The sequence below is a fragment of the Podarcis cretensis genome (genome assembly GCF_951804945.1).
Source record: "Podarcis cretensis genome assembly, chromosome: 11".
NCBI classification, from domain to species: domain Eukaryota; kingdom Metazoa; phylum Chordata; class Lepidosauria; order Squamata; family Lacertidae; genus Podarcis; species Podarcis cretensis.
The window spans coordinates 35,200,981-35,329,776 of NC_137180.1; the positions used below are offsets into that span (position 1 = coordinate 35,200,981).

General features: G+C 41.6%; 1 protein-coding gene and 2 long non-coding RNA genes across 3 annotated transcripts; 2 read left to right on the top strand and 1 right to left on the bottom strand.

Annotated features, from left to right (window-relative positions):
- The first annotated feature begins 6,218 nt into the window (after nucleotides 1-6,218).
- Nucleotides 6,219-10,374, top strand: LOC307226480. Its single transcript, XR_013843462.1, has 3 exons — nucleotides 6,219-7,167; nucleotides 9,242-9,365; nucleotides 9,676-10,374. It is a non-coding gene; the product is annotated as an uncharacterized lncRNA (long non-coding RNA).
- A 42,019-nt stretch (nucleotides 10,375-52,393) lies between these two features.
- Nucleotides 52,394-120,869, top strand: MAP1B (microtubule associated protein 1B). Its single transcript, XM_079995274.1, has 7 exons — nucleotides 52,394-52,944; nucleotides 61,244-61,345; nucleotides 95,819-95,901; nucleotides 99,168-99,308; nucleotides 103,862-110,138; nucleotides 113,476-113,714; nucleotides 115,189-120,869. Exons 1-7 carry the CDS (start codon nucleotides 52,767-52,769, stop codon nucleotides 115,342-115,344), a joined length of 7,176 nt encoding a protein of 2,391 aa, XP_079851400.1. The 5' UTR covers nucleotides 52,394-52,766; the 3' UTR covers nucleotides 115,345-120,869.
- A 2,685-nt stretch (nucleotides 120,870-123,554) lies between these two features.
- LOC307226916 lies at nucleotides 123,555-127,296 on the bottom strand. Its single transcript, XR_013843694.1, has 2 exons — nucleotides 127,255-127,296; nucleotides 123,555-126,891 (listed from the first exon to the last, which is right to left on the bottom strand). It is a non-coding gene; the product is annotated as an uncharacterized lncRNA (long non-coding RNA).
- Between the last annotated feature and the right edge of the window lie 1,500 nt (nucleotides 127,297-128,796).

Consider the following 128,796-nt stretch of genomic DNA (forward strand, 5'->3'; position numbering starts at 1 on the left):
ACAGTGGGGACATTGGTTTCCAGGTGGGAGTTGATCACGGTGTGGATTTGCCAAGCGTGCCTTCCTCTTAGCACGTTTCTCCCTTGCATCCTGAGTGCAAGTGTCTTCAAAGCCCATGACACCTTTGGTAAAGGCTGTTCTCCAGCTGGAGTGCTTGCAGGCCAGTGTTTCCCAGTTGTCAGTGTTTTTACTACTTTTTAAAAAGATTTGCCTTGAGACAGTCTTTAAACCTCTTTAAAGACTGAAGAGTGAGTAGCAGGCCTAATAAATGCAATTGTCTATGATTCTGCCCCATTCTCTACATATGCTTGCATTCAGATTAATGTATGAACAGTATAAAGCCATGAGGGGATAGGAAGAAGCAGCTTAGGGGAGTGATTTGGAGCAGGAAAATGGTGGGTGGAGAAAGGGTTAAGTAGTCTGCTTCTGCTTCCCTGCTCTATCATCTGCTCTCCAGCAGCTTTTCTCTGGAGTTGCAGTGTTGACCATTTATGTGCTCTGACATGTCACACAGCCAAGCAATTTTCAGTTTCTGAACTCCTAGCTCATCCCATGATGTAATGAAGTTAGTCTGGTATCCACTACAGTGCAAGTCAAAATTTCCAAATTCAGGGGTGAACAGTTAACCAATTTATTGAAATATGTCCCTACATTGTTCAGATTTTGAGATAATACTCATCCATATGTCTTATTTAAACAAATTTGAATTATTTGTGAGGTTTTCGTCTTCTCCTCTTTTGACCATCACTGCATGAAAATTGCTACGAATATTATGTATATTTGGAAATATTATTTTTTAAAAAATAATGATGGCGGTGATGATTAACCCCCCCCCAAACCCAACATTATTCAAAAATGAGCTGAAATTCTATGTACTGGATTTGCCTGCAGTATAGTATGAGAACTCTGGAAGAAATAGACAACCACATACAACTGCATTGCGAAAATTGTATGTGCTGAGTCAAGCCAGCCTTGCGTTAAATAGAAACAAGCTAACCTGCAGTGCAGACATGGCCTAAAATCGAGAATTCACTCTTCACGTTGGACTGTCCCCAAGTACTTTTCTCAGAGCACACTTCCATATAACGGTAATATAATTGATGGCTTTATGCCACATTGCAGAGATTTTTTTAAAGTCACAGTTGGCACAAGGATGTATAAATATAGGACAAAACACAGTGAGATCTTGGCTCCACTTAATTCACTGAAGCCAAGATTTAAGTTGCAGGAATCCAGGAATACATATTTTGCAAAGGCCAGGCAGGCGATATTTCCATTTAAAAAACTAGGGAGTGAGGAAGGTTTAAGATATTTGCTTTAAGTTTTTCCACCTCTGTGGTTATATGCGAAGCCTCTGCTCAATGGTAGGTGAAAAAGGAGGGACTTCCATGTGCATAGACCTTAGCAACAGCCTATTGTCCCCATCTCTCACCTTCCACTCTGCCTCATAGTTGCGGTGCCCCCTGTGGCACCCCCGAGGCATTGCGCCCAAAATCTGCCTCTGCTTAGCATATAACCTCAGAGGTAGAAGAAAAGTTGCAGCAAATTTCTTTAAGCCTCTTCCTTCAATTGCTTTTCAATGTAATGCACTGGTCGGTTTCTGTGTTTTTAAGTGGTTTTTGCTGCTTTTGTTGTACATCGCCTTGAGATATTGTGTAGAAGGTGATTTATAAATTGATGGTGATGATGATGATGATAGCAATAATAATAATGATATCTGTTGGCCTTTGGAAATATGTATTCCTGGATTTTTTGTAACTAACATTATGTCACTAACATTTATAGCAGGGCAAGCTACTATAATGGAACTAAAGGCTTAAAAAAGAATCGATCCTAATTTTATTTGGAAAAATCAATAGCATCTGGAAATAAAAGCCTTATATGTAGTAGAAATGCCTTCAGGAGTCTTCTGATGAGATCACATAAAAACAGCCCTGCAGATGTTCTTACAAGTGGAGTGTTAACAGAAATATAATTCAAGATTCATTTTGCAACTTGATCAATCATTGCACATACATTATTTTGGCACAGAGATTGGATGAAGAGGTTTTCAGTTGCTGCAAATTGCTTTGAGAGGATGAGATACAAAGGAATCTTTTTGCCTTTGGTTAGTGTGCAAAGTGAACCATTTCATATGGTTACTTATTTATCATTTCCTGCCAGAGCTAACTTCCTCATCGAGAAGCAAATGCGGAGATTAGGTCTCACAAGAATATCATTTATACATTATTTAATGCCCTTCGACACGGCCATCAGAGGAATAAAGTTGAGCTTCAGTGATGCTCCCAGGAATACATAGGCTGTATCACAAAGGGAAATATTTAGGGTGAAGTCTTAGGCCAATTACCTGAATTCAGTAGGACTTACTTTTGAGTAACCATGCATGGGCCTGCACTGTCAATGCACAAACAAAATACCATATTTTTCAGTGTATATCACGCCCCCATGTATAACACGTTCCCTATTTTTGAGGACTCCAAATTGAGAAAAGGGGGGGGGGGAGATTGTATCCGTGTATGAGACAACCCACAATTTTGAACATAATTTTCAAAATAAAAAAACCTAGTCTTATGCGCGGAAAACTATGGTAAGTGCCTAATATTTATACTAGAGACTTGCTATTCAGTTGCAATAGACACTTCTTGTTGTTGTTTCATTATCTTTATTCTCCACTCTGCCGCCAAAGAGTTTACAAATTTCCATTATTAAGGAAACTTTTTATAACTACAGGTTAACATGCGTCTAACACTTACTTTACTTATGTGATTGCAGCTTTCCACAGAGTGGGGTGGGAGTGGGGAAATAAATAAATAAATAAATGAAGATCAGAGGAAACCCACTGTATGTTTATTTATTCCTCCCTACACACCTGCACGCAAGTTAAACCACAGAGCCTAGGACTTGCTGATCAGAAGGTCGGTGGTTCGAATCCCCGTGATGGGGTGAGCTCCCATTGCTCGGTCCCTGCTCCTGCCAACCTAGCAGTTCAAAAGCACATCAAAGTGCAAGTAGATAAATAGGCAGGAAGGTAAATGGCGTTTCCGTGCGCTGCTCTGGTTCACCAGAAGTGGCTTAGTCATGCTGGCCACATGACCCGGAAGCTGTCTGTTGACAAACGCCAGCTCCCTCAGCCAATAAAGTGAGATGAGCGCCGCAACCCCAGAGTCGGCCACGAGTGGACCTAATGGTCAGGGGTCCCTTTACCTTTACCTTTACACACCTGCACAGGTTTTCCAAGCTTTGGCAAGGCAGTGTGAGGACTCAGGCAGGATCCTAGAACCCTCTCTTATCCTCCCCAAATCTGGGCAAGCCCATTCTAGGCTTTAGGAAGGAGATGGGAAGACTCTAGTACCCTGCCAGAATTCTTTCATTATTACATTTTCTGCTGAAACAGATCTGCCTGCTGTCAGGCGTCTGGAACTATTTACCACGGGAGTAAAGTTATTACTGGTAGTTGTTGAATTTTACTTAACTGTATGAATCTTTGCAACTTTGTCCATTACATGCCACTGTCATGGCATTCTCTGTATGCTTCATGTGTCTTATCAAGACACAGACATCTACATGCGCTGCTATGTCAACCAGGAAATGAACATGGCCATATCACTTGCCACTGGCTTTCTCAAAAGTGCTGGAATGACTGATGAACAAATATTTATATATAGCAAGTGATCTGCAAAGGAAGTGTACATTCATAAAAGGTGGATTAAATTAGAATGCTTCTCTATTTTTGTTTCACTGTCTGTAATGTCTGAAAGACGTTGTCCCTTGCAATGTTTTTTGGCTTTTGTGCCCTAAGATGTTTTAGAAGGAAATTTGATTTTCTGGGCAGTTTGACCTTCACTCTAAATGCTTTTACTTATAAATGGAATGTGTTTCAGCTTCAGTATTTGACTCCTGCCATCGCACAGAAGAATTCAAGATTATTTTATGCTGGGTTGGTAAGCAAGGCAGGAATGGCAATACATACTAATGAAGCAGATTTTCCCAAAGCAAAGAAAGATTCAAAATGTGGTGAAAACAAAGAGGGGAAAGCAGTACCATGTTCCCTGTAGTTTTGCTTGCTCAAAAATGCTTGCAGTCCAGCTTTACTGAAATGCAAAACACACAGCTGTGTATTAAGGCCAATATCCTATTAAATCTGAGGTCTGCTAATATTTCACTTTATGCCTCATATATTTCAGGCACATTATATTAATAGACAGGAAATGACTTGAAGGTAGCAATAAACCACCCCAGCGAATTATCAGCACTCTAATTTCCGTGAGATTCTTGCTTTATCTGTGAAGGAGGTAATACAATGGAATATTTACTAGTGTGGGGGCTGATAAATATAACACACAAGTCGCTTGTCTGCATATGCATCTGTCAGATTATTTATTCAATACACATTTCTATAATATGAATGTGCTCTGGGAAGCCATGGCATTTTGGATTGCTTTGAGACAGGGAGGCCTGAAGTAATCCCTGAGGAACACTATTTCAGTTCCTCCTCTAAAACTGGATTAAATGAATTACATTAATTATATGGAAGAAAATGATGAGGGCTGTGGCAAGTGAAGAGAACCAAGTTGCGTCAGCAGGTCTTCAATTAGTAAAACAACAGTGATCCAGTTTGGAAAGACCCCACATGACGATTCTGTACTGTACCATGATGGGAGATCTATGATCACAGCTCATCTGCAACTTTTCTTTAAAATGTCAAAAAACTGCCCCAAGCAGTGCCTGGGGTCGGTGGGATAAGGCTTCTTACTGTTATTCTCCTGATCTAAATTGCACCCCACCCCCCAGCTTCTGTTTGTCCTGTGGAGTGAAACATCCAGGAAACAAATAATTTCAGGGAGTGATTTAGATCAGGGAAATGGCATGGAAATTTTTTAAAAATAGCCATTCCTCCTCAGTGCAGCTTCTCTGATCAAATTAGCAGCCCCACACAATCCTGATCACACATCTCCAACATCCCATTTAGATGAGTCTTTCAAGACACAGGGTATTTTCTCAATGGAAGCTAAGCACACCTTTTAAAATCTGAAAAGAATCCCTAGTGGATGTTGCTCATTGGGGATTGAAAGAAGGAAAGGGGACTTTTTTAAATAAAGGAGTGTATATTCTGGCTCATACCAGGCTTAGGACGGGGTGGAAATTTTTTTGACTCTGTGGGCCAAATCCTTCTCAAGATCACCTTGTGGGCCAAATGTGACAGGTGGGTGGAGCTGCATACCTGTCAATTGTGTGACAGCATTATGACACCAGATGACTGACAGGTGGACAAAATCTCCCACCTGTCAAAATTCCTTGTGCAGGAACCACTCCACAAGGGACGTATGGCAGAAAGCTCTGGAAAATTGCTTGTTTCTCCCCTCCCTGCCATTGAAGGGGAGAAAAGAAACAGGGCTTCTCCTGCTTTTGTTTGCAAAACATAAATTTGTTTCTCCCATCTCTGCCACTTGGAGGCTGGGAAGTGCATCAAATGCTTTCGGTTTTACTTCTGCAAACAGGAATCGAGTGCTTTATTTTTGATCCAGAAGTGTTTACAGAGGACTGGTATCTAGGCAGTGCCGGATTTCCATATAAGCTAAGCAAGCTATAGCTTAGGGCCCCACTCTCTTGCCCCGCCCCCAGAATAAAGGAAAATAAACCTGGATGTACATTTCCAAAATATAAGATAAAAAACAAATAAAACAAAACCTGCATACAGCAACAGTGTTTTGTATTGTGTAGGCTCCTATGATGTAAGTAATGGGCCCCACATGCTAGCCTGCTCCCTAAAATATCATTGGTTTGCTCATTTCTATATATAGGGTGCCTACATTCTGAATGGACTGGTAATAAATTACCATGTAGCATATATTCAACACACAAACACAGTGACAATTTGTTGTTGACAAACAACAGCTGGACATATAAAGGGCCCCATTACCTTCAGTAGCTTAGGGCCTTATCAAACCTAAATCCAGCCCTGTATCTGGGGCATTACTGATGTCACTGTACCTCTGAGTCAGCAACATACCACTGTGAACTGAGCTTTCAGTCGCACAAACCTCATATGACTCTTGGTCATGAAGTCATGAAGCTGTAGTGCAGAGAGAGGATGGATGGAGACCGACACCATCTCACTGCACTATAAGGCAGGATCCTTTGTACCCAACCAGAAGAGCCAACAGGCACAACAACACACAGTGCACCAGCTGGGGAGTCTTGCTCATTTTTGTTTAGAACATTTCCTAAATGCTTTAGATTCCAAAGAGTCTCAAAGCAATGCACTGAAAATTAAAATCAAATATAATATAACAGAGATTTAGAACATTGTACAAAGTAGAGGCATAGCACCATACGAAAGAATATCAAAACCATGCTCGAAATGGAAATAAATATCAAACGAGCAAACAAACACTCAAACCAATATACAATAAAAAAATGAAACACAGTATAAAGGAATCTCAAAACAATATGCAAGTGTAGGTTAAATGCAATGCAAAAGAAATCAAACAATATGCCCAACAGAACTCAAAGACAACAAACAAATATATCTCAAAACGGTGTGCAAAATAAAAATAAAACACAGTACGAAATATTAATAACCAATATTAATCAGCAATAAATATTAACAATCAAATGGAAATCTTTTAAAATAACATCATATTATCGGATCAGTAACATTTACAAAACCCTAACCAATCACTTTGTGAAACAAAGACAGCTAACCAGATAACAAGTCATATATCCTTGGAACTGAAGTAAAGATAGATCAGTAATGTTTTCATTCTTGCCGTGCCTCACACATTGCACACACACCTCGGACCAGATTGGATTCCCACTCTGACCTCTCATGTTTGTTTGTTAGGTTGAAGGAAGCCCCTTTTCTTAGGGTGGCCACTTAGGCATTGCCAAACCAGAGGAAATGCATCATGGCACCGCTGTGCATAAAATTTGCACATGCTAATTCATATACTTAGATACAAATTTAGAAATAGTTAATATAATTTAAGTAGAATACAGTGTAGCTCACGGGTGGTCAACCTTTTTATATGTACTGCTCACTAATGCATCTTTCTTGATGGTAAAATTTCCTTACCACCCGCCAGTGTTCGATGGAAGGAGGATTCAGCTTGTGCCGTAGAACCCCCTACTGCCCACCTAGAATCCTGAAACGCCCACTAGTGGGTGGTAAGGACCAGATTGACAACCCCTGGTGTAGATCAAAATTACTAGAAAGCTTGCGTCTGCTATCCAGGAGCTCACTGGTGATGGGCAACTTAAAGACGGCCCTCCCTCTGGTTCGTTCTCTTTAGACCAAAATTGGGACTGGACTGTTCTTCAAACTGCCCTGTGTAAAGCAGGGCATATGGCGACCCTACGCCCCTTCTACAGGATGCTACTGGTAGCTTCCTATAACAAACTCAGCTGGGCTGCTGGCTAAATCTATTTATATCACATAACCCAGATGAGCCTTTAATCACCACATAGCAGGCACAGAGTGATTAAAGAGATGCTACAGGGTAGTTTCTCTCTGTGCTTTCTTGAGAAATGATTGTGAGTGAGGAACCTGGGGGTGGTAGTTATTCCAGATTAATTACCATGAATAGAAAAGTGGCAGGTGTGCACCTGCACTTTCAGTCTCTGTCCGTCCTTTCACTACTGTCTGGGTTCAGAATCCGGGCTTTTAAAATATCTGTGTGTCCTACTCCTCATGTATTTTAATTGGTAGAAATAACAAGTAAGGCAAATACATACCCTTCAGCTGTCCCAATTAAATCAGGACATCCCGTTGTGGGAGGCTGTGCTCTCAAGAACACAGCACCCAAACACAAACATTTTTGGGCACCATGATATCACAGTCCCCCCTCATGCACATCTTTTGCAAACTTGTGTGGGTCCCGTGATTCGTGCGGAAGCGCATCCCAGAAGATACATGCCCTGGTTTTCTGCAGAGACATTTTGGAGGGTATGCAAGCATGACGTTAACATATGAGAGTGCTGGAGGTGAAATAGTTAAACAAGTTACCCAATCAGAACCCAGGGGGTGGAGTCAGAGGGACTATAAAACCAGCTATGAGAGGGGTGAAGGGGGAGTTCGTTGGGAGCTGGGTGGTTGGTTGGAGTGGGAGTGAATTGGGATAGAGTCTGTGGGTAGGTTGAGTTAGTGTAGCGAAATAAGCTGAGTCAGGAACAGTTAGGGGCTAGGCATACAAGTAAATATCTGAGAGGTGGTTTAGTGAGTGAGAGCAGGTAGCGGAAGTTATAGGTCTGGATAGGCACCCCATGATTGTAATTGACCGATACCGTTTATGAAACTACATGCTCGTTAAACTGCAATAAATAAACAGAAGTTTATGTTCCAATTTAACCCTGACTGGACTCAGTATTGTATCAGGTAGGGCCTGGGTGGTAGCAGCGAGAAATAAAGTGGTGGCACAGGGATCGATAGACGATGAAATGTCCGGGGACCCTGTGTGATCGCCACAGCAAGTACCTCAGTTTACTTGGGGGAGAATGTGACCCATTGGTCCCCTAATATTCTTGCCTATTTCTGCAGTTACTCACAGTATAGCTTGACACAGCCCCTGAGCAGCAGGCAGCATTAAAAAGCACCCATTTCCCTGCGGACAAATACATTTAGCGAAACCAAAGCCACTTTACCAAGCTTGCTATTCTGTATAATAAGAGGGGATAGTATCTTCTTTCGACTTCCCTGTTATAGTCATATGAGGCAGTCCTGGGGAAAATCGAATGAAGCATCATGTAACCAGACAATAACAAGGGGGAAACAATTGCCAAGCATATTAATTGAAGATAGCGCAAGAAGTAATGAGCTTAAATTACAGGAAGGCAACTTCAAGGCCTGACCCCAGTCACTGCCAAGGAATTGCTGGAACTCATGTCCCTCAGGGCCACCTCCGGTACTCCAGATGCAATTGACTCCCCCCCCCCCCCGTTGTTGGGTTTTTTTTAAGCCAGCAAAAGGTTTAAGGCCCACGTTGCTCTTTGTTCCAGGCAAATGGGTCTGTTGCCTAGAAACCACAACATGCTCTTCCCTGATGCTTCCAACTCTAAAGAAGCAGCTGGGTTGGGGTTTATTTTGGTGGGGGGGGGGAGATGTTCAGAGATGGCCTATTACATGCGCTTTGCACTGTTGCTTTAGAAGCAAGGCTATCATGAAAAGCCATTTTTAAAGTGCATGTTTCAGGAACTTTTCCTCCAGGGTCCCAAAACTAAATTGTAGCTATCCTCTTTCCAGCAGAATCCCATGGGGAATGCCAGCAGCGTAAGACAGCAAAGGAAGGTGTAAATTGGCACAAAGGTCCAATTTACAATCAACCAGCAAACTGCATCCCATAATTATTAGAGAGAACCTCTTTTCTCAGGTAACTAGAAAATGTGTTGGAGCTTCTAATTACTGAAGAGTGATGAAGCTCCGTTGCTTGAAAAATAGGTACTAGTAGTTAAATCCTTCACTTTCAATTAATTAATCATAAGAATATGTTGACATTTTCTTTCCAAATTGAAACTAACCTCCGATTATATGTAGCTACTTCTGTAAAGTATTGTGATTCTCCTTCCTCTTTGCATCTCACCTGGGAATGATTACAAGGATAGTGGGGGGAAGAGGGTTTACCCCAGTATATGCACTTTTATACACATTACTTAACTGGAAAACTGTGTTGCAAAATTCAGATATGCGCAAAAACTGAAGGATGGCGATGTTCCAGTTCGCATCTTGTCTCAGAAAGCACAGATTTGGTAGGTTCATGTTTAAATGCCCACAGAATTGAATAGGGCTCTCCAAGTGGAGAGATAACCAGAACATGTACCACTCTGGTGAGACTGAGCGCAGGCAAGTAGGGTCTCAGCCGGTGTACCAGATGGAGCTGGTAGACGGCTGCCCTGGACAGAGAATTGACCTGTGTCTCCATGGCCAGCAGTGAGTCCAAAACCCCCATTAGCCAGGCTGATAGGAGATGCAGTCCAAAGCCTTTGGAGAGCACCAGGCTAGCGAGGGCTACAGGAAGGGATATATTGTCTAAAGATTGATTTTTTTAAAAAAAATGAAAGGGGGTGAGGAAGAGACTATGTTGGGGTGGGGGAGTCTCATTAGAAAGGTATTTCATACCTCAGAGGCAGACTAAATGCCATGTGATGCAGCAGTTTCTATAGTGACTGTTCTCTTTCATTTGAAAGCAGAGTAAGCAGTTATAGAAAAACCCAAATAACAGTCTGGCTAGCATGCACGCTCTCTCTTTCTCTCTCCCCTGATTACTTATAAGGATTTTCTGCCCTTGAATTGGATATGCTCCTCCTTCTGAAAGAGCTTTTGTTACACAGCAGAAAGAAGGAAGGCTAATACTCGGCAAGGAGGGCAATGGGAAACAGAAAATTAGAATACGGTAGTGCATCTGCATTAGGGCTGGTTTGGCGGTGGCGGGGGGGGGGTATTATTATTTCTTCTTCTTGCATAAGTACCAAAACACACAGACCAGCCCAGAGGGCTCAAACTCAGCAGATGGGCGGTAAATTCAAGTCTGCTTCTTGCAGGGATCTGTGACAAAACATTGCAGCCAGAGAGGGAAAGCTTCATTTTGGCAGCAGTTTCAATGCCATTTTCTTGGAGGAAGGTGTGCTCCTACTGCCCATCAGCGAAGGAATGATCAGGAGCTCACTTTGCTGAGATAAGTTTTTTTTTTAAAACGGATTTTAATATAAAAAGGGAAAAAGAGAGGGGGGAAACCAAAAACAATAAGGAACCAATAAGGAAGAAAGATTACCCAAATCACACATCATATTAAGTGGCCAAAGAAAAGTTAACTCAAGAGTTCAAGATCTCACGCAAAGCTGTTGTAAATTGTGGTTCATTGTCTACAAAATAAAATCCCACCAAAAGTGTCCAGTGCAGCTGTTCATTGCAATGTCTGGAATCGGAGTGTAACTTTCTCCCAAATAGCAGTATTCCAAATATTCTTATACCAGAGCATAAAATAAGCCCTTAAAGTAGAAAAATATTTTTGCAGAAGTCCTGTGTTTACTTACTTGAAGAGTGAGCCCAGTTCAAAGCAAACATGGATAAGATATGACTTTAAATCTTGCTTTGCTGCAACTGATGCCAGCTGAGAGCATCCCTGCTAATTTCATGATGAAGAGAGCCAATTTTAAAAGTGAGAACGTCTTGTTTAAGATGCAAAGTATTTGCTCAAATGGCTTTCTTCCTCTTTCAACCATTCTGTTATTCCCAGCACCCCTATTTGCCATGACTTCCATAATGGAGTTGCAAAGCCTGTCCACAAAGCCACTTCCGGCCTGCCCAGGAGGTGGGGTTGCGGGCATCACGCCCACCCCACGTGAGCGGGGGCTGGTTGCAGCCCCCGCGAGAACAGGGGAATCCTGGCCGCGTCTGCCCCCCCAGCCAGCCAATCGGCTGGCTGGGGGGGCGTGGCCTGCCCTATTTAGGGCCGGAGCAGAGGGGGCTCACCCTCTTTTGCCGGCTAACCCGCACGTTTTTCCCGCCCTCCCTCCCTTTAGGTAGGCTTTAGGTAGGTCTTTGACTTTGCTATGGACTTCGGTCTGTCGCCGCAAGGGGCATGGTAGGAATTTTCCCCAATTGGCAATTTATAGCCTTTTGGTTTTTTGCCTACCTCGTAGCAACTCGTCACAACTCTTCGGCATTGGCAGTAGGCATTGGTAAGAAGGGGTTAAGAGGATGTGGGGGGGGGAGGAACGCCATCACCTCCCCCCAGTGAGCGAAGGGTGGTCCGTTAAAGGACTCCGGGGGGCGTGGCCCTGTCTGAAGCCTATGGAGGTGTGCGCCAAAGGCACGCCCCCGAGCGGTGACCTGGGGGAGCTCCTAGTCGACGTGCCTCGGCAGGAGACTCCCCCAATATAGTGTTAACCCTTCCCCGTGTCTCCAGCAAATGGGCTGGAGCCGGATAGTCGATAGGACCAATGCCTAAGCCAATGCCTCTCATTCCTGAATTCAATAAAGTTGTGGCCTAATTCGCCCAATTAACCTTAAATTATGGTGTCTCGTGTCTTTATTTATTCTGGTGGGGGGTGGGTACTCGCCACGCAATAAAAGGCAGAGGAAATAACTAGTTTCACTAAGGCACACACTCCAGGTGAACTGAATGGTGTGCATTGTGTGTGCAACATTTATATCGAGACCGCATGATTCATTTGACCATTTATCACCCTTGATGAGTTTATACAAGCACAGATGTACCGTATTTTTCGCTCTATAAGACGCACCGGACCACAAGACGCACCTAGTTTTTGGAGGAGGAAAACAAGAAAAAAAATATTCTGAATCCCAGAAGACAGAACAGCAAGAGGGATTGCTGCGCAGCGAAAGCAGCAATCCCTCTTGCTGTTCTGGCTTCTCGGATAGCTGTGCAGCCTGCATTCGCTCCATAAGACGCACACACATTTCCCCTTAATTTTTAGGAGGGAAAAAGTGAGTCTTATAGAGCAAAAAATACAGTATTTGTGAAATTCGCAGAGAAACAGAAGGGGGAAAGCCTTGGAAATAATTCAAGTTCATCAGGAAGTGCATGAAGAAATGGAGAAGGAAGACCTTGGGTGGAAACAGTGTTCTGTTAGGGGGAATAATTTGTTGTAACTCTAGGTTTTTTTTACAAAGGACAAATAATCTAATAGCTTGTTAGTGCTGTCCATGTGACTGCTTTACAATGTGTTCACAGCGACTCAGGAGCAATGATGCTTCCTCAGCATTTTCTGCATCTGTAGTGAGTTTGGTTTTCTGCCTTGTTCCCCGAATTAACTCAGCAAGTGCCCTACCCTGTAATGGACAGCATCCTAATTCAGATTTTGGAGGAACCCTGCATCCATCGTGTGTGTAAGAATGTGCTGAATAGGCAACTAAAGTCTTCCATTTAAAAGCAGTTCTCCAATAACTGGAGCAGAAGGGAAGCAAACTGTGGTGTCACAGGGGACACAGGAAGTCTAGTCTGGCCCTTTCCCTTGGCCAGAAAAGGAGCAGCTTCGCTACTCCCTGCCAGAAAGAATATTCAGCTCCAGCTGCTGGTTGCCCTGGGCCCGCAAAACTGAAGGGAAGGGTGGTCTGATCTCATTCATCAGTCAGGGGACTAATAACTGCCGGGTTCATAACAAAATAAAAAAATTCCTTCCAGTAGCACCTTAAAGACCAACTAAGTTAGTTCTTGGTATGAGCTTTCGTGTGCATGCACACTTCTTCAGATACACTGAAACAGAAGTCACCAGACCCTTCTATATAGTGAGAAGGTGGGGAGGGGTATTACTCAGAAGGGTGGTGGGATTGGGTGATTGGCAGATAGCTGTGATGAGCCTGTTGACGACTCTTAACGACTGCAATAGGTCTTACAGGAAAAAGCAAGGGGTGAGAAGGTGAAAAATGGCTTTGTCATGTATAATGAGATAAGAATCCAATGTCTTTGTTCAGACCAGGTCTCTCCATGGTTTTAAGTTTGGTGATAAGTTGCAATTCAGCAGCTTCTCTTTCCAGTCTATTTCTGAAATTCCTTTGTAATAGAACAGCTACTTTGAGATCTTGTATAGAATGTCCTGGGAGATTGAAGTGTTCTCCTACTGGTTTCTCTGTCTTGTGGTTCCTGATGTCGGATTTATGTCCGTTTATTCTTTGGCGTAAGGTTTGGCCTGTTTGTCCAATATAGAGAGCTGAAGGACACTGTTGGCATTTGATGGCATACACAATGTTAGACAATGAGCAATTAAATAGTCCCGAGATGGTATGTGTGATGTTGTTGGGGCCAGTAATGGTGTTGTCCGGGTGTATGTGGCAGCCACAAGACAGAGAAACCAGTAGGAGAACACTTCAATCAGTAGGAGAACACTTCAATCTCCCAGGACAAGATCTCAAAGTAGCTGTTCTATTACAAAGGAATTTCAGAAATAGACTGGAAAGAGAAGCTGCTGAATTGCAACTTATCACCAAACTTAAAACCATGGAGAGACCTGGTCTGAACAAAGACATTGGATTCTTATCTCATTATACATGACAAAGCCATTTTTCACCTTCTCACCCCTTGCTTTTTCCTGTAAGACCTATTGCAGTCGTTAAGAGTCGTCAACAGGCTCATCACAGCTATCTGCCAATCACCCAATCCCACCACCCTTCTGAGTAATACCCCTCCCCACCTTCTCACTATATAGAAGGGTCTGGTGACTTCTGTTTCAGTGTATCTGAAGAAGTGTGCATGCACACGAAAGCTCATACCAAGAACTAACTTAGTTGGTCTTTAAGGTGCTACTGGAAGGAATTTTTTTATTTTGTTTTGACTATGGCAGACCAACACGGCTACCTACCTGTGCCGGGTTCATGCCCTCCAACATTTCTTCAATGAAAATAGGGACGATAGCTCAGTTGGTAGAGCATGAGACTTATAACCCCAGGGTTGTGATTCGAGGACCCGATCCCCGCTTGGGGAATAAAGACACATGGACACAGTATGTAAGGTTAATGGGTAAGGAAAAGGCCACAAATTTATTGATTACAGCAAGTGAGAAGGTATTGGCTTAGGCATTGGACCACAGACGGGTTAACCACCAGTAGGGGGAGCCTGTTGATGCTAATCCAACTATAGGCTCTCTTCCTGATGTCACTGAGGGTCGTGCCATGGCCCCCCGCCACACGGGCATTGGACAGGATCCACGACCGCTGGATTCCTTTAGCGGAATACCCAAAATTGTCGGGGAAGGCGATGGCCACACCTTGCCCCCCGAAACACCAATAACACATTCCAATGCCTAACTGCCAAATACCACGAAAGTTGTGACGGTTGCTACGAGGTAGGTGAAAAAAAAGAAGAGGCCGGGCCAATTTAGCCAATTGGAAAAAACTCCTACCAGGCCCCCTGGTTAAACAGGGCGACCAACCAGAGGTCCATAGCAAATCTCAGGAAAGCTAATCTAAAGGGAGTGGAGGGTGGGTGACTCGAAGAAAATGTGTGTGCAATGGTGGGGATGGCTGGCATGGCCGCGTTTGAGCGGCAAGCCACGTCCCCACCGAACTTCCCTATTGGGTGCCCAACTGGGGAGGGACGTGGTGCGCCAGCCCTGGAGTTGAAGCAGGGGGCCACTCTGGGCAACTTCCAACATATATAAAAACATAAGAAAACATTCAAAAACTTCCCTATACAGGGCTGCCTTCAGAAATTTCCTAAAGGTTGTATAGTTACTTATCTCCTTGGCTTGGGGGTCAGATAACTCCATACCCTCCAACATTTCTCCAGTGGAAATAGGGGCATCCTGCAGAAAAGTGGGACATTCTGGGATCAAATCAGAAACTGGGACAGCTTCTATAAATCCGGTTTTGTCCCTGGAAAACAGGGACACTTGGAGGATCTGTGGGTTGTGTGTGTAACAACAAGCCAGCAATACTTAAATACTAACCTTGTATTACATGGGTCACTGCTGCTTACCTGTAGGGAGAGAGGAAGAGGTGAGGTGTTGAGAAGGTGGAAACTTGCTGGCAGGAGACCAAATCGCCTCTGCTGGTGTGCTATGGTAATCTTCCAGTGAATCCTGGAGCCCCTGGCAAGTGCCTGCCTGACCTGACCAATCATTGGTCCTGGGCTTGGGAAGTGACCATCACTCATTGGCAGAGTGCACACTTTGCACACAGAAGGGATCTGGTAGCAAGTCTTGGCAGAACTGCTGTCAGGCAGAGTAGTTAATCCTAGATTCGATGGATAACATAGCTGCTTTGCAACAGGTCAGACTTCCTATATGCCGATGCCCAGCCACCCAGGAAGCATAACATTCCTTTCTGATATTTGCACTCGTATGTGATTCCAAGGCACTATAAAACCTCGCTGTTTGACATTTCACAGCATCAATCTGCTCCTATGATGAAGCACTGCAGAATGTTAAGTGATATAAAACACGGTCATCTGTAATGAATGGAGAGCTGCCTCTGATGAAAGGGGAAGGGGCGCCGGGGATGGGAAGCAATAAATCCTAGTGCCATTATTGGTTGTGCTGCCAGGGAGGAAATGTCTGCAGCCAGCTGCCACTGCCAGAACATCCTGCAACAAGTTTAAAGTATTAAAACAAGAACCTGCCATGGCCAGATGTCCGTGGTGGCAACTGTGAAACAGGCAAGCACTCAGCAAGCTACGTGGAACCAAATGGATGGTGGCTGTTCTCGATGAGCTGGAAAGAGAAATCCCTTTGTTTCCAAATTAGAAAACACTGAAATGCATCATTAAATTTTAACACTGTGTTCCAATAAAAAGGAGAGAGCTAAAGGAAATTGGACAAGTGATTGATGTTGGTCTGGGCCACTTCAATTCTATTAAGGCGGTGACATGGCTGCTGAGCATAATGCATTCTCAAGGCTTATGCACCCACCATGTTTTGCCATTGGGTTGCCAGATCAAGAGGCGATGGTGCATTTGTCTCTAGGTAGCTGCAAGCTAAGCTCAGAGCTGTGATTACTGTATAGGCGATTTTTCTAGATGTAAACAAGAATCTCACAGAGGTTAATTGGGGCCTGTTCTTTAGCACAATGTGGAAACTATTCTGGCTAAACGTAAATTTGTCCTGGGGATAAATGCTGCAGAAATGAAACAATGTGAATAAAAGCTGCCTCACGGCTTGGAGTCTTAACCGGCCAATATTGCCCTTGACCTAAGAACTGGGCCTTTTAAAACATGGAATCTTAACTGAATACAATTAATGGGGGCTTTAAAATGAAACTATTTCATGTTGGATTGCATTTCCATGTAAGGAAATTCAAGAGAATTGTTATGTATTACAGTCATACCTCGGGTTGAATGCGCTTCGGGTTGAGCGCATTCAAGTTACACTCCGCGGCAACCCGGAAGTAACAGAGCGTGTTACTTCCGGGTTTTGCTGCTTGCGCATGCGCAAACACTCAAAATGACGTCACGCACATGTGCAGAAGTGGTGAAAAGCGACGCGTGCGTGCGCAGATGTGCCGTTGCTAGTTACGTTTGCTTCTAGATGTGAACGGGGCTCCGGAATGGATCCCGTTCGTATCTACAGGTACCCTGTAAATGATTTACAGAGTTGGATATTACATTTAAATACCAAGAAATGTGTGGTTTGAGTTTATGAATATTATTATTATTGTTGTTGTTATTTATTTAATGATATGGGTTGTAAAAATGAAAATAGATACAAATAAAAATTAAATTTATAACAGCAGCAGCAGCAGCAGCAGCAACAACAACACCATTTTCCCTGCCCTTACAAGAGGACTCTTCATACAGGAACACTGCCAAGGACTGAAGGAATCCTGCTGGATGCTCTGAACATATAGTCATTTTTATTTCATGCTGTAAGAACTGTTCCCTGTTTTCTCCTCACCCCTCCATATATCTATAGTTTGAAAAGAAAGAAGTGTGTGTGTGTGTGTGTGTGTGTGTGTGTGTGTGCGCGCGCGCGCGCAGTATCATGTCATGCCGAGATGTGTCTTTTGCAGTCAATGCAGTTCTAATCCAAACCTGGAAAATTTATGGTGTCTTTTTTAGATCAATATATTCTTACCCTAGAGTTCATGGGCAATGCAGTGTCAAAAAAAGAGCAGAGAGAACAAGGTTTTTCATTAGTGGCAAGTCAAAACTCATGTGAATGAATGTTTTTTTAGCCCCAGAACTGGGCCATTTGTGTGATACATTCAGCTAGACATTGCTCTTTAATTGTGATAATTCTTGCAGTAAGCCTTGAAAAGGAGTTACCTTTATGTAATGCTTTTTATTTATTTATATATGGTTAAATTGAGGAAGCATAAATAACCTGAAGAAACATATAATGTAATAAATAACAAATGGTGGGATTTTTAGTTTAGGAAAAAGGAGTGCAAGAGGGGGATATGTAATAAATATATATTAGGCAGTATTCAACTAAATTTTACTCAGAGTAGACCTAGACAGATTGAGGTCAAATCCTGACAAAACAGAAGTACTGTTTTGGGGAGACAGGGGGCGGGTGGGTGTGGAGGACTCCCTGGTTCTGAATGGTGTAACTGTGCCCTGAGACCAGGTGTGTAGCCTAAGAGTCATTTTGGACTCACAGCTGCCCATGGAGGCGCAGGTTAGTTCTGTGTCCAGGGCAGCTGTCTACCAGCTCCATCTGGTACGCAGGCTGAGACCCTACCTGCCTGCAGACTGTCTCGCCAGAGTGGTGTATGCTCTAGTTATCTCCCGCTTGGACTACTGCAATGCGCTTTATGTGGGGCTACCTTTGAAGGTGACCCGGAAACTACAATTAATCCAGAATGCAGCAGCTAGACTGGTGCCTGGGAGTGGCTGCTAGGACCATATAACACTGGTCCTGAGAGATTTGCATTAGCTCCCAGTATGTTTCCGAGCACAATTCAAAGTGTTGGTGCTGACCTTTAAAGCCCTAAATGGCCTTGGCCCTGTATACCTGAAGGAGCGTCTCCACCCCCATCATTCAGCCTGGACACTGAGATCCAGCTCTGAGGGCCTTCTGGTGGTTCCCTCACTGCGAGAAGTGAGGTTTCAGGGAACCAGGCAGAGGGCCTTCTCAGTAGTGGTGCCTGCCCTATGGAATGCCCTCCCATCAAATGTCAAGGAAATAAGCAACTATCCTACTTTTAAAAGACATCTGAAGACAACCCTGTTTAGGGAAGTTTTTAATGTTTAATGCTGTATTGTGTTTTTAATATTTGATTGGGAGCCACCCAGAGTGGCTGGGGAGGCTCAGCCAGATGGGCGGGGTATAAATATTATTATTATTATTATTATTATTATTATTATTATTATTAGTCATGGTCAGTTGGTCTACTTTGAGCAAAATGTAGTTGAATACCACCCACTATTGAAAAAGTGACCTAGATAGCTAAGCGCTATGCAAAAACAAAAACAAGATATTGACCACACATGTTCAGAAAAATACACCCCTATTCAGACTATAGATTTTAAAAAATAAAATAAATAATAACACGCTTAGTTCTATAAATTATTGGAAGCCACCCAGAGTGGCTAGGGCAACCCAGTCAAATGGGAGGCATATAAAAATAAATTATTCTTATTCTTAATATCAGGAGCAGAATGCCTTCTGTTAGAAAGGGGGCAAATATAGGAGGGGTAGATGAGCGATGTAACAGTCTATCCTGAAAGAAGGTATGGCTGACAGGCTGGAACCCTGAACTGGAGCCCTCCACACTGCAACATTTTGTTGTATGTTCCACTTGTCCTTCCTAACCTGCATAACATGCAATAGATGGTAAGACAGAAAGGCACCTATGATATATTTACAAGCACTAAGGAGAGTTGGAACCCGGATTCATGTAGCAAGAAAGGTTAAGGGCTTTGGAGGCTGAAACCCTTCCTAAACCAAGAGTTTTTAACACTGTATCTGTCTTTGCCTAATTACTGGGGAGCAAAGCACCTTTGACCATGTGTGGCTTGTTTATGTGCAAACATGCATTTCTCTCTAATTCTTAATTCTAGGAATCAATGCCTGCCCCACTAACTACAGGGAGAACGTTTAAATCCAGCACCATCTACAATTCTATGATTCTCTGTTTTTGCAACAAGTGCAATTTCTACATGCCAAACCCATCGTGTGAACCACCCCTTTCGGCTGAGAGGCTGAATACAAATGGGAGCCCTCTTTGCAAACGTCATAAGTTTAAAGAGAAGCAGGGTGGCTAATGGGCAGGGCCTACCGCTGTGACAGAGACTATAAAGAGCAGGAATTGGTAATCTAATGTAAAGACTGCAATGGAACAAGTTCAACCAACAGCGCTGGAGCAGAATCTTTTCAACTAGCAACTCTGAACAGTCATGAAAGAAAGATGATGCCAGATACCCCCTGCTGTATCGCAGCGCTCCATAACCAGAATGGCACAGGTTCATAGTTGCAAAGGAAATCTTTCATCTCTGTGTCTTTCAGGGACAGCACTGAGGTTGTCTCTACGTTTCTCCACTCCTGCCCTCCATTGAGGCTGTAATTAATGAGACAAGTAAAAACCAAGACATGGGCGATGGGGGGAAGGGGGAGAGAGAGAGGGAGGAGGAGGAGGAGGAGGAGGAGAAGAAGAAGAAGAAGAAGAAGAAGAAGAAGAAGAAGAAGAAGAAGAAGAAGAAGGTAGGGTTCCAGGTGGAGAAATCGAAGTTGGAAACAGAATTGTTAGAACCAAAGACTAAGGTATTATCAAGAATGTATAACTTGCTGTTAAAATGGAATACACAAGACGAAATGGTTAAATCGGTTATGATAAAGTGGGCTCAGGACATTGGGTATAATATTATGTTTGAGGACTGGGAAAGGTTGTGGACCACTGGGCTGAACTTCACTGCATGTAATGCTCTGAAGGAAAATGTAATGAAAATGATATATAGATGGTACATGACCCCAGTTAAACTTGCCAAAATATACCATTTGTCTGATAATAAATGTTGGAAATGTAAAGAACATGAGGGAACATTCTTTCACCTCTGGTGGACCTGCCCTAAAGTGAAGGCCTTCTGGGAAATGATATATAATGAGTTGAAAAAGGTATTTAAGTATACCTTCACTAAGAAACCAGAGGCCTTCCTTCTGGGTATTGTCGGCCAGAAGGTGTTAAAGAAGGACCGAACATTTTTTATGTATGCAACAACGGCAGCAAGGATACTCATCGCTAAGAATTGGAAAACTCAAGATCTACCCACACTGGAAGAGTGGCAGATGCAGCTGATGGACTATATGCAACTGGCCGAGATGACTGGTAGAATCTGAGACCTGGGAGAGGGTTGAGGAGGACTGGAGGAAATTCAAGATCTATTTACAGAAATATTGTAATTTGGTTGAATGTTAAGAAGGATGCTAGATCATAAATAACTGCTCACCACTGAATTAGATCTGAATTTGACGATAAGTGAGATTAAGGAAAATATAAACTTTCTGGAAAATTGCTAGATTTTATTTAAATGAACGGAGATAAGATTGTAAACAAGTGGGTAATTTGCTTGGAAAATTTTTTTTTGTAACGATGTAAGTGGGAGCGGGAGATGTGAGGGAGTCCAAAGAAGTGACGAAATTATGTTATGTAATAAGTAATGTTGTTTATTATTTATGCATTTGTATTCAAAAAACTTTAATAAATATGTATTAAAAAAAAAGAAGAAGAAGAAGAAGAAGAGGCAACATTAGCCAAGTGATCAATTTAGCAGAAAGAGCCTGAAAGCAAGCCAGAAGACGTTTATTGTAAAATTTTATCGCCTTTTGTTCTCATGTACTGATAAGAAAGTACCCAGAGCACTTCAACTGAATTCAGCCAGATTGTTCAAAGATACTTTTATATGTATGACAGGTATGTGTTGTGGACCAGATTCAGAGCATCAAATGGGAAGGACTCAAAGACATACTGGGTCTTTTACAGGGAAATCCTAGGCATGTCTATTCAAAGGTAAACCTCAACAAATTTAATGGGGCCAATAGAAAGGGTTGCAGCATTGTGTAAATTCAGTGGGGCTTACTTCTGAGTAGACATGTACCAGATTGCACTGCTAATTTTTCTTTATAAACAGCAGTCCAGTCATCCTGGCTGGTACTGGAAGCTCTTTTGAAACTCACACTGGTTTCAACCATAGCTTTTGGAAACAGCATTGCCCCCATCCTATAAGACTGAGGGACTGCTCTTCCAAGCAGAAATGTTTCATGGAAGCAAGTCGTGGGCAACTTACACCTGCCAGGAGTCATATGGGCCAATTCCCTGGGTGCCCAAGCACCCACAAAATTCCCCATGAAGGGTCCAGGCACCCACAAATTTTGGTACCAGGGCCATGCATGCTGCTTGGCACCCACAGCCCCAAGCACCCATGGTTGTGGGGCCAAGTTGGCATTCCTGTCAGGAGTGATTCCTCAATGCCTGCCATATGTACTGTGTCAGGAAGATTTGGGCATCGCATAACAGTAAAGAGTCTCAAACAAATATATGTTTTTCCAAACCCACATTTCAAGTGGTTCTCATTTCTGTCTCAGTGACGTCTATGCTGGCTTGGTCATGTACCCAGAATGGAAGGTGACAGGATCCCCAGTTATGTGCTTTGTGGTGAGCTAGCTTCAGGTATGAGGCCTGTTGAAAGACCAATTCTGCCTTATAAAGATGTCTACAAATGTGTCATGAAAGTTGGCAACATTAACCCCACCATGTGGGAATGCCTTGCAGATGACAGCAGTGCCTGGAGACAGGTCATGTACCCACAGCAGTGACCAGAGGAGAAATGATTGCTGGGAGAAACGCAGCAAGGTGCATTTGTAACAGCAAAACCAGATGCCTTCATCTGCCCCAGCTGCAATAAAATAAGTTTCTCCCATATCAGTCTCTATAGTTACAGCAAGCACTGTAAGTCTCCAACATTTTGATGGGTGCCCTCATCCACTGATTCTCAACACAGGCAGATGCCAACACATTCACTTCCAACTGGAATGGAAGTTGACTTTTTAAAAAGATAATTTTGCACAGTAATTGTTAACAGGCATAAAATAACGTAAGAGGATAAGAAGAGCCCGCTGGATCAGGCCAATGGCCCATCTGGTCCAGCCTTTGTTCTCACAGTGGCCAAACAGATACAAGCAAGATTTGAGCACAAGAGCCCTCTCCCTTCCTGTGGTTTCCAGCAGCTGGCGTTCAAAAGCACTACGGCCTCCAACTGTGCAGGCAGAGCATAGCTATCGTGGCTCATTGTCCTCAACAGCCCTCTCCTCCATGAAGTTGCCCAGTCCTCTTCTAAAGCTGTCTTACATTTCATAGGCTTATACCCAAATTAATTCTGATGCATCAAGATACCAAGATCAGTACAAAGATCCCAACCTTTACTGCAGAGTGACACATTGAATCTGCATAAAGTGCAGTAATAGAGATCACAGTGCCTGCCTCCTCTTCATCACTCTTGGGGTGTTACTGCTCTAATGTGTCAATTGCAGTTTTTCTCAATCCCCCCCCCCCATTTCTCTGATCTTAAATTGAGCCCACCACATTTCCACATCAGTTTGTGATTTTTTAAAAAAATAATAATCAGGATTTTAGTGTGCATTGCTTCTCATTTTCCTAAATATAATGCATTTTCTATGTTATTTTCACTCATATGTGCATATTATACATTTTTTCACCTGATATACACCTTCTTAGGCTTGAAGAACCGCACTGCCAAATTTGGAGAAGCGCTAGCTTTAAAGAACAGCTGCATTTTGCTTCACATTCTTTCAGGAAATATGAATTAGATAGGCCTGCTTTAAAATGCAAACTGAACTGAATCTCTCCTGCATCGCTATGTCTGGGCATTCATGTTGCTGTCATTCGGGCTATCATAAAGTCTCCCTCTGGCCTGTGATTCCAGTATGCAAATCAATGTCTGCATCTCGTTACACATGCAGAAATTTACATTGCCATGCATGAGAGCTGAACAGGTTTTTACACACAAGGGTAAGGGCTTAACAAACGACGTTTCAGAATCCTTCAATGGCACCTCAGTCTGCAAGTTACTGTCAAATATGTATAGCCTTCATTGTTCATGTGACAGTATCCCCACTTGGTACAGGATTTACGGTCTTATCTGATTAAATGATACTGAGATGATTTCAAGAATTATAAAGCATGCCACATAAAAGTCAACATTTGACATACTTCAGTCTCCATAGTACCCAGGCTAAACACATGGGATATGACTTTTCATGGGTTTGTGAATCTTTGGTTTTTAATGATACTCAGTGGTACTTAATGGCTTAGCAGGTTTAAATGTTGCTAAAAGAAACCTCTCTCACACAATGCATTGTGGGTTGGTAGACCTCTCTGTCACTGTGCAGTACTGAGCTCAAACAGCAGAAATGCCATTAAACTTTAATATGATCTCATATCTGTTATTTTAAAAATTCAGTTCTTATGGTTTTATTGGGAAATTCTACGGCTACAATGGTTTTATTTGAAAATACTGTTTTCTATTTTTAATATGTGGCATTTTATCCATGTAATTGTATGTTTTGTTTATTGTAAATAAGTATTGTTTAATTATTTTAAATTTTAAAAACCACTCTGAAAGCTTTTATAAAGCAAGGTAGTGGGATATAAATTTAATACTTAATTCATCCTCTGCAATGCCTATCCCATGTGCACCACAACCCTAAACATATTTAGTCAACAGTAAGTCCCACTGAGCCCAGCAGGATTTAGGACCTACCGGTAATAAATGTGTTTAGGCAGCAGCCTAATGCCACAATCTTATGTTCACTTACAGATCAATACTGTGCATGCTTACTCAGAAATAAGTCACACTTTGTTCAATGGGACTTACTGTAGGGTAAGTTTGGATAGGATTTCAGCCCCAGTTAATTAGAACATACAGTAAAGCATTCTTATACCACTTTTATAGTCATGGAAAATCCTGGGAACTGTGGTTTGTTAAGGGTGCTGGGAATTGTAGCTCCATGATACCAGCACCCTTAACAAACTACAATTCCCAGGATTCTTTGGGGGAAGCCATGAGTGCAAAAGTGGTAAGAGAATTATTTGAATGTATGGAGACTATTTTTTCAACTTTTTTTTTTAGGTAGACCTACTGAAATTAATGGACCCAACTTTGTCATGTTCATTACTTTCTGTGGATCTAACTTGAGTAAAACTTAGTGGAATACTTCCCATGGTGTGGAGATGACTCATTGAAGTCAGTGAGGCATATTTTTGTGTAAATATACACAGGATTCTGCTGTACGCTATGAGCTGGTCAATGGTCATTTGTATTCACCTGTAATCATCTGCAGTGGCCTACAAAGTAGTGAATTCTATGACTGGCCCACTTTCCTGGATTTTTGATTGCAGGCAGGCAGGTAGCAACATGCTCCTTACCACCCGATAGGACATTATAGCCATCTTGTTATGTGCTTATCTGCACACTATGGCAAGACAGGAACATACAAAGCTGCTTTACATTGAGTCCATCTTGGTCCATCTAGTGCAGAGTCCCCCAAACTTGGAACTCCAGCTGTTTTTGGACTACAACTCATAATAATCATAATAATACAGTGGTGCCCCGCAAGATTAATGCCTCGCAAGACGAAAAACTCACTAGACGAAAGAGTTTTCCATTTTTTGAGGTGCTTCGCAAGACGAATTTCCCTATGGGCTTGCTTCGCAAGACGAAACGTCTTGCGAGTTCTTGCGAGTTTGTTTCCTTTTTCTTAAAGCCGCTAATAGCCGCTAAGCCGCTAAGCCGCTAATAGCCGTGCTTCGCAAGACGAAGAGACTCACGGAACGGATTAATTTCGTCTTGCGAGGCACCACTGTAATAATAATAATAATAATAATAATAATAATAATAATAATAATGATAATAATAATAATACTAATTTATTTATACCCCGCCCATCTGGCTGAGTTTCCCCAGCCACTCTGGGCGGCTTCCAATCGAGTGTTAAAAACAATACAGCATTAAATATTAAAAACTACCCTAAACAGGGCTGCCTTCTGATGTCTTTTAAAGAGAAGATAGCTACTTATTTCCTTCACATCTGAAGGGAGGGCGTTCCACAGGGCGGGCGCCACTACCAAGAAAGCCCTCTGTTTGGTTCTCTTTAACCTCACTTCATCCCTAGCTAGCAGGACCAGTGGTCAGGGATGATGGGAATTGTAGTTCAAAAACAGCTGGAGGGCCAAATTTGGGAAACACTGATCTAGTGCATTACTGTCTGCACTGACTAGCAGCGACTCTCCAGGGTTTCAGCTTCTTTAAGGAGAAGCTGGGAATTGAACCTGAAACCTTCTGCACACAAGACAGATGCTCTGTCACTGTACTATGGCCCTTCCTCTATTTAGTAAATCAGATACTCTCAGAAATTCAGCTCATCGCTGTGTGGACACATTCAGTCCACTGCAGACAGCTGCCACTAGATCAAAGGCAATCTATATTCATCTTGAGAATCAGATTCTGAGAATAAGGCAGATTTAAATTCTAGAGGTGGTTATAAAATTTATTATATTGCAACATGGAATGCTGGCAGGCATTCACAGCAGTGTTGCAGAACTGGGCCTTTTGCAGAAGGCTGAATTAGTCACTTTATATTGCAGTGCTCCAAAAGCATTGCCATCATTAATTGAAAAAGGCAGGACCTTGTGCAATATAAATTTCAAGGTAAGGAAGGTCATATTGTCTGTGGTATACATTTATTTTACAAGGAATTCTCTCCCCCGCCCCCGCCCCCTCCACCAATATGTATCTCATAGTGTATAAGAGCTAGAAACAATGTCATTAGGACTGAAGCCAAAACCTCATTGCTGAGAATGACCTCATCCATGATGCTTTTAGCTGAACCTGGAGATTAAGCAAGACGCTTACAAAATGCTGCTTGCAGTTGAGCTACCTCTCCTCTGCATTCTGCTGCTGCATAATGAAGGCCTGCTTAAAATGCAGTATGGCTTGTTAATTTTATGTTTTGTTTTGGGAGAAAACAATGTGGGTAATTGCCACAATTAATTAACATGTCATTAGTTAATCAAAGCCAGAAAGCATTCCTCTTTTTTAAAATGCTTATATTAAAATCTCTTTGGACACAAGGGCATTGAAAGACAAACATGGGGTTGGATTTTGACTTAGGCTTAGAACAGACCAACTGAAATCTATGGGACATAAGCAAAGCCACATTCACACCATACACCGAAAGCACTCTGGCACCACTTTAAACAGCCATGACTCCCTCCAAAGAATTCTGGGAACTGTAGTTTGTTAAGGGTGCTGAGAGTTGTTAAGAGACCCCTGTTTCTTGCGCAGCGCTAGAGTCGCCAGAAGGATTTATCAACCAATCCCTCTTACCAGCAAACTCCACATAATTTCATATACTTCTATCATGTTGCCTCCTTCTCAGCTTTTCTCTAAACAAAGATGATCCAAATATGACCACCTTTCCTCATAGGATACATTGTTGATTAATATCCTTCCAAACTTGTGCTAGCAAGTTCCTTAATAATAATAACAATAATAATAATAATAATAAATTATTTATACCACACCCATCTGGCTGGGCCTCCCCAGCCACTCTGGGTGGCTTCCATAGAAACCAAAAATACACTAAAATATCACACGTTAAAAACTTCCCTGAACAGGGCTGCCTTAAGATGTCTTCTGAATGTCAGGTAGTTGTTTATCGCTTTGACATCTGCTGGAAGGGCGTTCCACAGGGCGGGGGCCACTACCGAGAAGGCCCTCTGCCTGGTTCCCTGTAGCTTTGCTTCTCGCAATGAGTGAACCGCCAGAAGGCCCTCGGTGCTGGACCTCAGCGTCCGGGCAGAACGATGGGGGTGGAGACGCTCCTTCAGGTATACTGGACCGAGGCAGTTTAGGGCTTTAAAGGTCAGCACCAACACTTTGAATTGTGCTCGGAAATGTACTGGGAGCCAATGTAGGTCTTTCAAGACCGGTGTTATATGGTCTCGGCGGCTGCTCCCAGTCACCAGTCTAGCTGCCGCATTCTGGATTAGTTGTAGTTTCCGAGTCACCTTCAAAGGTAGCTCCACGTAGAGCGCATTGCAGTAGTCCAAGCGGGAGATAACCAGAGCATGCACCACTCTGGCGAGAGAGTCTGCAGGCAGATAGGGTCTCAGCCTACGTACCAGATGGAGCTGGTAAACAGCTGCCCTGGACACAGATTTGACCTGTGCCTCCATGGACAGCTGTGAGTCCCAGGCTGCGCACCTGGTCCTTCAGGGGCACAGTTGCCCCATTCAGGACCAGGGAATCCTCCACACCTGCCCACCTCCTGTCCCCCCAAAACAGTACTTCTGTCTTGTCAGGATTCAACCTCAATCTTTTAAACACACAGCAGGTAGCTGGTTGCAGGCTTGTTTAAGCCTCTCACTATTAGGTTCCTGGTAAGTTCCCTTATATCCCTCTTAAAAGAATAAACACGCCATAATCTTGTTTAAAGTATATAAAAGAGGTTTACTCACATTCAGTTCACAGTTGGATCCCTGAAGGCAGACTTAGTTACAAAGTATATATATGTGAATCTATTCCATATGAGGATAATCCCAGTGTTCTCTGTTGAGAACAAGTCAAAGGAAGTCAAAGAGAGAGAGTGTGCTGCTGCCTTGTCCTTTTGTAACCTGGACAGGTAAGGTCATGCCCACCTCTAGTCACATGCAAATGAAATATGTCCCAGCCGGGAGGAAACAGGAAGTTTTCGACTGGCTGGATCAAACATTCCCTCGCATGTCCACTCGAGGAAAACAAGGAAAGTTGTACTTGACTGCTACCGTATTTTTTGCTCTATAAGACGCACCTTCCCCCTCCTAAAAAGTAAGGGGAAATGTGTATGCGTCTTATGAAGCGAATGCAGGCTGTGCAGCGATTGCTGAAGCCAGAAGAGCAAGAGGGATTGGTGCGCACCAATCCCTCTTGCTCTCCTGGCTTCAGGGATAGCCATGCAAAGCCTCTTGAGCGCAGCCGGAGCGCTCCTGCCTCTTCGCTCAAGAGGGTTTCTTGTTTTCCTCCTCTAAAAACTAGGTGCGTCTCATGGTCGGGTGCGTCTTATAGAGCAAAAAATAGGGTACTTATTTATCACATCCCACATGGTCCACCCACTTGATCATTTTGGTTGCCCTTTTCTGAGCCTTTATTAATTCTACAATATATTTTTTGAGGTCAACTGTATGGTTGCACCACAGATCTGTGTGATGGCATTGTGACAATGGCAGTTTTATTTTCAGTTCTTTTCCTAATTATTCCTAGCATAGAATTTGCCTTTTTTTCACATCTGCTGCACACCTCCAGCTTGCAAATGTGCCTGCAGGCCCCAAAAGCTTGGTGATCTCTCTGTTAAGCCGAAGGCTGGAGCATGTGCAGCTTTATAAGCAAGTAGTCAGGGTTTGTTGACTTTACATATATAAATGTACTATAATTTTTAATATGAGCTGCAAAGAGGCAGTATTATCAATTGCTATTATTTAAAGAGCACTCGTAGCCTTTATCAAGCCTTATGGAAGAGAATGCACCATTTCTTAAAAACAGCAAAACAATGAAAATGCTGAAAGCAATCAATAATAGTTGATCCACTCACAGCACCAGCACCGTGAGGCTTGCTTAAACAGAAATGTCTTGACAAGATGTCTGGAGGTAAACAGTGAAATGGCTTGGCCAATATGTCCTTGAGTTCTTGTTGGTCTTTGCCTTATGATGTAGTGGCCTGCTGATAGACGCTTCCACAGTAAACAAGACATGAATTTCTAAGGTAAAGAAAATCAATCAGTTGTGCAAAACTATCAGGATCTGAAGATGCTTGTGACAAGGCCATGACAAATGACTTGCTCTGAATAAACAGAAGCCTTTTCTTCCAGTCTTCAAAAAAAATGCTTTTGATATTTTAGTGTGTATTTGTAGATACTCATTTCCTTTTTTCCTTGCTGCCCTGAGCAATTTTCAGTGCAAAGGTGACTGAATAAGCTCTTAAAGAGAGAAAGAGAGAAGAGAAAGCTGTTTTTGTAAATCTGATTCTTGCATTCGACAACTGCTAGGAGATATTTCCTCACGCATTTCATCAGAGTTGGACATCATGTACCTCACAGTTTCAGCAGTGTTCTTACAACCTGTTGGGCACTCAACGCTCAGTCCGGGTTTGAGGGGCACCTCTTTATAGTGTCCTCTGGTGGGCCTTCTCTTGTGCCCTTGGGTCCATGTGGGCTTATCTAGCAGTGGTCTGGCAGCTACGTTTGAGCCACCATTTTAATTTCCCACAGTGACCCACAGCATAGCATTGCTACAGGATTTTGCAGGAAATTTATGCAGTGGTTCTCACTGATGTGGAGATCCCAGGACAGGGAACAGTGCAGTAGCAGGCCCTGTTGAAGCCCTGGCAGCCTGGCTGCAGGTCTTGCTCTCATTTCTCCATGTGGTTCAGTGAGTGATGCACCAAGTCATGAACAGCAATGCCTGTTCACATGACCTATCTGGGATTTAGGCAGTCTGCCTTTTGCTCCTAGACCTCTGGGGTTAACAACCTGCTTGGAGTTTGCATACATTCAGCCTACGACTTTTGCTCCATAGGGAGCTGACCATGGTCCTGAATTATTGCAACTGCCTAACCCTTCCTTCTTGCCAGGTATCAACATTCCTGCAGGGTGTGTGTGTGTGTGTGTGCGCGCGCGCGTGTGCACACACACATACAATATTTAAATAATATTTTATGTTCAATTATTCATAAAGCATCAGCAACCACCCTCAAAGCACATATACAATCAAGCAGTATACAAAACTTATAAATAAATGAATCAGTATTTTCTCTTCGTTCAGTGGTCCTCCCATATCTTCACAACACTACGTTTTCAAACAATGCAAAGCAGCAAGTCTATCCTAAATATATTTAATATAAGGCCATTAGGTTTATGACTAATAGTTTCTTTTCAAACAACTTTTCATACTTTCTGAAAAAGTATAAGGTGCTTATTTTATTTAATTTTATTTATTTTATTTTATGAATATTGGGTCACTTTGGCTCCATATAGATGCATATCACACATTCCAGCTGCCCTCTAGACTGCCCCTATTACGAAGTAAGATTATACATGTCCTGACCTGCAGACTTTGACCAGGGTAGAAAGAGCCATAAAACTAGTTTTGTAAGCCTAAGGGATCTTCAAATATCTTTTTCTCTAACAAAAGATCCTCTTCCTACAGTGTGTCATATTGCTTTTGAAACTGAGGGTGAAGTCAAAAGCAGTTTGTGATATATCAATGGGAGGTATGATACTAGTGCCTGTTGCTGTCCAAAGAATAAAGTGGTCTAAAATTGAACAAATATCAATTTTGGCATGTGCAAGACTATTGAGTGAACCTAGTGTTTAAACTTTAGACCTCTGTTTTTATATCTAAGTTCCCAAAGGATTGCTTCAACTCTTATATACCCAGTCACTACAGTCTGCAGGAAAAGGGCTCGTACAGATACCATCTTATCAGAACAACCATTCCATGCATGTAGCAATCACACCTTTAGTGTGATAGTAACCACCATTTGGAGCATCCCCCCATTACATATCAAATGGACAGCAATTGTTGAATACCTTCTTTTTCCAATAGAGATTTTTGTCCTTGACTTTATTGGGCTAGAAAATCTATGCATATGTATTCCTTTGTTAATCATTTCAGGATGTTTCATGGGAGGAGATTCATGAACAGAGTAAATAATATATCATCATCAAAATATCTAATAAATTGGTTTAGACGTTTTCTGAGAGCCGAGTAGAGAAAATGCTACAGACTACCAACACTTTGCCAAAGGCACAACAGCACTGAAGAATTAAATTCTTTTTATGTTTTGCAAGCTGATTACTAAGCTAGCGTACCCATTCAGACTAAATGAGGAGAAAAAAACAAACCCTAGTGTCAGTATGATAAAGTGAGGTAGCCACTTCGGAGAGCTGATTTTTTGGTGCCATGGAAAGACAGCCAATCGTTAGTAATTTAAGTTGTTGATGTTTTACTTCCAGCATGAGGTGCTTCTGGGATTTTCCCTCTCAGCTTTCAAAATTCTTCCTCTCTGGCAGCAAAAGGACAACAGGAATGATGCAGTAACTAACAATTTGCTGCTCTTTCATGACACCTTGAATCTACCATCTTTAACTGTAGTTAATGTCCAGTGTCCATTGGCTGTGGTAGTTGTATTATACCTGCCTACTTTTAAAACAAATGGCCTAGAATCCTCCTAATATACTGAAAGTGAGGGGGGAGGAAATAATTTCTGTCTTTTCATTCTCATTATATATTATAAACCTCTGTACTTTCCAATATGCCTGTCTTCTTTTTTCTTCCTAAGAAGATGAAATGGCATCTTCACTTTAAGTTTTCCATCTGCAAAGCCTGGACAACGGTGCTCTTGCCTTGTGCAGAGTTATTTGGTAAGCAAGATTTCATTAATCACAGTAAGAGATTCATAATGTGTTTTGCTAACAGTAGCAATTTTATTATTATTATTTTGCAGCTCAGCATACGTTTCTCAGGGTAAATCCTTCATGTGTGTTGCCAGGATGAAATCTGGAGAAGGCTACTGTCTCAGTCAGGAGGCCTGACTTGTGTGCATCACAGAGATTACTTTTTATGTAGCATTGCTGCTTTTAGCTTTGCTTTATCATCCCTTTGCTGAGCTTCCAGCTGGATGCAATCCTAGAGATAAAAGCCTGCAACTTCTAAAGGAGGGTCACATTTGGCAGCAGTTGCAAACATCATAAAGCCTTCCAGGTCTGCTTGCTGCTGGGTAATCAAGTTGAAAATGTCTTTTGGGAGAGTAGCTTTACAGTGATTGTCTTGCCCAGACACCTGCAGAGTTAAAGGTTTTACATTAGCCCTGGGGCACATTGTGTCACAGAAAAAGACAACTGGAGAAGATTGAGGAGCCTTTGTTTACCCACCAGCCACACTTTTCTACCAAACTGACTGAGCATCCTACTTCTTCTTTAATTGCAATCCCAAATGAAAACGGAAGGCAATGTTCCTGGCTCATTTATTCTCTGAAGGCAAGGCTGGCTGATAGCTCTTGAGGGCAATAATAGAATGCGAAAGTTTGCCTTGGAAGGCATCAGCCTCCTGCAATGTCCAGATCAAAAACCTTCTGAATTGAAAAGGAAGTTTAGGAGCACTTTTGCAGTGTGTGTGTCTGTGTGTGTGTCTTTGTAAAGGGTACCATCTGTCAACGTAAAACTAAGAAAAGCCCACCTTATTGTTTTATTATTACAAATATATATATAGATGCAATATAGTTACTGGGAAAGTATAAGCAAATGCAATAGCGTGCATAGAAAAAATAATGAGCTATTTTCAGTCTTGTATGTGATTAACGTGTGGAAAGTTTTATCATGAATAAACCAATTATATACAAACTAATTCTCAGTAAGAGTTAAAAAGTTATTCTAAATGTCCTTGGAGTACAGCATAAATATTATATATCATCTTTGTTCCAGTAATGCATAGAAATGCTAACCCAAATCAAATCTTTTAATGTAACAGAAGTGTAGGGCCAGAGGTTATGTTGAAACTGTATATTTCAATGCTTTATTTTTAAAAGGCTCCCATCTTACTTTAAATATATTTTGTGCTCTTCCTTTCATTTGTTTTCTGAAATAATTAAACTTAGCTGAGAAGACTTCCTTCCCAGAATGTCTTATGCCATTGATCTATGCCTAATGACTTAGAATACTTCTAGTTAGCAACAATATCTAGTCTAGCTGCAGCCAGTATTATTTATTTCAAACATTTCTTGCTTGCACTGTAATACAAGTGCAATTTTGGAGAGGATTACTCCTAAAACAATTTAAAATACATAAAACAATCACAAAAAATAGCAGATAAGTTGCAACCAGCCAACTAAAAATAAATGGCAACGGGCTTCCTTTTCAATACCTATCTGAAAAGTCAGTGCTCATAGTATGCCGGTGTTCCTATAGAGACAGTGCCCTATATGTGAAACATATTTTATGGCATGTAGCAGTTTGCAGGAGTAAATTCTGAAATGTGCGTTCTCTGAGACAGCTTTATAATTGGTAGAGCTAAGCTGGAAGGAATGTATTTCCATGAGGGCACAGTCTCCACAGGCTCTCTGTTGTATCTCTTTGCCTTGAAGGTGCTGCTTTTTATCTGTTCCTGGGCCTTACATGCAGTATGGTGCACTCCTGTGCATGTTTATTTGGATGCACATCCCACTAAGTTCAATGGGACTTGATCCTGAGTAACTGCACATATATAGGATTTTGTATGTTTATATTCTGCATCTTCCATCAAAATCAGCTCCTCAGAGTGGATTACCCTCAAGATCCTATTGATTGTATACATTAATAAATCTCAAATAATTGCAACCTCCATTGAACGACCTGAAAAGGAGGATCCATGATGAGCTGCATCTGGCAAAATTCACTCTTCTACACAGCTGATATGCATGAAGGAGTTTTGTTCCACTTAGCATCTGGTCACTCATGTAAGGAAATTGCTCTACTCCTCTTTTGCTATGACTGCCAATCTAGGTAGGCCAGCCATGCAAGAGGCTCTCAGGCAAGCTGCCATTACACTTATATTGCTCTAAGTGGAAGTGAAACATAAGGGTGTCACCCGTCTCTCACCCGAGCCCAATGTAGCTTGCTGTTCTCTGCCAAATCCCATCTGATGCACACATAGCATGAAGGGGAATATCCTTTTGAGTTTGGCCCGAATGCACACAAGAACCTCAGCAGCCAAACTGAAGAGAGCTGCCGCTTTGCCGTGCGTTTGTGGGGAGGGCTCTTCCCCCTGCTAGCCCATTCTCCATCTTGGGCTTGGGGACGGGCCCCATACTCCACCTCAGCATAAAAGACTCCAAGGAGGCCCGGGACACTGCTGCTGCCGCTTTGCCGGTGAGTCTTGGGGAGGACCGCTCCCCCTGCAAGCCCATTCTCCACCTTGGGCCTGGGGGCGGGCCCCAGACTTCACCTCAGCATATAAGGCTCCAAGGAGGCCTCGGAACATTGCTGCTGCCGCTCTGCTGTGCGTTTCCCCCTGCAAGCCCATTCTCCACCAGGCCAGGGGGCGGGGCCCACACTCACCACTGCCACAGCTTTGGGGACACTAGTGCTGCTGCAGCGGTTGTTTGAAGTGTTTTTATATGTTTTAAACTGTTTTTATTTTTTGCTTTGTTGTACCACCATAAGCGGTGGTTTTTATCCATGTATTTTATTTGTTTTGGTTTATTTTGGGTTGGGGTGGGGTGGTTGTTGAATTGGGTGGGGATTGGTTGTTTTGGTGTAATTGTTTTTTGTTTGTTTGCTTTTATATTCTGTAAATGGAGGCGAGTATGAGGCTTGGGATTCCTACTGTGGAGGGGCGAGGGAGGTATGGCGGTGGGGGCAGATGTCATAGGCGAAGGGGATCGAGATACGGATATGCTCGTACCCCTTCCAATCTGCGCCCCATCCCGCGAGACAAGGGTAGGGTGAGCAAGGATTACTCACCTCCGTCACTGGTGTTGTGCAATGCCAGGTCTATAGGCAACAAAACCGCCACCCTGCGAGATTTCTTCACCTCGCAGGGGGTTGACCTGGCATGTGTGACTGAGACCTGGGTGCGCGAAGGGGATACTGTTACCTTACGAGAGATGGCGCCCCCGGGTTTCTCCGTCCTCCACCAGTCGCGGACTGTGGGCCGGGGGGGAGGGGTGGCGTTATTAATCCGGGAAGATTGTTCTTTCAGGGCTCTACCATCGCCATCGATCCCCGGCATTGAATGTGTTGGCCTAGTGTGGGGCTCCGAGGTGAGCTTGGCTGTCTGGCTGGTGTACCGGCCACCTAGCACACCAGCAGCCACCCTGTCAGGCCTGCTGGAGGCGGTGGCCGGCTGGGCCTTGGAGTTCCCTAACCTATTGGTATTGGGGGACTTCAACATCCATGCTGATGCCACTCCCTCCTCACAGGCTCTGGACCTGGTGTCTTCCATGGCGACACTAGGGCTCTCCCAGTTTGTTTCGGGCCCCACACATCAAGCAGGCCACACGCTGGATTTGAACTTTGGCGTCGGTATAGATGTGATCATGTTTCCTTCGATGAAGGTGCCATGATCTGATCACTATGCTCTGAAAGCCAGGATTGACGTTCCACCCCCACCCTGCTTGGGTGGCGAGCCAATTTGGGCTCGCCCGCAGAGGCTGATGGACCCTGATAGATTCCGTCAAGCCTTGTGGGACCTTTCTCCCCCTGGCGACTCATTGACTGAGCTTGTTGAGGCCTGGAATACCCAGCTCCTGGCAGCCATCAATGAGATTGCACCTAAGCGCCCTCTGCGACCCCGCAGAAACCGGGCTCCCTGGTTTACCGAGGAGCTCCGGAAAATGAAGCGGGACCTCAGACGGCTAGAGCGAGTATGGTGGGGTGCCCGTGACGGAGCTTCAAGAACATCTTATAGGGTTTTTATGAAAACCTACGAGATGGCAGTGAAGGCCGCTAAGAAGTCCTACTTCTCGGCCTCCATTGCATCCGCTAGCTCTCGCCCGGCGCAATTATTTAGTATAATTCGGTCTTTAACGTCCCTCGAAGGACAGCCAAATTTAAATAACAATTTGACACACAGCTGTGAGGCATTTGCGAGCTTTTTTGCGGAGAAGGTCTTGTTGCTCCGCCATGACCTCCCTGCCAATTTGGATACAATAAAGGAACTGGAGGCCCCTCGACTGTCCTCGGGTTCAGTATTGGACTACTTTGACTGGATATCCCCAGCCAATGTGGACAGACTCCTCCGAGCTGGAAAGCCCACCACTTGTCCTCTCGACCCGTGCCCGTCCTGGCTGATTAGAGCGTGTCCAGACGAGGTGCGGGCCCCCCTGGGGGATATCATCAATCTGTCCCTTGGCACCGGGACATTCCCAGGGGAACTGAAGGAGGCAGTGGTGCACCCGCTCTTAAAGAAAACATCATTAGATCCCTTAGATCTATCCAATTACCGCCCGGTTTCGAATCTTCCATTCCTGGGTAACGTGATTGAGAGAGCGGTTGCTGAACAGCTTGGTAGGTTTCTGGATGAAACATCGGCTCTGGATCCATTCCAGTCCGGCTTCCGCGCTGGTCATGGGACCGAGAAGGCTCTGGTCGCCCTAACAGATGATCTCCGCAGGCAGCTGGATCGAGGCGGGTCGGGGCTGCTGATTCTTCTAGACCTGTCAGCAGCCTTCGACATGGTCGATCACGAACTCCTGGACCACCGCCTTGCCGACGTGGGGATCCAGGGCACAGTCCTTCAATGGCTGCACTCGTTTCTCTCTGGTCGGGGACAGAGGGTGGCGCTTGGGGGGGAATTGTCATCCCGCCACTCCTTGGTGTGTGGTGTGCCCCAGGGTGCAATACTCTCCCCGATGCTTTTTAACATCTTTATGCGCCCCCTCGCCCAGCTTGTCCGGAGTTTTGGGCTGGGCTGCCATCAGTATGCTGATGACACCCAACTCTATCTGTTGATGGACGGCCACCCGGACTCGGCCCCAGACACACTGATCAGATGCTTGGAGGCTGTGGCTGGATGGTTACGTGGGAGCCGGTTGAAGTTAAATCCTTCGAAGACAGAGGTCCTCTGGCTGGGACGGGACGACATGGGACTGAGGGGGCAACTCCCATCTCTTGCGGGGGTGCAATTAGTGCCAGCACCGTTCGTGAAGAGTTTGGGTGTAATCTTCGATACCTCCCTCTCCATGGAGGCGCAGATTGCAGCTATAACAAAGGCGGCATTTTTTCATCTCCGCCAAGCTAAGCAGTTGGCTCCTTACCTCTCTCGCCCTGACCTCGCACTGTGATCCACGCGACGGTCACCTCCAGACTGGATTATTGTAACTCGCTCTACGTGGGGCTGCCCTTGAGACTGACCCAGAAACTCCAGCGGGTGCAGAATGCCGCAGCGAGACTCCTTACGGGGTCTTCGCTTAGAGATCACATTCATCCGGTGCTATACCAGCTGCACTGGCTCCCGGTGGAGTACAGGATCAGGTTTAAGGTGCTGGTTTTAACCTTCAAAGCCCTATACGGCCTAGGGCCCTCGTACCTACGGGACCGCCTCTCCTGGTATGCCCCACAGAGGAACTTACGATCTTCAAATAAAAACACCTTGAAGGTCCTAGGCCACTGAGAGGTTAGGCTGGCCTCAACTAGAGCCAGGGCTTTTTCGGCTGCGGCTCCAACCTGGTGGAACGCTCTGTCACAAGAGACAAGGGCCCTGCAGGACTTGACATCCTTCCGCAGGGCCTGCAAGACAGAGCTGTTCCACCTGGCCTTTGGTCAGGGCGCAGCCTGACTCCCTCCTTTGGCAATCTTTACAAAACTTTAGTTTATGGTTGCCATCAATTTTGATTTTAATTAATTTTTATAATGTTTTATAATGTTGTACTGTTTTAGTGTTGTTAGCCGCCCTGAGCCCGGCTTCGGCTGGGGTGGGCGGGATATAAATAAAATTTATTATTATTATTATTATTATTTACTAAACACAGGGTTTCAGAGAGGGTAAGCACAAGTGAGGCAGAAGGATGCTTAAATTTTATAAAAGGTTGTATTTATTTTATTAGCTAAGCTACTCACAAAAGTCTAGGGCCATTTTCAAGCACAAGCAATACAGCGTCTTGAATAGTCAGAGACCAAGGAATACTAGCATTTATAAAGACTCTTGACTCAGGTGGGTTCTGGTTGACAGGTGGCTGTGGCCAGCCAATCCCAGGAGTTTCATTGTACATAGCCTGGAATGGCTGATTCTTGGGATGCTGTTTACTAGTGTGATTGGGCTGGTTCACAAAAGTCCTTCTCAGGCATTTGATAAAGAGTGCAGTAAATGTGTAAGGTGGCAGTGGGTTCTAGTGTGCTAACTCTGTCCTCCATCACTGTTCTCATTACCCTCTAACTTGTATAAAATGGTGCTATAAACCTAATTTATCACAAGCACAATCCAGGGCATCTCAAGGCATGCTTAATTTCCATTGAAGCCAGTGTATGAACAAACCTGCTTATCCATCCTATTAATTTAACCGGCATTTATATATCTCCATAGTGCATTCATAAATTTATACCCCTGATATGTGGCTTATATTGGGTAAATGCTCTCAAGATGGTAATGGTAAAAATCCCTGTTTCAAACATTTAATAAAAACAAATTATTAAGCAGTTAGAAACGAAGGACCTCCTTTTCAGGCACGCTTGGCAAATAATATTAGCACTAAGCAAAAGGGCCAAGTGAAGCCAATCAAACCTGCTGTTATATTGTATTAGTTCCCTTTTTTATTATTATGACTCAGTAATTCTAAAAATGATTTTGCTTGGTGTTTTTGCTTCCTGTTGTAGATGCAGAGTTAATGATCTCAGATATATCCAATATAATTGGTCACAGAATCATTATATCTGAGTTAATTATCTTTCTGCCTCTTGGCAGTTTATCATCAATAACCAACAAGAATAAATCACTGTTAATCCTAAGGTGGATTTGCTTATGTGAAAAGAGTTATGAAAATACATTTAACCTTTAAGATGCTGTTAGTGTCTGCATATAATTGGTGAAATACTTAAGCGCTAATGGGCATCTTGGGTTCAGTCATCCGTCAAAGAAGTTCATCAGTCAAGGATTCCGCAGCGTATCTTGCAGCATATACAAGCTGAAACAAAACCACCACCCAACCCCCACCTTGAGGCATCGCAGGTGTACAGCACTCACAATGCAGCCAATACATTAACACAGCTTGCCGGAATTCTGATGTAATGGATTTTGCTGTCGCAGCTCTCTTTTTCTTCCAACATGCTTTACAGGCTAGCAGGTAGGTGCAGGAAACAGGGTAGCAAGAGTGATTATCAGCAGCTTTACAACTGAAGCATTGCTTCTGTTTACAACTGAAACTCTGCTCCTCCACACATATCCAGCAGAGACTTAACACTAGTAGAAAGCACTTACGTTCCGACAAAGTTGGGGAACCTGATTCTGCAGCTCCAGTGACCTATCTCTCACTGTTCTGTCGGGTCCCCCAATCCTGAGGAGCAGCTTGAAGGCAACAGGGGCTGCAGTGGGTAGGGGGATCAGTAACACTCGGGTGCAAGCAGAAACGCTTGCTACAAAGCCACCACTGGATAAGAAGTTCACTTCAAATTGTGAAGTGTAAATACATCAGAAATCACGGGTGTACACATATTACTTCTACCTTGGGGTGGGGTGGGGTGGGGAGAAGCCATGGACGGACTGGGTGTGCAATGGGGAACCCAAATGGCCATGAAGGGAAGGAGTTAACTGAGGGGATATACTCTGCTTTGTTGCTCCTGGGCCTTTGCTGCATCTCTCCCAGGCAGGGTGAGACCTGAGTCCCAGTTTGCCTTTGCTTTAGCATGCCTTGCTCTAAGGTATCGGGAACTGGCAAAGGATGATAATGTGTGAAAATGTCCCTTTCTGCCACAGTGAGGATGGTAGAAAATGAGCAGGAAGTTTGATTCTCTGCACTGTTGGGTCTAGAACCAGTTGTGCAATGTAGCTGTGATACATCAGTAATGTGACCCTTTACCCCTTGAGAATCTGGTCATAATTCTTTCAACCGTCATTTTAGCTATACTGATCCTGAATAGATATATTTAATTACAATGGTGTGAAGTGGTGCTTTGGCATAGCAGCAATGGCAAGTGTTCTAGCATTACAAAGTTATACCTTTTTAACACTTCTGCTCCTAAGATCATAATATTACTCAGTATTTCTTTAACGCTGCCTCCGTTAACTCCCAAAAAGCCTGCTTCCTCTGCCTGCTAGCACTGTCAATTATCCAGCCATGACCTTGGCAGTTAAATGCTGTTGGCTGGAGGCTGTGTATGCTGCTGTTGGTTTGATATGGCATGAAAATGCTGAGAGAGTTCACAAGGTCAGAAAGGAGGAATGGTTTTCCCTGAGATCATCCTGCCTCCTCTTCTCTTGGACTCCCATCTGCACCCCAGTATTCTGCACAGTGCTATTTTTCTAGAAAAAAGAAGTGCCGAAACTCACCATGAACATCTCTTTCATTCTCTTAGAACCGCAATGGCATCCACCTTAGTTCTGGTGAGTTCTGGCTGGGAAAAAAGCCCCAACTCTGCAAGAGAAGAAGGGAGAATGATGTCCCTTTCTATTGGTTTGCATCAACCCATTTTTATTCTATATTTCTTTTGCAAACCACCTATATACATGGGATGATGACTTGGTACAAGTCAGCCACTAAAAGGTAAAGGTAAAGGGACCCCTGATCATTAGGTCCAGTCGTGGCCGACTCTGGGGTTGTGGCGCTCATCTCGCTTTATTGGCCGAGGGAGCCGGTGTACAGCTTCTGGGTCATGTGGCCAGCATGACTAAGCCGCTTCTGGCGAACCAGAGCAGCACACGGAAATGCTGTTTACCTTCCCGCCGGAGCGGTACCTATTTATCTACTTGCACTTTGATGTGTTTTCGAACTGCTAGGTTGGCAGGAGCAGGAACTGAGCAACAGCAGCTTACCCCGTGGCGGGGATTCGAACCGCCAACCTTCTGATCGGCAAGTCCTAGGCTCTGTGGTTTAACCCACAGCGCCACCTGCGTCACAAGCCACAAGTCAGCCACTACCTGTCCTTTAATTCAGCAGCAGCAACACCTTGCATTGAACTGATATTAAGGGTCACACAAGTGGAAAAGTATATGAGTGTATATGCTTTTCTTGGGCTGGATTAGCCTTAGTGAGTGATTGGTCTCAGAGAGTGTTCAGACAAGCAGTTTGGATTGCAAGGTATATAGACAGTACAATGAATACCACTGGTCTAGAAAAGGTGGCGAGTGGCTGCAGCTACTCTAACCCTTTAGACCACTGCAGACAGTCCATTCCCCCCCCCCCGATCATTGACATCAGCTATATTTAATGAGCTGGAACAAAAGCAGGTCAATGCAATATATAAATACACTGTTGGAGGAATGCCAAATGCCTAGGGTTATTGAATACTAGTACTGTCTGTATATGGATGCAATCAGAAATCTAAAGGATAAGCAGTCATCTTACCTTCCCCAATACTGTCACATCACTTCCCAGAACAGAAATTATTTTGACCTGCATCTTGAACTGCTTATAAATCTAAGTGGGCAAAAATAAGTGTTTATTGTATGAAAATACATTTGTTGACATCTAGGAACCTGGGTTTGCAGAAAGCCTAAATTACTTCCAGCATTTTGGAAGGTGGATACTTTGGCTGCAAGAAACCTATTATGTAGAACCAGACTATGAATGTAAATAAAGTCTTAACATTACAAATTCTTTTGGAGGTTGGTGTTTTTCTTCTTGGCAGGAGCAAGCAAGTGGTTCTGCCTTGCAGAACATGGCCACTGGATTCCAAATATGTAACCTTCAACCCTTTACTGTCTTCCTAAAGGGGAGAAATGCACACTTTTAAATAGGCATCAGATATAGAAAAAGGCACCTCAGATTAGGTTTTGAAGCAATTAATACTACTCTAGCTACTATTTCATACAGGACAAAGGGTAATTTGACACATCAATTTGATTGACTCTAAAAGCAAAACAGACAAGGAAAATCTATAAGTTTCTCACAGTGTTCAGTCTGCTAGGAAACACTTAATTGAATAGCATGATGATTAAAGAGCTAAGTATGAATGGGTTCCCTTACCTGCTGTAGAACAATTAAACTCTTTGGTTCTCTTGTATTACAAAATGCACACGCTTTGGTCAAGAGACGTGCCAACATTAATATACAGCACAACATGCATTTCTGTCCATAGTCTTCCCCTGCCAGTCATTTGAAAACAACATGGAAGAAAAGGGAGAGAAAAAGAAGGAAGCAGCAGCAGCCACATTTTCAGATGGGTAAAACAGAAAACTTTAAATACATACATCGCTAATAAGGGACTTCTTTATGGGAGGGTCCTAGGGACCACTGACCTGTGATCCACATGGGCATGAGTTACCTTACTCACCAGGATACGTAAATATGAGAGCTGGAGGCGCTATCAATGCTGTCAGGCAGAACTCAGACTAGACCAGGAGGTCTTGAGAGGCTGCTATGCATCAGCCAGTTCCAAGGGGGATCATTCATTGTGTCTAAGCCTTCTTTGGCAGCAGATGGAACATTATAATGAACCAGTCTGGAATGTGTTTTATTCTAGCTGGGTTTAAGAACTTGGTAGTTTGCCTTGTCTAGTCTAAGTAGGGTATATTGTGCATGTTAATGTCTAATGCTTGCCTAAAACACACAGCCTTCACCCAACAAGCAACTGCTTGATGCTCTCAAATCCAAAAGAACCACTGCCTTTGGCAAGCAAAATATTTGGCATAAGAGATCCCAATACATGATCCAAAATATAGAGCTTTGTGATTAGAAGGATCTAGAGGACAGTTAAGCAGGTATTTCTTCCTGGAGCACTTTGGTAATTCCGTGAATGCAATTAATATTAATCAAATTTTTTTGTATTTATATACTGCTCACATGCCAAAATTGCTTCTAAGCAGTTTAGAAGTATAAAATCAGTTATAAAATCCATACATAATTAAAATACACAATAAAATAATTCTATCAAAACATTTTAAAAGCCCATGTACAATATAACAGGACTACTGAATTTGGGCCAAAATTTGTCAAATGTTTTATCTGACTGACTATTGTCTCTATTCTTCCAGGCCCCCATCACAAACCATTATGCTGTATTTTGCTTTTAGTCTTCATTACATTCCTTATAATGACAAGAAGTAAGTCAATACTCAGCAGCACCTTGGGACTAATGGCTAGAAGAGGTTAACTGCCTTTGGCTCTGCTTATAGCTATCAACTCCTCCCAGTCCATCATTAATCCACAACCTTACCCTTGATCATTATTCTCAAAATCAATACCAGACTCATCATTAAGCAGATGAGTACCAGGCAAGGTGGCTAGAAGACAATGGCTGTGGAGCTGGAAAGTAAATTAGGTTGTTCTCTCTTGGTAGTGAAATAATTTCTCCAGTTGGTTTGCAGAAATTGGTTTTGCAGCATACATACATGATCTGGAATTTTGACTTTGAACATAAACACACACACACACACACCATTGACACTTATTAATAGGTATCGTTATCAATCTTTCAGAATGTGAGTAAACTCAATAAATGGCCTAAATATATAATAATGGATTTTGCATCATGTTCATAGACATCATTCCATTATGTGACATATGGAATAAAAATATTAATGCAATCCATTTCCTAACCATCAAATGTGGTACTGGGGATATTGTGAAAAGCCACTATGCAACACAATCAGAACATATAAATGTCTTCAGAAATAAATTAAATTAAATGACTGTATTGTTAATACAGAAGTCATATTGATCCAGTGAGGAACTTCAGTGCATTCTTCTATACAGCAGTGACAGTTGATGGAAGTTCATATAATCTAATCATTATTTCTTATTATTATTTAGCAATAACATATTAATCACCTTTCTAGTCAATACAGGAGGTGACATGCTCCCTATAGAAACATTAGCTACTAAAAATAAAATAAAATGATATGATGCAATATTTTTAGCAGCCCTCTTCAACCCGACACCCTCCAGATATTTTAGATGACAATTCCCATAATCTCTAACCATAGACCAGCAGGCTGGGGAAGGCTGCTTTAAAGCAACAACAATAGAGGATCTTTATAAAAGTAAGAGGCCACCTATAGAAATTCATTAAAAGCATAGTGTAGTGTAACAAATAAAAATGAGCAAGCTACGAAAAGTTGGCCAATTAAACTATGATCAGGAATATATCAGTGGATTTACCAGCCTCTTCATTTGCATTCTCAGAGGTTTCTTTAATACTATTATTCACTGTTATCATTTGCCATCACTTAAATAGTTATTTTGTAATTCTAGGCATTTGGAAGTGCTTCAGTTTCTCAGATTCTGTGGCCCAATAGAACCATAGAACTGGAAGGGACCACGAGGGTCCAAACCCCTGCAATGCAGGAATATTTTTGCCCAATGGGGGGCTCAAACCCACAACCCTGAGATTAAAAGTCTTATGGTCTACCAACTGAGCTATCCTGCAGGCTAGAGCACTTTAAGCCCAATATTAGAACCAATGGAAAATCCTGTTGGTCAAAGCTAAGCATCCATTGTACAAACAGGACCCAGAAAATTAGCTGATTGTGCTGTGATTTGCACCTAGGATCAATGCCTGTCTGTCTGACTCACTCGTGGGTGCATTGACTGTGATCTGCAGGATTCTCTCTTGATTCTTTTATTGTCATAATCAGAGGGTGAACAATTCTGCCTTCAGTTTATTCGTATTGACTTCTGAATCACACAGAACTTAACTTAGCTGTCAAGCTTTGTCAAAGGCTCAAGTGAATTGGTTGGACTTGGCACTTGGGTGGTGAAGCACAGGGAGTTTTACTTTTTAAATGGAGGCAAGTTAATCTGGTAACTACCTGGGGAAAAAATCCAGAATGTCTCTTTTAAAGGGGAAAGCTTCACTTTTGAATGATCTGATGGCTCCGTGCTGTCCTGTGAAGCACACTGTCCATATTATCAGATGGACAAGCAATCACATCCAATATGTCTGGTCACTCTTTCAGAATTCCTACTCTGGTGGGTGACCTTCAGAAGTTCCTCCTCAAGGGACTGGAGTTCAGTTTTGTTCAGATCAGTGTACCTGATCCTGGAAAGTCTCTTGGGCAGCAGTGACTTCACTGATTTTCAGAGACAGACTCTGAATGACATATTTGGGTACAATTCAGCTGAGATGTTGCTCTCACATAAAGAATTCCATTCACTGCTATAATCATGGGCTGACTGGTAAACGTCTGGTGCTGGGGATTGGCTAATTTCTGGGAAGAAAAGCACTGAGTGTCTGAGGCTGAGGAGCTGGGGGTTGTTAAGATAGCAAAGACTGAGGGAAAGACCCTGGTCATGTATATGAAAGGAAATGATGAGGCAAATAAAAGCTAAATTGAAAGCCTGGGGGCAGATTCCACTCTGCCTTTACAAATAAATTATTCTACTTCTAAGAACAAGCAGGTCTATTGCTACATGCAAAATAATATTAAAAATGCTTCTAATTCTTGCATATATATGGTATATATCTTCGAACATAATCATGTCCCCAGGGTAGCTAACAGAAATGTATTAAAACAACACATGATAATTTTTTTTAGCAAAAATAGGTAAAAAACAAAACAAACCCCAAGGCTGCAATCATGTACACACGTACCTATGAGTAGGTCCCAGTTAGCTTATCACGAAACATACATGGTATAGCACTATTAAACAGAAACAAACATATATGAGTAAAAATGTTGCCACTTACTATTTTCAAAAAGATTAAACGAGGTAAGGTTCCCACCAAAATTTGGCAAAATAAAATTATGCATGTGCCACCCCAGACTCTGTTTGCACATATTGATGTATATTTGACCATGCTCATATATTTAAAGTTAAAGTCACCTTTCCATTGCATGTTTCTTTTAAAAGATTAACGAGTGGTTCTCTAACTTTGGGGAAGGAGGACTTGTCTACTGTAGGGACCTGGGAGTGAGGGAAGCAGAAATCATGTTTCTGGGAATGATCAGATCTTGAGAGAGATAGTAGCTTTCAGTCAGACCAGCCAAAACATGATTGGATTAATACAATTTCCCTCATCAATGGACCTTCACTGAGGTGAGGTGGCTGCAGTTTTACTGCATATTTCACTTGAACCTGTGACCCTGAGTTTAAGAGCCTCATGCTCTACCCACTGAGCTATGTAGGTGGAATAAAATTTAAACAAACTTATAGCAAACAGGTTAACAAGTTGCTCAGGAATAGGAAAATGACAACTTTGAAAATGATTGAGACCAAGCCATGCCAATAAAAAAGAGAAGAGGTTGCATTAAGAACTCGTTTGCACTACAGGGTATTGTTGGATAAGGATATTCATAACTGTAATGCTTGTTGGGATATTTATAAATTTGATATTTATTTTGTTTTGTTTTTGCTTCTCTTTTTTCTTTAAGTTCTTAGCAGTACAATAAAAACAGAAGTGTGATTTGTGAAAAATATATCATCTACAGCAGTTTACAGGATAACCGCATTTTTAAGGCAAATTACTTCCCTTTTTTATTTAGAAAAATACATATATATCATTTTTTTTTATTAAAAAATTAGTTTACAATGGTATGTACATAAAACCACGAAAAAAAGACATTTTTTTCCCTAATTGGAAATCAGCTAAGTATTCTGGAAATATATATATATAATTTCCTTGCATTTTCTCTACTAGATCAGTTTCTCCTAGTTGCAATCCACATGTTCTGGCAGTTGCCCAAAGCAATAATATGACATTTAATAAGCAAAGTATCAAATTAACCAAAGAAAAAAGGGAGGGGGGAGGAAAAGGAAAACCAGAAATGGGAGCATAAAGGAATCTCAGATTCCTGACATCTTGATAACACAATTCCAAAGACCAAGTAATAGATCTGGCAGGAAATAAATGAAGGAAAATGAAGCCAAATCAAATGCACACTAATTATTGAAATTTGTTTAATACCCATATGTGCAGGAAGCAAGAATCCAAAACAGCCCAGACTTAGGTAAAATTAGTTGTAAGAATGGCTGAGTTTAGCAAGACTTTCTTCTAGTTAGTGGGCTTAGAACTTGCAGCCTTCAAACTTTATATTGGAAACTAGAAATCCATTGTAAAATAAATGGATTAATATTTCAGTCCAAGGTGACAACTTTAAACCACAGAGACTTTTTTCCAAATAGAAGATACTCCAGCAAGGAGCCCATGTTTCTTTTTAACTGCCAGAGCTGACTTCTGCTGCAATTTGCAGCTCACGTGAAGCATGTGAAGAAAATCTAAGCAAGGGTCAGTGCAGACTGAGTAATATTTTCTGGGCACAGGATCAACACTTAAGAAGCTCCTGGGTCAAAAGTAGATGCCTTGTCTATAGATAGATAGATAGATAGATAGATAGATAGATAGATAGATATAGATAGATAGATAGATAGATAGATAGATAGATAGATAGATATAGATATAGATATATAGATATATAGATAGATAGATAGATAGATAGATAGATGATAGATAGATAGATAGATAGATAGATGACAGATAGATAGATAGATAGATGATAGATGAATAGATAGATAGTAAGTATGGATTATATAATCAACTACTGATGAGTACAATGTGAGTTAGGCAGCATGCCCTTGTCTGGAGTGGAACATGTAATTCTGGACTGCCTCTTACTTAGACACCCAGTCCTAAAAGTATACTAGCAAAAGGAGTTGCAGGAGGAAAAGGAATGGCATGCACACTCATGCAAACAAACACACAAAGCACATGTTCTGAGAAGAATGTAGTGCATATAAATCGGACTTCTGCTAATTTCTATCCACATTAGTGGGCATAGGTTTCCTCCTTTGTACAGGATTGCAATACAGCATACCCAACTTATTCACACAATCCCTTCACTTTCCCCCTTTCTATGCAGCCTCTCCCCCCCTTTTTTTGCCCTTCACATTTACAGTCTAAACAACTGGTATGTTTTCAGTGTTACATCTGGACCCTCTGGAAACACTCAAATATCATCACTTCGCCAGTGTGACTTCGGCCCCTTGCATATTCCAGTTAATCATAAGCACAGGGTCGGTATATTTTTGAGGGCATTTTCACAAGTGGCTTTAAGGGTGACTTCTCTCATGATGGCTGTGTAATTACATGCTGGAAACTCATAGAACATTTGTTTGAAGGCCCATCTGGAAGGTGAGTTTACTTTTGCTTGATGTGCTTGTTTGGTCACCTGGGAATGAACATGCTGTCTTCTGAGTACACCTGCCTGGGCCTTGGTCCCTTGCTATGATGGAGCACTTCCAAGTGGCTTTGGCAATCTCTGCAAGAGGACAGGTGCTTGGTTTGCTTAAAAATGTGTACCACAGATACCTGATTCATACCTGGGATGTTTAGCCACCCAAAATCTTCCCAGTGGTCTAAATTTTAGGTCCACGTTCCTGTGTTTAGAAGCCCTGCTCGTAAGGAAATCCCTGAATAATCTAGTCCCCGCCCCCCAAAAATGCGAGTTAGAGGTGAAATGATAGACGTTCATAAAATTATATGTGGCATGGAGAAAGTGGATAGAGAACAGCTTTTCTCCCTGTCTCATAGCACTAGAATTCATGGACATCCAATGAAGCTGAATGTTGGAAGATTTAGGATAGGTAAAAGGAAGTATGGGATGCGGGTGGCACTGTGGGTTAAACCACAGAGTCTAGGACTTGCCAATCAGAAGGTCGGTGGTTTGAATCCCCGTGATGGGGTGAGCTCCTGTTGCTTGGTCCCTGCTCCTGCCAACCTAGCAGTTCAAAAGCACGTCAAAGTACAAGTAGATAAATAGGTACTGCTCCAGCGGGAAGGTAAACGTTTCTGTGTGCTGCTCTGGTTCACCGGAAGCAGCTTAGTCATGCTGGCCACATGACCCGGAAGCTGTACGCCGGCTCCCTTGGCCAATAAAGTGAGATGAGCACCGCAACCCTAGAGTCGGTCACTACTGGACCTAATGGTCAGGGGTCCCTTTACCTTTACCTAAAAGGAAGTACTTACTCACGCAGCACAAAGTCAAACTATGGAACTCATTCCCCAAGGAAGCAGGGATGGCTACTAACTTGGATGGTTTTTAAAGAGGATTCAAGGCAAATTCATGGAGGAAAGAGCTATCAATGGCTATGTTCTACCAGAGTTGGAGATTGCAATGCTTCTGAATGCTAGTTGCTGGACACCATAGGAGGGGAGAGTGTTCTTTTGCTCATGTTCTGCTACTAGTTTCCCACAGGTATCTGGTTGGCTACTGCGAGAACAAGCTGCAGGATTGAATGGACCAGTGGCCTGGTCCAGCAGGCTATTATTGTGTTCTTATGCCCACCTCTGATAGCTAGGCAGCACCAGCAATGGAAATAACAATATGCATCATGGTATACATTAAAAAAATGGCACCCCTGTGGTCTGGTTCCACATCAACTTGGTAACATTTGGAAGCTTTAAATGTAAGGTAAACTGTGATTATATTGTTACTTCGGTGCTTGTGCTGCAAATTGTATCTCTAGCTGTTGTACAAAATCAATTAAAAGGCATAAAAGTGCAACAAACTAACAAACCTCACTGTGAACCTTAAACACCCAAATGCAAGCATAAAACTCAAATACAAAAAAAAGATCAACACAATGAAATGCAATACAAATGATAAAAACAGCTAGAAATCACTGGAGCTAAAAATGTATCACAGGAACTAAAATATTTTTAAAGGTCTGGCAAACATATAAGGTTGCACTTGTAGACACAGCATTGCAGAGCAATCAGAGACAACATTACCAGAGATAAATTTTATAATGACTAGTCTCTCTTCATTTATTTCTCACCAGAAAAACCTAGACCACCTTCTATCCACCCTTTTTTTAAAAAAAAGAGGTATATTATCCTGAAGTTTATCTCAATACTCCAGATTTTATTTATTTAAATATGTCACTGACTGTCTTCAAGGTTTAAAGAAGGTTGTCAATGACAAGTCCGCTGTTGTAATCAATACTATATGTTTGGCATTTATATTGTATAATGAGAAAGCATGGTTCACCCATGTATTTTCCCCTTCTAATGTGATATTGGACAAGTTTGATTATTTTATATTGGTTTGTTTGTTCTAATGTCCTGTTTATCATTGCATTGTGCAATAAACTTACATTTTTAATATATTAGAATATTTACATTCCATAGCAAGGCAGTTTACAGCATAAAATCAATACAGTACAAAAGTAAACAAACCACACTAATACTACAGATATCTGATATCTCTAATAGAGCCAGTACTAAAAAATCAAAGCTTGAGAATGTTGTCATAAGGGCCTACATATATCTAGGGAAAGGCTATTGCACAGTATTTCCCATCAGACAAATCTCTGATGGGTGCAGTATGACTAACAGAGCTTCCTCTGATGATCTCACTGAATAGTTTGGATTGTAAAGAACAAGGTAATCACTCAGATTGACTGGACCTTAGCAGCAGAATCTTATACTTCACTTGGTAGCAAATAGGCAGCCAGTGAAACACCTCTAGTACACAAATGCTATAAATGTGCAGTAGGATGTACCACTGAGCATCCTGACCACTGCGTTTTGCACTAACAGCAGTTTCTGAACCAACCTTAAGAGGAGCCTCACACAGAGTTCACTGCAGCAATCCAGTCTAGAGGTTACTAATGTATGGGTCAAGCTGTCTCTGTCCAGGAAAGGGCATGGCCGGCATACCAGCTGAAACTCATAGAAGGCGATGTAGGTAAAAGTTAATTGTTCATTTATTTACTATATTTGTATGATGTTCCATACCATGAAGCTATCTCGAAGCCTTACAAAAAATATGTAAAAACAATTGAAATATATAATAAAACAAAACTATTTTTTTAAAAAGGGAGGGATGAAATTTGCATAAATTCAGCAAAGCAGAACTTGCTGCCCATCTGCTCATTAGAAACATATTTTAAACAGAGAGGCTCAGAATATCTCAGTTATTTAATAGGCTTGGGGAAACACCTGGTGCCCAAAAGATGTTGCCATGCAAACCTACTTGTAGAGGCTATTATGTAACCAGGGTGCCACTACTGAAAAGTCCCTCTCCCGGTTGGTTAAATGAAGAAGCACCTCTTTTTGTCTAAACCAGAGGTTTCCAAACTGGCGTTCATGGACCACAAGTGGCCATTCAGGATGTTTTGTGGGAAACCTGCACCATTTCAATTCTATAGTATGCTATGGAATTCAAAATGCAATGCAATAGAATTAAATATTAAAAAATAAAAGAAACAATAAATATAAGTATCTGAAGGTATCTGAAGAAGTGTACATGCAAACGAAAGCTCATACCAGTAACAAACTTAGTTGGTCTCTAAGGTGCTACTGGAAGAATTTTTTAAAATAAATATACAACGAATGACCATACACCATTTGGCACAGACAGGTGTGAAAACCATTAAGTGTTCCATCAAGACCCTCTGCAATTTTCCAGTGGCCTGTGGCAAGGGTGAGTTTGGGAATATTTCGCCAGTCAGCTTTGTTGAATGATGCCTGTTGAATGATGCTCTAGCACAGGGGTAGGCAACCTAAGGCCTGGGGGCCAGGTGCGGCCTAATCGCCTTCTCAATCCGGCCCGTGGACGGTCCGGGAATCTGCGTGCTTTTACATGAGAAGAATGTGTCCTTTTATTTAAAATGCATCTCTGGGTTATTTGTGGGGCCTGCCTGGTGTTTTTACATGAGTAGAATGTGTGCTTTTATTTAAAATGCACCTCTGGGTTATTTGTGGGACATAGGAATTCATTCATTTCCCCCCCCAAAAAAATACAGTCCAGCCCACCACATGGTCTGAGGGACGGTGGACCAGCCTACGACTGAAAAACTTTGCTGACCCCTGATCTAGCATCATCAAAGAGGGAGGGAGAAGAGCACACACCTCTAGCCACTTTCTCCACTGTGCAAATGTAACGTCCCTGGGTTACAAAGGAAAACCAAAACAGCCTGCCACCTGGTACATCCAACACCACGTGCCTGACCTTAGGCACCCTCTTCCCCGACCTATTCTCTTCGGGGTCCGCTAAGGAGAAAAGGCTCTCGTGCTGGCTTGGCCTTCCCTTCCCCCGGCTGCGGGGCGTGTTGGTCTCCATCGCCTCCGCGCGCGCGCGCTCCAAGCCTCCTTGGACACTTCGGAGCAAACAAATGCCCCGGCTCGGGTCGGAAGTGACAGGCAGGTTCACCTTGGGACCCTGGAGCCCGAGGACTGGGCCCGCCAAGGCTGGGCCTCCTTTGCCCCCCGGTCTACTCGCCCGGGCATTGTTCGCCCACCTCGTCCTTTCTGCTTCCGGAGGCAGCGATGGGAATGATTTGCTGCAGATGACATCAGCTGCCTGGGCTGGATGCTGGCGAAGCAGCAGCAGCAGCAGCAGCAAGCGAGCAAGGCAGCGCGCGTGGCTGCGCCGGGTCCCCTCCTCCTCCTCCTCCTCCTCCGCCGACGCCTCCCTCCCTCCCTCCTCCTCGCCAGGTCCCAGCCCCGCACTGTCTCGGTATAAAAGCGCCGCCGCCTCCCCGCCCTCCCTCACTCGCCCGGCTGCCTGGAGCGCGGTGGTGCCTCGGGAGCGCGCGGTTTTGTGGCTGTTTTTTTCCCGCCCCTCGCGAGGGAAGGAGGGAGCGAGGCGCCTCTTTGGAACTAAAAGCCTTTTCGTCCCGCCGCCTCTCCTCTCTCGTCGCCGCTGCCTGAGGGGAGAAAAGGCGAGGAGGAGGAGGAGGAGGAGAGGGGCTTTGCCAGGATGGCGACGGTGGTGCTGGAAGCGGAGACGGAGCCGTCTTGTAGCCTCCCCAACGCGGTGCCCCCCTCGCCCAGCCTCTCGCACCGCTTTCTCGACAGCAAATTCTACCTCCTGGTCGTTATAGGCGAGCTGGTCACCGAGGAGCACCTGAGGAGAGCCATAGGCAATATCGAGCGAGGTAAGGCGGCGCCGCCGCCAGGCAGCCCCCCTCCTTCCCTCCCTCAGGAGCCAGGCGAAGAGAGACTTCAGCTGCCGCCCTCCGTCCCTCTCTCTCTCTCTCTCTCTCTCTCCAGGGGCGGCCAGTCGGGCGGGGTGGGGAGCGAAAGGGCGGGAGAGGCGACCTACAGGTTGCGTGGCGCGAAAAGTCCCGGCTCCCGCAGCGAGAGGGGCTTTCTGCGCCATCGCCGCAGCCCCTGACTGTGCAGCTAACCTTGGCGCAGCCGCCTCCCCGCCGGAGCTGCTGCTCATTGGGGTCTGAGGTTGAAATCGGTGCGGGGTTTCACTGGGCTGACTTCATGGTCCAGCCAGAGAGAGGGTCGAGAAAGGGGAAATGGATGCAACCACTCCCTCTCCTCTCCCCCACCCCTGTGTGTGGGGGGGGGGGGGAGGGGGAAGGGGGCCAGGAGGCTCCTCCGTCTAGAACTGCGGCTCTAGAGTTGGCAGCGATCTCCATCAGCCTCGGTTTCCTACCCAGCCTCTTCTGACTCCGTTTCAGACTCTTCTTGGAGTTGCATTGCGCATGGAATGAAAGAAGCTGCAGCTGGAATCGCGGAAGGGGCTGTTTTCTCCACTGGCTGGCTGCAGTTCTTGGGTGGAGGTGGCGCGCGCGGGGAGGGGGGGGGTGGCGAGATGGAAGAAATGGCTCCCTTATAATTAATGGCTTTGTTTTTAACCATAGCTGACTTTGACAGCAAACCAACAAAACAAGGACCCTGAAACACAGTCAGAGAAAAGTTGATTCCCCACCACCACCGCCTTCTCTGTCGCGGTTGGGGAAGCTTGTACAACATATGCACTCATCAAACAAGAGTCTCTAAATCGGCTCCTGTATTGCAAAGCGTGTAAGAAGGAGGCATTGCAGGGATCCAGTGGGGATTTCTTTCTTGGGCAGGTGGGTGGGTATCCAAGGTTGTGTGAATCCCTCTCTGTCTCACTTTATAGCGGTGCCTTGAGATGCTCATGGCTCTTGAGAATCCTGCAGCAGCAACAGAGTAGGGGGGAGACAGGCTCTTTGATCCCCCCCCCTCCAAAGATCTGCAATTCTGGCTTTTTGCATTTAGCTGCGCCAATTGGCACAAGGAAGGTGGGAAGGGGATATCACCCCCTCCTCCCATCCTCTGAAAGCAGTTGATCTTGAGTTTGCGCCACTTTTTCCTTCTGTGAGTCATTCCGCCTTCTCGCTCCCAGCATTGTCATTAGACACCCTCCCCAACTAGCTGGGCAGAGCAGAGGTCGCTCAGGTCTTTTGCAGAGCCAGCAACAGTCCCTCCTTTGCTTTCTCTTTCTCGCCTCTTGGTGCTGCTGCTGGGGAGTCTGCCCAGAGATACCGGCTTGTGGGCGTGGTGCAGTCCGCAGTGCGGTCCCTATGGCAGCCCATAGCGGACAAAGGGCGTTTACACAGTCAAGGAGAAAAAGAAAAATGCATTAAATAAGCATCGGAAAGTAGACAGGTTTTGCTGCCTGCAAATTGAAGCAAAAAAGATTTGGAGATCTCTTGTGCTGCAAAAGGTGCGGCTCCTGACAAGAGATGCTGCTGCATCTTCCTTTGTTTCTAACTTTAAGCCATAAGTATTCTGGGGTTTGTTTCAGGAACCTTAGAACAAAACTGAGACTTCAGAAAAGATTTTCCCCCAAGAAAAACAACAGTAACAATAAAGGACAGAAGCTCTGGTTATAAAATATTGAGCACTTTTCCTGTTAAATCTTGTCCTTGCTCAGCTACAGACGTTGCCCAGCTATAGAACTGTATTGTTGACTTTTATTTTATAAAAGTTACATTGGAATACTAGCCGAAACAAGTGGATTTCTTACAGATGATCTTAAATGCTCTGCATTGTGTCATTCTGGGGAATGCAGTTGTGCACTGCAAATGGGATAAATGATACACAAGTGTTAAAAGGCAGTATTCATAGGTTTCGTACAAGTCCTTAGTAATATTAAGTTTTCGAGCAAATGCATTTCATTTTTAGTGGGTTTTGGCTTTATCTGGGAAAGAACAAGGGATTTCAGGAATCTGCCATTTTCAAAGAATCAAGGCAGTGCCTTGATTACATTCTTGCTATATAGGTGTGGTTCAGCAGATGGAGGGCTCCAGTGGGTTCCTATTGTTGCTTCACTCCCTACAAGTGGTTCGAATTCATAATTTCTTTGTGCATCTTTTCTCAAATCCACATTGTAGTGAAGATGGGACTGCCTGCATTGGTGGCTATTTTTATAAATTGACCTGTTTTATCTGACACTTGCTCAGAATGAAAGTCTTTGTTTTAGACTGCTCTGGTTATTTTCTTTTTAGCTTTTTAGCTTTATCTGAAGTTTTAGCTTAAGCCTGAACTAGCTGTTACTTACTTAAAGTTATTAATAATTGATATAGTAAATGGATGTGCTATTTTTAGAAATCCAGGGTCTCTCTTATTAATGATTCTATGCTGAACCTGGTTTGGTGAAGAATGCAGATTTTTCTTTTTCTGTGGAGCTTGATTATATATTTAATGAGTGGACATATTAAGTTTCCCCTTGAAGTCTGCATTCCCAACCAGGGCCTCAGTATTTCATGTATCTTACCTGTGCTCTCAGTTTTGTGCCTTGGGCACCACCCTTGAAGATGCTGGGTTAATGAGATTAATGAGACTCACTGCAGAGAAATCTGAGAAGACTTCATGTACTGATGACTTATTAAAGGTTTATCCTGAATTATCTGGAGGATGAAGATTTGGTTTTTGTTCTAAATATTGTCAAGAGGGACTTTGTCCAGCATCATTTAATAATCTCCATAAGCTATTTGTTTTAATTCACTGGCTACCCTTTTTTCAGTACTTAAAAGACTGACTCTAGGATCTGTACGAAACTCAAGATTTGTGGGTGTGCCCTGGTTGCTAATGGAGGAGGGTCTGCTGTAAGGCCTTCTTCTCTTCTCACAGAAGAAAACAACTTGATCTCAGTTGGAATTCCATTGGTCACTCACATTATCTATATAGACTATCTATATATATTTTTCCAGATTTCCCCTGTATTAGTGAATTTTGTGCTGTGTTTCTGTCATGTTTCTGTCAGAACTGCTGAATCATGGAGCTGTATTGAGGATGACTGGCAATGGATTGTTAATAAGTTACGACGTTTTATTTTCAAGACATAGTCCTGGCTTTGATCCACACAATTCCCAGTTTGCTTCAACGATACTGTATGATATGCAGCTACAAATGATATATGGCTGGAGTTTATTTTTAAACAGCAGAATGCAAATCACTCAGTTTGGCTACCTAATGCTTTGTGCTGTGATAGCCCATCTCCAAGTGGTCTGATCATGAATGATCAATGCAAGTCTGACCCCCACAAGAATATATATATATACCTCAATTCAATTTTAACCACATGACAAATGATACTGAATGTTGGTCATAATGAAATGCTTGTGATATCTGGAAACCATGAAATATGAACATTGTTTTATTATGTTGCATTAAACAAATTCTGAATATGCTCTATGGAAGAACAGTAAAAATCTGCAAGGAAATGAAGGTCAGATTCAAAACAGACATCATATCTGTATCTCTACACTAAGCAACTGGGTCAAAACATCCTCTCTTTTTTCTATTTCCCTGTACTGGATTGAACAAAGAACTGTCACAAAGTAATACTATTTCTTTTTGTTACTTTTGAATCTCTGGCTGTGTACAATGACACTGAGAATAAATGTCATTGAAAAGTATCTGCTTGGTGAAGTTTTTCATCCTCTTGTTGACTTTGAGGGGGGCTATATGCATAACTGTGTAGGATTGTAGCTTTATTCTAACCTTCAAGTGTAAGGCACAGTTTAAAAGTTAAAGGTAAAGGTACCCCTGACCGTAAGGTCTAGTCGCAGACAACTTTGGGGTTGCGTGCTCATCTCGCTTTACTGGCTGAGGGAGCTGGCATACAGCTTCCAGGTCATGTGGCCAGCATGGCTAAACCGCTTTTGGTGAAACCAGAGCAGCACACAGAAACGCCATTTACCTTCCTGCTGGAGCGGTACCTATTTATCTACTTGCACTTTGACGTGCTTTGGAAATGCTAGGTTGGCAGGAGCAGGGACCGAGCAACAGGAGCTCACCCCGTCGCAGGGATTCAAACCACCAACCTTCTGATCGGCAAGCCCTAGGCTCTGTGGTTTAGACCACAGCACCACCCGCATCCCCTAAGGCACAGTTTACACATGGCATATTTATCACCTACTAAGTATGCAAGAAATAGGTGGTATGCATGTGTGATACAAGTCACAGATCAGTAAGCTCAGGCTTCTTGGTCTCTGGGATGGAGAGTATGATTATTACTTTCAGTGCAAGAAATCCTAGGCTCTGTTCCTGGACATATCCACACAACCAGAAGAAGTGGGCACCACACCTTTCAGGGATGTTTTCTTTCTTAAGGGGAAGGATTGTAGTTTGGTGGTGCAGCAGATGTTTTGTGAACAAATGTCCTATGTCCAATCTGTAGCATCTCTAGTTGAAATTGGATAAGTGAGCACGCAGACAGTTCTGGGTTAGAAGGACAAATAGTTTGACCTAGTATTATCTATATTCCTATTGCAGGCTCAACCTTCCTTTCTCCTTATACTTTTCAGTGGAGACAGTTTTGCATTTGGTTGAGGAAGATGTTATGAGTCAGTTCAGTGGACTCTGACACTAGTGGTCATTACTGAATCTTGGAAGTTTCCACAGAGAACAGGGATGAAGGTCTGTTCTAATTTAAACGATGTAGGCTTTTCAGCAGAAATTGAATTCAGAAACTCCAGTGCCCTAAATGGTTGGGAGCATGCTTTAGCTTATATGACTGACACATTTAGTAAACATATCCAACAAAAATACAGCAGATTAATTTTTCATCCTATATAAATCTCATAAATTTTTGCAACAGCCAGATAGGGATTATCAGTAAATTTCATTAAGTATTTCTTTCCATCTAAAACACATCTGTAAGTATTTCAGTATCCCTCAAAGTTTGTTTAACCATTGTATGTAACACTTATGGAGAGTTCTAGAACATATATATCCACTTAATATATATATACATTTATATCTGGCATTTTTAATCTGTCTGACAAGCTGATTGTTTTAAAAATAGATAAGGACTGTGTGAAAATTGTCTAAGACATGCCCCCTTTTTTGCCAAGATCATGTGCAACAGAAGGATCAAGCAACTGTGAATGTCATTGGTGGTACAGAATCACCATTGGAGTAACTCTATTTTACTGCACATAAAATAACCACTACTCCCAAAAACCGTATCAAGAGGAAAACTAGACTTTCTTTTTCCTCCCTAGTGAGATTTTGTTGCTATTGCAAGCATTTTGAATTTAAATGCTGGAATTTAAAACTGCTCTTACATAACTTTTAAAAGCTTTATATGATAAGCTAGGTCCTTTGAAATGATGTCTCCTTAGCCACATCATAGTACATTTCTTTAATATAAACTATGATAAAATCTCAACGTTGGGACAGAAGTAAAGTTCCAACTAGCAGTATTCACCCATTCTAATATTACTGTGCTGTAAAGCTCACCTATTTTTAGAAAACCATTTCATGATTTCAAGCTCCATATATTAAATGAGGGATGATAAACTTGTGGTACTCCAGATGCTGTTGAACCCAAACTCCCACCAACCCATCTGGCATAGCCAGTGGTTGTGTTTTATGGGAGTTGTACTCCACCAATATCAATAGGTTCACCAAATCCCCATTCCTGTATTAAATGCTTCTTATGCACATGTTTACACAAGTGTATAAGCACAATCTTCTACACTCCACTGCTTGCTTTTTTTTTAACATCAGACAAGCAATTTGACCATTTAGAGTTTCTTTAACTTTCTTCTATACTTTGGTTTTGTTTTGACTTCCTCCATCTGAAAACAGGCAAGTGACCTTTTGAAATATGACATAGCAACTAGTTTGGACTTGCTTTTCAAAACATCTCTGCTTATTCTGCCATGTAAAACTACTGCTTGCAGGCTTTTTTAAATATATAGTCACGATCCTAAAACTGTCTTGGATTATTATGTGCATTTAACATTTAGTATTTGTGTCTTGTAGAGCCCTGTATCACAGGGAAGCCTTTCCCAAGTAAACAGTAAAATTCTGTTCTTTTTGTTTTTTAAAGTGCACTTTGGTTTAAAAGTTTTAGTGTAGCACATTAATCTGGGGGTGAGTGAACATCTACATCAGGAATAAGAGGGAAATAAAGATCTAAATTGGGATCTACTGCCCCTTTGGATCCTGCCGCCTCACCTCATAGGTGGATTTAGGTGAGCACGACCTGTTTGGTCATACTGGGTGTGTTGCCATAGGGGCACCACAATTGCTATGTAGAATGGAAGGTGAGAGGCAGTAGGGGGCACCGAATTTTGGTATTGTACAGGATGCCGCTGAAATTTGAAACCCCAACGTCTGCAACTGCTCACCTGACCTCCTTGATGGGCTGGTCCTGATGGTATGTACAGGAGAGATTGAAATCCTACAAAGGGAAAAGTGAGTGATTTCTTCAGTAGAAAGAAGAGGGCCTCATACATACAGGCCTCAAACAAAGACTAGCACCCACTGATGTGATTGCCTGCATAAAAAAAGTTGTGGGGCTTTGGACTTGTCACAAGTTGCCACAGAGTCTGGATCTGAGATGGAAATGTAGGCATGAGGGCTAAAGCCAGAAAACATGGATGGAGGTACCAGATCAGAGTCAGGGATGAGAGTTTTAGTCGCACACAGGATAGAAGTCAAATTCACCTTGCTTCACTTCATCAAATATAATGATGGAGTGAAGCAAGGTGAAGCAGTGCAGGCTGAGGCAAAACAAGTGCAAAGGATGGAAAAGCAGTTGTGCTACCCAATGGAATGACTTAAGACTGCCAAATAATATACCCCGCCCATCTGGCTGGGTTCCAACAGAATATTAAAATACAATAATCTATTAAACATTAAACGCTTCCCTAAACAAGACTGCCAAACCAGCCTCGAAGGAGCTGTCAGGCTGTGGCGCCAGTTGACAGTGTTCAGGCTACTGCTTACAGCCCTATGGCGCCTGATCTTGTCTGTCTGTCTGTCTGTCTGATAGTGTTGGTGCAGGAGATAGGCTAGTTGCCAGAGGGGTCCCATTCAAAACACTCTCTGTCCACCAACCCCAGGCACTTTTGCTTGGGAATCAAACAGCTAGCTAGCTGAAGGCCCTCTTCCAAGCACAAACGATGTAACCCAACAATCCCATTTATTACGAAAAGCCCAGAACAAAAGGGTAGATTGGCACACTGGTGTGCTTGCTATTACTGCTGCTATTTATAGCACTATGGCGCATGCTTTTCTTTGTAACTGCAGTGTGGTTAACAAGAGTTTGACAAGGTTGCTGTTGTGGAAAGAAATGAAAAAAAAAATTCCTTCTTGCGACAGGAATTTGGATTTTGAGTCATACAGGTAATAATTGAAAGTGTGAAAGACACCAACTAAATGTGGCCTATTCAAAATTAGTCGCCACTTTTTGAGTTTTAGCCACACTTTCATATATGGATAAAGACTAATAAATGAATTTCACTCTTGCATTGTGTTTATACATAAAGAAGAGGGCAATGTAATTCAAGTTAGTGATTGTGAGGAAAGAAATGTGGTCTCAGCTGAGGCAAGATACCCTAAATCCAATGTACGCTCTCAAAGTAAATCAGAGTAACAGATTTGTCCATTGTACTGTATCTGCAATCAGTATTTTTCAATGAGGGAAGTTTTGTATTTTTTATGTTACATGTTATTTAAGCTGCATAAGCAAAGTTTCAGGTTCATAAGCAAAACTAATTTACTGAATTTACTGAAAATAAAATGTTGCAAAAAAGTTACTGGGAAGAAGTTACAAGAATTTTATTCATGCAGAATGAGTAAAAACAAAAACAAAAAAACATTCCAAATTAACTATGTTGTAAATAGGTTTGAAAATGTTATCAGTTGTCACCCTGTAATCCTGCTACATATTAACCAAACTAGTAACAGTTCTTAAAGTTGTGTTTACAAGGACTTGAGCAGAGATTCATTCAACAACTACTGTACTGTATTCAGAAGAACTAGAAAATGTTTAGCATGGTGATGAATGGAGTCCTGGAAAATGAGAGCAGATACTTTATTTTTAATCACCATGTGGCTTTTAAGAGCATAGAGTATTCAGATAGGGCACAGATTTTATTAAAAGAAAATTCAGAAATACACAATCTGTTTGTATCCAATAATTACATGTATTTTATTTATCTTGGTTTTTAGGGATCCGGTCATGGGACACAAACCTCATTGAATGCAACTTGGATCAAGAACTTAAGCTTTTTGTGTCTCGCCATTCGGCTCGATTCTCTCCAGATGTGCGGGGTAGGTTTTATTTTTCTGTCTTTACGCATAAACAGCATAAAAGAATGTAAAAATACTTACTGGCATAATGGAGCATGATTTCAGTTTAATTCATTAAACTATTATTTCCCCCTATGGCAAAACAAGCCTTTTGGATAATGTGTGTTCATGTATATAGAATTATTCGTGGCTCTTCTGTTAAAAATAACACCACACAGTGGATATAAACATGGGATCACAGCCATAGTCTGTAATTCAAACATGCTTGCAAGGAAGCAAGTCTCATTGAACTCAGGGGGATTTAATTCCCTGAAAATATTCCTAGTTGGGCAAAAAGCCTTGTAAACAGCTATGCTGTGTATCATATTTTGCACATGGGTTCTGTTTCTGGACAAACATTTTTGCAGAGTTCTACATTTTCCTCATATACTCCCTTGTGTGCAATAAAATAATAGCGCAAAGAAAGCCCCACTGAATTGAATGGTGCTTACTCTCAGGTAACTGGGGTTAACACTTCCACCTAAACTGTAACTCTGCATATCAGTTACATTTAAAATAATTGGGCAGAGTGCTTAAGTGGTTATAGATTGACATGGAAATTTGAATAAGCAAATAGTACTTAATGGCCATCCACGGCATTACCATTTTTTTGCTGCTGCATCATCATGTTAGGCTTGTGGTCTCCTAGATCCTTTACACATGTACTATTGGCAAGCAGGTGGCGCTGTGGGTAAAAGCCTCAGTGCCTAGCGCTTGCTGATCGAAAGGTCGGCGGTTCGAATCCCTGCGGCGGGGTGCGCTCCCGTCGTTTGGTCCCAGCGCCTGCCAACCTAGCAGTTCGAAAGCACCCCCGGGTGCAAGTAGATAAATAGGGACCGCTTACTAGCGGGAAGGTAAACGGCGTTTCCGTGTGCAGCTCTGGCTCGCCAGAGCAGCGATGTCGCGCTGGCCACGTGACCCGGAAGTGTCTCCGGACAGCGCTGGCCCCCGGCCTCTTAAGTGAGATGGGCGCACCAACCCCAGAGTCTGGCAAGACTGGCCCGTACGGGCAGGGGTACCTTTACCTTTACCTTTATTGGCAAGCCAGGTGTCCTCCATCTTATATTTGTGCAGCTGGTTCTTCCTGCCCAAGTGTAGAACCTTACATTTGTCCCTATTGAAATTCGTTTTGTTAGTTAGGACCCTGATATAAATATAAATTAAACACATTCTGGGTTGGCTCTTCTGCAAGCATGTGTGTTCACATGCCTTTCCTGACCCAGTTCTCTTCACAAGACTCCTGTAAGGAGGGAAAGTGTTGTGTTGAGTGGCTAACACTTGCCTGGGGTGTCTGTATGTTCAAGTTTATAAATAAAATACTAGCAAGTCTTTACTCACACTCAGGATGAAATTTAGTAATTCTTAAGTCTACCCATGGAGCTTAGTGAACCTGCCCATAAGCTGAAGTGACCTTCTGAAAGGTCCTGTCAAAACCTTTAGGAATATCACTCCCTTGTTGGAAAGTGTTGGGATGTTTATCAAGCTGAACTTGCTTGTTTTGGTCTAGTCCAGGCATGGCCAAACTTGGCCCTCCAGATGTTTTGGGACTACAACTCCCATCATCCCTAGCTAACAAGGACCAGTGGTCAGGGATGATGGGAATTGTAGTTCCAAAACATCTGGAGGGCCAAGTTTGGCCATGCCTGGACTCTAGTCCCACTTAGTTAGGGGTAGAGCAATCATATCCCCTGATACACATTGCTGAAAAGGAATTATTGGGGTGCTGGCTTCATTGCTGCAGTTGTCCCTGCTGCACCTGCTTAAAGTGTGGTGATGCTACTGCTGACAGCATCAATCCCCGCAGCAGCTGTCATAAGACCTCAAAAGCAGATATTTTAGGGCAGGGTGGTGGTGTGCTATGGTGTTGGCTCTGTTTGATTCAAAGGTGGTCCATACCTGAGGAGGAGATGAATCCAGGCCTCTGTGCTAGTCTGTAGCTGGCAGGGCAAAAAACAAAGCTTGATCCTATCAATGGAGGAGCCTGCTGCTCCATTCTACCCCAGCCTTGGATTAGGACTGTTCTCCTAGTCACAGGGAATTAGCCCCAATGTACACATGCGGCAGAATTAGGCAGTAGAAATGGGCTGCATTGCTCCAGGCAGGGGTCTTCCCTTTCAAAATAATCTTCAGATTTATTTTAGATATACTTCCTGCTGTGTAGACTTTATACTTGCAGGGGATTTCTTTAATGTAAGAAAGCAGTGTGAGTCTGTTCCTCAAGTCTGAAGAGGTAGAGTCAATTCTGTCATCTTAGTCTGTTGTATGCATAGCCTTACATTCTTAGAGGTGATCTGTTCAGGTAAGGATCAATACAGAATACTTTGGTGGGAGGAAAAGCAGCCTCTCCGTAACTGTAGAACTTGAACAAAAACTTATTGTCTTACAAAAAATGAGTAGCAATATAGGCGACCTTATAATGAGCTACTTCAAGGATCCTGTAGAATGCTAGGACTGGCTACCGCCAATGACATTCTGATTATTCTTTTCTGTCTTGCACTGCATAGTATTTTGGACTGGCCTGGATCACACTGCTGTTTTCTTTTGCTGTAATTTCATTCATTTTCTTGCAGCATTGCATCAGATTTTGTAGCAGAAACTATAACTGGCGATTGCATTTCTCTCCCCCCGCCCCCATCAGAAAAAAAATGGCTCTGGGCTATTTTGGGCTTCTACAAAACAATGAAACAAATATGTAGATGTAGTCTTCTAAATGGCTGTGTTCCACAAGTTCAAAAGTATGTTTACAGTATTGTACACTATGCAGATAGTGCTGAGTTTATGAGCCAATTTCATATTTGTTTGAAGATACATCTTTTTTTAATGTAGTGAGAGAGGATAGGTGAGATTTTATTCCTAAAGTATTTAACATAAAATCTGATTTAATAATACTCTAATGTAAATGTTTTAAACACTGATGCAGCTTTAACTACTTGTGGCACTATTGCAATGCTGTTCTAATCCTGACTTGATGATGTTTTGTGAATCTGCATTCCTTTTTGCGTATTCTCTGCACACTTCTTGCCACCTCGGCTCCTTTGGGAGGAATAGCGGGATATAAATTCAACTCAGTAATGATTTTTTTCTTTTAATCCATCCTAAGGATATATATGGTGACAACGCCAAATTTAAGATTAGGTTTTAAGAAACACCACATGGTTGATTCAAAGCTGTGTGCCTTTCTGCGCAGTGGGAAGCTAATGTACAAAGGGTTTGTCTCCTTTCAGATTCCATGCTAGTTGTATAGCGCATATACTATAGTAGAATTGGGAAGTACCTTCAGATGTGGAGCTCAGTGTATACTTCTAAGGATCTAGGTGTGTGCATTGAAGCCATCGGATTGGATGTGAAATTGGAGAAATCACTGCAGCAAATGTCTCACTTTGATCAAAGGCTGTTAAGTCTCTTAACGTGGCCAGTGTGTTTGATAGCTTCATTCAAGAACTAAAATAATGCAAATCCTCCTTTTCAAATGAATAAAGCAGGATTGTATTATCTTTTGAATGGAAAGATTTGGTGTACTCTAGGAAATATTTTCCAGGAACAATATTTTTGGTCTAGACTTGTACGCTTAATCTGTCATTGTGTCGGATTACAGTTTAATTGCATGTGACTAATTCATCACCACCTTTATGGCGTGCAGTTGTGGATATGTTTCATGAACTGCAGTATTTGAACAAAATGCTGGAAAGCAATGTTCCAGGCGTGGAAAGCAATCTGTCTTAAACTTGAAACCCCTAAGAATTATTATTTTTTTTTAAAAAAAAAACAAGGTTCATTTTCAAGACACTAAAAATTACCATTATAGGATGCATCTGTGTTTATCCTAGCTGCATAGTTAGAAATGCAATCTGCCTTGTACATTTGCCCATTTCATTGTCTCTGTGGGCCTTTGTTCTTCCATTCCTTACAATGCCAAGCCAAGGATGCTTCTGTGACTGTAGTCACAATAGGCAGTGAAACCCTGTAAGATGGAGGCACCTAAGCCTCATGATACACAAAGTAGAGTTTCACATCATGAGATTACAGTACTCGTGCTGTTTAAGACGAAGTTAAACAACAAATTTTGCAGTGGTGTCGGCATTGTGTATTTTATGTTAAACAAACGAGATGTCTAATTAATGGTTGCTATGACAACAAAGAAACCCAAATGTCATAATGCAGTGGTAAGCAGCTTGTTCAGGGGGCGGAGTCAGTGTGATGCTTCCATTTGCAGCAGAAGGGCAAAAAGGATGCCTACCACAATATATGCAGTCTTGCTGTATCCAACCCATGCCCCATATTACATCCTTGAAAGTGTCCAAGAGCAGAAACGACAAGGGAAAAGAACTGATGAAGGATTAATGGAGAATTAAACCCATGTTCATGGTGGAATCCTGCTGATGCTCATGGGAAGGGCTTTTGATGTAGCATACATATCTAATAACAGAAGAGGAATAGGGGGTATTGACCAATTCACCTTTTCCTCTACAACCCGTCCACCTTGTTTAGTGAATTCCTCAACTCTCTGGAGTCTATTTTTAGATTGTGCTGGGGGTTTCAAGGGAAATCAGAAAAGGCCTCCCTTCGTCTGTTAAGGGAGGTATCCAAAGGAACAAAAGACCTTTCTGGAGCATAAGTGCATCAACTGGCTTCTACCCCCATGTTTTTACCAATCTGTCTCACGATACCTTGAAAGGAGGAGGTATAATTGCAGTGCTATACACATTTACTTGGAGAGTAAGTCCTGTTGAATTCAGTGAGGCTTTAATGGCCCCATGGAAAAGACTAGTATGTTAAAGTCATCAATATTCCAATATTAATTCATTGATTAATATATTTATACCCGTTCATTATCCCACAAAACTATGTTTCAAAGAACACTTTCTTAATTATCAGCAGGCATTTCTATTTTAAACTTTAAGCTTTGTTTGCTCTCTACTTCTAATATTACATGGAATGATGAACCAATTAGGAATGGAGACTGCACAAGCCTGAGTTGTAACTGAATGGCCATTTCGGTCTTAATACTTGAACTGCTTCACAACTGGATAGTTGTGGCATGCTAATATTCACCTGCTAAGCATTTGATCTTGTGTGCTTTTCATTTTAACTCCTTAAAATAAATCACAAAGCATGTGCATGCCACTGGATTATTGGACACGGTGTATTTTAACATAATAGGAAATATTGGGTGTGGTTCAAGCAGTGCTGGTTTCCATCCAGTTTCATTAGTATACTCACAAGGTGCATGTTGAAGTCTGTGCAGAATAGAGAGCTGCAACTACTGGAATGTAGCAAGAACAGCTGTGCATTCCAAAGAGGTTTTATGTTTTATAGTAGTGGATAGGAAGGAGTAGCTGCAAGCAGAGATCTGTAGTTATTTACCTTCCTTTTGCTCCATTCCTTGGAATGGTTTGTTCTCTACCAGCTGACTTGGAGCACTGTGAAGCAATATTGTGAAATAATGGTTTAGATGCATTCCAGCTTTGTCATCTTGCTTTGCAAAAACATTTAACATTTTCGAAGGATAGCTAGCATGCCCACTTACTGCATCCAACATTTGAGACTCTGCTTTGTGTTCTGGCAGTTTTAGAGGGGTGACTGGCAGGTACACAAAACATTTGCAGCTCCCAGACTGTGGATCACCCTCCTCTGGGAGGTTTGGTTGGATCCCTCTCTTATGACCATCACCAGATCTATTGTTGACCTTCTTATTTTGTTTATTTGATAGCTTCTGAACTTCTCTTCCCTTTGCAGTCGTTTTTGTTTTGTTATGCTAACTTGCATCTACATCTCTTACCCCTCTTGTTTTTATTATGCTGGTTTGTTTAATTTTGTAATTGTAAGTGAATCCCACTTTTGAGGGGGTAGTTGTTAGGATTGATAGGTGAGGTTTAATATTTGGGGGAATTTAAAAAAAAAAAACTAATGTGAAGTTTTAATACTATTTACTTTATTTATTAAATTTATGTCCTGCCCTTCCTCCTGTAGGTGATCATAGTAGATATACTGTGGTGCGAAGAATATTCAATACCCCATGGCACAGCAGTTTTGCAAATTTGCAAAGTTAAAGCTGCTTCGGAAACTGAAGCAGCTATGCAACTATTTCATTAAACTCATAAAGAGCAGTCTTAAGATTTCTGATAGCAGAAGAGTGTTATTTCTGGAATAACTCATAAGAGTGGATCATAATGGCTTGGCAGATCTTTGGATTATTCCACTCTGACTCCCCTAATTGACTGAAATCTTCAATGCACATCTTTATACTTTCACTTGGAGAGAAAGAAAATGGTGACTAGGAGACAGAGGTTAGATTCATTTAGCTGATTCATGCCGATGGATCCTTCCTTAGTTTTCTCCGTGGAGGCGTTGCTGTTAGCAACTGTACCAAAGCATCGCTATCTGTAGCTACACAGTAACCATGAGTTGGGGAAAACAGATGTCTTAAAAGTTCCCTGGATTGTGTTCATTCTGTAGGGTGGGGGGAAGCCCTATGATTTCACCAACTGTAAGTAGCATTAAAACTGAATGTGTTTTTAAGAAGCAAAGTAAAATATGTGCTGTTTCAAACCTGGTTTCTGTATTGTGCACCTTCTGACCACAGTGCTGGCCTTTAAAGTAAAATAGCTTTCTGGATACATAAGCTAAAACGTTTGATGCTGAAAAAAAGGGCAACAAAGTCCTCCCCCCAAAAAGGTTATTGACTTCAGGACACTGCAAATATAATGCATTTCCAGTATGGAATGAAGTTCTATGTAGAACAAAGTGTGGCATTCATGGGATGAATTCCCACAGATTTCAATTTCACCTTGAGTGCATATGTGATTTCTATGTAGAAGACATGTAAAACTTTGAGAACCACTTCTGTGCTGAACTAATAATGAAAACCAATAACATGCAATCTTGCATGTGAAAAGACTAAAATTTCTGTGGTTCCTCCCTACCCTTGATGCCCTAAGCACGTGCTTATTTTGCTTTATGGTTAATCTAGCCCTGATTAAGCAGCAGCTAAAAGGTGGCAGGAGGAGGCAAAGCTCGTAAAAAACCAAAGCCCAGGGTCTGGGCATTCCAAGGGTGGTGGTTGCCTTAAATACAGTACTGGCATCCACAAGAGTCCCAGTAGATTCTGGAACTCGGAAGCTTCTGTTTATTTTTTTCTCTATAGAATTGGTAATTTATCAGATCGGACTAAATAACTTTCACCTTAACTTTTTGAAGATTTTTGTTGTACACCTTTTAAATGTTTTAGCCTTCTGAAAGATATATTAGGAGAGTCATAAAAGCCCATTTGCTCTAATGTGTCTGAAGACAGGATTTAGCAGTCTGCTAATTTAATATTACTCGTAATCATTTGTCCTAGTCTATTGAATTTTTAAAGTTGTCATTATCAGTTTTAAGCTGCAGCGCTCCAATTTCTGAGAAGTTCATTAAGACTTAAAAAGATTTAAATATTCTTCAATAGGTAATAAGGAGCCTTCAAATTTGGCACTTATTAAAAACTTACAATTGTAATATTTTACTGTCTGCATTTTTTTGGCTAATTATAATTATTTTTAAAAGATTTTTTAAGGGGGAAGGTTTCATGTAGAAACAAAACAGATCTTGTACAATAATTCCAAAACCTTAGCACAGTTTGGTTATTTGTGTATGGCACAGTAATTAAGTCTTATGGTATCTCCTTGGAGGTGAATCACAGCATGATTCCAAAATCACATATAGAGTTTGTGGCTACTCCATTTGTATTCATAAAGAGACCCAAGTGGGAATGGCTGCTTTGCCCCTAACAACTCCCCCCTCCCCATTAAACCCTGTAATTACATCAAGAATTATAATTTGTCTTTGGCTTCAGTGGGATAATGTCATTGCATGTCAAGTTGGGGATTATCAAGTGGAAGGAGACCCTGCTGACATTGTCATTTTATGTTAAATAGGAGAATCTGATTTTAATTCATCTCATAATGATTCAGTAGAGTATAGCCATTTACTAGGCAAGTTAATAGGAGCATCTATATAATAACCCTTTACCACCAATTACAAGCAAGACAGGAGACATAAAAGTATTTCTATAGAATCATTAGTTCAGTAAATAGGAGTAGCTGCGTTTCAGCTGTTACACTACATGGTGCAGTCTGAGAATTCAGGAATCTAATGCATAAAGTCAGTGGCCCCATTTATCCTCAACTTTACAAATGAATAAATAAATAAATGAATAGAATATAAAAGGGGCTGCAAATTGTGGAGTTAGGGTTCTTTTAAAAAGTTTGCTTCCCCTGCCTAAGAAACCATTATTAGCATTTTAAAACGGGCAACAAACTTGATGTGCTTCTTCTTCCTTCCCACCAGCCATTCCCTGCCCCAACACAGCTCCTGCTTATTTTCTTTTCTTCTTCTCCATCAATTGCTCCCTGCCATTCTTACCAGTGCTACAATCTACTGAGCTCCCAATCCTTCAGTCCCAGAGGATGGAATAAAAGCAAGTCACTCTTGCATCTCTACCACGCATGAATAAGAAAACTAGCCTCTCCACTCACTCATAGCACTGAATTGCCAGAAAGCTGCAGCACATTTGGGATGATTATCTTCCAAGTTGGCTATCAGAATGGCTTACTTTGTACCATCAAATAAATCTTATTTGCTTTGCGGTTTTCTTTTTCATCAAATTCTGTAATTTCAAAGCACAACATCTTTATAGGAATTAGGCATCCTCATTTTAGATAATTGGTTAGGTTTATGTTGTTGGTATGGGATGCGGGTGGCACTGTGGGTTAAACCACAGAGCCTAAGACTTGCCAATCAGAAGGTCAGCGGTTCGAATCCCCGCAACAGGGTGAGCTCCCGTTGCTCGGTCCCTGCTCCTGCTAACCTAGCAGTTCGAAAGGATGTCAAAGTGCAAGTAGATAAATAGGTACCGCTCCGGTAGGAAGGTAAACAGCATTCCCGTGCGCTGCTCTGGTTCACCAGAAGCAGCTTAGTCATGCTGGCCACATGACCTGGAAGCTGTACGCCGGCTCCTTGGCCAATAAAGCGAGATGAGCGCCACAACCCCAGAGTCGGCCACGACTGGACCTAATAGTTGTTATTCTAAAGCAGCAATGCAGCAGCAAGCAAAGGCTCTAGCAGCTCAGTCAGCTGCTTGTGGCTGGAAAGCCAAACAGGAAGTTTGTGACTGTTGCCATGGAAACAAAGGGGCAGTCCATTCTCCTTATTGAGCACAGGATGTGAGCTCAGTGTGTGTGTCATATGACCCGTACAGGATGTACATGGGTGGAGTTTATTCTTACTGCTGTTGAGTGCAGACATGTTTCTCTGTACTGATGTAAAGGACAGAAATAAAAGATGTAAATAGATTTCTGTCTGCTTCTTTCCCCTCCCTGGGGACACCAAAGGGGAGAGAGAAGGAACGGTGTGTTTTTCTCACAGCCTGAGAAGAATCGCCGAGACCTCGCCTGCTTATCTGCCACGGGAGTAGCAGCCGGGAGGTCGCCGAGGAATATCTGCCGGTGCCTGGAAGACTGGCACATCCCTCTGACCCAGGCAGAATTCCAACAATAGTTATGGGTCCCTTTATCTTTATGTTGTTGGTTGGTTATTTTACAACTAATTGTCCGTGTTTGGAGCAAGAAATAACATTAAAATATAGTAAAACAATGTTTCAATTTAATAAAACTTGGTTGTTAGGGATGGTTTAAGAGAGAGAGAGTTCAGATCATGCTGACCCAAGGATCCTTATAGTTAGCATCTTACTTCAGCCAAAAAAGGCCCCTTACAAAGGGTTACATCCAAATACAAAATTCAAGTAAAAAAAAAAGCAATCACAAAAAATAGACAGCGAAGTCTTAACGTTAAAAGAAACATTAAAAGTCAGATGTTAAAAGCATTGGTGTTTCTGATTAAAAGGGCAGTCCCTGCAAAGATGCCAAAGAGAGCAAGTGTAAATCCTTAGGGAGCAACTCCTCTTTTTCAGGGTCCCAGGCAGGATGGGCTGGGCAGGTAGAAAAGCTTAACCCCTTGATGGTTCAAGCGCAGTCTCTCCCCTGTAGCAATGCCTCTAACAATGGCCACTGAAATACTCTAGGGAAGTCCACAATAAGGTCTTTCCTCCATTGTTTGACCCTCTTCAAGTGGCATTAATACAGCCTGCAGATTGGAAATGATGGCTAATAACTCTTGACAACTCATCTTCTATGTGTTTTTATTAATCCCTCTTAAAGCCATAGCAGTTCGAAAGCACCTCCGGGTGCAAGTAGATAAATAGGGACCGCTTACCAGCGGGAAGGTAAACGGCGTTTCCGTGTGCGGCTCTGGCTCTGGCTCTGGCCAGAGCAGCGATGTCACGCTGGCCACGTGACCCGGAAGTGTCTCCGGACAGCGCTGGCCCCTGGCCTCTTAAGTGAGATGGGTGCACAACCCCAGAGTCTGTCAAGACTGGCCTGTACGGGCAGGGGTACCTTTACCTTTAAAGCCATTTAAGCCAGTGACAGTGAATTTTCCCAAGTTAATTATGTGCTATATGAAAAAGTACTTTCTTTTTGGATTCCATACTTCTTTTTGCTCCATACTATTAATAAATGTCAGTCATATTCTGCTTTAATTATCTTATTTCCCCCCAAACTTTAGTTTTTCTCAAAGGGAAGATCTTCCTTCTCTATACGTTTTTTCTAACTTTGTGGTACCCTTTTGAAATGCTGGCTATCAGAATTGCACACAGTATTCCAAATGTGACTGAACCATAGGTTAATATTGTGATTGTGATTTTTTTTTTTTGCTTGCTTTGAACTTGTGGATTGTTTCTACAATAAAAAAGTGCGTAAGGTAATGTGCAATAGAAGCTAATGCCTGCTTTTTAACCAGTAGCCGGCACTAAAAAAAGTTGTTATTCACAACCAACCACTTGCTTATAAAAGTTTAATTGTATTCCCACTTAAACTTCTGCATATGAATACTACTAATGCTGAATATATTAAATATTTATTAACAGTTTCCACCATCACCTGTTTTTTATAAAAAAGTAAGTCATTTGACCACAAAAGCACCAGTCATTACATATCATCAAAAACTGGCATTCTAAAATTTTAGAATCGTTATTGTCCCTGCTGTTATTATTCGAATGTAAAAAAATAACATCAGCTAAAACACTTCCCTTGTGTTCTGATATAAAAACTATACTTTTCTGCATATACCCAGCAATAAGGTATGAGAGACATTTGACAGAAACCAAAAGGCCCTGCCCAAGTCCCTGTGAGCAGAATCTCCTGAGCGCTTTAGATTCTGAGCGATGCCTCTCTTTCAGAGATTGTGCTCCTGTGGAGACAGGGGGAAATGTCATGTAATTCTTGACTTGGTCTGGGAAGATGACAGTTCAAAACCTTACTCAAAACATGAAGGTCTTGGGTAGCATTCAATTGAATACAGGGTGATCCTTGAAGGGAAATCCTGGGTGCAGGAGGAAAAATGCAGGCTTTAGCCTGAATCATGAGAGGAAGAGGTGTATGCAACCCCAGCCCTTCTCACTGTCTTCACTGCTGCCATCAAGTGGGTATATTTATTTCTTAGCTACATCCACCAAACATCCCCTGACATCTGGAGTGTACTTACCCACCTTGCCAGCTCTCTGTACTAGGTGGTGTGGTGAAACAATTTGCCGTAGGGTGAATAACAAGGCCTCAGACAGCAGTATGCCAGAACAAATGTAACTTTTGGAAAGGTTTTTGTAAGGCAGACAGGAGGAGGAAACCCTAATTTTAAAATGGTTTGAACAGTTAAACTCTCAATGTTCAGCTTTGTCTGCTCCAGGAGTCAATAGATTCACTGTAGCTCTTGGCATCTTCCTTCTGATTTTGGCTCTTCTTTCTCTGTTTGGTTATACTTGCATACACCATTTTCACATCCCCCCCCCCCAAACTCTTGGCCCTTATGCGTCAGGCTAAACTTGACTCTAGTAGTCAGAAATATCAGGCACCCGGTCCAGGAGTGGGTGGAGGTTGTGGCCCAACATCTCCTCCTTTGCAGCTGACGGTTGGCTCTGGCCCCAGCCTGCTGTAGGGAATAACTAGATTGACATGTGCAGTTCCTCTATGCAAGGACTAAGTAGCTGTGTATTGTGCTCAGGTTTTTACTGCTGCTGTACTAGATTTGAATGTGAGTATTGAATTGCGTTATGTTGTTAGCGTTTTCAAATAGTAAGCTGCCTTGGTGTTAAGTATTGAAAGACGGATTTTCAATTTTATATATATATAAATAATCAAATTACCTTTATATCTTCCTTTCTACTGAGAATCTATTGGTAGGTTGTGCAGATGTTTCAGAATTAGCTGAATATGTGCTCATACCCATTTGCTCATTCTCAGTTACGAGGCTCTGCATCCACACTAGTCTGAGAATAGAGCTGAGTCCGCAGTGTGTTAATTCCATATATGGGTAATTTTGGGGTTTTATTCCAGTTCTGTATTTTTTTTAAAAAAATATTCATCTGTTTTTAACCAATACGCACATAACATATTCTGCAGTGGTCGTGATTTACTGAGCTGCTATGTCAAAGGAAAAAAATCTGTGTTCAGTTACTTTTCCTCCACCCCTTGCTTTTAGTTCTAGTAGTCTTGGCAGTTGGTAAGTGGCTTTGCAATGCTGATACTCCTCTCTAGAATCAGAAAGATTTCTGCAAAGCAAAACCCATGATGAAATACGGGCTGCTGTCTACTCAAGTTTCACTTCACAAAGGAATTGGATCCTTTTAAGCATTGCCATGTCTCTCTGGAAGTACCGTATGTGGTTTTTTGCTGTTTCTGGAATCTGTTGCAAGTCCTTTAAAAAAACCACAACCAAAAAAACCCAACAACCCAGAAGTGCTTACAGGGTAAAAGTTTAACCCATGCAGAGACAAAATAGATGGGTATTCTTATTAAAAGCCCAGGTGGGCTTATTTGCCTGGTGTCACCTTCAACTCCTGGGGCTGATGAGATTGACTAGCATTTGGCTTTTGTCACCTCTGATTTGCCAGGCGCACACGCCACCGCCCAACATTGATGCATATTTTATAGCTGAGGGTTAATTAGAACACTATAAAGCTGAAGTAGAGAAGGTTGATTTAAATTCCATCTGTGTGGATTATGATGTAGCGGGGTGCATTAGCATGCAGACAGAGTTTCTATACGTATCTTTCAAATGACAAGTGACTTGAAGGCACATCACAATCTGGCAGATCTGCTGTGTGTTATAGAGCTGGCCCACACCTTCATATTAGCACAATTTAATTAGGCAAGAAAGAGCACCATATCTCTTAAGAGACAAGATGAAATGATAAATCAATATTCCTTCCAAAGGTTCTTTCAAGTAGAAAGTATGGCCTGCTAAACAGGTTTTCTCGTTTGTGAAAGAAAAGAAAGGAAAAAAGATGCTAAATATGCTTATTCCTAACAGTTAAACATTCTTTGTCCAATACCAAGTATTAGAATAGATTTGCTTTGTGGCATTATATTGTCATTTCCATTTCCATTATGTTCTTACGTCATGCTGTTTTAGTGTAATATTCAAGCTTGAATAAAGGCCGTGTTTTATTTACAGAGGCTACATGCCATTAGTTTTCTTGAGCTAATAACCACTGTATAAATACCAGAATGTTATGAAAATGATGGGCATTTATCTTAACTAACAAATGTACATTTTTGGCATCATTCTCATCTAGCTGGTTCCGATGACTTTCAAAATTGTAACATCTCGCTAATGTACTTAATAAATAAAATGTGACAGTCCACATGTAGCCGGCTGATGGGTATTGCACACGGTCCTCTGAACATTATTTGCTTATGGAAACAGCCTTGTAGTTTACTTCCAGATAACATGTGCATGGTAGATGAATAAGCTATACATTAAGGCAAAAACAAACAAACACCTGAACCACATATTAATAGCCAACTTGCATTTCCAGTTTATCCAGCCATTGCAAAGTAGTAATGGGAGGGGACAGTTTGTAGGGGAGAATTGGTGGGTGGGAGAAGGAAGTTATTCTACTCCTTGCCAATGTCCCCACTCAATCCCTCCCGTTTCCTACTCACACCCCCAAACTGGGAGTTCTTCCAGGCAGTGTTGGTCTTTTGTATGCACTGATCTGCTGGTACCTGGTCTCTGGGCGTGAAGCAATGCATATGGTGCTCTTGATCAGGATCAAGCGTCAAGATGTACAGCATGACAAAATGGGCTCCACCAACTATTGATCTTGTAGCAGCCACCATGAACTGAGTTGGACCAATTCTTGGTGATCTGAGACACAGTTCACTGGATATAGTTACATAATATCAATGTCTGTGCATGGGCTTGGGCTTGGGCCAAAATTACTTTGTTTGTTTCGAGTTTCCAGTGAACTTTGTGAGTGTTGAGAAGAGCCACCCATATCTGGCACTTTTTGTATTCCTTTGATGCTGTCCTCTCGACTTCTTTTCTTCTTTGTTGTCCTTAGTCAAGTATGTGCACACTGAAGTTTTATCTATTTGACTGTGGTTATCCAGATAGTTTTGTCCATGATGTCATGATGTCATGATGTTCTGTTTTAGTATGGTGATGCCATGGATGCCACATGGATGCCATGGATGCTTAGAAACAAAATCATTTGAGTCACACCACAGTCACTTTGAATGTAGTCATTCCAATTCCCTTTTTGTAAGACTTATATTTAATGCTGTCAAAGCATGTATTTCACCATTGATTTAAGTATTCATCCCTTAAGTTTTATAATGGATGAGTATAGTTCAGGCATAGGCAAACTTGGCCCGCCAGTTGTTTTGGGACTACAACTCCCATCATCCCTGACCACTGGTCCTGTTAGCTAGGGATGATGGGAGTTGTAGTCCCAAAACATCTGGAGGGCCAAGTTTGCCTATGCCTGGTATAGTTTCTTCTGTGGAGAAGTTCCCAGTGGAAATGCTAGAAGCTCCCAAGAATTGGCATTACTTAGATGGAGAAGAAAAAAATTGTTATCCAGACCTACTGGATAACAATAACAAAATGAAATGGAATACAGTTATTTTACTGTATGAAGGAGCATAAGGGTTTCTTGGAAAAATTAGCATTCACCTGTCATTCCACTGTGTGTGCTATTTTTGACTGATGGTGATCTTAAAAGCTTACTGAATATTTTTTTCCTAAGTAGGTTAAAGTCTTGCCAGTGCTGACACCTTGTCGTTCTGACGGGGTACAATTTATGAAACTAATTACATAGTCATATATAAATTGGCAAATGGGAAGTTACACATCTAAAACAACACTTTATATATGCTACAATCAAATCAAATCTGATATTTCCCAAGAAGATTAAAAGCTCTTTCCTCAAAGTAACAGTTGAATATTTCTCACTTTGGGTGCAGAAGTGGTAGCTGTAAGGAGAGTCTGTAATAAATCTGTTTCTTATCACATTAATGGAATGTCTATAAAATTGATTGATTGTCTTTCTGATTGAAAAAAGGCACACACACATAAAAAAGAAAAAGTAACCACTCTTCTGTTTAAAAGCACAAGAGAATAAAAATGAATTTACACTGTGCTTGAACTCTGATACTGAGAAGGCTGAGATGGTCATTTGTTATATTACATTTATATCTGACCTTTTCTTCCAGGGAGCTCAAAGCAATTTCCATAGCTCTCTTCTTGTTCGAATCTCACAACAACCCTGTGAGGTACATTAGGCCAATGGCTGGGTGTGGATTTGAACCTGTATTTCTCTTGTCCTAGGCAGTGTTTCACTTACAGAGGCTACATGCCACAGGGTAGCCAACATGGTGCCCTCCAGATACTGTGAACTACTCTCATCACCCTTGGCTTTTGGCCTTGCTGGCTGAGGATGATGGGAGTTCTAGCCTAAAACATCTGAAAGGCACCATGTTGGCTACCCCTGCTCTGTCCACTACACCAAACTCGTTGTCCTTGGAAGATGATGCCAAACCTGTGGGTGCTACAAGATTTCACGTCATGTAGGAAACAGTTTCAGCAACTTTCTCCCTGCAGAAGACCTTAAAGAATGAGGGTGTTCACACAACAGGAGACACCCACTTGGGTAATATAACATCATGTGGACTAATATAGCCACAGATGATACTGTTTTAGTATTGTTTGACTGTCTTCTCCATCTCCAATATAATAACTTTTTCTGTCTGCTTCCCTTGCCCATGAATTGAGGGTAATGGTGCTGGATTATCATTTAAAAGGGAAGGGAAGCCGTTTCATTTTTGAAGAGGAATTAAAATAAGTGGAGTGTTAATAAAGGCAGTCTGTAGTATAGGTGCAGAAGAAGTCACTGTAAGCAGTTGTATATTAGACATGTGGTACTGAAGACAAGCCGTGTTCAGCCAATCCATATTGAGAATACTAGTATTATGCTACAGGGATAGCAGGTACTTACTACACAATTTGAATACAGTAATTGTACCTCAGCATGACATTTAGGGATGTGAATTCTAATATTGCCCAAGGGCTTAAATTCAGATTAATGCAGTACAATCTACTTTTGAAATACTGCTTTCTCTCATTAAAATAAACTAATTCGAGACCCACAGCAACACTCACATTTTCTTTGTAAGACTTCAAAAGTACCTGAAAGGTATTTTTACTGTAATGTGTGGCTTCAGATTTAAAAACCCAGGTTGAATGTCTTGCCGTTTTGTAACGAATCTCCTATTCCCTTTTCAGCTATTTTTTGTTGAAATTGAAAGCAGTTGTTCAGAGTCTGAAAGTTTTTGTATGATAAGGGAGCATTACTCATACGATGAGATCATCTCAAAAGTGATATTTTTTTTGCCAACTCTGAAATGAAAAAGGAATTCTGTCCTCCTCTTAACCTTTCACCTTTCTCTGAATTATTTAGCTTAACTGGATAGCTCAATCGGTAGAGCATGAAAATCTTAATCTCAGGGTTGTGGGTTTGAGCTCCATGTTTGGCAAAAAGATTCTGGCATTGCAGAGGGTTGGACTAGATGACTCTTGTGTTCCCTTACAACTCTATAATTCTATGACTTTATGAAAACAGAAATTGTACCCTATTGTACATCAGAAAAGGAACGCCTTTGCTGTGTGTCATAACATTTGGGTGCTGTTGGGTTTGAATTGCTCCCTTGTTGTTCCATTATCCCTTTGCTGCTGTTCATTTCATTGCTGCTCTTGATATGAATGTTTCCTTCCCGGATTGTTGAATATTTCTATATTATAGCGCTATATGTGTATACAGGTGATGCTGCAATTACACTTGTGCATCTTGTGCAAGCTTGTTTGGGAGCAAAAAATGAAGACTGCAGCTGTACACTGTCAGGATTTTAGCTTACTGAATGGTTACTTGTTTCTTTCTTGAATTGAGCAGAAAAATCACTGCTAACACCCTCACCTTGTGGTCCTCATGATATCACAGACTTTGATTGATATCTAAATCAATTTGAATTTGAATATGCTGGCATCAATGGGATTCTGCTTTGCCTGGGAAATTATCATACCAGCAAGATTCATTTTCACTCCATTTGGTTTCAACAGGATGACCAAGTGCTTTGAAACATAACACTACATATGCTATATCACACCTGATAAAAATAATACACACAATTTCTCTATACTGTGGTACCTCAGGTTAAGTACTTAATTCGTTCTGGAGGTCTGTTCTTAACCTGAAACTGTTCTTAACCTGAAGCACCACTTTAGCTAATGGGGCCTCCTGCTACTGCCGCGCCACCGCTGCACGATTTCTGTTCTCATCCTGAAGCAAAGTTCTTAACCTGAAGCACTATTTCTGGGTTAGCAGAGTATGTAACCTGAAGTGTATGTAACCTGAGGTACCACTGTACAGTGGTACCTCGAGTTACAAATACCTCAGGTTACAAACGCTTCAGGTTACAAACTCCGCTAACCTGGAAGAGTTACCTCAAGTTGAGAACTTTGCCCCACGATGAGAACAGAAATCATGTGCTGGAGGCGCAGTGGCAGCAAGAGGCCCCATTAGCAAAAGCATGTCTCTAGTTAAGAACAGTTTCAGGTTAAGAACGGACCTCTGGAACAAATTAAGTTCATAATTAGAGGTACCACTGTACTTAAAATCTAGGTAAATTAAAATTAAAATGAAGTAACATGTAGGAAAATCATGATCCTCTGTGGCTGCTAGATCACAGAGGAGCCAAGTGAAGCCCCAGTAAAACTTGTTTGCCTTGATTCCAGTAGGATGCTGGCAAATTATTCGGCATTCCTCTGGGGCACAGTCTTCAATGCCACCCATGCTGTTGGCCTTGTCTGTTAATTGACCTCAGGGGGCTGGAATAAATATGAGCAGATAGTTTGTGATATCTTGATGCAAGCTTTTTCCTCAGTTGACAAACATTCCAAGGGGAATATCTTGGAACCTCTTGGTACAGTTTTGAATTTAATGGCTCTTTCTTGCACAGTGGGAGACTAGATGACCAAACAGGGCAAATAATATTTCTTCTCTAAATTGCAGCAAACAGTTGGTCCCTCATTCTTTTCTCTTAAGTAGCTGCTGGATGATAATGATGACAAGAGATTTCTAATCATTACTTCCAAGAAATGGCATCACCTCACCACCCACCATTTAGAGCGTTTAGCTGGCAGTCCTAAGTGGAGAAAGGAAGAGAAAACCACAGGGAACTAATGTATTAGAGAAGCTTCTGTGAACACCTATTCACTGCTTTTTATTGTTATTGATCCCCACACCCTTTTGCCTGGATATGCCAACTTTGCACCTAGGTAATAGGCTGCTATTGTTGTGTGCAAGCACATTTCCTGTGGGGAAAAGGACCCTTTCATTTCTCTAAAGCCCCTCAAGGGAAAACTTCCAGTCTACTATAGGGGGGTTTTTTCACACAGGGAAGCAATCTGTTCTATGAGTTTGGTACTGGGAAATGCCTTTCTGTGGCTAGAATCTTTGGCACACTTGTTTGAGAATAAATCACTTAATTTGTATGATAATGTGTACAAATATTTTGATTGGCCATTGATCCCCATGCTACAAGTATTTTGGTGCAGCTCAGGGAAGCGGATTGGGATATACAGGATTATTATTATTATTATTTAATTAAATTTATATACTGCCCTTCTTCTTTTTTTAGGACAAGTTACTTGTTGTTTACTGTTGTAACAATTGTTTTCTCAAAATTTATCTTCTGTACCATGAAAATAAATAAAACAGTATTAAAAAATAAAACACAAGTAAATAATTAAACTAAAACAACAAAACAATAACTCCCCCTCCTTGTTTGTTTCAGAATGTTGCTTATGGAAAGCAACAACTAATGAACTGTTACATTTAAAATAAAGAAAGAAAGCTAAATGTATTGTGAAAGTTAATTTTTAAACAAATACAGGTATTTGTCTTATAAATGAGCAAGTCTGATTCCCCCTGATATATGCATTACTGCAAAGAATACTGATGTTTTTTCATCAGTTATATATTCAATGCCTGACATTGCTAAGTTTACAAAAAAGGCTATGCAGAAGCTATATTACAGCTTTTGACAGTAATACCACAGACATCTGATGCTCTCTGAACCCTTTCTAGTAAAAGATTATCCAGGATCTCAGTGGAGTTTTTTAAACCCCAAGATGCTGTCAAGAAACGATATTATAGCTAAATAGGCTATCTATGCACATTTAATCTTTTTTTTTTTTTACTAAGCTATAGCCCTAAAGGAGAAAGCATTGAAACAAAATTCTCAGAAACCTTATGTATTGCCTTTGATATGAATGAACTGACACTTTCAGTAAAAATTCTGCTAGAGACATTTTCAGAAAAAAAAATCCCTAAATGCACTTAGGGCTGCTACACTTGGTTTGCCAGTACGGAAATCTTAGTATACTTAGTTTGTGCCATTTGTGAATAGTACCCATTTAAATTTTCTCTTTTTTTCAATAAAATGCCCACCGGTCTTAGTGGAGACTGACTGGAAGTTGGCAACAACAGGAAAATGAAATTATGCATATATTTTATTGCTTGTGGCGTATTAATTTGCTCCAACACACAATTTGAGTGTTACAGGTTTAAGAGCTGCAGGTTTCATTCTTGAAACAAACATGGATATACAATTGCAGAATTGCACCCCTTTACTCATCTTCACTTCTTTGCATGCTGCTTAGAGGTCTAATTATGAGGCCTAAAATGTTACTGGAGTTTTTTCAGTCATCATTAAATATCCTGGAGGCCTGAAAGTGCTCTCACCCCATCTTCACAGAGCTTTGTGGTTAGTGTAACCTGGCTTCATCCCCCCCCCCCCCCGTTATATGAAATAATAGTGTGTGTATTCAGTACTCAGTCCACATTGGAACCCCAAATAGTTCACATTCCTTTTTTGGACTTCTGTGCTGATAGCCTGTAACAGCAACAGATTCTTCTTTAGGCAGGAACTTTGTGAAAGTTGATTCAGAAGGTGCCACCCCACTACTATTCTTGAAAAAGAGACACAGGTTCAGTCTTCAACAGCAGCTGCACATGAGCTATGTATACACAATGCATGAATCTTGTGGGGCGAAATGCATGGATACAATTTTAAAGGATTTTGGATTTCAGGCTTAATAGACTGACGTTGTGTAGACTGACAGGGAAGCATATCTATTTGAAAATACAGTAGCTCAGAAGATGGTTCAGAATGACTTCTCTTCAGATTGTATGCTATAGATTGTATGCTACAGAATACATTTCACCATTTGGCCAATGTGTTTCTGTGAGGTAAATCAAAAGAGTTTGTATTTGTTTTATCCATGAGAAAAAGTTCCTGTTCTTTCCTCTGGCGTTATGTTATCTAGTAAAACGAACACAGCATTTGGACCCAATAAATACTGCATTTTATTGTGGGCCTGCCATTTTTGGGTTATATGAGTGAGTCTCTTCCTATATTCTCTTTCTCTTTGATTAACAAGCCACTTTTTTGCTTATTTATTTATTATTTAAATGTTTTGCTGATTTTTTGTTTTATTGGTCAAGACCTGTTATTAGCTCTCCTTCTGCATGAGATTAGGTTGCAACAACTAGGCCAAATATGGCAACTTAATTTTGCTTGTAGTAAGTACACAACAGAATTCCATAGGATAACTCAATGAAATTTCATTCCTCCCCTCTGGCATTCAGGAAGGGTAATTTCCTTAAGAAGTACAGCAAAGCACAGAGGGCAATATCTCTGTGTGCCAGAGTAGAACAAATAGGATTAAGTTGTACTGTAGAGGCTTTTTCAACCTGCATGACTGAACACTACTTTCACAGGTTTGAAAGAACCAGTGGATTGTAACTGGAAAGAAAACATGGCAAATGTTCCTCTTTGTAAAGTACAAAAACTATGACACAGGTTTTTAGATGCTAGGTGCCAACTTTGAAATGCAAATTGTTACAGTAATGTACTAAAAGGTTTAATACTTAGGTCTATGCAATTTAGAGCCCCAAATCCTCCTTTACATATTAACGTATTTCATTTTCTAGAGTTAGGAAAGGGTAAGCTAATAAGGAAGTAAAATGGGCTATAAATGCTATATTGGATTTATTTAATAGAACACTTATTTAAGAGAACACAAGGAACATCCTTGACAGCAGCCTTGAAATGATGACATGTGAAAAAAGCTTGTTTCCCATTTTGGTCTCTTGAACATGCTGAATGATCAGTGCAGAAATACTTCAATGACCAGGATAATTCTTCCACATTCTGCTAGAATTGAAATAAAATATTTGGTAGCATGAGTTCTGATAATGTTACAACAGCTATGTACCAGGTCACATAGAACATTTAAATCTAATACAGTGGTACCTTGGGTTACAGACGCTTCAGGTTACGTGATTTCGGGTTGCGCACCGCGCCAAACCCAGAAGTACCGGAACCATAGCTGTCAACTTTTCCTTTTTTTAAAGGGAAATTCCCTTATTCCGAATAGGATTCCTTGCAAGAAAAGGGAAAAGTTGACAGCTATGACCGGAATGGGTTACTTTTGGGTTTCGGCGCTCGCACATGCGCAAAAAAACTAAATTGCACTTTGCGCATGCGCAGAAGCGTCAAATCGCAACCCACACGTGCGGCACAGATTACGTTCGCAACCCAAGGTTCCACTGTAGAAAGTGTTAGGTGTGGTTTTATTATAGGGTTGCCATACTGGACATAGCTGGGAATTGGCCGTTGGAAACAGCGTCCGGGCGGAAATATCTGAAATGTCTGGGAAAATCCGGACATATGGCAACCCAGGTTGGCAGTGTCATTTTTTTTACAATTTCCCTTAGAAAATGGCGGGGGTTGGGTTGCCAGCCTTCACATCATGTTTGTAGGCATATCTGTAACACAGAATTGGTCTGTGGCCTGGTGCATGAAACCAGCTTCCCATAGAGTACACCCATGGGGGTCCTGCCATCTTCCATTCTGTGGACATCAATGGGATAGTGAAAAAATGGCTAAAAATGATACTCAGATAAAAGAAGATATCTGAGGCAGATAAATAAATATCTAAACAGCTATTTTAACATAACTAGAGATGGATTATTCAAATTCAGCCAGAGTTATTTTTTTAAATACGTCAAATGTTGAGAACATTTTGCTGTTAGCCTGCACAAAAGATGAAATAGAAAACACACTATGCAATTTCCTCAGAACTGTTATAAGTTAATGCTTAAAGTCTATGTAATACAGTTTTAGATTCTAAAATACATTTCCTTCAGACACCAGTTTGCATTTCACTAAAACTGACTAGCATACCTCTTCTTTCTAAGAAGTCTACGGATAGTCCTCTTTTGGTATCAGAAATTGCTTAGGTGAGCGGTTTGGCTGAAACCAAATATTGGAAAATGCAAATAAGTGATCCCATGTATTTCTAAGCAAGTCAGAAAATCAATTTATAATGTTCTGTAAGCACTGAGAGAGGAAGCCTTTATAAATATATTAAAAAGATGAGAAACCTTCTGGGGCTTTAGGATATATTATTTATACAGCATGAAGCCAAGTGTTTCAGTATGAGAAAGCAGCAAAGAGGTATATGAAACTGAATTTTTAAAGACTGGATTGCCACTGACAAAAAGGAAAAAGACAATGCTTAAATGGAATGTTGAGAAGAAGATGCAGGTGTTGCTGGTTTTGATTGTGATAATATCCCTCCCTACGTTTTTAACTGAATTGACACAAAATGAAGTTTGCCAGGCAATTTTGTTTGGAATTCTGGAGACAAGCCATTTTCGTGACATAGTATGTTCTTCATGCCAGATATTTACCGGTGCAACCTTATCAAATGTGTATTCGGAGCTGCAAGCCATAGTTTTCCCAGATAACCACAATACACTTGCAGTGAAACACATTGTGTATCTTATTTTACGTAAACAAAGCGTAGTGTTACGCAAGCAGGTGCACTATGCAAACTCTTCCTAAGTCAGAATTGGAGATCTTAAAAGTTGGCTGACTTCTACACTAATGGAGAGGTGCTGGGAGCTTATCCTGCTGTAGTACTTGGAAGCAGAGCCAAACCTGTGTTCCCAACACCACACACTGCACTGGAACAACCTCCCCATATGCTTTATTGGGTTCGATTTAGGATAAATTGGTCTTCTTGGATTAAAATTTAACAGAATAAACAAGACTTCAAACTATAATATCAGTTACTTCAGGTGTTTCTTTAGAAAGTTATTGTATTAAAAGGTATCTGAAAAGCAAGCCAGGCTTTTCTTTTAAAAATGTGTTCCAAATCCGAATGATAGCTTGCTGTTGCATGATAGAATCAACTCTTTAAAATAATTCTTGTTAGTACAGTGGTACCTCAGGTTAAGTACTTAATTCGTTACAGAGGTCCGTTTTTAACCTGAAACTGTTCTTAACCTGAAGACCACTTTAGCTAATGGGGCCTCCTGCTGCTGCTGCGCCACTGGAGCCCGATTTCTGTTCTTATCCTGAAGCAAAGTTCTTAACCCAAGGTAATATTTCTGGGTTAGCGGAGTCTGTAACCTGAAGTGTATGTAACCTGAAGCATATGTAACCCGAGGTACCACTGTACTTCATTTCTTTGCTGGAGGTCTTCAGGCAGAGGCTGAAGATACATGTGCTGGGAATACTTTAACTCTGAATTTAATGAATGACATTGAAGTAAATGGTTCACAAATCCAGTTCTATAAATATGATTCATTCTCTGTGCCTTTTTTTAAGAGGTGGGGGTTTATTTCTCCCTATGAAGTACCTTGTAAATGATGTTGTTTATGATAGTCTTCATTCTTCCCAAGAGCATAATCTATAGATGGATTTTGCTGCCCTTTAAACATGTGGATATTTCAGAATTCAGTTTAGAAATAAAATTACATATTCTGTCAGTTTTTCTGGGGACCTGCAGAATTCAACTGAGCTCCAGTTAGCAGGTTGCAAGAAGAAAAATGCATTTTTAATAAGGCAGAATTGTCTCTGATGGCTCTTAATGGATTCTGGAGATCTATATGTGTCAGAAGAGAGCTGTCTTTGAGGAAGCCTCTGGAAGAAGGAAATATAAAGCAAGAATAATCAATATCTCATGGATACCTGAAGGGGTCCATAATATGGGAGATGTGGGAACTGTAGGGGATAAGGGTGCATACAAATAACTTTTTATGTCTCTACCGTTTTATTAACAAATGAGAAAAACATTTCACTTTTATTATAAACTAACACCTGCTGCAAAATGGTGCTAGCCAGGGATCAAATCCATGGTTCCTTTCTTATGATTTAGGTAAAGGTAAAGGTACCCCTGCCCGTACGGGCCAGTCTTGACAGACTCTGGGGTTGTGCGCCCATCTCACTTAAGAGGCCAGGGGCCAGCGCTGTCCGGAGACACTTCCGGGTCACGTGGCCAGCGTGACATCGCTGCTCTGGCGAGCCAGAGCCGCACACGGAAACGCCGTTTACCTTCCCGCTGGTAAGCGGTCCCTATTTATCTACTTGCAGCCGGAGGTGCTTTCGAACTGCTAGGTTGGCAGGCGCTGGGACCGAGCAGCGGGAGCGCACCCCGCCGCAGGGATTCGAACCGCCGACCTTTCGATCGGCAAGTCCTAGGCGCTGAGGCTTTAACCCACAGCGCCACCTGCGTCCCTGCTTATCTAGTCTGCACATTTTTAAATTCTCACTGGCTTTAAAGAGTGGGTGCTAGCCAGGGATCAAATCCATGGTTCCTTATGATTTACCCACTCTTTAAGCCAGTGAGAATTTAAAAATGTGCAGACTAGATAAGTAGAAGCACAGACAACAGATTTTTCAAAAGAGTCCTATAAACATTTCTAGGGCAGGCCAGTGCTTTTCCTGTTCACAGTGGTAGAAGTTTTTTTTTTAATTATTATTTTTTGGGGGGCAGGGGGAGATTAGAAACATTTTTCTTTTTAGTGTTTAACCTTGTGTATGATACCAAGGAATTTGGTGGCATAAAATAAAATATAGGAAATCTGAACTATGTCTAGGCTTAAAAGTACAGGGTTGTGTACAATGCTAGTCATACTCAAAGTAGTTCACTTGGAATTACTGGACATTGATTCCAGTAGGTCAGCTCTGAATAGAATTTAGTTGGATACAACCCATAAGTTTTTCATTATGCTATGATAATGATACTCTATTCACTATAGGCTGCTCAGAAGAGAAAAGTCTGGTTTGAGCTGTGCTTTCCTTCCATCCCTATATTTGTCTTACCTCAGATGAGAGCCATGTGGCCTCATTAATGGAAGGCTTGAATTTGCAGCCTGTAGTAACCACAAATATTTCTTCATTGCTTTGTACACATATGCACACACAATGTTGTTGTTTACAATCTGTTGGAGCTTGAATTTGGAAAATAAATTTTGTTGCATTGGCCCTATTTGCCTGCAACACTAAACCATGGTTTACTACAACCTTCTTTAACCTTGTGCTATCTGGATGTTTTGGACTACAACTCCCCCATAATCCTTGACAATTAATCGTATTGGCTTGGTGCTGTGTCCTCCTCTTTGCCAGTATTTATTTTCAGTTTCCTGCTAATCTTGGTTTGTTGTGTGTCAAACCAGTGATTGCTGTTTATCACAAACTCTGGTTAGTTGAGAAAGCCATCTTCTCGCCTAGCGCTTTCATTGCATAGCTTTAGGCACCAGGTGAAAACGTTCTTCTTCTCTCAGATCTTTGGCTAATTAAACACAATATGGGCTTTTAATTGTTTTTTGGGGGTATTGTTTTTTTTGTCATCATGTTATACGGTATATATTTCTGTTTTTATACTGTAAACCCACTCTCTGTGATCCTTGGATGAAGGGCAGTATTGCATATCTTTAGGTGCCAGGCAAAAATGTTCTTCAACCAGGCCTTTGGCTGATTAACATTCCATGTCCTTTTTTGTCTTGTTCTTTTGTATATTGTGATTTTATTTTTGTATATGTTATGAACCTCCCCTTGAGATCTTAAGATGAAGAGTGGTATACAGATTTAAGAAATAAAAACAAATTTATGTAAGTGATTTTGATATTTCTCATATAATAATAAGGGTGAGGGGAGTTAAATCTGTCTATACTTGATATTTTAGGGAAATTACTAGGTTTGTGTTATTTTACTGAAACTTTCCAATCATAAAGACTTCTCAGTAAGAAGATGTTTGTGAAACTGCAGGAATTTTAATTCAAGTTCTCTCAAAACACATGCAAAATCTCTAAGGAAGATGAATAAAATTGTGTGTAGTTCTTTTAGATCATCACACTAAAGCCAGTTTGTACATCTGTCCCTATCAGTCTTATTATTTCAGCTGTTTAAATGTGCCACCGCATGAGGTCTTTTATTTGAAAATTTATATATAGCTATTCACATCACTTTCCCTCCAGAGACTTTTGACTCCCCCCTACCTCATCTTTGTTCGGAGGGGGGCTATTATTCCTTTTATTGCTACTGTCACAGAAAACCTTATAGTCTAAACCATTTAAGGAAGTAATCCCTAGAGCCATCCTGGGCAAACATCCAGACATGCAACGATTCCCAAAAGAAAGACATTCTCAGAGACAAAGTGGGGGAAAATATTTTTGATTTGGGAATATCAGTCTTCAGCAGAGGGTTATGATCAAGGGACAGATAGACTTCTGAAAAGCATTTAGATAAGGAATACTAAAAAATATAAACTAGAATGCATTATTTATGTAAGTTGCTAATGTGAGGTTAAAAAACAACAAGACAAGAGACATGTTAAAACAGACTCTGCCTCCCAGTCAGTTTAGGGTTTTCACTTAGACCAGGAGTTGCCAACCTTTTTGGACTCATTGGCAAAATTTCATATTGGAGAAACATTTCTGGGGATCACACACACATATCAAGCACACACTACAACCTATTCTGTTGGGTTTGTATTCTAATGTTTCTTTCTAGTCTAATTTCAGCAGAGGGCAGGGTCCCTGTGAATGCCATTGAAGGCTTCTGTGGGAAACGTGTTGGGTCTAAGTAAAACAAAGGCAAAGGTTTGGGGAGATCTGGCTTGGCGGCAGTACATGTAAAGAGAATATAGTTGTCTTAGCTAATCATAAGTTGACCATGAGCCAGCAGTGTGATGCAACTTTTCAAAAAGCTAATGCAATTCTGGGCTGCATTAACAGAAGTATTGTGTCCATATCATGGGGAAAATATTTTCATCTCAATTTTGTGCTGGTCAGGTCATGTATTGACAAAGTGTCCACTGACAAAATGGACTGTTGCCCATAAGAGGGCAGTCTATGAGAAACAGTTGAAAGTACTAGGTGTACTTGACCTGAAGAAGTTCTGAAGAATATTTGGAAGAGATGTAGGGAGCAGTCGTTTAGACAAGAAGCTGGCATAAAGCAAGCCAACGCCAATTAAACCAGCATAAACTTGCACTCAAGCCTTTAAAAGAATGTTTGACTTAAACACACATCCCTTTTTGCACCCTTTTTTGACTGAGCTGAACAGAATCCAATTTCAGTCCCTGCTGCCCATTCCCTCCTCTGGGGCACCCCTTTTGGGGGGCTTAGCCTTTGCTCAACCAGCTGAGCCAGGATGAGAAAGTTATCTTTGGCTGAAACAGGGTGGGGGTTGGGGACTTAATGCCAGCTGAGCTTGAGATCCACCACATCCTAAGCTCATCCTGACAGATCTTGCAAAAGGATTGCACCTGTAAATGGAGTTTAATGGCCATTTGAAGTACTGTACTTTGTTGTAGGGTAAATGTGCTGCTGTGATTTGTTGATTGCCTAAGATACAGATGTTTTCATCTGAAGAAGCGCTTCTGTTGCTAGGATATTGCATTTCCCCAGCACTCAGACCACAACATCTTGTTTCTGGAAGAAATGCTAGTCCCTCAGGAGATAGTACTGTTGTTTCAAAAACAGTGGTCATATCAAAATTATTTCTGTGAAATGTCATAGGAATCTGTTGGTGAATGCATCATTAATAAGATGACCATATTGTTTGTAAACATTTCTTTTCATTTATTCTGTTTCAAAAAATTCATAAAGCACTTCATCAGAACATAGCATTGAGCAAAATAATTAGCAATAAAAAGAGGGGGGATTAGTAAACTAAAAAAACAAACAAACATAGCTTACTTAGGTGGAACATTGGCTTTGGTTCCTTAAGTGGAAAAAAATCAAAATCAACAGTAACAAAATGCCTTTATTAAGACTAATTACATTATAAATGTTCTAATAAATGCATTACTTGATGTGTATTTGGAATATAAAAAGTAAGCCATAACTAATTATATATTACTGGAGTAGGGCACAATTCAGCAAAAGTTAAGTATTTTTTTAGTCACCACTAAAACAAAACTCCAAAGTGCTTAATTTCATTTAGCTTGTGACTCTTGCTTTCTTTTTAAGCATCACTGGAAGAACATTGTACTGGGTTTGCTGGTTTTTTTATACTGTACTTTTGTTGAAATGGTTGCGGTTGTTGTTTTCATCTTCCAGCAGTATTAAAAAATGAAGCTGTGCATTTCAAGGAGTGATAAATGTGGTAGTTGTGAGAAGTTTGTCCCTGAAGGTAAATAATGGGGGTAAAAGGTCAGATGTTTGTCCGTTGTTGATTAATGGCAGTAGTTTGACAGCAAATTAAATGTCACATAAAATTGGCAAATGATACAACAAATCAATACCTAGTGAGAAAAGCTGATACAATTATTCTGGTAATCAACACCATTAGACACCCACAACCTGATTTAAGTCATGCAGTTTACTACAGAGGCTTTCATGGAAAATGCTCGGTGTGTTCAAAATAGCCCCCAAAGTATTCGAGTCAAGAGGCAATAATAAAAACAGTCCCCAGCAGCTGAGGCAGCTGATACCCTTGTTAAAAGTTAGGAGTAGATGACAGCCATACACCTATTAAAATATAGCAGCAGATATCAGGGCATGCTCACATCACTCTTATAAGTTCAAATAAAGGTTTCTTTAACTTAGTGTGACATGCAGTCATCATATACTGTACAAGATGACTAGTTGGCATAGTTACTGCTCAAGGTGAATCACTGTCTTGATACCTAATAGCTGTTCCCAGGCCCGTTGCCACCTGAAGATGAGAAACTAAGGCTGTATACACACTATACTTTTAAAGCACATCTGAAGCACATTTATTCCCTCAATAAATTCTGGGCACTGTAGCTCACCCTACCAGACAACAACTACCAGACTTTTAGAAGACATCTGATGGCAGCCCTGTTTAGGGAAGCTTTTAATGTTTGATGTATTACAGTATTTTAATATTTTTTTGGAAGCCGCCCAGAGTGGCTGAGGAAACCTAGCCATATGGGCGGGGTATAAACAATAAATTATTATTATTATTATTATTATTATTATTATTATTATTATTATCACCATCATCATCATTATTATCACCCCTCACAGAGTTGCCATTCCAAGCACCCTTAAGAAACCACACTGCCCAGAATCCTTTGAGGAGAAAAATGTACTTTGAAGATAATAGTGTGTATGCAGCCTAAGCCTCACTCAAATGATCTTATTTCTGATTTAAAATGCTTAAGTTTGCATTGCACAAACTTTGTTTCATTTTGTTTTATTCAGGTTCATAAAGGCAAAGCTTATCACTTATTTCAATATGCAGAGAAATCATGCATTTAGGAGCTGGTTAGGATTATATTTGTTGGGAAATCATAAGAACCATATATCTGCTATTTTGCCAGCGTAGCATGGGGGAGTTTTATCTGTTATTTTTCTCCAATAATTTCACTACACCTTGCACAGTTCAATAACTTCTTGTTGTATTGCTACATTTCCTCAGATCATTTGTTGTGCCTTGTAACTTCTAATCACATGTATATATACTTTATATAGATTCTAATTCTGCTTAGTATTAGATATGCTTGAAAAACAACCACAGTGTCAGGGAATTGTTACATCTATTGATGTAAAAGCAACATTGACTGGGTTTTTATTTACATAATTTATACTCTGCACTGTCAATATACTTTCTGTGTTCCCAGGGCAGCTAACAAAGTAGAATTGCAGAATAATTCTGGGCCAGAGGTCGATTTAGGGTAGCACGACTGGTTCCACCACGCTGAGTGCTGAGCCTAAAGAGCAATGCAGAGTACCTCAACTGTGACGTAGTGAATTGAGCAGAAAGTAAGGCGGGGGAATCAAATTTTGGCCTTGCACAGGATGCCGTTGAAATTTGAAAGACCAAAGTCCACCCCTGTGAATAGTATACCATATTTTTCGCTCTATAAGACGCACTTTCCCTCTCCTAAAAAGTAAGGGGAAATGTGTGTGCGTCTTATGGAGTGAATGTAGGTGGGAGGCTCTGCTCAGCGTGGAGCGTGTGTATGGCTCTTGGGGGCTTTTCCGCAAGGAGGGAGAAGGGCAGCCCGTCAGTCCCTTCTCCCTCCTCGGGGAAAAGCCCCCAAGAGCCGCACACACGCTCCACACGCTCTTTAAAGGGAGTGCGGCTCTTGGGGGAGCCTTCCTCCCACTGCTTGCGATTCCTGGCTCATGGGATAGCGTCTCGCAGCCTCTTCTTGCTCATGTCTGTGAACCCTTTCAATATTATTCCACTGCAAGCAGTGGAATAATATTGAAAGGAAGGAAGGAAGATGTGCAAGGAAGATGTGCGGGAGATACGTTGGGTAACGTGAAAGTCCTCATAGTTTGGCCCAACTGAAAGTTGTTGTGCTCTGCACACTTAGCTTGAGAGTCAGCTATGCCAAAACTACTGCTGGATAAGCAAGCATAAGGTCAATCGTATTTCAAGTATTTTATCTCCAATACATTTCATGTTTTTTTATTTAATGAGCTTGTAGGTCTGAAATCCAGTGAATGTTGTATTGCCAATTGTCCTGTGTCTTCCCGCATGTATGGCTTAAAAAAACCCTCTTAAAAACCCCCTGATGTGAGCCTCTGTTCTGCAAATAGCACTTCCATCACTATTCACATTGTGTGCACCTCTTATCAATTGAGCCATTTGCTTGCATGTCTGTATAATCTGGGTTATTCTATTATGTGTCCAGAAAAAGGCTGACTGTTATTGGAGACAGGCGGCTATTCTGCATGGCTCATTCTTTTGACACAGTATGGTAGTTAGTTCCTATTATGCTGATCAGTGCCTTGCATTATTTTTCCATTCACGAGCTCCATAAGTGCTTTCCTTGAGTTGTCTTGCTCTGACCTACAGTAAGAGCTGGGCTCTCAGTGAGATACATGCTTTCTATTTTTATTCACTGGGGGACTGAAGTATTGGAAAACCTGTCCATTTGGACTGGGGGGGAAGGGGCTTAGGAGGGAGGGAGTGCTTCCTGTCACTGACAAGTGATTTCCCCAGCTAATTCTTTAGCTGAAGTCTGTGAAGCTGCACTGTGGGGACACCAGGAAAAATGCTTTTGTTCAGTGTCTTAAAACCACAGATCAGCCATCCATAACCATAGAGTTTGAATGGCAAGAAATACTTGGTGAACATTCTGATTGTACTGACATCGGAGCTACAACTTTCTCCCCTGCTGTTCCAATTGAACTGTGCAATTTCTGTTTCGCACCTCAGGTCTAAGGCAGCCCATGCCCCCGCAAAGGTTCAGAAGTGATCAAAGCTTTCATTAAAACCCAGTCTGAAAAAAATAAATTCCACGTGGTGTGGCATGTAATCTCTAAATGGGATTTTTGTTTTCCCTCTATAACAGTAACATTGATTCAAGGCCAGTGGTCTCGTCTGACTAAAAACATTAACACAATATATTCAGGCTGCTGTTTGTTACACAAAGCATTTCTTTCAGTGGGCATTCTCTTCTCCCTTGCCCCCTCACATCACTATTTCTGCCGTTTAAAAACATCCGAGAATGAACCGGAACCTTGGATGTGAAATTCTTGAATCCTTCAAAGCACTTTTTGCCTCTTTATTTTTATATATCATTGGAAGGATGTTACTACAAGGCAAGAGGAAGTTGGGGGTCTATATGCATCAGAGCTAATTTGCAAATACATAGAGGACTCACAATCTGCTGACTATTCAGAGTTCTATTCACTTGTTGTGAGCAGAAGATTCATTAGGGAGCTTTGCTGACTCTGACATCTGTTAAGCCCCTTGTGGTGTGATGTCTGCAGTAAACATATTGTTCATTCCATCAAAAGCAATACTTACAGCAGAATTCTATCCATGTCTACTCAGAAGTAAATCCAGTTGCGCTCAGTCGGGCTTGATCCCAGCTGAGTGTGTATAGAATTGCAGCCTTAAGTTATAGGCATATAACTATTCAGAATAGCCAGGTAAGGGCACATCATAAAATGCTTGAACATTCTACTTTCCACAGAAGAAACCAAATGTCTCCCTCTCTTTTTATGATTTTTTTAAAAAAACCAAAGAGCATCTTTCAGAGTACATCTACCAAAATTCTATGGATTCCATTTTAATTAGGAATACTTAAGCAAAGAGTTAGCATTCAGTGCAATGAAAGCTAATGGTACCATCTCATCTGACCTCTCTGAAAATATACATGTTCTGTGACGGAAGATACATTATTTTAGGTAACAATGTAGAGGAAGAGTCAGAGCTATTCTTCCTTCATTTACCTATGCCTTTTATTATTTCAGTATGCAAACCTTACACAAAATGGATGATGTTGCCTTCACGGTAAATGATCCATAAAGCAGGGACAGCATAAAATCTATCACATTGTAAAAGGTCACTTGACTGCCTGACTAGAGTGTTAAAATCTGACCTGTGGAAATTAACTTTCTGAGCAAAAGGGGCAGTTCAGTTGTTCCTTCACACCCAACTCTCAACAATGCCATCAGTAGAATAATGTGTCTGTAGAAACAATTGGCCCCATCTGGTTTAGTATTTCATCATTGTTCCAGAGCTGTAGGGGTTGGCAGAAAAGTAACAGGGAGGAATAGACATGGGGGAAAGTAAAAACCGGGGTACAAAGGGGGCTGCTGAGGGATGGGACAGAAGGAGACCACTAGTGCCACCCTTCATCCATAAATGACAGGCTGGTTTACAATATAAAAACACAAAAATATATAGCATAATAAAAACAAAACCAATGCCCCCCACAGTTTAAAAGGGTCTAGATTGTTTGATTAGCCAAAGATAAGAGGAATGGTTTTTGCCTAGAGATATGTAGCCACCACAGAAAGGGTCCATTTTCATGTTGCTGCCTCGTGGACCTCTCACAGAGTAGGCATATGACGAAGGACCTCAGGTGATGATCACATGGTCCAGATCAGTTCATATGGGGAGAGGTGGTCGTTGAGGCATTGTGTAAATATAAAGGTATGTGAATTATATTCAAGAGACTTTTTTTTTTTGGCTTTTGGAACCCTTCTGTAGTTGCCCAAATCCCGTATTTCACACTAGAATCTCCTGTGGCAGAAAATGTTTATAAGTAAAAAAAAAATTCCATAAAAATGTCAGAGCTTTTACACCAATTGATTTGGACACATTTGGATACATTTGTTATCTTGCATTGCTGTGCTCCTTTTCATGGGTTTTTTAAGTGTATGTGTGTAGGGTGTGTTTTTGCACTTTTTTTGTCAAGGTTGATTCATTCATTCATTCTTTAAAAATTAATTTTGTGCCTGGCTTCTTTTCTGGGTGCTGGACTAATTGCCGTTTGGGTATCTGGATGACATTCTCTTCACAATCACAATACGAGTGCTAATTAATCTCACTTCTGTTCTCAGAGAAAGGAGCACCAATAAGAATGCTGCCAAACGCCACAAAGAAAGAAGAAAATGGCAGAAGCCTATTGTGGGCAGCTGCTCCAAGGCTGATGAGCATTACATTGAGAAATAGATACATGCTAACTATTGAGTATTTACAACAACAGTCTCTTACGTGGCACACGATCACACCAAATTTGTCCCCCCCCCCAAGAGCTTTCATGTTATCATCTTTGCTCAATCTTATTTGAAAACACTAGTATTTCATATGCCAGAGAAAAGCAAGATAGGACTCCAGAGTGAGTTTATTAGAAGAGCTATCCTTAAGGAAACTAGACTGTCTTAAGGGAAACAAACAAAAAAACCTGTCCTGCAAACCTTACAATTCATTTTCTTTCCTTCTGTTTATGCAGGTCAGAAAATCCTTCACCACAGAAGTGATGTCTTAGAAACTGTAGTCCTCATCAACCCTTCCGATGAAGCTGTCAGTACTGAGGTAAATTCATCAATAATGTATAAATGAATGCATTGTACACAGCAGACATAAAATAAATAAATTTCATAAGAGCCAGGACATTGATGTCCATCTCTGAAATCTGGGCTGACATTTTTATGGCCCACCAATGTCTTGAAAATAGACATTATTTTGAAAATAAAATAAAATATAAGAATCCTCTGCTTCCCATTATCTAGTTTTTCCTTGTCAAAGTTCTGTTTGCCTCTTTATGAAGCAAAACCATACCAAGAACCTTGCTGGGTCAGACCAAAGGCCTACTTAAGTTCTTCATCCTGTTTTCTAAAGTGGGCAACCAGAGGCCTATGGGAAGTCCACAAGAAGGATGTGAAGGCAATAGCCATCTCCTGTTGTTTCTCAACAACCTCTCCTCAGAGGCCTCTGATCCTGGAGATAGCATATTAACCATAATTGACTAGGAGCCATAGAGAGCCTTCTATTCCATGAATTCATCTGTTCCCCTTTTAGAATCATCCAAACTGATTACAACCATGGTTGAACTTGTGGGAGTGAACTTCATAGTTTAACTATGTGGTGTGTGATGTCCCTCCTTTTGTCCATCCGGAATCTTCGAACATTCAGTTTCGTTGGATCACCCTGGGTTCTAGCGTTAGGAGAAAGGAGAAAAACTTTTATCACTTTCTCTACACCATTTTATAAGCTTCTGTCATGTTCCTCCTTACACACATATTTTTTGAGACTAAAAAGCCCCAAATGTTGTAACCTATAAGAGCTGTTTGACCATGGAACACACTCCCACCAGAGGTGACGGACTGCTCTGTAACTTCGCACATCCATCTGGTTCCCTTTTTAAAAAAACTGATGTCTGCTGGTACAGAGGCCAATCTTAGTACATTTGAGAACTCTCAGATGGATAGCAACCAAACCTAGTGGTTTGTTAATTTTTGGCTTGTCAATAAGGTATTTAATTTCATCTCTTGTCACCAATATTCATATCAGCTCTTCAGATTCTGTTCCTGAAAAGGTCTGTGTAGGCTGTACAGCTTCTATAGTGAATACTTTGCTGCAATCTTCTCAGCTTCTTTTGACGCTCTTCTTATCCAAATATCTGATTTTTCTACTGAACAGGTGTTTTGCTTCTGATGTGTTTAAACGTGGTTTTTTTTTGATGGCAGAAAGTGAGGAGGAATTAAAGAACCTTTTATTGAGGGTGAAAGAGGAGTGTGCAAAATATGGTCTGAAGCTCAACATAAAAAAACGAAGATCATGGCTACTGGTCCCATCACCTCCTGGCAAATAGAAGGGGAAGAAATGGAGGCAGTGAGAGATTTTACTTTCTTGGGCTCCATGATCACTGCAGATGGTGACAGCAGCCACGAAATTAAAAGACGCCTGCTTCTTGGGAGAAGGGCAATGACAGGCCTAGACAGCATCTTGAGAAGTAGAGACATCACCTTGCCAACAAAGGTCCGTATAGTTAAAGCTATGGTTTTCCCAGTAGTGATGTATGGAAGTGAGAGCTGGACCATAAAGAAGGCTGATCGCCGAAGAATTGATGCTTTTGAATTATGGTGCTGGAGGAGACTCTTGAGAGTCCCATGGACTGCAAGAAGATCAAACCTCTCCATTCTGAAGGAAATCAGCCCTGAGTGCTCACTGGAAGGACAGATTGTGAAGCTGAGGCTCCAGTACTTTGGCCACCTCATGAGAAGAGAAGACTCCCTGGAGAAGACCCTGATGTTGGGAAAGATGGAGGGCACAAGGAGAAGGGGGCGACAGATGGTTGGATAGTGTTTTCGAGGTTACCAGCATGAGTCTGACCAAGCTGCGGGGGGCAGTGGAGGACAGGAGTGCCTGGCGTTCTCTGGTCCATGGGGTCACGAAGAGTCGGACACGACTAAATGACTAAACAACAACAACAACAACAATGAATATTTTTAGCAACATGTTTCTCAATTTTTATTTTTGCATCTGTATTATCTGTTTGCACTTCTTTAGCCGAAATTTGTGTTTCCTTTCACTCTCCTTATTTGAACAGAACTTCCAACTTCTTGCCTCTAATAGCAGCAGACATAAATATTTCAGTTTACAAATAGATAAACATTCTCTAAGTCAGTATCTGGAGAAAGAGAGAGAGAGAGAGAGAGTTTCTACACATGTTGCCTGTATGCCATCTATAGCCATCAATAAATAAACAGGGTGCAGGAATATCAGCAAAGTGAAGGTGCTGGGTTTTTTTTGCTGAAAAAGCTAATGGCTTTGTACAAAAGCTTATGGCGACTTTCCCAGAGCTTTTGTGCCAAACACAGGAAACAATAAAACAAGATAATTCAATTTTTAATAGTTTTAATGCAATTAAAACAGGTGAGATTTAAGTGGCACTCATCTGATTGTTGAGTGCTCTCTATTTTTGTTTAAAAAAATGCATACAGAAAATGAACTTGACCCCATCAAGGGTAATGTTACATTTTTATATCCCAATACAATTAGTGACAAACCATAATGGGATTTCTTTTCTCTGCTGTTCCATGTGTTTTCGTGAATGCCCTTGAATTATCTGTGGAAGGTGAGTCCTTGAACAGAAATTCAGGGCAGTCCTGATTTTTTTCAAGGCATGGTTATTTTTTAAAAAGCATTTGATTGTTTGACTGTTTATATACAGATAAAGATAGCTTGCTGAAAAGTATTTTGAGAGAATTCAGTTGATTCATCTAGCAGAAATAGTTCGTGTATGACAAAGTGAGTCTATTGAATACACTTGAGAAATAATGGCAGAGCATGGGGGATAGTAATAACAGTAGTGAAGAGCAACTGAGAAAACATATTTTTGATGGTGTTTGCTTTTGATCTAAAGAAAGCCATTCTGCTTGTTAAGTAATCTGCTATGAATATGTTTTTATTTTTATTTTCCCAGGCCTTCTAAATGTTAAATGATTTCAGTTTATAGGCTGCATTTGTTATTCTGCTGCTTCAACTTGATAGGTTTAACTTTGTCGTTTTCACTGTGCTACTGCTTCTATTTTTGGTTATAGTTCATTTTGGGATAGATTTGTAAGATTTGTGTTCGAGTGTAAGCTGCCTTGAAAGCTGAGCTTATAGAGTTCTGTCCTGTTGTGCACCATATTTTACAAACCCTCTTCCCCCATCTCTAGTGTTCCTCTGTTTGGGGATAAATAAAATGCTATGCCAGTTGCATGCGTGTTTATTTAGGTCAAGTAGAAGTGATAGTCCCTGTAGAAAGCAGGAGATATTTTAAGGGCATTTTTTGTTTTAATCCTTTCCTACAGGTGCGCTTAATGATCACAGATGCTGCAAGACACAAACTCCTGGTACTAACTGGGCAGAGTTTTGAAAATACAGGCGAGCTCATTCTTCAATCAGGCTCCTTCTCATTTCAGAATTTTATTGAGATCTTCACTGACCAGGAGGTTTGTATTTCACTACTCTCTATTCTAATGTGTTTTTCAATATTAGTTATTTGCACATTTAATTTGTAGATTTATGTGCTGAACATTCTCAATGAAGGTGGCAAAAAAATAACAATAACAAACATACTAACAAAGCAATCCTGTGGTGGGCAGAGAAGAATCAGGGGCATAGCAGCTGTTGTTTCCTGTGCCCTACCAAGCTCACGCTGGCTAGGGCATGAAATGGGGGCAGGGGGCGCTGGGGAGGAGACAAGTTTACCTACTCCAGGACTGGCATATTTCCCTTCCCTTGTTGGGGGCACATCACAGTGATCAGGGGAAGCAGCTCATTATATGATACCCTTCTTGTGGAATCAGGGGTGCCAACTTGAATGTAATGTGGGGGGGGCAGGTAAGCCCCACCTGCACAATCAATTTCAAGATGCAATACCCATCAACAGTGAGGGAGGGCTCGAATATTTTTGGAGGTGGTGCTGAAGGGACCTTGGCCCCTAGGAGTTGGCTCCTCTGTTTGAAATGCTCTCCCCAGGGAAACTCACCTGATGTCATCATTACTTATATTTAGGCACCAGGCAAAACTATTTCTATTCTGGCACACCTTTGGTGTTTAATTGACTGTAGCCTTCAGAAGGTAGGATCTTTTAGTCCTGCCTTTTAAGAAATATGAATGACTTTTAGATTTCCCCCTGTTTTGTTTTATGCTGGTTTTACCGTACGGTATACTGTTTAATTAAGGGACACGGGTGGCGCTGTGGGTTAAACCACAGAGCCTAGGGCTTGCCGATCAGAAGGTCGGCAGTTCAAATCCCCGCGACGGGAAGAGCTCCCGTTGCTCAGCCCCTGCTCCTGCCAACCTAGCAGTTTGAAAGCATGTCCAAGTGCAAGTAGATAAATAGGTACCACTCTGGCGGGAAGGTAAACAGCATTTCCATGCGCTGCTCTGGTTCGCCAGAAGCGGCTTAGTCATGCTGGCCACATGACCCGGAAGCTCCTTGGGCCAATAAAGCAAGATGAGCGCTGCAACCCCAGAGTCGGCCACAACTGGACCTAATGGTCAGGGGTCCCTTTACCTTTATACTGTTTAATTACTATTGTAAGTAGCTTTGAATTACTTCTGTGAAAGGGGAGGATAATAAAGTTCAATAAATAAAAAGTTGGAGAGGATCAGGATATGTTGGTGCTTTCCCCAAGCATTTCCCCAAGGTATTTGTTAAATGTTTGGAAAGTTATACCATAACCCTTTATATTACAAAGTAGACACTCAACCGAGGTTCTTTGACCCACACAGTGGTCTTTTTCCAAGTATTTTTCTCTGTGCATCCCAGGACGTTGTTTGAAACAAAGCTAAAAGGTGGATGTGAAAGTAATTCTTTCCCAGCTTCCCCCCACTTATGTGTGTATTGTAGGGAAATCTGTCTTTAAAAATGATTTGCATCATTCACAATTGATTGGATTTTGGGCTTATTCTGGACTTTAAACACTGATGTCTCAAAGTGGAAACTGAACCCAAATCACTGGAATTTCAACAGATACAATCACAGATATTTCCAGAGTTTTTGTTTGAAACCAGGAGGGATTGAAAGAGATTATAAATTAAATCAAAAGGGTATGGTGGTGGCCTGGACCTTGAGCCCACTATACATCATTGTTAATCTTGTTCTATGGACAACAGTATACATGATTTGTGAGTTTTGCTCCCTAATATTCAAAACATCAACATTCCAAAACTGAAAGAATCCAGATCTGCTATCTACAGAGATGGTCTATCTGTCAAGTAGTCACTAGGGCTGTACTTAATTCTTTCTGTTTCTCTAGACATTATGTTGGCTTGCAATTAATGTACAGTGTCTGCAAATTCCTGAAAGGCAAGGAACCCATCGTAAACAGACTGTCAAGCTGAATTATGTATTTTTATAGCACTGATACCTAGGCACAGAATGAATCCAAGGAAAGTTTAACAGATCTAAGCCTCAGTCAGACCAATATTAAGAGAAATCTGGTCCCATAATTTGGGATACTTATGGAACATATGGGGTACTTTAGGAAATTACCATAATCATAATTATATTTATACCTTGCCTTTTTCCATGACGGGACTCAAGGCGGCTTACTGATAAAAACAAGAACTGCTAAAAATATAGAAAACCCAATCATTAAAATACAATTAAACATCGATAGTATTAATACTATATACGCATATTTAATCTGTTTTAAACATACCAATAATCACAGTAAAAACAGTATGGCACCAGACCTTTCATTAAAAGCAGTAAGTTCCCAGTAGCCTGCTGGAACAAGGTAGTCTTCACCTGCCAGTGGAAGGACAGCAAGGAAGGAGCCAGTTTAGCTTCTCTAGGGAAGGAGTTCCAAAGTATGGGAGCAGCCACTGAGAAGGCCCTCTCCTGTGTCCCCACCAAGTGTGTTTGTATGAGTTCAACTAAGGCAGCATGCTCTTCAACATTTCTGGTTTGGTTGTGGGAAACAGACCAAACAAACAAATCAATCAATCAATCAATCAATCAATCAATCCCTTGCCTGATTTCTATATTTAAGTTACCTTGCAAAGTTAGTTTTCAAAAAAAAGAAAAAAAAGTTGCATCGTGCTTCTTCATTCCTAACAGTTCCTAGAACATTTTTTAAGTATTAGCTTCATGCAAACTATAAATCCGCTGGACAATCTGCTGCTACTTACTGGAATATTGCCCACGAAAATATACCTTATTAAAGAGGTATACTGATTGCTTTGACATGAAGTCTCACATTGTTTCTCTTCTTAGCAACAAACAACCCAGCCACCTATTTTATGACCCTGGCCAGTTTTTTCTAATTTAATATGCTAATTTCTTTTATCAGATGTCCACTTTGCAATCCTTGAGGCAGGCTACTTCAGGATTCTGTCTCAAGGACATACACATATTTGTTTTGGAAAAAATGAGAAGCAACACTGAAAGAAAATGAAATTTGATAAAGTTGCAGGTCTGCTGATACCCCAGTTTTGCATACTAAAAAATGAGGATGGCTTCCATTATCAATATGTCATAACATTTAAAGGAAAAAACTAGATCATGTCTTATAAATGCTTCTGTTGGATTATATTCTAGAAAACCTGGTGCCTTTTATTGGCTTTCCTCTTGTATCTTGCAGTGTTTATTCTCCTGAGTGTTTGCTACTCTATTAAATAATAGTGTTTTGGCTTCTCTGCTTGACATTTGGATAAGATCTATTTATATCCCATAAGATGGTAATATACGCAGTTTTAGTGACATATGAAGACAAAACATCTGTTCAGTCTTCTTTATTTTATTTTGTTACTATTTTCTTTTTATATAGATGTTGGGTGGATTATTTCTCAGGAGCAAAACATCTGCTCTATGACTTTCATAACAGTTTCTTTCAAAATAAATAATAAAAAAATACCATATATTAAAATACATAACAAGTGCTTGAATCTCCAAAGGAAATAAATATGTGCTTATGGTTATTTATAGTCCTTTTCCATTCTGCTAGCTAATTAAATTTGTGGGCCAGGATTCTTGGCATGACCAATTAATTCCTTGATCTAAACCATCCCTTTAGTGTACTGAATTTTTATTTTATTTTATGGCATTTGTCTCCTGCCTTTCTATACACATAAGCAGAGCAGCTTATAACCATAAAACAATAATCAAACAGCAATGAAGCAACAAGCAATTATTTAATGCAATAAAGAAACGAGCACTGTGCTTCTGATTATCAGTCGCTGGGCATCGCAGGAGGGGGGAGAGTGTTATTGTGATCAAAAAATTATGAAAAAATACTAAAAGCAGCAACCAGCAATAAAAGAAATATAAATACCCCCCAATGCCCACTAGAATAATTGTACTGCTCCTCTAAAAGCAAGCAAGGATTGGGACAGGCATACCTATGGGATGGGGCAGCGATGCTCACCTGACCTGTCAACAGCACCATGGCTTACTGGGGTGGAAAAGGGCAAGGCGGTGATGAGGTCTTCATGGTGCAAGAACACAGAGCCAGTCCTGTATTCCTACTTGCACATTTGTACCTCTCTCTCCCACTAAATCACAGCAGTACTGGTGGCAGGAGATTAGGCAAGCGCCACCGCCCTGCCCCACCAACTGCAACTATCTATGTCTCTTGCCACCTGCCAGTCATCTGAATCATAGCCTTCTCTAAACTGTCTCTTGAATCCACTTCTTGGTGTGCACCACACACACAACCCTGAGATGCAAGTTTACTCGTTCATTTAAATGAAGAAAACAGTAATGTGTGCGCAGGTATGCATGTCCAAGTGCTTCCTCTGTTGTAGTAAATGGAGAATCCATTGGGGGAGAATTCACTGCAGCTACTGGAATCTGAATGAATAAGAGAAATGTATTTTTTAAAAATATTTGAGCACGGTCCTGCCTTTCTTCTTCAAATAGAGTACATTAAGAAGTCTTCCTTCTTTTGAGGCTTTAGGGAGTCCTGAGAACTGCCTTTTAGTTTTATAAAAAGTGACTACAATTTAGTGTAAATTGACGCATAACATTCCCCTTTATGTTTTGCAACCCCAGATTGGAGAGTTATTGAGCACGACTCATCCTGCCAACAAAGCGAGCTTAACACTATTCTGCCCTGAGGAAGGGGATTGGAAGAATTCAAACCTAGACAGACACAACCTTCAAGATTTCATCAACATTAAGCTAAACTCTGCCTCTATCTTGCCTGAAATGGAAGGACTTTCTGAATTCACAGAGTACCTGTCAGAATCAGTGGAAGTGCCATCACCTTTTGATATCTTGGAGCCACCAACATCAGGAGGTTTCCTGAAGCTTTCAAAACCTTGCTGTTACATTTTCCCAGGTGGAAGAGGAGATTCTGCATTATTTGCAGTCAATGGATTCAACATGCTCATCAACGGGGGGTCAGAAAGAAAATCTTGTTTCTGGAAACTCATTCGACATTTGGACAGAGTGGATTCAATTCTGCTCACCCACATTGGAGATGATAACCTGCCAGGGATTAATAGCATGTTGCAACGGAAAATAGCTGAATTAGAAGAGGAACAGTCTCAAGGCTCTACTACCAACAGTGACTGGATGAAAAATCTAATTTCACCTGATTTAGGAGTTGTATTCCTTAATGCCCCTGAAAGCCTAGGAAACCCCGATCCTAATTTTCAGTTAAAAAGAAGTGTAGAGGAGGCTTGCTTTACCCTGCAGTACTTAAATAAGCTGTCTGTGAAACCAGAGCCTCTTTTTAGAAATGTGGCAAACAGCACTGAGCCTATTATCCTTTTCCAAAAAATGGGAGTAGGGAAGCTTGAGATGTATGTGCTCAACCCAGTCAAAAGCAGCAAAGAGATGCAATATTTTATGCATCAGTGGACGGGTACAAGCAAAGATAAAGCTGAGCTGGTGCTACCAAATGGTCAGGAGGTAGACATCCCAGTTTCCTATTTGACTTCCATCTCATCCTTGATTGTATGGCATCCTGCAAACCCTGCTGAAAAAATAATCAGAGTTCTTTTCCCAGGAAACAGTACCCAATATAGCATACTAGATGGACTAGAAAAACTCAAACATTTAGACTTTCTTAAGCAACCAACAGTTACACAGAAAGACCTAACGGGTAACATGGTGAGCCCAGCAGTAAAACAAACTAAACTGAAGCAGCGAGCAGACAGTAAGGAAAGTCTTAAGCCGGCTGCAAAATCCCTGTCTAGCAAGACAGTCAGAAAAGAATCAAGAGAGGAGGCGTCTGACACAGGGAAGACTAGTCCACCTGAAAAGACTCAAAGGGTAGAAAGTAAAGAAAAAACAACCACAAAAAAGGACAAACCAGCAAAAGCTGAGACTAGGCTTTCTGTGACAGAAAAGGATCTGACAGCTAAGGAACAGCAGCTGGCAAAATCTGAAACAATTGAAAAACAAGCAGCAGATGTCAAACCAAAAGTAGTAAAGGAGAAGCATGTGAGAAAGGAAGTGAAAGTAAAATCTGAGGAAAAGCAAGAGGAGAAAGAAAAGCCAAAGAAAGAGGTGTCTAAGAGAGAAGAAAGGATAGTGGCTAAGAAAGAGGAAAAGCCTAAAAAGGAAGATACCAAGAAAGATGTGAAGAAAGAATCTAAAAAAGAATCAAAGAAAGAAGCTCCCCCAAAAGAATCTAAAAAAGAAGAGAAAAAGGAGAGCAAAAAGGAAGAAAAGAAGGAGCCCAAAAAGCTTCTCAAAGAAACAAAGAAAACATCTGCCTCTCTGCCGGAGTCGAAAAAGACTACAACAAAGCCAAAGCCACAAAAGAAGGAAGAGTCTGTCAGGAAAGAAAGTGGGCTTGTTGGGAAACCAAAAGAAAAAGTTAAAAGCAAGACAGCAAAGAAAGAGATCAAGGTTGCTGAAACGCCTGCTGCAGTGGCTGCTTTGGGAGCTGTCGCTGCCACGGTAGCAGCTGTAGGTGTTGCAGCTGCTGGAAAAGAACTCGAAGCGGAGAGGTCCCTTATGTCTTCACCAGAAGATTTAACCAGAGACTTTGAAGAACTAAAAGCTGAAGAAGTTGAAGTAGTAAAGGAAACAAAGCCTCAGGTAGAGATAATAGAAAAAGAAGGCAAGTTAACTGATATAGAACAAAAGGATTATGAAGTTCAGAAAGAAAAAACAGAAGGGCCTGCTGATTCTCCTGATGAAGGCATAACTACCACTGAACCTGAGGGTGAATGTGAACAAACTCCTGAAGAGCTGGAGCCTGTAGAAAAGGACAGGGTTGATGACAATGAAAAGTTTGAGGATGAAGGAACAGGTCTTGAGGAATCTTCTGAGGCAGGGGACTATGAAGAAAAGGCTGAGACAGAGGAAGCCGAAGAACAAGTTGTCAATGAGGAAGAAGAGGCACCACTAGGCCTCAGAAAACAAGACCTGAAGGATAAAATAGAAAATGGGGAGACTGAAAAAGAAATGGCTGGAGCATTTGAGCATGAAAAAGCTAAATATTTGAGATATGATGAAAAAGCAGAATTTAGAGCAGAGGGTGAAGAGCGAGACGAAGAACATGTAGATGAAATGGTTGAAAAGGCAGAAACAGAAGAGAATGAGGAGGAAGACAAAACTGAGGATGTCAGAGATGAAGATGAAACTGAAAAAATAGAAGCTGAAGAGGATTATGTTATGGCTGTGGTGGACAAAGCAGCAGAAGCTGGTGAGATTGATGATAAATATGGCATGCACCTAACCACTCCAGCTAAGTACTCAGAACCTCCATCTCCTGCTAAAGAACCAGCATCTTCAATCCATGATGAAACGCTACCTGGTGGTTCAGAAAGTGAAGCAACTGTTTCAGATGAAGAAAACAGAGAAGACCAGCCTGAGGAATTCACTGCTACTTCAGGTTATACCCAGTCCACCATTGAAATATCCAGTGAGCCAACTCCAATGGATGAAATGTCAACTCCAAGGGATGTGATGAGTGATGAGACTAATAATGAAGAAAGTGACTCCCCTTCCCAAGAATATGTTAACATTACCAAGTATGAATCAACACTGTACTCTCAAGAAGTTACTAGGACTAAACTTTCTCCCCTTCCTGATGCTTTCAATGGGCTATCTGAAGGATCTAAAACTGATGCTACTGAGGGCAAAGACTATAATGTTTCAGCTTCTACAATTTCACCGTCTTCTTCCTTAGAGGAAGACAAATTTGGCAAATCTTCCTTCCAAGATCTGTACCGCCGACAAGAAAGTGAAGTCAAGAGTACTAGTAAACTAGAAATTTCAGAAGCTTTGGATGACAAGCATAGCCCAACTAAGAGTCCAGATGAAAGTCCAACCCCTCTGTCACCTGTTGCTAAAACACCTCTAAGTGAACGTAGTGTGAACTTTTCACTGACTCCTAATGAGATTAAAGTGACATCGGAACCTGCAGCTCTCACAGCACTCTCTGAAAAACATGAAACCCATGAAGAGCACTGTCCCAGTCCCGATGATAAAACATTAGAAGTGGTGTCCCCTTCCCAATCAGCTGCTGGTAGTGCTGGACACACACCATATTATCAATCTCCCACAGATGAAAAATCAAGTCAACTTCCTTCTGAAACTACTGGAAAAGCAGATGCTTCATTCAGCTTTGAAGTTAGTGATACCAAAGATAATATTACAAAACACAGACTAAGCCCAATGGATGAACCAGTGCCTGACTCTGAATTGCCTTCTGAAAAAGTGCTCTCACCTTTACGAAGCCCCCCACTGATTGGTTCAGAGTCTTCCTATGATGCATTTTTGAGTGGTGATGTAATATCTTCTGCTAGAGAAACTGACAGTCCCTTTGAAAAGAAGAGTGAAAGAGATGGTTCTCCTTCACAGAAGAGCCCAGTTTCTGATGCTGCTTCTACAAACCTTTCCCAAGAACAGCAAGTTGAAAACGATGTACAGCTTTCACCAACAAAATTGGACTTTGTCCTAGAAAAGAAAAAGGATGACTTAGAAACTTCAGAAACTCAGCCTTCATTGGTTTTGGATGAAAGGAAGCTAGGAGAGGTTTCTCCTACACAGGTAGATATTAGTCATTTTAGTTGTTTCAAAGAAGACACCAAGATGTCGATCTCTGAAGGTACAGTCTCTGATAAATCTGCAACACCTGTTGATGAAGTTGTAGCAGAAGACACTTATTCACATATTGAAGGAGTTGCCTCTGTTTCCACAGCATCTGTCGCTACTAGTTCATTCCCAGAACCAACCACTGATGATGTATCTCCTTCACTGCATGCTGAAGTTGGATCCCCGCATTCTACTGAAGTAGACGATTCTCTTTCTGTATCTGTTGTTCAGACACCAACAACATTTCAGGAAACAGAAATGTCTCCATCTAAAGAGGAGTGCCCAAGACCTATGTCCATTTCTCCCCCAGATTTCTCCCCTAAAACAGCAAAATCAAGGACACCAGTTCAAGATCATAGGTCTCCTGAGCAATCAACTATGTCAGTAGAATTTGGGCAAGATTCTCCTGAGCAGTCTTTGGCAATGGACTTCAGCAGACAGTCTCCTGAACATCCAATAGTAGGTGCTATTATGCACCATATATCTGAAAATGGTCCAACTGAAGTCGATTATAGCCCTACAGACATGCAGGAGCACCCTTTTGCAAATAAAATATCACCAGTGGAACAAGCATGTTTTGGCAATGACAAGGATATTTCTGAGATTATTTCAGTATCTCAGATAGAAGCTTCGCCCTCTTCCTCCTCTGCTCATACACCATCACAGGCAAGTTCTCCACTACAAGAAGAAACTATATCAGGTGTCACTCAGCCTAGTGATATGCCCTTACATTCTGCATTTCCATCAGAAAAAGTGAACAGCCTTGGAGAAAAACTTTCACCAAAATCTGATTTATCTCCACTAACACCACGGGAATCTTCTCCTCTATACTCACCTGGTTTTTCAGATTCACCTCCTGTGATGAAAACAACAACTGCCGCTTGCCACTCACCTCCATTATCATTGCACATGTCCCCCGACAAATCATTTGGTTATCATACCTCAATAGTTGAAGACCCTTTAACAAAACATAGCCAAGAGCTTTTAGCCTTTACGGACCAGGAAGACATTCAGGAAACAACCAGATCACCTGAAGCTCTTAAATATTCTTATAATGGAACTGGAAAAACCACCAGATCACCTGAGGCTGTTAGTTATTCCTATGACAAAACAGAGCACACCACTGGATCCCCTGAAGCTCTTGATTATTCCTATGTTGCGACAGGGAAAACCACCAGATCACCTGAGGCTGATAGTTACTCCTATGAAACAACAGAGAAAGTCACCAAGTCACCAGAAGCCTTTGATTACTCCTATGAAAAATCCACCAGATCATCTGAGTCTGTCAGCTACTCTTATGAGACCACTGGAAAAACACACATATCTCCTGAGGCAGTCAGCTACTCTTATGAGACCCCTGGGAAAACTAGCAAGTCATCTGAGACTGTCAGTTACTCTTATGAAGTGAGTGGGAAAGCCATGAGATCCCCGGACACTGCTAGCTACCACCATGAGGCTGATAAGTACTTTGTTTCAGAAAAACCAGAAACCCGTCAAGATGTTGATTTGTGCCTCGTTACATCTTGCGAATACAAGCATCCCAAAACAGAACTTTCTCCCTCCTTTATCAACCCTAACCCCTTGGAATGGTTTGCTAGTGAAGAACAGTCTCAAGAGCAAGAGAAGCCCTTGACTCAGTCTGGAGGAGCACAGCCGCCTTCAGGGGGAAAACAGCAAGTGCGCCTGTGTGGAGAAACTCCTCCAACCTCCGTCAGCGAATCTGCCCCATCACAGACAGATTCAGATGTGCCGCCCGAAACAGAAGAGTGCCCTTCTATTACAGCAGATGCTAACATTGACTCGGAAGATGAATCTGAAACTATTCCAACAGATAAAACCATTACATATGAACACATTGACCCTCCGCCAGTCCCCATGCAAGATCGCAGTCCGTCGCCTAGACACCCTGACGTCTCCATGGTAGACCCAGAAGCCTTGCCTATTGATCAGAACTTAGGCAAACCATTGAGGAAGGATCTGAAAGAAAAGACAAAGACGAAAAAGCAGGGCACTAAGACCAAGTCTTCCTCTCCTTCCAAGAAGAGCGACGGCAAATCAAAACAGGTGGCTTCACCAAAGCCTGCTGGCTTGAAGGATTCGCTGGATAAGGTTTCCAGAACAGCTTCTCCAAAGAAGAAGGAGTCTGTGGAGAAAGCTGCCAAAAATGTCTCTACTCCAGAGATAAAATCTTCCCGTAATGAGGAGAAAGATAAGGAGACAAAGAATGCAGCCAACTCTACAACATCGAAGTCGGCAAAGACCGCAACTGCAGGTAAGACGAAATGGCAAGGTTAATTCCAAAGAGCAGGGGAGGGGGAGTCTCCAGCCCTTGGGCCATACATTGGGCAGCCAGCCCCGCCCATCTGCCCCACACTTGACGTCATGTGCAGGCAGAGATGTGGCTGCTAAGTGCAAAATGAGGAGCCTCAAAGTGCACTCCTAATTGTGTGCTTTCAAGCAGAAAGCATGCTTTGGCTCTGCTTCTCATCTGCTAATGGCTCGTCTGTGCTAGCGCGATCCCTGTGGGGAACTCTCTGACACAGTTGATGGCTGCAGGCAGCAGACATCAGCTCTTCTTCCCATCAGCCACTGGTAAAGCCTCAGATACTTCAAAGCATGACACGGGGCTCTTTGCAAGCCCTGCATCATGCTTTGAGGCCTCAACTTCAGAACTTCAAAACACCCATTCGTTTGTTTTCACTGTGACTGACAGGTGGGCAGCCCCACCTGTCAAATATGGCCTTGCGAAGCTAGGAGCAGAGAAGGATCTGGCCAGAAGGATCTAGTCCTACCCTAGATGCAGCACTTGTTTGCTTCAGCTACAGATTCAACCTATGTTGTGAAACAATCATCTAAAGAGAACGTAGCTATGATAGCGGGCCAGTTTGCACATAATGCTAAGGCAAACTAAGGCAAACTGCAATCATGAGGCATCCTGGAGCAAAAATCATGGCTTTTCCCCTTCTCTCCCAGTCCTGCTGCTGCCATGCTACCCAGAGCATGGCATGACTTGGCTTAGCAATATGTGTGAACATATGTGTTCATGGTTTCATCCACTCCGAACAAACCACAAATTGTAGCCAAGATTGGCTCTTTGCTTACCATTTGTGACTTATTTTGCAGATACATAGCATGAGCTCAGATTTGCATGTAATGCTAAGTGAAACCATGGGCTGATTTGGGGTACTGAAGCAGCAGGGAAGAGCAAAGTGGCTGTTATTTTACCTCTGGGCCCAGACATGCTTTATTGTTCACAGTTATCTATGGTTTGGCTTAGTTTTAAGTATGAATTCTGTTGCCTGTTTTTTGTACCTATGCTTGTACATTGGTTATTAAAAACAATCATTTCACATATGCAACCATAAACCTACATAAGTTCCTGCTTTTGCTTTCCATAATTTTGATGCCATCCATTGTACAGTTTAACAGTATTTTGATCAAACGTTAATTATTCATGGATATTTGTTTATCCATTTGTTATTGAAGAATGACTAAGAATAGATCCAGATTTGACATGGCAGAAATGCTTGCTATGGATATTTTATATTATTATTATTATTATTATTATTATTATTATTATTATTATTACTTATTTACTTACTGTGTAATGCCATAGAGTTTGGACAATGTGCTGCTACATTTAACATCTGTGTAGGCTCCTATGTCTGCAAATTACACCCACCTCTGTGAAAAGGGAATTATATTATAGCCGCTTTTATATTCCCCTTTATAGTAAATGGGTAGGGGCATAGCTTTTTTCCGATTGTTTTAATTCAGTCCTGAATAACAGGTTGGACTGGGAAGACACACAGTGGCTCAAAAGCAGACAGGCCTGCTTCCCAAAATAGTGATAGAAGTTGAATGTTGTGGTCAATGCACATACAGGTGTTTGAAGCTAAAGGTATGTTACTCACACCTTAGGCAGTAAAAATGCTGCTGCTATGGTTTACATTGTGCTAGAAAAATCTGTTCCAGAAAGAAGGAAAGGCTTAGATACCATGTACATTATTGTTACTTTGGAAAGAATAAGGGTCCAGTTAGCAGGTAAAAGGTTTCTGAGAATGCCTTGACCTATAACATCCCTCATTGTAGAAATGAAACACTGTGTACATTTTAGGCAGCCAAGCAACTGGCTACAAGAAAAGGTCCAGAGGTGCCCATCAAAGAGTTTGGTATTGTATTGATTGCTAGAAGAACTATAGTGAAAAGTGAGGAAGGTGGAATATGTATAAGAGCTATTTCTTGTTTACAGAGTGAAGCCTATGGGCAGATCTTCCTGAATTTTCATGAATGCCTAGAACAGTAGAAATAGCAAAAAGATGGGTGCATGCAAGCAAACACATAGATGTAATCCATGTTCATCATGCACTCCCCTGGTGCCTTAGCTCATATTTTCTGAAAGAACTGTAAGCATTAGAAGCTGCAAATTGTCAGCCTTTTAAAAAACCAAACCAAACCAGAATGGCTTTCCCATTTTGCCTTTGGTATCCTGCCTTTTTTGCAGAACTAGCACTGCAGTTAGCATGTGCTATTGTTTCTGTATATCCTGTCTCTATTAGCCTTGTATTACCAGTTTCTTTTTCATGAATGGAAGAAGTACAATGGTAGCACAGTACTGTGGTAGCACAATACCCAGCCAGTCCTAGCTTCATTTTGCATATTCTCCTATGCTGTATTTGATTAGCATCCACTGTGATACTGAATCTCCTAGTATTTCTACTTCTTTATATAGGAAGCCATATACTGATTCCCATTCCCCTTCTTGTTTAATTTTGGGGAGTGCTGTTGTGCAATAGGAGCATTAAATGACAACAAAGATGAATAACATGAGAAATTGCATAATGTTGAATTGTGGCTGGTGAGAATGAGTACTTGACCTCACAAACTTGGAAGGTGCTGAACGTAAACACAACCTACATCTTTTGAACAAGTTGAGCAACTGATCTCCTGATTTCTTCCTGGCCTCTTTCCCAAAAGTTCTTTTTAGAAAATCTTACTTTCAGTTCTTAAACGCAGTTGCATTGCTGCTCTTATATATCTTGCAAGGTGCTACTGTTCTGCCATGGTTTTGCTTAGAGCTCTCATCATAATGGTCTGGGTCAACCTTTTCCTGGTTCCAACATCTGAGTGACCTTTGAGCTGGCATTTGGGACAGTAGTTCTTCCAACTTGAAAACTGTATAATAGAAGGACCTCCTTCAGGAATTTCCCAAAAATTTTGATGTTCCATAAATTCTGTTGAAGAATCCTATTTTTTTGAATGACAATTTAATAATCACAGTTTCTGCATGACAATTCTTGAATTAACCAATCCTGTTACATGATACAAAGTACCTGATGATGAGGGTTTAAAACAAAACTATATAAGAACTGATCAGGTATATTTTCCCCTCTTGTTCTCCTCACTAAGCAGTCTTTGATTCTTTAACTGTCATATTTTAGCAAATCTTTTAAGAGTCAGTAGTATTCATTGGGGAATATGTGTTCCACAGTCAAAGTGTGACAAGCTAGTTCTGTCCAACTTTAAATTACGTGTTTTCTAAGGTCACATTTTCTCATCAACAACTCAGACAAGACCCTTGTGTGTGTTTGTGTGCTTTTTTTTTTAAGGAGCTGGAAATGTAAAACAAACAAAATCTATAGCTGTGCCTCCAGGACCTCCTGTGTATTTGGATCTGGTCTATATTCCCAACCACAGCAACAGCAAGAATGTGGATGTAGAGTTTTTCAAGAGGGTGAGGTCATCCTACTACGTGGTGAGTGGGAATGATCCTGCTGCTGAAGAACCAAGCAGGGCTGTCCTGGATTCTCTGCTGGAGGGCAAGGCTCAGTGGGGAAGCAACATGCAGGTAGGCTCTCCAGTATTTGTGAATTAAAATCTGAAGAGATAAAAAAGTGACAAGGAACTTTGAGAAATCTCCTAAAACAAGATGCTGAGAGGTGCCTCATATTTGATAACAAGTTTCTTCAAGCTTTTTCTGGTCACAGTGACCCTCTTGCATGCCATGGTAAAACCAGAATGCATGGTTTATCATTACTATAAAGATCACTCCCATGGAAAAACAAGCACGGACTTAGCATTGTTTCTGAGTCAGGAATCATAGTTTATTTCTCCCAAACAAACCATGGTTGGCAAAACAAGAACAAACCTTGGCTTCACATGGCAATTCAATTGGAGGAAAACAAAGCAGTCTTTAGTTGAGTTGTCAGGACTTCTGCTTTGCTGCTCCGACCCTGCTAGGAGAGGATCAAGTTAGCAATTGACCCTGCTAGGAGAGGATCAAGTTAGCAATTGTCTGTGTGTTCACTGTAAATCAATAATTATGGTTTACCATGGCATGTGAATACAGCCAGTGGGGAGGAAAGTGTTCTCATAAGCTCATGATTTAAAACAACAACTAGAGCTATATTGAAAATTGTTTTTTCTCTTAATCTTCCACAGTTTGTGTTAATTACTAATCATACATTTTAATTGACTATTTGCATATTACCAAAACCTTACTGTAGGTGCCTTTTTCAGACTTTGAATGATGTTTAAGTGCAGAACTAGACGCAATGTGGTAGTCCCATGTCTTCAAATGCAAGGCATACCCAATTTTGTGTGTCTACTATATATTTTAATGGTTTCATGTTCTATATCCAAGATTTTGAGTATGGCTTAAGTACATCTTTAAACATTGTGCTCAATGCTTGGAAACTGGTTTTCTGTGAGCCATTTTGGGGTAATATTTCAATAACCCAACACCATGGTCAAGCTTTCTCAACTGGATTAATAGGCCTCTGCCATGAGTGTGTCCTTCTATATTATTTTATTTTTAGTTCATTTGCTTTTATTTTCTGCTTTAACTATTTTTACTGTGTTGTGTAGATTGCCTCAAGACACACATGCAGAAGGTAATTAATTAACAGTTATAATGGGCCAGGCCAGTTATGGAGAAGCAGCTCTTCCGTGGATGGGGCTAAAGGATGCCCTCAGCCATACAAAACTGTGATAGTGTTGCACATCATGTGTTCAGTATTTTGAAAAATGTGGATATGTAGAACTTAGTGCCTAAAATGTCAGAGGCTCCCATTTCACAATTGTAGAGGTTGAAGTTCTATACTGTACCCCAAGTAGTCTCTGTCTTGTTTACATAAGGACCATATGTCTTGAGACATAGAGTCTTCTGATAAATGTTTTTGTTGCACCTAGTTGCTACTGGTGTTAGCCACAGAAGTATTCTTTCAAAATGGGGGCCAGTATTCTCAAGACTTGCTCACACATTAATACCGCCTTCTGTTTGATCTTAATGTGTCCTCTGTTCTCGTATTCTTGTATTGCAGGTGACCTTAATCCCTACCCATGATTCGGAGGTGATGAGGGAATGGTATCAAGAGACCCACGAGAAACAACAGGACCTTAACATCATGGTACTGGCGAGCAGCAGCACTGTTGTTATGCAAGATGAATCTTTCCCTGCATGCAAGATTGAACTGTAGAAAAAGAAAAAGAAAAAAAGCAATGCATCACAACCTTAAACTTTGTTTCCAGACATTCTTCAATTTGAAAACACCTTTTCTAATGTAACCCATCTAATTCAGCTGCCGAACTATATATATATATATATATACTTGCCAAATGCTATACTGTATCACAGTGATGCAAGTCACTAATCTTTTTTTTCCAGTCTTTTGCTGATTGCTAAGGGAAATAACAGTATCCCCACCATAGGGTTCAAATTACTGCAAAACCTGCAGATTCTGGTTCATCTCCGCTGAACAGTTGGAAACCATGCACTAGCAAACACTGCTGACTTCTGCCAGGTATGGGGGCGTTTGCCCTTGAGAGAAAGACAGGGAGAGAAAGCGAGAGAGAGGAGTAGAGGAGAATAAAATCATTAGTTTTGCATTACTCTCAAAGCAATCAATATATTGCTTCCTGCAGTCTGCCATCACATAAAAAAGAAAGATGTAGGTTTGCATTAGTCTGAATTACTGCAAGAGCGGGCGTTTTAATTTAGTGACAAAATTAGCTAGAAAATTACGTGAAACCGAATGTGGCTTTGAAGGGACGTAAGATACAAAACACTTACTTGCTGTTGGCAACTTCACTTTGAACATGTCATATTCGCATCACAAAACTCTCCTAGGCAATATATGCAAGTAGTTTGAACCCCATTCGGTTTAACATGCAAACATGTTGGTCTAAGGCATGCTCCCAGTGAAAAATACATCTAGTCTACTCTTAAATTTGACAAACTTGCATGCTGAAACACCCAAGTCACACTCAAGTTTACTGAAGCAACATACCAAAGCAGTTGGGAGTACCTATGGTAGACAATTTGCCTTAGAATGTGACTTGAATGTACAAAGATACTTGATGCACTTATTTTTTAAATGCAAGATAGCAAGTTTATAAAAACATCTGTGTAGGATTATAGTTACACCAGTACAGAAGTATGCGTGTGCATGTGTGCTACTGGAAACCTCTCTGATTGGTCAAACAGCTTGGTGCTATGAATTATGCATGTAAGTTGAGCACTTCATTTGTGCACCTGAACAGCAAGCCTTTTTTTTTTTTTGAAAGTCTGCTTTTTCTCCTCCTCCCCCTTTTCCCTTGTGAAAGAAAGGGTGCGCCCGGTACCAGAAATTAACACATACAGAATGTTGCAAAAGGTTCTCTGCACTCTGTACAGTCTTTTGGAGCCTTGTCTCACCTTATTTTGACTGTTAATTTAAGAGCGAATATGGGAACAAATGTACAGATTTGATTTTTTTTTTTTTTTAGCTAGGTGCGAACTTTTAATAGATGAATTTTTAAACAGAAGTTTTGTTTACAGGAAAATTGCAAAGAAAAAAAATCAGGTGAAGGGATTTTTTTTTAAAGTAGTTTTGTAAGACAAGTGCGCAATGTTATTTTGAGGTTCTGGTGAGAATGAAGTACTGTATTTATTGAACATAGTTAACTGCCGATAATAATTTTGCAGGGAGCACACTAAAAAAATGCTATTATGTGTCAGTGATTAAAGAACCCGAGAACTAAAATGCAGGCTGGCTTCCTTTTCGCCAGGAGACTGCCTAGGTTCTGGGCTGGCCCAAGGGCACAAGCAACCCAACACTTGCTTGTGGCAATGTTTTTTTGGAGGCGGGATGTATCAACGAAAGCAGCTTATGATTGGCAGTTTTTGGGATGCTGCTGCAATGCACTTCTCCAACTGTTCAGGGCTACTAGTTGGGGCAGCAGAAGAACTGGCTCTACCTACTGTAGGTTTTCCTTTCTCCTGGTACCTGTCTTAAAATTAGCTCAAGCAAGTTCGTGCTCCCCGTATTTACAGATCCCTTCCAAAAGAAAAACTAGGATTGTGTGAATGTTGCAATTCTGTGAAGGGTGCAGAAAAGCTGATTACAGAATTCAGCTTTCTGAGAATTTCAGCGCTCTTCCTCTCTTTTTAACCCTTATGGTTACAGGGAGGACCCAGAGGAGTGGCTGGCGGGAATCTCAGTACCCTGTGGAGCCTTTTGCATTTTCCCAAGATTAGCAGTCAGAAAATTAATTATGCAACATAAGAGAAGTCATGCAAATGTGCATAATTTATGCATCTTGCAGAATTAAGCTTCAGTTGTCACAGAATTTGTGTTACCTTGGGGCAGAAGTTTTGATTTTTTAAAAAAGCCAACTATCACGCACAGCTTGAGGGAAGGCTACTCATTATTAAGGCAGTTGTCAAAGGGTGAGGGCATCACAGAACCTGTGGTAGTACCTGAAGCTTCATGGAAATCTTACTGGTGCTGGTAGAATATCTTGAGGACTGGGTCGCAGTTATCACTGCATACAACAATATCCATTACGCTTTATTTTGTGGTTTTGTAAGGAATTTACATGACCGCCGTAATAGGAATTTGCTTTGTTCTGTGCCAATTGTTTTTTTGCAGAAGACTTTGATTCCCTAAATAGTGGATTTTATATCATTTTATTTTCTATTATAATTTATTTCAATGGTTAACATTGTTTATTTTTATTTTATAGATGTGTATTTGCACTGCTGATTTTTAAAAAAATTATTTTTCATACTACTACAACCCCTCTTTTAATTTGGGCTGTGTTAGCCCAGTTAATGCTGTGAAATATTGTTTGTTAAATGTTTTGTGCATTTTTTTTTTAAAAAAAGTTCTAATATTTTATTTTTGTTTGACTTTTGTAGCGATGCTACTTTATTTATTCTTTCACCCAGGTCATTCAAAAGCTTGTGTTCTTGTGGTCTCTTTGCTTTTATTGGAATAATATACATGGAAGCAACTAGCAGTAGTTTGGGACTCGCGTCCTTAAAAATTCCATATGATTGTGGTACGAAAGACAAAGGGAAATGTACTGTGGAAAGAGGCAGAATTTCTAAGTTAAGTGTATGTACAATGCTTCTTTCCTAATGTGAACAGCTCAAACCTAAAGAGGAATTTGCACCACAGCACAGAGTGGTTTGTCCCAGTATAGTTAAAACAGAATCCTGAAGTGGGGGAAGTTAGTTCCGCTACCTGTGATTTGAAACTGCTGGCATCATGAAGCTGAAATGCCACATAGCTGATGAGCCCTGGGTACTCCTGCCTGCCCCTTTTGCAGCTCAACACTAGCTTTTCGTAGCCCAGCTACACAGCATCTCTGATGTGGTGCATCTTGGGCAGTGCCCTCGTCCACACTGGATGAGTTAGCACAATACCATCAACAGCACATTAAGTGTGCCGATGCACTGGCCACAGTTGTTACTGCACCACATCCTGAGCTTGCCTTGTTAGCAAAGGGTCAAGGAGGATTGGCTTTTTACAGTCTTAATCCCGTTATGGATCGAGCAGCAAGTCTTGCAGTGTGGCTTATTCCCAAGTAGGTCTCCAGGGTTCTGCAGCTTTGGGTCTACCAAGTTACTAACACAATATTCCATTTATCAATGAACTGTGCAGAAATTATTTGTTTTATGATCTGCCCACCACTTTATATGTAAGCAGAAATTAAATCATTTTTAGTGGGAGTATATTTTATAAACATATTGCAAATAAATAAATAGAAGAATGCCGTTAACAGCAAGCGAGTATGTGAAAGTAGCCACTTGGCCTGTTTCCAAACAAGCTGCTTCTTTTAATTAAAAAATGAAGACTTTCTTTTAGTTCAGCCCTAAATAGCAATATTAAATGAATATGTACAAAAGAGAAGCTGCCATCTCTCCACGCCCTCCGAGAAGTGGCAGTCTTTCTAGTCATATGCACACCAGCAGTCCCATAGATTAGTTGAAATCAGCATAGCAGTGCAGTCCTATGTATGCCTAACTCAGAAGTAATCCCCACTCAGTTCAAGGGGGGCTTATTCCCACATAGGCGCATGTAGGATTGCAGCCTCAATGGGGTTCAAATCCAGCCTTAACATTCCTTCACTCTAAGAACATCCTCAATCGTTCTCATACATCTTTTGTTGTAGGAACAAAAATTTAATCAGGTATTTATGTTGGGTGCACTACTTCTTCTTTTAAATGCCTCAAAAATGTTTGATAGCCCCATTCAGCTCTTGGATATCAGCAAACATTTTCCTGTATATAAAAAAAATGATACTCTGTACAGCTTCATCTCAAAGATCTCAATTGTGCAGAAGCCATGTCCCTGATCAATCTGCACACAGAAACATGCGCACAGGTCTGCAACCCAATGTGCTTCTTGAGAACTGGCTCTTAGGGGTTCGAGAACCCTCAGGAACATATTTTTAAGGATACAGGGCGATGGAAAGTGTATGAGATGGATACCCATCCCCCCACCATGAAGGGGAGCGCCTTCCTCTTGTGCAACAATTTCTTGGATGGCCTGAGCTATCCGTTTCAGGATTCTGAATAAGATTGCAAAAGTGGGGTATAAATTTTCTAAACAAATCTGCTTTTTACGCACACACAAGTTTTCAATGGCAGCCAATTTTGGCGGTGTTCTTTTTTTATTAAAAAGAAAAACTCCTCTTGACCAAATTAATGCCTTTCTTGCCTGTGCAACTAACCTAATTGTGTTAGTTACAGCCATACACAATTAGCTTATTGACAGTCAACCAGGAAATGCCATGGATACTGATTCTGAGCTCTGCAGCTCAGCACAGATTACTAGAAGCATGGTTCAATATTGATTAGCCTAATTTTAATGTGTCAATATTTGAGTGCTGATAGCACTCTAGAAAATGATGGTATTACCCATTGGTAACATTCCCCTAATCGTAGCCTTTATGATAGTACTATTCCATTGAATGAAATTCAGTGACTGTTTAGGCGAGATCACAGTCCATTTCCCAACTTGACAGTGCAGTCCTATTCATGTCTACCCAGAAGCTAATCCCCAGAGTTTGGTGGGATTTACTCCTAGGTAATTGTGCATAAGATTGTAGCCTAAAATGGATCTTCTTTTGCATGCCTTTTCATCTTCATATGGTGGGTCTGGTTACAACAATTCCTACCTTTTTGATTCCATTCCCATTCTTTGTCTCTTTGAGTTATTTTTAACTTCTCATTCTGTGGTGAATGGATCCAAATGTGTATATGAATGTATTTAGCTGTCTTCAATAGCTTAAGCAGTTTAGGAACCTAAAAACACTGAACTGAGAAAATAAATTTGCTGGGGAAAATTCCAAGTCTCCCTGCCCCAATGCTTCCCGCGCCAAGGAGACGCTCTGCATTATAAATTTTATGTCCTAGGCCTCTTCTTTGTCCATATGTAACCAGAAGTTCTTGCTCAGAGGAAAATAGTAGTTTTTGTGGTCTGGCATTATTAAGCAATGGGGAGGGGGGAATACAATCTTTACACTTACAGAACAAAAAGAGAGTTTCTGTAAGTGATAATATTCTCACTGAATAGTTGACAAACCACCCCAAAAACAAAACAAAACAAAACAAAACAAAACAAAACAAAAAACCAGGAACAAGCAGTTCTTCAAAACGCATTTGCAAATTGCATTATTTGCCTTGTTAAAGATGCTTGCTATTTTAAAAGAAGAAAGTTCGCTGTGATTTTAACTAAATAAATAAAAATGCAGCATCTAAACCTTGAACATTTATGGGGGGGGGAATGCTTCTCTGCACTGAATTAGCTTTAGGAGCTCCATTCTATTCATACAAGACTGGGCTGTACTCACATTGGTAAAAGCGCAATTCTGAAGTTCCAGGATGCTTTCACGTTTGCATGCAGCCATTTATTCTTCCAAACCATGGCGAGAAAGTCTTGTTGCTGGCTGAGAAGCTCCTCACACACTCCTCTCTCTCTTGTTCCGAATGGTCTTGTTTGTGTCGGTCTGCAGCTGTGTATGGTTTTATGTCTTATAATCCTTCATCACCTCTATTCTATCCAGTCATATCTAATGTAGAAAATTAGTTTCCAGTGAAAGTAATATGTAGTGCTTTTATGATATTTGTGTGCAATATCCCGTCTTCTGTTGAGGATATTTGATGTAAAGGAAACAAGCTCAGTTCCACAATAAAATACAAAAATAGTTATAAGTGTCAGTGTGGGTTCTTTTTGTATTTATATGAGGATGCACTTTCAACTCTCTTCTCAAATCGCATTCCTGGAAACAGCAAAGGAAAGAAAGGGTTGCAAGATGTAATTATTATGTAGCAGATGAATTCTGTTAGTAGATGTGGGAGACAAATGGGGTGTGGAGTAACCATCACAATCACAGCCTACCTGTGAGCTTCCCAGGGGCATCTGACTGGCTGCTGTTGGAAGTACTGCGGCTGTCATTGACTGGTTGGATGCAGAGGTGTGGTGGGAAGAGGGCTCAGAACCCAGGGATTGGTGGTGGAATGACACATGAGTGGTCAGAGGAAGAAGAGGGAGCAGACTGGGAGGAGGAGGTGTCAGAATCTGAAGAGGCAACAGGCTTTAGTGAACAGGAAGAGGCTGTAGCAGAGAGCAGTTGAAACTCAGAGGCAGAAGCAGAGGCTGGAGAGGAAGTGGACCAAGAGGCAGTGATGAGGCAGGCTGCTGAAGAATGCAGGGAGTCCCCCCCCCTCCTGCGACCAGCTTGCCTCCTCCACAGGTCTCCTTGAACATGCAGAGAAATGAAAAAAGCAGAACAGTTTGGTTGTGCACAGACACCATCCATGACTGCTTGGGGGAAAACCCTGGAGAAGAGGCAACTGTGGAAAGGCAGGGACCTCGCAACTGACTCATTGGACAGCTACGATTATGGCTGTTATGATCAGTTTGGCACATAAAACCAGTAGCAGTTATGATGTGTTTCCCACACAAAACCAGTGGCTGCTATTTTTTGGGTGGGAATAAGAAAGATTCCACCTCTCATCAGCTACAATTGGTATTATTCTCCAATATATACACTTGGAGGGGGGAGGGAGCCTTCCATCCAATCAGTTGTAATTTGGATTGTTCCCAAATTCAGGCATAGGATGAGCTGGTAAATGCTGTGACTTGCTGGTAGTGCCTGCCAGTATCTCTTTCAGGGTATGTGAGATGCCTTCTGGTCTTAAATCTATTGTTGGCCTGTCCCTGCTTAAGTAGTGAGTTCATAATCTGGATACCCCGGCTAGCAAATGTGGAATTATTTTGCGGAGGGAGTGAAGGAGCAGAGGGTTAAACCGCAATATACACTCAATTAGCTTCTGCCAACCTGATTCCCTGCAGATGTTTTGAACTACAACTCTCATCAGGCTACCTACTACAAAACATCAGGAGGACACCAACTTGCTGAAGGCTTCTAGGCATCTCTTCGAAGATTTCCAACCAAATGATGTATTGATCTCCCCTGCCTTGGCCCTGATCGGCATTGTAAGACCTACAATAGAATACAATAGAGGAATGACTGCATTTTTTGGTTCAGGGCTTTAATATTGATCATGACATGTTTGCGATGTATCTGCAAGATCTGTCAGACATTTCAAGTCTGCACTTGAGACTGCAGCAGAGCTTTCAGAGGGTGGCAATGGGGGATTTCTCAGCTCCTCCTGCTCTCTCTTCTCTCTCTTCTAGATTCTGTTCCCTCAAGGTTTTATGTCATCCCCTTTTCAACGATGAAACCACTGAGCAAAAACCAGGTGCTAACAGTATGCTGAGGACACTCAAGTTTCCTCTTTCCTTCCTCTCCTTACTGCTCCTGAGAGCTAATTCTGGCAATCTAAACCTGTTTAAGCAAATCTGGCAAAAAAGAAAAAAACCAAGATTGTGACAAAATAGATTCGTAGAAATAAAATGTATTTGACTATCTGTCTTGCACATACCACCCTGCACCCAAAGATCTGTAAGTGGTGCACAATAAAAGTAATAAAGGTAAAGGGATCCCTGACCATTTGGTCCAGTCGTGACCGACTCTGGGGTTGCGGCGCTCATCTCACTTTATTGGCCGAGGGAGCCGGCATACAGCTTCCGGGTCATGTGGCCAGCATGACTAAGCGTCTTCTGGCAAACCAGAGCAGCGCACAGAAATGCCGTTTACCTTCCCGCCAGAGCAGTACCTATTTATCTACTTGCACTTTGATGTGCTTTCAAACTGCTAGGTTGGCAGGAGCAGGGACAGAGCAACAGGAGCTCACCCCGTCGCGGGGATTTGAACCGCCGACCTTCTGATTGGCAAGTCCTAGGCTCTGTGTTTTAACCCATAGCGCCACCCGCGTCCCTTATAAAAGAAATAAAAACATCTAATTCAAAACCAAAATGGATAAAAATACAAAGGGCAGGAGCAAGAACTTCAAAACAGCACCTTTATTGCTCAAACACCCAAGCAAAGAGCCAGGCTTTCAGCTGGCATTGGAAGGCCAGAAATGCAGGTGCCAGTTGCATTTCAGGAGGAAACGTGCAGGAATGCTGACTTACAATACACATATTTTAATCTATTAAAAAGTATATACAGTGGTACCTCGGTTTACATAAGCTTCAGGTTACAGGCGCTTCAGGTTACAGACTCCGCTAACCCAGAAATAGTACCTCGGGTTAAGAACTTTGCTTCAGGATGAGAACAGAAATCATGCAGCGGCAGCACGGCAGCAGCAGGAGGCCCCATTAGCTAAAGTGGTGCCTCAGGTTAAGAACAATTTCAGGTTAAAAACGGACCTCCGGAACGAATTAAGTTCTTAACCCGAGGTACCACTGTACTGACCTATCAAAAACCATCAGGGGGGCATACAACAAAACAGAAAACACCACAAAAAACAGTACCAATAATAATTAGGCATATATATTGACTGCATAACACAGAATTGATTCCCCATTTTCCTGGTATCTCGGTACTGAAAGATGCTTAAATGATTGCAGTTCCAAGTCTGAAAAGATTGAAATAAAATTGCCAGGCTATTCTTGGGGCTTTAAGATTCTGGGTCCACACAAACCGACATCAGTGCAAAGGACAAAGGCAAAATGATACTGATTGATTCAACAGCACCTAGAAAAAAAGCCAGGGTACAATGCAAACTGTCTGGCATGCCAGTCATATTCTATTTTAACCAGCTATAATATCTGGAGGCTGGATCTTGCTGTTTCACAGTGTTCTGAATGTGAACAGAATTATTAATGCTCTTTTACCAGCTCTGCTACTACTGTATCTTGATTCTAGGACAGCAAAATACAGACTAGCCTTGATCTGAGATGGAGGAAATTACATGTGCAATTTCCCTCTTGTGAATAATGGATACTGACCTTCTCTATTGGATTGACAGCACCGTGAATAATGAAGGGAAGGGAGGGAAGTTGTATATTTGCTTACCTACTCATTAAAGTATTCGGAGGCTGCTGCGAATTTGAATCAGCAATTTGCATTTCAAATGAAACAGAACTCTTAGTATGCAGATATTTTGTACGCATTGCTGGACACACGAAACCCCCAATCAAAAGCTGCCAAAGCAGATTGAAGCAAAGAGGTTTATTTAAAGGCAGGTTGCCCGTACAACCACCCCCACCCCCCTTGTAAGATGTGTTTGTTAAATTTGTATACTGCCCTTCATCCGTAGATCTCAGGGCTGTTCACAACATAAAAATACAATATAAAACCACAAAATACATGATAAAAACAAGAACCAGAAACCCTACAAAGGAATGCCACCACCTCCCCCAAAACAGACACGTGTTCTTTCCATAGCAAGCTCCTTGCTTATCCATCTGCCGCTCATGAATCCTATGGATGGAAGAATACATTCCACAACTTATAGAAAGATCAGAGGGAAGAGGCTGAGGCTACAATCCTGTGCACAGTTAGGGATGGAGGAGAAATTAAAACAGTCTGAATTTTAATATGAGCGTACCTAATAGATGCTTCTATAAACCAGACTAGAGCTAATCCTTAGAAATTTGCACTTATCTGAATTTAGTAGTGCATCCCAAAATTGGGAACAAAAAGAAAATGCACAAAACAGAATGTACAAGGATGCTTACAAAAATGTGTGTATTAGGAAACTGCAATTGTCAGATACAGCTACCCCTAAGCACACTTGCAAGTCTCACTGACTACAGGAGAACTTACTTCCAGTAATCATGTATATTATTATTATTATTATTATTATTATTGAATCCGTAAAAGCTCTTCAATTAATTTGTAGTACAAGTATGCTTGTCTTCATAAAACAGGATTATTGCTCCAACTTTAAGAAAGTTAAACAAATAGATTTAACCAAACAAATAGATTGAATACTAGCACTGGGCATTTATTTCACCCTCAACCAACTTTTATGTCGTTATTCAGTGATCTCCACGAAAATGCTCACATTCTACAAAACTGGCTGAGTCATGCAAATTGTCAATCAGCAGTATGGCTGCTCCATTACTATTTATGGTTGAAACAAATTACACACATATGCAGTCCATTCTATGTGCCTGTCACTTTGCACAATACAAAATGCACTTCCTGAACCCAAGGCCAAACCAGCGTTACCAAAACTTTTCAGCTGCCTCTTGCAGCTAAGCTTGTTAACCAAAGCATGATCTGCAGAGAGCTGGAAGTGGGGAAGTTTATCTCTCTGCTATGTAATGCTTTCCTTATGGAGTCCTGAAAAAAATAATCAAGCTTTGGTTAAAGGAACAGGAACAGGCCACTATCTCTGATCGTACATTATTAATTTATTGGTGTGTAGGTACCCATTTAAACATGTGGAATAAATACACAGAATCCAGTAATTTCTGAATTGGCCGAGAGCTTTGCTGGGCAAAACAGGGCCAGCTTTCTCCTACAGCCTTCACTGTCCATTAACACAACGCTAATGTGCAAATGCGCTGCTCTTTAAAGTCTCACATTAACAGTATTGAGAGCCATGCTAAACTTGTTACTGCTGTGAGAGAAGTTTCTGAGGATCATGGTGCTTATGCTATCTGAAAGAGGCCGTTCAGGGCTCTCCCTGTGGAGGGTATGAAGCTGCTAGAGGAAGCAGAGAATCTGGAGCTTTGTGGCACCTAGTCTCTGTGCAACCTGTAACCACAGGCAGAAATTCCCCAGACATCTTTGGAAATGCTGGAGCACAGAATAATAAACACATCATTATGTAAACAAGAAGGCATGGCTGTTAATTCCTGTAATAGCACCTGCACAACAGACCCCATAAGGGCTGGCTTAGAATCTTCCTTTTAGGAGTAACATTTGCATCTCAAAAGGGTAGCATTAATCTGCTAGGCAAATGAGTAGCATCCACAAGTTCTCTCACCCAGTGAAAAGTAGACGAATGCAAAGCAGCAAACTCCATTGTATAGCCCGAGTTCTCTGCTAGTCGGTTACATCATCCTTATGCGTACATTAGATGATTGCAGTGCCTAGAGACAGACAGGCTGTGTATCCAGATCAGTGACCAGAGGAGGAATGACGCTGAAAGGAGCGCAGAAAGAAGAAACGTGGTGGTGCATCTGCAGCAGCAGCACCACCAGACACCTTCATCTGCCCCAGCTGCAAGAATACATGTCTCTCTCATATCAGTCTCTACAGCCACAGCAGGCACTGCAACCGTCCAACAGTTTGACTTTACCCCCAAAGGTGCACTCCTCCCGAGACAGATGGATGCAAAAAATGTGTACATTTTGTTGAAAAATTGCAGGTTCGATTTCCCCCAGAAACTTTATTGTAATAATAATTTATTATTTATACCCCGCCCCTCTGGTTGGGTTTCCGCAGCCACTCTGGGCAGCTTCCAACACAATATTAAAATACAGTAATGGATCAAACATTAAAAGCTTCCCTAAACAGGGCTGCCTTCAGATGTCTTCTAAAAGTCTGGTAGCTGTTGTTCTCTTTGAGATCTGGTGGGAGGGCGTTCCACAGGGAGGGCGCCACTACCGAGAAGGCCCTCTGCCTGGTTCCCTGTAACTTGGCTTCTCACAGTGAGTGAACCGCCAGAAGACCCTCAGCGCTGGACTTCAGTGTCCGGGTAGAACGATTTGCGGGGGGGGGGGGGAGACGCTCCTTCAGATACACTGGACCGAGGCCATACTGTGAATATTGCATGTCAGTGTGGACTATACTGGGTTAAGTACTTAATTCGTTCCAGAGGTCCGTTCTTAACCTTAAACTGTTCTTAACCTGAAGCACCACTTTAGCTAATGGGGCCTCCTGCTGCCACTGCACCGCGGGAGCATGATTTCTGTTCTAATCCTGAAGCAAAGTTCTTAACCCGAGGTACTATTTCTGGGTTAGCGGAGTCTGTAACCTGAAGCGTATGTAACCTGAAGCATATGTAACCCGAGGTACCACTGTACAATGGTCATCCTCAAGGGATCTGGAACAACTGGAGGCAGCTGCAGGAAACACCATACGTACAGATCAGATGTCCTCACTCAGCAAGTATCTCCCAAATGAGAACCATCCATGCAGCTAGATGATTTATCTCTCCACACCAAGGAGCTTTCGGTGTCCCAGGGCCAAAGTGGTGGAAGACTCACTCTGTAGTAAGCATGGCTTAATGGTTGACCCAGGCAGGAAATATATGGTATGTGAGTAGAAAGGAAAGGGTTTCAAGGGAGTCTCAAATGACCGGGGGGGGGGGGGGTCATGGAAGGTTTGGGAGAGAGACAATCAGCTTATTTGGCTGTGAAGTTTTCTGAACAAGCAAATACCCAAGCAGGCTAAATATATTCTTCTATAGGAGGTGGAACACTACAATTACTGCAAAACTGAAGATATGAAGAAGAGTCGAAGCTTTAGCAGACAGGCTTCACCCCCAAACTGCTATCTTTAATAGTAGTTATTAATATGATGCAGCCTGCAAAATAAGTATAAAGGTTCCAGAGTCCCAAAAGTTCAGGTTTATCTTACAGGTTTGCCACTCCAGAGTAGCTCCATCCCACAAAGGTCCATTAACACACAGGAACCATGGGGGCAACGAAGCTGATCTTGTGCACTGAGAATAGGGCCTGATGTATCGTGACAGGCCTAATTACCACGTTTACAGTCGTGCACATAGACTGCTATGTGGGTTGGAATGCACAGCCACAGCAAGGGGCAAACAGCCAACAGAAAAGATAGAAAACGAACTGCAAGAACATTCCCTCTGTATGCACATAATCTGGACATTTTTGTTTGTCCAAGCCGTAGAGCTGTGAAAGAGTATCAATCCATCTTGCTCACTGGGATTATAGGTACATTTAGCCCCAATAGTAACTCTCTTTTTTTTTTTAAAGTTCTTTTTTATTGAATTTCCTTTATAACCAACAAAGATACATAGTAACTCTCAAGTAGTGGTGCTATAAATGCCTTTGAAAAGCTTCTAGAAACCCAACGAAAAATGGTGGGTTTTCACCTGGCATCTAAAAGGCTGGAGAGAGATTACATACATGTGGAGTCACCACCAAAAAGGCTCCTAAAAGGCCTGCATCTTAATAACCCTGGGGCAATGGCTCCTCCTGAATGAACTTTCTACAGGTGAAGCCCTGGTGCAGATTCCAAGTTATAGGTAGGCTAGGTCAACTTCTGGAAGAAACAAAACCTCTTCTATCACAGCCCCCATCTTGTGGAATGCCCTCTGG

What these genes read in the sequence shown, in the direction of transcription:
- MAP1B (XM_079995274.1), top strand. Translation starts at nt 52,767, where the DNA reads ATGGCGACGGTGGTGCTGGAAGCGGAGACGGAGCCGTCTTGTAGCCTC. An exon ending in CATAGGCAATATCGAGCGAG is followed by an intron (nt 52,945 to 61,243) that starts GTAAGGCGGCGC and finishes CTTGGTTTTTAG; the next exon opens with GGATCCGGTCATGGGACACA. An exon ending in AGATCTTCACTGACCAGGAG is followed by an intron (nt 99,309 to 103,861) that starts GTTTGTATTTCA and finishes TTGCAACCCCAG; the next exon opens with ATTGGAGAGTTATTGAGCAC.